This window comes from Hypanus sabinus, chromosome 6 (assembly GCF_030144855.1).
Source record: "Hypanus sabinus isolate sHypSab1 chromosome 6, sHypSab1.hap1, whole genome shotgun sequence".
In the NCBI taxonomy this organism is placed as follows: domain Eukaryota; kingdom Metazoa; phylum Chordata; class Chondrichthyes; order Myliobatiformes; family Dasyatidae; genus Hypanus; species Hypanus sabinus.
The window spans coordinates 75,668,113-75,812,291 of NC_082711.1; the positions used below are offsets into that span (position 1 = coordinate 75,668,113).

Below are 144,179 nucleotides of genomic sequence, written 5' to 3' on the forward strand. Positions count from 1 at the left end.
TTTAATCATCTTAAACACCTTAATCATACATGGAATGCCAGTTTAACCTTTTAAAACTAGTATTGTTCTGGTGAATCTCAGCAGAGCACCTATATAATCTCATCTCACAATTTTGAGGGACTACAAAATTCAGGATCGATATATTCTTCTTAAAATATGATGTCCCGAAATACCAGGGAGATTCCTCACACCAAAGGCATACAAGGAAAAATAATTCTTCAGAAGTTTTTCGCAAGTGTTCAGTCTTTCTTTTTAAGTGAGATGTTCACACGTGGATGTCTAATCTCTCAAACAGTCAATAGCTTCCTTGGATGTCATGTGAAGAAACGTGGTGCCTCCTGTAGCCGACTTTAATGGGCATGTTGTAATGATGGGTCCTGTGTTTTATTGTTCATTGTCACGGTGGTATTTTAGGTCATCAAGCATTGAGAAGGTCTCTATATAATCCATGGTAGGAACCTCTGCTGCAGGAGTAAGGAATTGTGTATCTTCCTTCACGTTTGTGTGAGCAAACCCACTGTGCAGATGTTTGCTACCATTATTCTGAAAGGCTGGCTTGACTTTAACGTACCTTTTACAGTTTCATTATACTTCTCTAAATAGTGAGGTTGATATCACCCGTGATTTTCCACCTCAGGGAGGATAAAAGAAATATCATGAATGGTAGATTGGGAAATGTGGCAAAGCAGGAATAGCTCCTAAAAAGGGTGAAGTTAAGGGTCAATGTCACCACCCACGTTTAAGTGCACACTAGTGTAAGTGCTGCAGAATCGTGAGGAAATGAGCACTTTACAGCAGAGCATTCAACAACAATGATGTGTTACAGATTGTTCCAGTTGCACAACTTTGTGCAAGCTTCTGGACCAAGTATATTAGTGTTTTATTTTTTTCGGCTTTTTTTTTTCAACTTGAACATTGAGACTTTCCAGAAAGGCACCCGGGTATTCAGGGTGATGCTCAAGAGAAAACTGCTTTTCCTTAACCCCCACTACAACATCTCTGAAGTTCAGCTAGAATGCTGATACAGTCCCTAATCCAAGTTGGATTAAGGTGGCAGGGCTGGAAGTTAAAAGTGACAACTGTGAGTATCTTATTAGTTCTCTTTTGTATTGACACTTGTTTCAGCACTACCATCAGCAGAACTTCTGGTATTTAGTGCAATGTTTGTCTATGGAGCAGGCTATGAAAAGAGTTTGAGCAAGCATTGACCACTGCGACTGGCCCCTGCAGAAACTATACCTTTTTTCAAAAGGGTTCTAACCCTGGTGCAGCTGGATTCTGGACTTCCTGTCAAGTCACCAGCAGATGATAAGTGTGGGCTCCCTCACCTCTGCCCTTTTGACCCTCAACACAGGTGCTCATCAGAGCTGTATCCTAAACCTCCTCCTTTACTCTCTGTATACCCATGACTATGTTACCACCCACAGCTCCAATCTGCTAATTAAATTTGCTGATGCTACTACATTGATTGGCCTAATCTCAAATAATAATGAGGCTGCCTGCAGAGAAGAAGTCATCAAAGTGGTGTCAAGTAAGCAACCTCTCCCTCAATGTTGCAAAAACAAAGGAGCTGATTGTGAACTACAGGAGGAATGGAGACAGGCTAAACCCTGTTGAGATCAATGGATCTGGGGTTGAGAGGATCTCACATGATCTGTACATACCGGCTGTGTGGTGAAAAAAAGCACAACAGTGCATGTTTCACCTCAGACAGTTGAATAAGTTTGGTATTGGTCCCGAAATCCTTAGGACTTTCTACAGAGGCACAATTGAGAGCATCCAGACTGGCTAAATCACTGCCTGGCATGGGAATTATACTTCCATCAATTGAAGGACTCTGCAGAGAGTGGCATGGACAGCCCAGCGCATCTGTAGATTTGGACTTCCTACTATTCAGGACATTTAGAGAGACAGGTGTGTAAAGAGAGCCCGAAGGATCATTGGAGTCCCAAGTCACCCCAACCACAAATTGTTCCAGTTGCTACCATCAGATAAACTGTATCGCAGCAAAAAAGCCAGGACCAACAGGCTCCGGGACAGCTTTTTCTTCCACCAGGCCATCAGACTGATTAATTCACGTTGATACAATTGTATTTCTATGCTATATTGACTGTCCTGTTGTACATACTATTTATTACAAATTAATATGTTGCATATTGCACATTTAGACAGAGATGGAATGTAAAGATTTTTACTCCTTATGTATGTGAAGGATGTAAGTAATAAAGTAAATTCAATTCAATTCAGTAATAAATTGGACTTTTGCAAAAATGGAAAATTCTTGAACATTTCTGTAATAGGCCATTTTGTCAGACTCTCTTCTATGTTGATGACAAATCCTGACAGTATCTTGGTTCCCATCTGCATCTGAGACCCTGTGTCAGTATTGGATGCAAAAGTGTGCCAACATAATGGGACATATCATTCCAGGAATCATTTTGTGCTGCCTGTGTTCTTACAGCTTTGACTGGTGTGGAACTTGCTGAATATCCGTCTTTATTGAGAAAGCCATTATAATCATGCCAACTTGACACTGTAAGCTTTTTTCTTATTAAATAAGGAGTTCTTGTTTTTAGTTTGACTTAACAAATATTCTGCAGTGCATTGAAGGAAGAGATAGTTACTGAAATATTGGTGGTGGATATGATGACATTCTACATGTGTTCTCCCTTTGTGTGCTAGCTCACTAAGAATGAGTTAGGTAACGCCATGAATATTCAAAAATTATCTTCTGGTCTGAAAAGAAAAGAAACCACTTCCACTTATGCTAAAATGCATGATTAAAAACATGGAACAAATAAATACCGTTCATTAGCCTACCCTTTCTGTAGACCATATCTAATCAACTTTCTTCTGACATTTTGCTCTTTTCAATTTTCTGAGGGAAATTAGTCACGAAATTGTAAAGGTAATTCAAACAATAATACTTGATGCTCATTGATTTTCACGAGCTAGAAGTTGGAATCCAAATGACATTATTACATTGAGTAGAATAAATCACCTCCCAATCTTGCATTATGTAGATGACTACAATAAGAAATCAGAATATAGAGAGAAATAAGACATGACAGATGTATACAAGAATGTCTGATTTGCTATCAGGATAAGTTTTGGTTAATGCAATCTGGTAATTTTGGTAATCTGCAAGGTTAGATGATTATTATAGGTGGAAAAAGAAGAATCTGATAAATGTTTAAATTTTTGCACTATTGGAAGCTTCAGACAGCCTAGTAGTATCTCTCCTCAATAAAAATTAAATCTAGTTTGTCTTTTATTAACTGCAAAATAATTTCAGTTCTCCAAGTTATTGACGAACACTTCAAAGTCAATCATAACAATTCTGCATGCATAAGATATGTTAACGCAATATCTTTGTACAAAATTTAACGCCTGCAATCGGGTAGAAATGAACAATTCAAATAGCATGGAGTCTGTGAAAAGCAGACAGACATGTCTGACTTTACAGGGGTTTTATTAATAAAGCAGAACCTTGATTAACACTTGTGACAAGCACTAAATGGATTCCAGAATGGGATATTAAATGTGTTAAAAGCCTGCAATACTCTATGAAATGTAACTTTCTACATTAGTCACTGTGTTGAGTTTAACTGCAATCTGCATAATAGGGCACTGTTGTACTGTTTGATAATCTCTGCTGCAAATAAGAAATTAAACTTTTCTAGATTCATTTCCTACTGCTTGAGGGGGTAGGTTGCATGTTACATCCAGCCATATTAACATTACCTCTCCGTCAGATCATTGGGAATTTTCCTGCAGGATCCTTAACAGAAAAGAATTTCTACATGGTGAGCTTCATTCAGTTGTTTCACCTGCTGTGGTTATTTTTCAGAGATTGTCCTTGGGAGGCTGTCCAAACTTCTGTTTTCAAAGTGCATATTTACTAGCACTTATCTTCCCCTGTAGTACTTTTGAAACTTTTGCCACAAGGAATGACTGAAGAATTTAGGAGTGCAGCTCCCTGCCAAGTCTCTTTTATCTCTTCCCACACTTTTAGCCCTTCATGCTTGCCCCGACATTGCTCTACCCTGTAATACTGCCCATGCCTTCGGGATATAAGGAAGTATTGGCCCTCATACTGTAATATCTAGAGACAACCACTGCCTTGATAAACAATTCTATTAATATTGGTTAAAGCAAAAATAATGACCATAAACATTGAGAACTCCACTAATCTTCTTTGAACTGCGGCATGCAGTCTTTTACTTGCGTCTGAATAAACTGATGTCTTGATTATGCAGCTCTCTCCTTTTACTGTACCGAAGTGGTAGCCTGCTTTTCTACTCATTTACCTAGAATGGAGGAGAGGGTGCACGAGGTGTTTGAGATAGTATGTACTTCCTTCGGAATTAAAGGTGAGAGCATCCAAACCAAGTTAAAACTAAGCCCAATGATCAATGATTCAAATTACTTAAACCATCATTTAGAATGGAGCCACTTCTTAATGCATTTGTAGCTAAAGTTAAGTTCAATAAAGAGACAAGGAGTTGTTCATCCTATAAATTGCAGATTTTCTGAGAAATAATACTGTAAATGCAGGGTTAGGTTAACAAGATATTTGAGATCATAAAAATAACCACATTGTTGACTCAAATATAGGAATTCTATTGCAACTAATTTATGAACGCTTGCTTAAATTTCCTTAACTTAATACTTTTCATATAATTACAAGCTCTTCACAAGCGATGCCCATAATTAAATAAATAACTTTTTCCATCTGGTTCTAATTTTGTGGTTTTCATTTCAAGAAGGATAGTAAGTTAATATTGAAAACTGAGTGCCAATTGTAGAAATATATTTATGAACCTTCAAGGAAATGGATGATTCGTATGAATTAAACAATTGAGTGATCTTTCACACTATGAGATAGAAATATTAATAGGATCATTTGATCATCCTGAGAATGTTAATTCAACTCTTAACTTCATTCTCTGAGATCTTATTATTTAATATTTGTTATCAACAGCTAAGAAAAAAGAACAAAACAAAATTTGGAATTATTTATGATACATTTTGAAGATTTTCCTCCTCCACATAATAAATTAATCAAGTCTCATTTAGACTCCTCAAATACTTAATCTCTTCCATTATTTGCAACAGTAGATCAGGGTCAAACACAATGAGGGTCAAACACACGTGAGGGAAGAAAGAATGAGGAAATGCTAAGAAAGGTGGAACACTTTGCTTGGCCTCTCAGTCCAGGAAGTATTAACCATGCTCAGCAATGCAATATTTATTAGCCTACTCATTTTTCAGGACCCAGGCTGTGGTGGCAATACATTTGTCAATTACGGAACCTCCTTTTAAAGTCTGTCAGATGCTACACCCAGCATAACCCTCTTGAACTTCTCATTAAACAATCATTAATCTCCTCACTTGAATGCAGTTAAGCACTGAGGCTTTTTCTGGGCCATAAGATTCTGATTGTGCACAGTTCTTCTATTGCAAGTCATCCACAGCATCTTATGGGTGCTCATTTCTGACCTTCAATCTCTGTTCAGTATTTATTTGTTTTATTGCACAAGATAATGGATGATGTGCCCAGAGCCAATGCAAGACTATGCCTCAGCAAGGATTATCCAGTGATTTCCTCTACCAATGCTGTATTGGGCAAGGTCAGGTTGGTTTCATTCTTCTTGTGGGTTCACTCATTGTCTGCCTGAGACCAAGCTTTAGAAATACAGCTCTGTCAGTGATGGTACTATCCATTCACCCTTGGCGATGGACATTGCAAAGACCCTCCCAGAGTGCACTCTGTGTTCTTGCTCTTTTCAGTCCTCTTGCACATGTTGTTCAACGTGGAGTAACACTGATTCATCAGCTCAGAGAGGATGGCAAGTAGTATTTAGGAGATATTTTCTTTGCTCCTGCTTGATCTAATCTTGCGATATCAGGAGTCAATACTAAGGACTGGTTCTTCCCACCTCAATAAAACATAGTGCTTTTGGACAATCACAACCCCAATGGTTGGTATGCCTAACAATTACAATGGAAGAGGACAGTCAGTTGGCTGTAGAATAAGATTCTGTAAATTTGACAATAGCGGGATGATGCTTGAAAACTTAGTGGGGCCGTCCGAAGTTCCAAGTACTTTTATTATCAGTGTGTATACATTATACAAACTTGAGATTCGTAACAAAGAAATGCTAAGGAACACATAAAAAAGACTGTTGAACACCTAATTTACAAAAAAAAACAAATCATGCAAACAAGTTTGTGCGAGCAAGTAGCGTTGTGAAATCCACAGAGTCCATACCCAGACCCTTATTTCAGCACAAAGCCAAGTAAATATCATGGAGCGTCGAGCTGAACTGGCCTGTTCTTTACCTCAGGTCCTGATACACTGACTTATTCAATCTGGCCAGCATCGAAATTGTCATCCAAACATTGGGTTTAGTTGCCTTGATATGCTCTAGGGCCTAGACCCTGCTGCCTTGATGTGGCCTGGAGCCTGCCGCCTCGATTCAGCCTGTACTCACCCTTTCCCATTCAGCCTGGCGCTTATATCGATCGAACATCACGTCTTCCTCGCTCTCAGTGGCAGGCGCACTGCATCACCTCGCCTTGGTTCCTCCACATTGAATTACCTCCTAGACCAAAGAGAAGTAACAGACTATTGGTTGCAATGATTGTTTACCAGTAAAAGAGTAATTATCAAAGTATTTAGCTGTTTTCCTTGTTTCATTAGCTGAAAGGCAATAGTCACTGAGATTCACCAGCACCATCTTAAACCGAAATAGTACCAATTCTGTGCTGAGAATAGATTGATTTTCCCCTGTCCAAAACCACTGCCTAGTTCAATGTCAAGGTTATTTTTAAGTATTTCTTTATTTCAGCATTGTAATAACCATAGAACTATATATCTTGTCAGACTTTTTCGAAGAGCTTTTAAGGATCAATGATAAAGTTATGTCTAGGATCACCTATAGGGTGTTTCAAATTAGAATTGCTCCACTGAAGAGCATTTCTTAAGTAGATAGGCTTATTGTCTTTCATCCATAAACCAAAAGGATAATTTCTGAGCAAAAGCATACTGTTTTAGGTTTGTGGGTTTTGAATTATGTTCTCTTCACAGCAGTGGAGGATGGATAATGGGAAACAAAATAAGAGAATTCTGAAAAGTTGGATATGGAAAAGTTAATTAGGAAATCAGCGAATACATGGATGGAGAATTTAGCATCAGAAGAGTCAAGGAAGAGTTTAGGAATCAACCTGTGTAATAAAGAGATTATGGAGTAGAAAATTCAACCCCCTCCCCCCCCCCCACCCCCCCCCCCCCGGTCAAGTAAATTCCAAATACAGTGATGCCACAATTTAAAAAATGAATAAGGGGGATCCCTGAAATTGAAGCTGGGACTAAAAGAAAATCTTCAGCTTTTGCCGTATTTAAAAGAGGAAATGATAATAGGATCACTAGTCAGATAAGAGACGACTAGGAACGGTCAGGCTAACTGGTGCACAGGCAACACTGGATATCATCCGTCTGCCAGTGGAAGCTGAGCCTATGTCTTTACTTGATCCTATAAGGATTAATATGATGATTATCGGAGAGATAATCAACTACTGGTCTTGAGGGATTCTAGAGTTGATAGTGCAGGAGTGGGGAAAGGAATTATTGCTATCAATTCTTTGTTTGCTTGTCTGGATAAAAGGAAAACCAAGCAAATGCTACTATTGAGAAGGACCATGAAGAGAAAGAATTAGAGGAAACTGATTTTATTAATCTTATCAAAGCCTATAGAATTTGAGGACGATAAAGTAAATCTGTGTTATTCTGATTTCTAAACCTGATTAGAAAGACTCAGTTGTAAAGCTGTGGTAAAACATGCATGTAGATTTGGCAAGTGGCAACATATTTATCAATACTATCTTCAAATGCTTCAGAACAGCTGAACTCCTGAACATACATTATCTAAGCGCAGTTCCTACTGTTCTGGGTCAATTTCTGTTGTTTTTGATTCTGTTGGTTGACTTTTCTATTTAAGATACTGTATTAATGCGCACTTTTTTTTGTTAATATTGTGATCCTAATTGATTCAGAAATAGCCATTCCTTCGCAAAATTTTCAAGACTTATTTTTATTATTACATTACTTTGTTTTGACTCCCCTGTATTTCTACTCTATCAACACAAGCAATCTAACTTTACTTAAAATTGCAACAGAATTTTAAACTACAATAACTTTGGAAGATGGTAAGACATCATAACACTGATGAAACTCATAATGTAATGACATGTTCAAGTTTGAATAACAGCTGAATTGAAAAATAAAATGTTAATGTTATTTCATTTTAAAATATCCAAAAAGCTTCCTTTTGTAATTAATAAAATCTATTATTTTTCATTTAATACGTATTAACACAGATCTGTATGTATCATAATCGCTTGAGTTATTTTTTCAAATTACGACTGGGTCTATATTAATCAAACATGTTTCTACTTTCTTGTTTAGACAGCTGCATTTACCAATTTCAATGATGAGCTTCCTTGATTATCAAGTTATACCTTGTTGCCATGCATTGTTTAGACATAACAGGTAGGTGGTCTTTTTACAATGAGAATAAAGCCTTGCTTGTTTTCACTGGGTGATATTTTCAGGATGTGTAACTATTGTATTTTTTTAGTCATGGTGAAAATTCACAAATTCTTATCTGTGGTTATTCATATCCCTCATGAGATTATGTAAATTGAAGCAGTACAATGTCAGTGCAAATTATAGATGGGTTATCAGATGAAGCAGGGTCAATGGTGCCAGAGAAATGTGTCATTTTGCAATTTATCTTTCAATGGTTCTAAGGAAAATTGGAGAGGTAACTTGTGAATGAATATTTATTTTATTAGTCAACAGCATACCAGCTGCTGCAGTATCACATATTACAATATGGCCATTCTGAACGGTTGGGGCAGTGAGGAGCCACAATTTCCTTTGGACTCTCAAATTAAGCAAAGTGTGATGGCTCAGTGATGTAGACTAGAGTCAGAATCGGCCTCCTTCCCTGCTCTCTGACAACCTGCTGCAAACTGAGAATTCAGTGAGTGGCCAGAAAATATGGAAGTGGCCTGGCCCATCATCTGTGTTTTGATATGAATGATCATCGCAATTTAGGGCCTAAAAGGAAACAAAAACAGTGGAAGAAAGAGATAAAGACCAAAACAATACCATCAAGCTTGCACTGAGATGCACAGATTAACTGATGGAGGCACTCATCAACAGGCAATTCCAGAGCAGAAACTGTGGATAGACGTCCCCTCACCAAAATCAACAGACTTTCCTGCTGATTTGTTCAACGTCTCATTAAAATTTGAGGCAGTACAGACTACAGAAATGCTTTGGTGTCTTTTCCCAGACAGCAGGAGGGAGAAGAGTTTGTATGAGGGGTGCGTGGAATCCTTCATAATTCTGTTTGCTTTGCAGATGCAGCATGTAGTGCAGATGTCTGTAATGGCGGGAAGAGAGACCCCAATGGTCTTCTCAGCTGACCTCACTATCTGCTGCACGGTCTTGCGATCCAAGATGGTCACTTTCCAAACCAGGCAGTGATGCAGCTGTTCAGCATACTCTCAATGCAACCCCTGTAGAGTGTGATGAGGGTAAGGGTGGGAGATGGACTTTCCTCAGACTTCACAGAAAGTAGAGATGCTGCTGGGCTTTCTTTGCTATGAAGCTGGTGTTGAGGGACAAGGTGAGATTCTCCACCAGGTGAACACCAAGAAATTTGGAGCTCTTTATGACCTCTACTGATGAGCCGTCGATATTCACCGGAGAGTGGTTGCTCCATGCCATCCTGAAGTCAACAACCATTTCTTTTGTTTTGTTCACATTCAGAGAAAGGTTGTTGGCTCTGCACCAGTCCATTAGCCACTGCACCTCCTCTCTGTAAGCTGACTCATTATTTTTGCTGATGAGACCCACCACAGTTGTGTCATCGGTGAACTTGATGATATGGTTCGAGCTGTGTGTTGCAGCACAGTTGTGGGTCAGCAGAGTGAACAGCAGTGGACTGAGCACACAGCCCTGGGGAGCCCCCGTGCTCAGTTTGATGGTGTTGGAGATGCTGCTTCCAATATAGACTGACTGAGATCTCCCAGTCAGAAAGTCTAGTATCCAGTTGCAGACGGAGGTGTTCAGGCCCAATAGGCTCAGCTTTCCAATCAGTTTCTGAGGAATGATTATGTTGAATGCTGAACTGAAGTCTATGAACAGCATTCAAAAGAACATGTCTTTTTTGTCCAGGTAGGTTAGGGCCAGGTGGAGGGTGATGGCAATGGTGTCGTCTGTTGAACGGTTGGGACGGTACACAAACTGCAGGGGGTCCAGTGAGCAGAGCAGCAGGGTCTTGATATGCCTCATGACGAGCCTCTGGAAACACTTCATGATGATGGATGTGAGTGCAACGGGACGGTAGTCATTGAGGCAGTACACTGAAGACTTCTTCAGCACGAGGACAATGGTGGTGGCCTTGAAGCATGTTGGAATGGTGGCGCTGCTCAGGAGATGTTGAAGATGTCAGTGAGAACATCTGCTAGCTGGTCTGCACATCCTCTAAGCACTCTGCCAGGTATATTGTCTGGTCCAGCAGACTTCTGTGGGTTGACCCTGCACAGGGTTCTCCTCACATCAGCCATGGTGAGACACAGCACCTGGTCATTTGGAGGAGGGGTGGACTTCCTCGCTCTCACGTCATTTTCCACCTCAAGATGAGCGTAGAAGTTGTTCAGTGCATCTGGGAGAGTGGCATCATCCACGCAGTCAGGTAATGTTGTCCTGTAGCTGGTGATATCCCGGATGCCCTTCCACATGCGCTGCATGTCGCCGCTGTCCTGGAAGTGGCTCTGGATTCACTGGGCATGTGCATGCTTTGCCTCACTGATGGCCCGGGACAGTTTGGCCCTCGCTGTTGTTAAGGCTGCTTTGTTGCCTGCTCTGAAGGCGGAGTTACGGGTCCTCAGCAGTGCACGCCCCTCCGTGGTCATCCATGGCTTCTGGTTGGCATGTATAGTGATAGTCTTGCACACAGTAACGTCGTCGATGCACTTGCTGATGTAGCTGGTCACCGATGCCGTGTCCTCCTCTAAGTTGGTAGAGTCGCCATCAGTTGCAGCCTGTCCGAACATGTGCCAGTCAGTGTGCTCAACGCAGTCTTGAAGAGCAGAGATGGATCCTGCTGGCCAGGTTTTTACCTCCTTCTGAACTGGTCTGGACTGGTCTGTACGCTGGGATTAGCATAACAGGGATGTGGTCTGAGTATCCGAGGTGGGGGCCGGGCTCTGCCTGGTACGCGTCGGGGATGTTTGTGTAAACCAAGTCCAACACGTTCTTCCCCCCTCATTGCAAAGTCCACGTTCTGATGGAATTTGGGGAGCACTGACATAAGGTTTGCATGGTTAAAATCTCCAGCGACAATAAACAGTCCATCAGGGTGTGTGTTCTGCAGTTTGCTAATAGCCCCGTACAGTTCACAGAGCACCTCCTTAGCATTACCGCTGGAGGGAATGTAGACACTGACTATAAGGACAGTGGTGAATTCCCGTGGTAAATAAAATGGTCTGTATCTAATAGTCACAAACTCCACTAGCGATGAGCAGTGTCTGGAAACCAGCACAGAGTTCTTGCACCATTCCGTGTTGATGTAAACACACATGCCACCACCATGAGTCTTACTGGAAAGAGCTACATCCCTGTCAAACAAGGGAAACAAGGGGAGCCTGTCCAGCTGAATGGCAGCATCCAGGATTCCATCGGTCAGCCATTTTTCCATGAAAACATACGCACAGCAGACTGTATACTCCTGCCGAGTGGTTTGTTGAAGTTGGGTATATTTCAATTTATTGATCAGGGAGTGGACATTGGGGGGGGAGAGGGAGGGGTAGAGGGGGAGAGAGAGAGAGAGAGATAGGGAGAGGGAGGGAGGGAGAGAGAGAGAGAGAGAGAGAAAGAGAGAGAGAGATAGGGAGAGGGAGAGGGAGAGGGAGAGGGAGGGAGGGAGGGAGAGAGAGAGAGAGAGAGAGAGAGAGAGAGAGAGAGAGAGAGAGAGAAAGAAAGAAAGAGAAACACATCCACCTGACAGCATGAATATGTGTGTTGGGCTTTAGTTTACATACTTCCAGTCTTTATGGTATTAATTCTTTAAATAATTTAGATGATTTGACATATTCGGGGAATATCCTTGTAAGGTTGTGCTGGGCCCCAAGGATATACATTGAGTTAATGGAAGGAGCAGTGTGGTTCAGGATTCGTGTGGTAGACTGCCTGAGAACAGCAGGAACATCCCCAGTGAGTTAAGTCTCCTGCAATATTAACATTTTGCAAGTGGTGAAGATGCAGTTATATTTGAAATAAGGATGAAGGGCCAGGACACAAAATTTCAAACATCCATTTCCCTCAAAGAATGCTGCCTGACCCAATGAGTTCCTCCAGTGCCTTTAGTTATTGCTCAAGACTTTGAAATGTTTGTTTTACTTTGCAACATTAATTTTAAAAGAACACGATAACACTAATTTTCATGGCTAATTTCTTGTTTCAATGTAAATTTAACCACTGAATGCCTCAGTATTTTAAGAAACAATGTAAACATTTCTATCTGATAATATTCCTTATTACAATCTGTTAATTCAGTCTGTGCAAAGGTATTTCATTATTGTGCTATAGGTATATTTTGTGCTGAAGTTATTTCATAATTTTGTGCTTCTTTGCTTTGTAAATGTTCATATTAACAGAATTCACTTAGAACATTACTTAAAATGTTAAACATGTTTTGCTAAGAACACAATTGAAGTAAAATATCTCAAGCAAATCTACAGTAAGTCTATCTGAAATTCATAGAATTGATAGGATCTAATGCTTTGTGATTAATAAATTAGAGAAAGAATTCATACTAACAAAAAAATATTTGTTATGTTTGAGCAGGCTGATGAGTGACTTCAGAAATAGATGTAATGTGTTGACACTAATCTTATAAAACATTGTAGTGCTCTTGTTCCTCTGAATATGTTATAACATTGACCATATAGGAAATGCATGGAACAAGAAAATAAAATCTTCTGTTGAAGTCAGGCATTCTGCAAACTATAAAAAGCTTCCAATCTTCAGAGTCCTTGATTTATTACAGCAAGTGTATGTCATCATCAGATCCTTGCATTTTCACTGCCTCAAGGAATTTTTATGCAAAACTGCATTGCAATGGAAACAAATCATGATGTGTGCAATAATTATGAGATTTGTAGGGCTTGTTGTGGGATGTCACCACATGAAATCACTTGTTCACCCACATTGGCTGGCTCATTTACAGTGTTTATCTCTCAGGGCTGGTGACTAACTTCATGGTTTTACTTAATAAAAATAATCGGCAATGTTACATTTTCCCGGAAATTCAAATGTTATATTTACTATCATCAACATTACTTATAACCTTGGCTGCAGTCTTCATGGACCACCATCATTATATTAATATATATTTGGTGATTATAAGTCTGTTAAAATAATCACTATCTATTCTTCACCCCATTCTTAATCAGGTTTTTATCTAATTTAGTATTCATCTTTGTTGAGAAGTTGTGCCGTGTGTTTATAACCGTTCTTCGAAGAAATGTCGTGGTCTGGAATTCTGTCCAAGTAAAATGAGACCTAAAATATCTATTCTGGCATTGGCAAATTATACATGAGTTTCTGGTAAATTATATATGAACATAAAAATTCTCATAAACATAAAATGAGGTAGATACACAATATGTAATTTCAGATCTGATGAAATCTTTAAATTCATACCTTTTATAAATATAAAATCTAATATTCCAATTTGTGTGTTTACTATTTCAGTAAAATTTGAGTAATCTTGTAAATATATTGTTGATTAAGCCTTCTCTGTTTAAATAATTCATTATGAGTTATATGTAAAAATAAGTAAATTTCACACATCATGACACTACTACATGATACATGCGTGCCTTGCTTAAAGTAAACATAAAGTTAGACTCTCATTTTGCAACATCACCTTTTGCTTGAAGTTTCAAAACTTACAGTAACAGTGGTGGCATGGTATTTTTAAAATAATCCCAAACTGTTGAAGAGCAGTGAGGTATTCAAATTAAAGTAAGGAGCAGTGAGAAGCAGTAAAAGAGTTTTTAAAAAAATGCAGCATGTGCTTCAGTTAAAAAAAGCATAAAGTGGATGAAATCACGGCTTTATAAACAGTGAGTACCAGGTGATAATAATCATTAAAAAAGAGGAAAAATGGCTGGCGACAGAATTGGCTTGATCACAGAAGGCGAAGGGTGTTGTAGAGGTTTTATATTCTGCATGGAGGTCGGTGACCAGTGGTGTTCCACAGGGACCTGTTCTGGGGCCGCTCCTTTTTGTGATTTTTTATAAATGACCTGGATGAGGAAGTAGAAGGGTGGGTTAGTAAGTTTGCTGATGATACAAAGGCTGGGAGTGTTGTGGATAGTCTGGAGGGTTGTCAAGGTTACAATGGGACATTGATAGGATGCAGAACTGGGCTCAGAAGTGACAGATGGAGTTCAACCCAGATAAGTATGAAGTGGTTCATTTCTGTGGGTCCAAAATGAAGACAGAATATAATATTAATGGTAAGATTCTTGGCAGTGTGGAGGATCAGCAAGATCTTGGGGTCCATAGGACACTCAAAGCTGCTGCACCGGTCAGAATCAGAAACAGAATCAGGTTCATTATCTCTGGCATGTGACATGAAATTTGTTAACTTAGCAGCAGCGGTTCAAAGCAATACATAATCTAGCAGAGAGAGAAAAGTAATAATAATAAATAAAATAAAAGATAATAATAAATAAACAAGTAAATAATTATATATATTGAATAGATTTTTAATATGTGCAAAATCAGAAATACTGTATATTAAAAAGAGTGAGGTAGTGTCCAAAGCTTCAATGTCCATTTAGGAATTGGATGGCAGAGGGGAACAGTTATTCCTGAATCACTGAGTGTATACCTGATGGTAACAGTGAGAAAAGGGCATGCCCTGGGTGCTGGAAGTCCTTAATAATGACGCTGCCTTTCTGAGACACCGCTCCCTAAAGATGTCCTGGGTACTTTGTAGGCTAGTGCCCAAGATGGAGCTGACTAGATTTACAACTTTCCGCAGCTTCTTTTGGTCCTGTGCAGTAGCTGCTCCATACCAGACAGTGATGCAGCCTGTCAGAATGCCCTCCACGGTACAACTATAGAAGTTCTTGAGTGTGTTTGTTGACATGCCAAATCTCTACAAACTCTTAATGAAGTATAGTTGCTGTCTTGCCTTCTTTATAACTACATCGATATGTTGGGACCAGGTTAGATCCTTGAAGATCTTGACACTGAGGGACTTGAAGCTGCTCACTCTCTCCACTTCTGATCCCTCTATGAGGATTGGTACGTGCTCCTTCATCTTACCCTTCCTGAAGTCCACAATCAGCTCTTTTGTCTTACTGATGTTGAGTACCAGGTTGTTGCTGTGGCACCACTCCACTAGTTGGCATATCTGTATGCCTGGATTGGAGAGCATGGCTTATGAGAATAGGTTGAGTGAACTTGTCCTTTTCTCTTTGCAGCGACGGAGGATGAGAGGTGACCTGATAGAGGCATATCAGATGATGGGATGCATTGATCATGTGGATAGTCAGAGGTTTTTTCTCAGGGCTGAAATGGCTATCACGAGGAAGCATAGTTTTAAGATGCTTGGAAGTAGGTACAAGGGGGATGTCAGAGGTAAGTTTTTCACACAGAGAGTGGTGGGTGCGTGGAAAGCACTGCCAGTGAATGTGGTAAAGGCAGATACAATAGGTTATTTTAAGAGACTCTTAGATTGGTACATGGAGCATCAAAAAATAGAGGGCTTTGCAGAAGGAAAATTCTAAGTAGCTTCTAGAGAAGGTTAAATGGTTGGCACAACATTGTGTGCCTATGGGCCTGTCATATTCTGTAGTTTTTCTATGTTCTATATTCTATGACATCAGGAAGACAGACACATTTGATTGCTCAACAGGTAACTGACTCATGTACACATAACTAATTAAACAGTATTTTGAAGTTAATGAAATGGCCAATGAGAAACAAGTACCAATTTTGCTGAGTGCATTGGGCTTAAAGGAACATAGTTAATTTTGAAGTTCAACTGCTCCATCCAAACCACCAGAACTGAGCTTGCTGATATTGTGAAAGTAATGCAAGAATATTTAGAATCAAAACCATTGTTGATTTCAGAACGTTTTAGATTTCGTAAGTGGAATCACAAGGAAGTGGAGTCCGTTAGGCCGAATTGAAGTGATTGTTTGAGCATTGTAAGCTTTGTGATGGACTTAATAATGCATGGGGGTATCATCCAGTTTGTGGAACCTTGCAAGAAAGCATTCAAAATTGGTTCCTGACTTAAGCACTGCTTACATTTAAAAGAGGAGTGAAGTTGCTGTGTCAATGGAAACAGCAGACGGATCCAACTGAGTTACAGTCAGGAATGAAAGTGAGCGTGGACAAAATTGCAACCACTAAACAGAAACCTGCCTGACTGAACAAATTGTTTTATTGTTGCTTACAATACTCCAATTGCAGTCTGACCAATGCTTTATAAAGCCTCAGCATTATATCCTTGCTTTTATATTTCAGCCTTCTCAAAATGAATGCTAACTTTGCATTTAGCTTCTTCACCACAGACTCAACCTCAAGTTAATCTTTAATCAATCCTACACAAGGACTCCCAAGTCCCTTTGCACTTCTCATTTTTAAATTTTCTCTTTGCTTAGAAAAGGTCTTCATCTTTATTCCTTCTACCAAAATGCATGACCATATATTTCTCTATACAATTTTCCATCTGCCACTTCTTTGCCATTTTTCCAATCTGCCTGAGGCTTTCTACAGACTTCCTGCTTCCTTAGCACTACCTGTTCCTCCACCTATCTTCGTATCATCCACAAACCTGGCCACAAAGCCATCAATTCCATCTACTAAGACATTGACATATAACATGAAAAGTAGTGGTACCAACACAGGTGTTGGTAGTGGAACATCACTAGTCATCAGCAGCCAACCAGAAAAGGTTTGTGCACAGCACCTTGTCAAAAGCCTTTTGAAAATCCAAGTAAACAACATGCACTAACTTTCCTTGGTCTAATCCCTATAATTTCCTCAAAGAACTCCAACAGATTTGTCAGGCAAGATTTGCTCTTGGGCATATTTTATCATGTCCCTCCAAGTACCCTGAAACATCCTTAATAATGGATTCCAATATCATCCCAACCACTGAAGCCAGGCTAACTGGCCTATAATTTTATTTCTTCACTATAGGAAGGATGTGGAAGCATTGGAAAGGATACAGAGGAGATTTACCAGGATGCTGCCTGGTTTAGAGAGTATGGATTATGATCAGAGATTAAGGGAGCTAGAGCTTTACTCTTTGGAGAGAAGGAGGATGAGAGGAGACATGATAGAGGTGTACAAGATATTAAGAGGAATAGATAGAGTGGACAGCCAGTGCCTCTTCCCCAGGGCACCACTGCTCAGTACAAGAGGACATGGCTTTAAGGTAAGGGGAGGGAAGTTCAAGGGGGATATGAGAGGAAGGTTTTTCACTCAGAGAGTGGCTGGTGCATGGAATGCACTGCCTGAGTCAGTGGTGGAGGCAGATATACTAGTGAAGTTTAAGAGACTACTAGACAGGTATATGGAGGAGTTTAAGGTGGGGGGTTATATGGAAGGCAGGGTTTGAGGGTCGGCACAACATTGTGGGTCGAAGGGCCTGTAATGTGCTATGCTATTGTATATTCTATGTTCTCCCTTCCTTCTTGAAGAGTAGAGTGACATTTGCAATTTGTCAGTCCTCCAGAACATTCCAGAATTGAGTGATACTTGGAAGATCATTACTAATGCTTCCACAATCTGTTCACCTACCTTATTCAAACCCCAGGGCGGTAGTTCACCTGGTCCACATGACTTATCTACCTTCAGACCTTGCAACTTACCAAGTACCTTCTCCTCAGTTGTAGCAACTTCTGCCTCTGACCGTCTTGAATTTCTGGCATACTGCCACAGTGAAGACCGATGCAGAATACTTATTAATTTATCTGCCTTTTCTTTGTCCGCTTTTACCACCTCTCCAGCATCATTTTCCAGCAGTCCAATATCCATTCTCACCTTTCTTTTACTCTTCATATATCTGAAAAAAAACCTTTAGTATCCTTTTTTTTATATTATTGGCTAGCTTACCTTCATACTTCAGCCATGAAATGGATCTGGCAGGTAATGGTAAGAAAAGACCCAGGGGGTTCAGTGGCTATATTAAGAGTAAAAGGGAGAGAGATCTCCTTAGCGATCAGCAGGGGTGCTGATGTCTTGAGCCACAGGAGATGGTCAGGATTTCTAATGAATATTTCTCCTCATTAGAGGCTAACAATTAAGTAAATATCTCCATACGGGCTCCAATAATATCTGAGGATATTGCTAGGAGCAGAGGACTTGGGTTATAGGGAATGATTGGCCAAGTTGTGTCTTTATTTCTTGGAAGTAGGAGGGGAAATCTTATCAAAGTATTTAAAATTATGGCAGACTTAGATGAAGTAGCTGGTAATCAACTTCTTCCCTGGTGGGTGGAGTCCAACTTGAATTAGGGTCAGCAGGAATATATTTAAATGGGAACTGATGAGCAATTTTTCACACCGCGAGTTTTGAGTATATGGAATGAGCTGCTAGAGAACATAGTTCTGGCAGGTACAATAGAATGAGTTATGTAGCACTTGGATAAGTACTTGAAGGGGTGAGGTTTGAGGGATATCGGTCAGGTGCAGGAAATTGGGACTAGTTCAGCAAGCACCTGGTTGGTAAGGCCAAAGGACCTTTGTCCACACTCTGTTGATCTATGACATTATGTCTCAAAGGTATTAATGTTTCCATTCATTTCCTTGAAATTGTTTTTACCAGATATAGTGACTTTAGTTACAAATATGTGAGCATAGCTGTCTTTACATTGGTCATGCAATGACATGTTTACAGGGAAGGCAATAATTCTTCAAACATTGGCCCAGATATGCAACTGACTGATTTTTTTTTAAAAAATGCTATTAAACTGGTTATAACATTGCCATTTAACATTGTAAAACTGGTAATTTTAGAGTTCTAAGATTACTCCAATATTAAGCAATACTTGGATAAGTTTCTAGTTTTTCATTGCAAAGAGGAATTTTAACTCATTAAAATCAAGCATTACCCATAAACTCACCAGAGTATCAGAACAAAACAGGTGGCCAGATACAAGGTCATCTGCAGTGACCACTTTAGTTCACAAATCCCCTTCAGAGGGATAATCGGCTCTACTCATTTGCCTACGTGTGATTACAGGCTTCACCAATGTGGTTGACTGTTAAGTGTGTTTTGAAATAAGATAGCAAGCCACTCAGTTGTACCATAACCAACGCACTAAGGCAAAGGGAGAATAATCTGGAAGGATCAGTGAGCATTGACCAAAGCACTGAATTCAGACATGACAAATGTACTCTCAACACAATTGACCTTGTGAAGTTCTCCTTACAGACAGCTGGGTTCTTCTGCCTGTACTGAGAGAACTGTTCCACAGATAAGTTGGGTAGCAGCCTGATGTAGTCATACACACAAAATTATACTTCCCAGACAATGTAGCATACTTCCTCATCACAATCCCAAAGTCTATCAACCCATCATCAGGACTGACTTGCCAGAGGTGGTGATGGTCAAGAAGGAGTAGTTGACAGAGTCACTGGTATTGCAGATCCCATAACTTTTTAACTGGCAGCTCTTCCTCACAAGTGCGCAACAAGGCTACATGTTTAGCCCACTGCTCTACTCTCAACTCTGCTGTTGTTATACCAATCACAGGTGGGGATGAGTTAGCTTTCTGGAGTGAAATAGGACACCTAGTTGTGAGGGGCTGCTGCAAAAACAGCCTCTCACTCTGTGTCAGCAAAACTAAAGAGCTGGCTATTGATTTCAGCAAGAGGAAGGAGGGCGAACATGCACCTATCTCCATTGAGAGATCATGAACTTGTCAGATGAACTGCCCAGCCCATAGGTGCAACCATAAGAAAAGCATCTTTACAGTATATTCTGGGAACTCATCTCTCCTACCATCTGTAGTATCTACAGAAGGCACTGCCTCAAGGTCAGCAGCCATCATCAAAGATCCTTGGCATCTGGGCCATGCCATCTTCTCATAGCTACCATTGGGAGGAGGTACAGAAGTTGGAAGTCCCACACCACCTGATTCAACAACACCTACTTCCCTGCAATGACGTTGTTCTTCAGCAACTAGCAAAGTGGTTAATATTACAGTTCAGCAACGCTATGACCACTTTCATTACTCTGCGCTAATATGGACTTTGTTTTATTTGTTACAATTGTGTTTTTCTTGTAAAAAAAATGTGCATAATTTATACTTATGTTTTTCACATGAATACAGCTTTTATGATGTTATATGCCCATGATGCTGCTGCAGATTTTCCACTGAACCCAACCATATATGTATCTGCTCATATGACAATAAATTTGACTTTGACTTTGAAGTCTCATGACAACATATCAAACATAGGCAAGAAAACCTTCTCTTGATTAACACCTATCATCCTTCAGAGTGCTCATTAAAAGTTGAAGCACGAAGGAACTTTATCATAGAGGCTAGATATATTTTTAAAACATCAGAGGATTAACATCTGCGAGGAACCAGTACAGAGAGATCTGTCATAAACATGTCGAATGTCAGGGAGACCTGAGGGAGCAAGTGGCCTACCCCTTCTACTATTTTCCTGTGTTTGTATATGCCTTCTGAGCTAATGAATCAGTGCTACTTTACACTGGAAGCAGCAAGGACACAGAATGTACTCCATCTGGGAGAGTTCAACCCACATAGTAACAGGGACTTGGTTGCACCACCAGTTCCAGGACTAGCTGAATCCCAAATTAAATGTTGACTAAACCTCGTCTGTAGCAGGTAGTGAGTTAACTAAACACCAAAAGATAAACTAACTTAGCTCACCAATCCGTCACTGGTAGGTGAATCTGTCCATGAAAAATTTCCAGCTGAACAAGTTTTAAGTGCTTCAACACACACAAAATGGTGGAGGAACTCAGAAGGTCAGGTAGCATCTATGAAGAAGAAAAAACAATGAACATTTCATCAGGTCTGGAAAGGAAGGGGGAAGAAACCAGAATAAGAAGGAAAAAGGAGGGGAAGGAGTACCAGCTGGCAGCTGATAGATGAAATCGGGTGAGAGGGAAGGTGGGGAAGCTGATTCATTAAGAAGTGCAGGGCATACTGACAGCAGCATCTGGCAAAATGAAAAATGAAGTGTTCATCTGGTGAAATTTTAGTGATGAATTGCTAAATCAGCACACAATATATAGAGATAAGCAGTCTCACAATCAGTGAGTCAGATCAAAACTATGCACTTCCAACATATTTAGTCATAACTGGTGGTGGACAATTAAAGGTTGGCAGAAGGTGGACACTTCACTCGGAGTGGTAAGGGTTTGGTTCATCAGGGCTTCATTGACAACAGGCAGAGGGAAGGTAAGTAGGTAAATTCATTCCTAACCTCTTATTTCTTATTTAACTCTTGAGAGAATGGGGCGAGGGTATGAGTACAGAGCCACTGTTCTGTTCTGGGAGTCAGATGTGGGAATTCCGGAAGACTACCAGCCTCCCCATTGGCCACATCTGCACCAGGTGCATTGAGATGCACCTCCTTAGAGACCATGATAAGGAACTGGAGCTGCAGCTCAATGACCTTTGGCTTCTTGGAGAAAGTGAGGCAGTGATGGATGGGAGCTACAAGGAGGAAGAACCCCAAGGCTACAGGACACAGATAAGCAGGTGGCTGTCAGGAGAGCAGTAGAGGGAAGGGAGAACATCAGATAATGGAGAGCACCTCTGTGGCTGCCTCTCTTGGCAGTAAGTACTCCATTTTGAGTACTGTTAGGGGTGAAGGGGAAAGACCTACCTGAGGGAAGCAAGAGCCTTTAGTTCCGAGTCTGGCCCTGTGGCTCAGAAGGGTAGGGAACTGAAGAGGATGGCAGCACTAATAAAGGAATCTATAGTTAGAGGGGCAGACAGGTGATTCTGTAGACGCAAAAAAGAAACACAGATGGCAGTTTGCCTCATGGGTGCCAGGGTCTGCAATGTTTCTGAACGTGTCCAGAATGTCTTGAAAATGGAGGATGAGCAGCCAGAAGTTGTGGTACTTATTGGTGTCAATGACATAGAGAGAAAACAGAATACAGGGAGTTAGGAAGGAAGCAGAGAAGCAGGACTTCCCAAGTAGTAACCTTGTGATAAAATAAGTCAAAATCAGCATGGTTTCTGTAAAGGGAAATCTTGTCTGACTAACCTGTTAGAGTTTTTTGAAGAAGTAACAAGCAGGGTGCATAAAGGAGAAGTAGTGGATGTCATTTACTTAGATTTTCAGAAGGCATTTGATAAGCCGCCACACACAAGGCTGCTTAACAATATAAAATTCTATGGCGTTACAGCAAAGATATTGGCATGGATAGAGGAATGGCTGGCAGGCATGAGGCAGCAAATGGAATTAAAGGGGACCTTTTCTGGTTGACTGCCAGTGACTAGTGGTGTTCCTCAGGTGTCAGTATTGGGACCACTACTTTTCACATTGTTTGTCAATGATTTGGATAATAGGATTGATGGCTTTGTGGCAAAGTTTGCGGATGTTACGAAGATAGGTGGAGGGGAAGATTGTGCTGAGAAAGCAATGCAATTGCAGCAAGACTTTGACGAATTGGAAGAATGGGCAAAAAAGTGGCAAATGGAATACAGTGGGGACGGGGGGGGGGGTGGATATCTCATTGAAATCAACTGAACATTGAAAACTAGATCGGGTGGATGTGGAGAGGATGCTTCCTATGGTGGGGGTATCCAGAACTAGATGGCACAGCCTTAAAAGTGAGGGGCATCCTTTTAGAATGGAGACAAGGAGGAACTTTTTTATCCAGAGTGGTGAATTTGTGAAATGCTCTGCCACAGACTACAGTGGAGGCCAGTCTGTAGATATATTTAAGGTGGAAGTTGATAGTTTCCTGCTCAGTCAGGGCATCATAGGATATGGTGAGAAGGCAAGTTGAGTTTGGGATCTGGGATCAGCCATGATGGAATGGCGGATCCGACTCAATGGGCTGAATGTCCTCATTCTGCTCCTATGTCTTATTGTCTAAATAATTCCCTCTATTAAGACAATAAGACAGAGCAGCGTAAATCAACCAGGTGGAACGCATGGTGGAAACCTGCATCAAGGAACACAGGAGATATTAACCCATTTGGGTTAACCGGAGAAATCAGCGGTAGCAGAACATTGCATTTGCAATGGCCATAAGATTGACCGACGGCACAAAACTGTGCCACGTCAGTGGGTTTTGGGACTGCCTGGGGAAGGAAGCCTTTGAAATAAAACTAGAGAAATAGAATTTTAACAAAGATGAAGGTCTCACTCTAAATATGAAACATCCTGACTTCATCATCGGGAGACCACAATCAACATGCATTGCCGATAATAATCACTCTTCACTTAGCCATTCTTAGGTTTTAGCCACTGCTCTACAATCTCTACACTCATGACTGTGTGGCTTAGGCACAGCTTAAATGTCCCCTATAAACTTGCCCATAACGTCACTGTTGTTGTCAGAATCTGAAATGGCTGTGAGGAGGGGTGCAGGAATGAAATAGTTAAGCAAGTTGAGTGGAGTCACAACATCATTCTTGCACTCAACATCAGCAAGACAAAGGCACTGATTGTAGAATTCAGGAAAGGGAGGTCAAAGAATACAAACCAGGATTTATTGACGGTTCGGTGGCAGAAATGATGAGCAGTTTCCAGTTCTACAGTATTGACACAATCATGGAAAAGCACACCAGCAATTATATTGCATTAGCAGTTTGAGGATATTTAGTCTGTCAGCAAAGGCTAGCAAATTTCTACCAATATTCAGATTTGTGTATATTTCAATGCAAGGAGTATTGTAGGAAAGGTGGATGGGTTTGATGCACAGATCAGCAGGTGGAATTATGACATTGTAGCCATTGTGAAACTTAGTTTCAGGAGGGGTAGGACTGACAGCTCAATGTCCAGTGTTCTGTCCACATAATAGAGCATATTATGTCCACATAATAGAGCAGGAGGGATTAAAGTGCGTGGGGTGGCGTTATTAGTCAAGGAAAATATCATGCCAGTGCTCAGATAGGACAGGATGGAGTGCTCATCTACTGAAGCAATTTGGGCAGAAGTGAGGAAGAAGAAAGGGATGACCACATTAATGGGATTATACTATAAACCACTCAACAGTCTGCAAGATTCAGAGGAACACATTTTGTAGAGAGATCACAGACTGTTGCTAGAAACATGAAGTTGTGACAGCATGTGATTTCAACTTTCTACATACTGTATTGATTGAGACATGCTGTAAAAGGGCTGGTTGAGAAAGAGTTTGCCAAATGTATTCAGGGCAGTTTCTTTAATCAGTACATAAATATTCTAACTAGAAAAAATGTGATACTAAATCTCCTATTAGGGAATGAGAGAGGGAATGTGACAGAAGTTTGTGTAAAGGAACACTCTGTATCAAGTGATCATAATACAATTAGTTTCAAGATAACTATGGAGAAGAATACGTCTGGTCCTTGGGTTGAAATTCTAAATTGGAGGAAGGCCAAGTTTGATAGTATCAGAAAGGATCTGGCAAGTGTGGATTGGAACAGGTTTTTTTCTGGCATAGGTGTACTTGGTAAATGGGAGGCATTCAAAAGTGGCATTTTGCGTGTAAGAGTTTGTATGTTCCTGTCAGAATTAAAGGCAGGATAACAGGCTTAGGGAACCTTGGTATTTGAAAGAAACCGAGGTCTAGTTAAGAAAAAGAATGAGGACCATAGCAGGTTCAGGGAGGGAGGAGCAAATGAGATATTTGAGAAGGATAAGAAATGCAAGAGGACACTTAAGAAGGAAATCAGGAGGGCTAAAAGAAGATATAAGGCTATTCTAGCAGACAAGGTGAAGGAGAATCACGAGGGCTTCTAGAGATATATTAGGAGCAAATGGATAGCAAAGGTCAAAATTCACCCTCTAGAAGATGACAGTGGTCATCTATGCATGGAGCTGCAAGAGATGGAAAGATCTTAAATGTATTTTTTGCATCTGTGTTTAATTAGGAGACATAAACAGAGTCTACAAAAGTGAGGCAAAGCAGCAGTAAGTCATGGACCATATGCAGATTATAGAGGAGGAGGTGTTTGCTGTCTTGAGGAAAATTAGGGTCAATAAATCCACAAGGTTAGAATGTTCAATTTCAACAATGAAGAGAGATTTGGATTAGTATATGGATGGGAGGAGTATGGAGGGCTATGGTCCGGGTGTAGTTCAACGAGATTAGGCATCATGGATGAGATGGACCAAAGGGTCTGTTTCTGTGCTGTAGTGTTCTTTGACTCTGATTCATGTATTACTTTCTTGACTTTTGATTTTTTTTCAGTGATGACCAATTAAGGTGAATATTTATGTGTCCTCTTCCTCTATGTAATTTCAATGGGACAGACACAGAATATCCCATTGCCAATGACCAGTTTCACAAATATTGAAGAATCAGTTGAAATTAAGTTGTGAATAGGTTTTATTTCCTAAAGGATGGCTCTCAATTTAATTAATCCATAATTTTGTAACACCAGAATAATCCCTGTTGTATTATACCAATAATAAAATATGCACCAGTTACATGCTTTGATTGTTTTCACAGGAATTCCTCACCACCTGACATCTATCACTAAGGGCAGCACAGGAACACCAATGCCTTCACATTCCTCTCATGTCAAACATTAGCCTGACTTGGAAATCTATCATTGTTTATCAAGGGCATCCATGAATGGGTGATAAATTCCAGACTTGCTAGTAATACCCATATGCCAAAAATAAATAAATAAACAAATCATGGATTACAAGAAATAACACTCCCTGTATCATCTACCAACTTTATCAACATCTGGGAGAATTCAAGAGAGAATGAGGAAAACATTTGAACAACCACTACCATTCTTCATAATATGGAAATGGAGTGCAATAAGATCTTTGGCAAAGTACACCTAAATGGAAAGTGAGGGTTTTATCTGAAGATGTACCAGGATCTCAATTATATTAACAAGTAAGATTGTCAATATCAGTGTAATCTACAGACTGTGCAGAGCTGCAGGGAAGATGAAAGCAAATGTAATCATAACAAAAAAGGATAAATTACCCCTGAGCTGAATTGCACATACCTCATAACCACAGCAGAGAAATGAAAGGATTGAAGATTCAGTAAATAAGATGAAATTGTGCTTTGAAAATCTAGAAGATATAATAGATGAAGCATGGGGTTGTGACTAAAGTGATGACAAGCAAATTTAACTGGGAGAATACGTTTACAAAAGAACATTATAAACATAAGAAATTTGGCAGATTCTAGAAATTCAAAGCAACACACACAAAATGCTGGAGGAACTCAGCAGGTCAGGCAACATCCATGGAAATGAATACATAGTTGATGTTTTGAGCCAAAATCCTTCTTTAGAACTGTTAAAGTTGTTCTATCAGGAGACATATAATGAAGAGCAAAATCCATTATTATTACCATTCTCACTCATGACAGACTATGGTCCTAAATAGAATTGGCTCTATATCAATAAATTACGCAGTGGTGATCTGAATGGAGCAATTTTCTGTTCATCTATGAACATCTATATTTTTATTCTTAATTTAGATCCATTGTAGGTTCAAATGTAGAGAAAATGAAGTTCATCAGGTTTTGGTATGCCAAAATGGAGTTTCATTTTATGCTATCACCCTCAAGAAACATTTGAACTTGGTCAAAATGAGTTTGAAATGGCAAAAGAGGGTTTATAACTAAAAGTGGCTTTAAAAAGAGACCTCTTAAAAAGAGCATTTCCCAATGTAACCAACATTCGGAAAGGAGATTGAGATCTTAAAGGCTCAGTCTTCATAGCAGTCAAATACAGCAATACATACTAAGGAGGAAACAGGGTGCAAGAAAGAGACCCATGATTGTCTGAGAGAAATATAGAAGTCTTGATCAATTAAATATTTGCTAGGACGAAGGTCTGAGTGCCAGGAGGGCAAGAATACCAAATGTAAAGAGACAGTATATTTTAATGGATAGACCCTTAGCAATGCTGATGTGCAGATGGAGCTTGAGATCCTAGATTCATAGCTCTCTGAAAGTGGCTACATGTGTTGATAGCGTGGTTAAGAAGGCATTTGGCATATTTGCCTTTATTAGTTGAGGAGGTGAGTTTAAGAGTTGGGAAGTTACGTTGCACAATTAGGCTATGGCTAGAGTATTGCATTCAGTTCTGGTTAGCTATCACAGGGAGGATGGAAAGGGTGTAGAAGAGGTTTACCAAGATCTTGCCTGGATTATACAGCATATTCTATCAGAAGGAGTTGGACAAACTTAGGATGGTTTCTCTGGAACAGCAGAAGTTGAGGAGAGATCTGATGGAAGTTTATAAGATTATGAGGGGTATAAATATAATAGATAGCCAATAATGTTTTCTCAGGGTTGGCTGAGAATATGTTCGACACAGCATTGTAGGCTGAAGGGCTGTATTATGCTATAGGCTTTCTATGTTTCTATGAAATGTCTAATATGCATTTAAGGTGAGATGGGATAAGGAGGTGTGTGGGACAAATGTTCTTACACAGAGAGTGTTGGATGCTTGGAATGCACTGCAGAAGTGATGGTGGAGGCAAAATGATAGGGAGACTCAGGAAGCTTAGATAGGCACATAAATGTGTAATAAATTAAAGGATATGTACTTTGTGTAGATCAAAGTGATTAGTTTAGTTGGACATTTACTTACTAATTTTATTCATTCAGTGCATAACAGTGAGCTAAAGATCCTGTTCCTGTGCTGTTCTGTTTTCTAGGATACACATCTGGGACACCATGAGAAGAGTTTGGCTGAACATCACTTTTATTGCCTCCTCCATGAATGGGCTAGTTCATTGAATGACCTTAAGTAGACAATATTGGTAGAAATATTATGAAAACACAAGAAATGTTGAGGGCAGCATACCACTGGGGAAAAAAACTGCTATATTAAAGAGATATCAGCACACAAAATACCGCAACATGAAATACATCCAGGACATGTCTTTGCTCATGTCCATCAGAATCCATGAACCCTAACTTGGTATTTATCTTTTATACCATTCATTTATTTTTCTTGCTCTTCAATAATTTTTATGTCTGCTGCCACAAAACAACAAATTTTGTAACAAATTTCAGTGATAATAAACTTTGTTCAGATTCTTAATATGATACTGATCTTTAGCCCCTCAAATGTCACTCTCTCCTTCATGAATCTCTAATACTGAACAACATCCTCAACCAACCCACTCCATGTTCATACAGAAGTCTAGCAGTCAGCAACGTGGTCTGAAGCCAGGTCAGCTCCTCCGAACCCAAGCTGGTCTCCCCGGCATCCGGACTGGATCCTGTGATGCCCAGGTGGACTCCTCCAGTATCCTGTCTGGCTCCTCCAATATCCCGATCCGATATCCCAACTGGCTCTTTTGACATCTTGGCCGACCCCTTCGACACCTCGGCTGGCTCTGCTGCTGACACCAGTCCAGCTACTCCGATCAACGAGTGGCTCACTGTTGAAGTAGCCCTGCAGTACCCAAATTTCTTGGAGTAGAATTGTGTTTTTGATCTTAAAAAACAAATTTTACAAAGAAAAAGCACCTTTGGTTGGCCCCAGAGAGGACACTGGATTTGTATGCACCACCATCTTATCGAAATTCTACAAGATCATTACAGTGACACACCTTGAGAATGCGTGCTTAGTCCACTATTCTATTCTCTCTCTTCAAGTATGACTGTGAGGCTAGGCACAGCCCAAATGCTATCTATAAATTTACCAATGACACAAATATTGTTGGCAACATCTCAGATAGTGATGAAGAGGTGTTCTATGTGTCTCTAGCCTACAATGCAAGCTTCTCAAGTCCATATTCTGAGCTTCACTAGTTTCCGTTCAAGCCTTTTTCTAGGTCTCAAGGTTTTTCCAGGTCTGAGTATCCGGGTCAAAGCATCCCCTGTTCTCACGCTTCTCAAGGTTCCCACGTTCTCAAGTTTCTCAAGCATCTCAAGGCTGCCAAGGTTCTTAAGATAATCAGGTTTCCCATGGAACACCAGTTTTCCCATTTTTATTAAATGTTTCTCCTCTCATGAGCTTCGCAAGTCTTTCTAGAGGTTTCAAAGTATCTCTCAAGTTCCAAGGTCCCTCACAGGTTCCCCAGGTCTCTTTTGAGTTTCAGACCTCCATGGGCAGTCAGGTGCAGGCCATAGGGAGAGGGTTCTGTAGTGAGCTCTTTGTAATGCGGCTCCTGGTGCTTTATTTTTAAACTTGTTAAGTTTATTTTCATAGGCTCGGGGATATTGTGTACATATATTAATTAAACAGATGCCTGATTAGCACTAATCCTGGGGTTCTGGTTTTGAGAATGATATGTCTCACATTGACACTCGACTAAGCCACTGTTGTTCCATTAGAATTCGTATGAATAAACTCTAATTGTCTGTCTTTCCTCCACATGGGGTCCGATGTTGCCAGTGCATACTGTGACAGCCATTGTTAATCGTCAGCAAGGAGATGCTATTTCTGATTTGCAAAGTTTGTGGTTTGTGAAGAAGTCAATAATCCATGTGCAGAGGGAGGTACAGAGACACAGGTTTTGGAGCTGCACATTTATTCCTTCTACCTGCGCACATGATCATACACATCCCTACTTCTTTACTATTACTTAGCCACTTCTTTATCCTTTAGCCCTATCTGTCTAAGTCCTTCTGCAGAGTCAGTGCTTGCTCAATGCTATCTGCCCCTCCATCTATCTTCATATCATCCACAAACTTGGCCACAAAGCCATCCATTCCCTTATCTAAGTCATTGACATACAATGTGAAAAGAAGCAGTCCCAACAATGACCCCTGTGGAATATCACTAGTCACTGGCAGCCAAGCAGAAAAGTTACACTTTTTGGTTCCTCTCAGTCTCCTGATCTTCTATGCATGCTAGTATCTTTGCGGTAATACCATGGGCTCTTATGTTGTTTAGCATGTACCGCACCTTGTCAAAGGCCTTTTGAAGATCCAAGTATACAATATCCAGTGATTTTCCTTCACCTATCCTACTTGTTATTTCCTCAAGGATTCCAATGGATTTCTCAGGCCAGTTTTTTCCTTAAGGAAACATTGCTGACATTGGCCTATTTTATCATGTGCCTCCAACATGACACCTCATCCTTAACAATTGACTCCAACATCTTCCCAACCACTAAGGTCAGGATAACTGGTCTATAATCTCCTTTCTTCTGCTTGCCTCCCTTCTTGAAGAGTGGAGTGACATTTGTAATTTTCTAGTCTTCCAAAACCGTACCAGAGTCTAGCGACTCTTGAAAGATCATTACTAATGCCTCCACAATCTTTTCAGATACCTCAGTCAGAATCCTGGGGCATATTTCAACTAGTCCAGATGACTAATCTACCTTCAAACCTTTCAGCTTCCCAATCTCCTTTTTCCTAGTAATCGCAATTGTACTCACTTCTGCCCCCATACACTCACAAATTTCTGGCAAACTGCTAGTGTCTTCCACAGTGAAGAATGACACAAAATGCCTATTAAATTCATCATCAATTACTGCCTCTCCAGCCTCACTTTCTATCAGTCCTATATCCACTCTTGCCTCTCTTTAACTCTTAATATATCTGAAAAAATCTTCTGGTATGCTCTTTTATATAATTGGCTATCTTACCATCATGTTTCATCTTTTCTCTCCTTGTTGAATTTTTTAATTGCTGTCTGTTGGTTTTTAAAGCTTCCTAATCCTCTAGCTTCCCACTATATTTTGTGATAGCATGTTTTCTCTTTTGCTTTTATGCTGTCTTTGACTCCCCTTGTCAGCCACTGTTGCCTCATCCTCCCTTTGAATACTTCTTCATCTTTGGTATGTGTCTGTCTTGTGCCTTTGTTATTCTGGCAGCATTCTTGTTAGAGCCCCCTTTCATCAGCTTTGGTCAGCTCCTCTCTCATGCCCCCATAATTCCCTTTATTCTACTGTAATATTGATACATCTGATTTCAGTTTCTCCTTCTTAAACTGCTGGGTGAAACCTATCATATCATGACCTAAGTATTTCTTTACCTTAAGCTCCCTAATCAAATCTAGTTCAATAGACGACACCCAGTCTAGAATTGCCTTTCCCTCGTGGGCTCAACCATAAGTTACTCTAAACAGTCATCTTGTAGGCGTTCTACAATTTCCTCCTTTGGGATCCAGCTCCAAGCTAATTTTCCCAATCTGCCTGTGTATTGAAATCATCCATAACTATCATAATATTGCCCTTTTTATATGCCCTTTCTATCTTCCATTCTAATGTGTACCCCACATCCTGGCTACTGTTCAGATGCCTGTATACAAGTCCTACCATGGTCTTTTTACCTTTCCTTAACTCTACCCACAAGGATTCTACACTTTCTGATCCTCTGTCACCTCTTCCAAAGATCTGATTTCATTTCTTACCAATAGAACCACCCCACCCTCTCTGCCTATCTGCCTGTCCTTTTGATACAATATGCATCCATGGATGTTAAGCTCCCAATTAAGACATAGGAGCAGAATTAGGCCATCTGGCCCAACTTCTTTGAGCCTCGACACTGCGATGCCCACAACATTATTCCTGCCAATCCATAACTACGCTACCTTATTCCATATCCTTCAGGCATTCAAATATAACACATTCAATCCTGCGTTCTGCCAGGTGGTGGCATAGTGGCATCTATACCAGACTTCAAAGCAAGTGGTACCAGTTTCAAATCTGGCTGGTTCCTTACACACTTTCCATCCTTGCTGGGTTGAGCATCGAGCTAGCAACTCGGCTTCTTAAAAATCAGACAAAAATGCTAAAGAAATGGCAAGTTTGTCACCCAATGTGCCACAGGGCATGAAAAGGAACAACAACAGTTCTGTATACATACCCTTTTCAATTTTTCTCCCATGTTACACTTCAACTTATCCCACTGACTAAAATTTTGCCCCATCATCTGACTTTCCTTCTCACAGTCTCACTTTACACTGCACCCATTTGTATACCAACTACCCGATCCTCAGCCCTATTTCTCTGGTCTAATTAATTTAAACCCTCTCCAACAGTTCTAGCAAATCTGCTCAAAAGGATATCAGTCCCGCTCCAATTCAGGTGTAACTTGTCCTTTTCTGTACAGGTCATTCGTTACCAAGAAGAAGTCACAATTATCTTGAAATCTGAAATCCTTCCCCTTGCACCAATTCCTCAGGCATGCATTCATCTGCCAGATCATCCTGTTCTTACCCTCAAAGGCACATGGCATAGACAGCAGTCCAGAGATTACTTGCCTGAAGGTCCTGCTTGTCAGTTTTCTACCTACAGTAACCACCTATATTCTCTCTTCAAGGCCTCATACCTATGTCGTTGATACCAATATGTACCGAGACTTCTGGATAACATACCGTCTGGGTGTCACTTTCACATCGACAGGATCTCCTGTCTGCTTCCCTGACTATGGAATACCCTGTCTCCATCGCACTCCTCTTCCCCCCCTCTTCTATTCAGAGTCACAGAAAAAGATTCAGTTCCAGGGACCTGATCACAGTGGCTTTCCTTTGTTAGGTCATTCCTTCCCAACAGTATCCAAAACGGCTTACCTGTTTTTAAGGGGATTAGCCACAGGGATACTCTGACATGTTGGACCATGGCTTCTTCATCTGTTACAATGAGACCACTCTCAGGCTGGAGGAGCAAAATCTCATTTTCCATTTTCCATTTAATGGCATAAACATTGATTTCTCCAAGTTCTGGTAAGTTTTTTCACCCTCCCGCTTCCCTCTTCTTCAATTCCCCACTCTTACCTCTTCTCACATCCCCCGGATCCCCTCCTCCTTCCCTTTCTCCCATGGTCCACTCTCCTCTCCTATTAGATTCCTTCTTCTCCAGCCCTTTACATTTATCACCTATCACCTTCAAGCTTCTTACTTTTTACCCCTTCCTCACCCACCTGGCTTTAAGTATCACCTTCTAGCTTGACCACCTTCCCCCCTAGCCACCTTATTATTCTGGCATCTTCTCCCTTCCTTTCTTGTCTTGATTAGGGGTCTTGGCTCAAACTGCCAGCAGTTTATTCATTTGCACTGACCTACTGAGTTCCTCCAGCATTTTCTGTGTGTTGCTCAATGTTTCCAGCATCCAGGGTTTGTTAGTAAAACCTGTTTGTTCTTTTGCTGTACAAGAATGATTGTTTATCACAATAGGAAAATTCAAAATCACACCAGAAAAATGGTACTAATGCCAATAAAAATTCCATCAGTCAGGATTTTATTCTACCGTTTCTAAGACTTTCATGAAATGTGCATTGTACTCTAGATCAAGACTTTTTAAAAATCCTGGACCCTTTTTACTTTGAGTTTCTAAACTGTAATTTTTACTTCATTATCACCAAGTCCAAATCTTTGAACTCACTACGCCATAATGCTTTCAAATTACCTTTACCAGAAATATACAACTTTTCAAGAAATTGTTTCTTCGTTATCATCAGTCAAGGGAAGTTATGGATGGTTAATGCTGGATTCATCAGCAATGAACTGGTCCCAAAAAGTTATTAAAAAAATTAAGTCAATATAATTTTGAACAGTTCACTCTACCTTGTAAGTAAATTGTTTATTTATAAAGAAATGTGATCATGTTTTCCAGTTAAATATCCTCATTGGTAATGATGTTTTCACTAGAAGTGTCCTCAACTTTTAAGCACCATTGCCAAAGGTTTATAGGAGGGAGTATGCTGATAAAGCTGAAAGATGAGAGTTGGCTGGATAATTATACCAACACCAAAGGGAGTTCTGTCCTTGACAAAACAGGAGTCAATTGTTCCTTATATTCAAGGCTGTGAAAATAATAATAAAATGATGATGTTGCTTGTTCCAGACTCGGTGAAAATGTTCATGCAGTAATTCAGTAATTAAACATATACTATCATATCTAACAAGTAGATGTAAAGAAATGGCAGGAATAAATAAAACTGAGACAATGTTGGATTTTATGAAGGAGTAAATTATAGAGCAGGTTCTTACATCTGCACAATCAGGAAGTTGCTGCTAAAGCTACCCTCAGATGTCTGCAGAATCGTGAAAGACTTAGCAACCACTCCATCAGACTACTACTAACCATGTGAATCTTTAATAGCAAATCTTTCAAAGCAGCCTTCAGGAATGAAGATTTACTTTTACAGGGTCTAATTCCTTCAGGTTGTAATTATTCTTGGAGAATTAAAAAGATGAAAATACTTTTAAAAATTTCACTATTTTATCTTGCTCTTTGCCTCTGAACTCCATATTTCTTTCCATTCTTTTTCTATTTAAATCCAAGACTTTACAATATATTGTATTTCCTAAGTTGCATTTCCTCACTGACACAGTGAGGATACTTTACCGTGTGATCCATCATTGCCTATACAATGAGTTTTATTTAATCAAAGTGTACCACTTAATTGTTAAAAGAGTAAATACAAACCATTTGAGCACAGGCTTATTTAACAATCTTTCTTAACAATAAACAGGTGAAAAAGAGTAGACAAGCCTTGCTGAATATTACACAGTTGTAGGATCAGTGACTCAGACACAGGCCCTTCACCATATGGAGATTTCACCAACCTTTAACACTGATCCACAGTAATCACACACTAATCCCATTTTATTGTCTCCTCACTCCCATCAATTCCTACTGTTTTATGCTCTTAACCCAGAAATTAAGGGCAAGTTACAATTAACTTATACCTTTAGGATGTGGAAGGAAACAAAAATACTACACGACGTGCTGAGGGGGAGAATGCGCAAACCCTACAGAAGGAGCACTGGAGGTCAGGGCTGAATCATGCTGCTTGCAGCCAATCTACAAATATTGCAAATTGAATATAACATTCAATTCTGTTTGAAGTATATTCTATTTCCAATATTAACTTACTGATCCAAAGGAGCTTTTGAGACAAATTTGAAGAAAAATTTTCCGTGCTTTTCGTAAATATCAGATCGTAACTACCAAACTGACTAAACAGTAGACTGCATAAGATTCATTAGATTCGCAATCATTAGGTTAGAGTTATACAGCATGCTTTTCAGTCCAACTCATGTACAGCAAACAAGATGCCTATCTACACTAATACCTTGTGTTTGACCAATTCACAGCACCTATCCAAACATATATTAGTAGAAGTAATTGCATCTGCTTTTACTATAAGTCCATAAGACAAAGGAGCAGAAGTTGGCCATTTGGCCCATTGAGTCTGCTCCGCCATTTCATCATGAGCTGATCCAATCTCCCCTTTAGTCCCATTTCCCCCGTCTTCTCACCGTAACCTTTGATGCCCTGACTTCTCAGATACCTATTAATCTCTGCCTTAAGTACACCCAATGCCTTGGCTTCCACTGCCGCTCGTGGCAACAAATTCCATAGATTCACCACCCTCTGGCTAACAAAATTTTTTTTGCATCTCTGTTCTGAATGGGTGCCCTGTAATCCTCAAGTCATTTCCACTCGTACTAGATTCCCCCACCATGGGAAACAACTTTGCCACATCCACTCTGTCCATGCCTTTCAACATTCAAAATGTTTCTATGAGATCCCCCCTCATTCTTGTAAACTTACAGTCTAAGAGCGGTCAAACATTCCTCATATGTTAATCCTCTCATTCCCAGAATCGTTCTAGTGAATCTTCTCTGAACCCTCTCCAATGTCAGCACATCCTTTCTTAAATAAGGAGCCCAAAATTGCACATGGTATTCCAAGTGAGGTCTTAACAGAGCCTTATAGAGCCTCAACATCACATCCCTGCTCCTATACTCTATTCCTCTAGAAATGAATGTCAATATTGCATTCGCCTTCTTCACCACCTACTCAACCTGGAGGTTAACCTTAAGGGTAACCATGAGGACTCCCAAGTCTTGTTGCATCTCAGAACTTAGAATTCTGTCCCCATTTAGATAATAGTCTGTCCATTTATTTCTTCTACCAAAGTGCATGTACCAAAGTACCAAACCTTCCAACATTGTAATTCATTTGCCACTTCTTTGCCCATTCCCCCAATCTATCTAAGTCTCTCTGCAGACTCTCGGTTTCCTCAGCACTACCGGCCCCTCCACCTATCCTTGTATCATCAGCAAACTTAGCCACAAAGCCATCTAATCCATAATCCAAATTGTTGATACACAACGTAAAAAGAAGCGGCCCCAACACAGATCTCTGTGGAACACCACTGGTAACCAGCAGCCAACCAGAATGGGATCCCTTTATTCCGACTCTCTGTTTCCTGCCAACCAACGCTCTATCCATGTATGTAACTTTCCCGCAGCTATCTCCTCTGGCAGCTTGTTCCATACACTCATCCATGAGATAAAAAGCTGCCCCTCAGATTTCAGATCTTTCTCGTCTCTCCATTCACCTTTGCCCTCTAGTTTGAAGCTATCCGACCCTGGGAAAAGTTTGTGATCTATATATGCCCTTCATAATTATATAAATCTCTATAGGGCCTCTCACAACCTTCTTTATTCAAGAGGAAACGATCCCAGCCTACCCAATTTCTCCGTAGCTTTCAAGCCCTCCAGTGTCAGCAACATTCCTGTGAATCCTTTCTTTATCCTTTTGAGCTTAATCACATCCTTCCTATAGTGTAACACCAAGATTTGCACACAATACCCCCAAGTGCAGCTGAGGCAATAACTTGTTCAACTTGACATCCCAACTACCTATAAGCAGTGCACAGATTGATGAAAGCAAGTATACTACATGCCTTCATCACTACTCTGCATACCTTTGTCACTACTTAAAGGGAACCATGAAATTATTTCCAAGAGTTTCATTGTTTTATAACACTCTTCAAGGCTCTATCATTCACTGTGTATGGCTTGGCCTTATTTAATTTTCCAAAATGCATTAGCTGGCGATTTTCTGAGTTAAGTTCCATCAGCCAAGTTCTTGTCCATTTTGCCAGCTGATCTAGATTTTGCTGTAGCTTAAGGCAACCTCTTACATTGCCCACTATACCTCCAGTTTTGTTGTCATCTATATCACTAATATTTATAAATATTCACTCCCTACCTTTTTATTCTGGCTTTTGTTCTCTTCCTTTCCAGTCCTGATAAGGATTCTTGGCCTGAGACGTTGATTGCTTATTCTCCTCCATAGCTGGTTACCTAACTAAATTCCTCCAGCATTTTGTGTTACTCACAAATTCCAGTGTCTGCAGAATCTCCTATGATCCTGATCTTTAGCTCTGTTTTCCTGGCAATCTCCCCCCTGCATTAGAGCTCAGAATAGAGTGTCTGTTTCAGAGGGTCAATATTGGCTACATAAACATTGTGGCCTGCCCAGAGTTAGTGTCCTTAGCCAAGAGAGAGGAAGGAAGTACAAGCTGGTGGGATAAAGGTAAGACCAAGTGAGGGGTGAATGTGGGTTGTGGGGGTGAAGTAAGAACCATTTAGTTAAAGGATTGTGTGGAGGCAGCATTGGTGTATCTCTCTGGTTGTATGTATTCCAGGTATAAGAGCGTGAAGTTCACTGTTGTATGATAAACCATGCATTTAGTGCCAGGTTTAATGTCTTGACCTTCAAATGCCCACTTCATCAATTAATCAAAGACTGTGCTGGCTCTTTAAAGCCTGCTGTCATTTTCACTAGTGCTTGCTGCCTTTCTCAAGAAGTGGCTACAGATAATTATGAAGTGATCCATGTTTTTTAGGAGTTTACTCTGAGTCTTTATAGTTAGAGGGCAGGGTAGTGCAATGGGGCAGTTGGTACAGGTGCTTGGTCTTACAGAGCTTCAATGCAAGGCCTATCTTCTGACATACTTGATTGAACAAGTTGACAATGTCTTGGAGCTCAGTCTCTGAGCATGGGCAAAAGAATTTACTGTTGAAATTCTATAGTTTGCAGTTTGAGATTTCGGTGACCAACCAAACTTGAATGTGAAATTGCTGTAGGTTGCACTGATGTATTGCATTACACTTAAAACTATTACTGCTCCATGGGAATTTTGTTTGAAGTGGGACAAGAACTAAGATGGAGCAAAGTTTTGGAGCTGTGACACAGCCTATTTACCACCATTTTTCACGGTTGTGAACCCCTCCGTTAGGATCATGGTTTAGATGTTGTTAAGAAGCCGATGTAAGATGGAGATGAATTTCAGTGGGTAGATGAATTTGAGGAGGGTGTTCCATGGTCCCTCCAGTCTGATGAAGTGAAAGATTTCAGTGAAGATGAAGACTGCTACTTGCAGTGGCTGGTGCTGCTTCCTCCATTTTCTTATTGTTAAATGGTGATGATATTGTGCACTCTGCCTCTGAATAAGTGGGATTCACAATGTAATTTGAAGAGCAGCTTTCCAGCCACTGGAGGAACTAAATGAGGAGGACTTACCCTGTTTCAGATATCAGAAAGACACACCTGTAGTTCCAAGGCTCAAAGTTTATTCTTTTCTTGAAGGCCTATATAGCAGTATCTCTGAGGACCTTTTGTATATCTTCTGAAATGTGGACAATGAAATTGTGACTGAACCTCTTCAATGTTGAACTCTTGTTTTTGTGTATGCTGCTTACTTCTGAGATTGGGTTATTTTTGAATTAGAATATGGCTTTCTCATCTTCATGGAAAACAAATAAAGTTGCAGATGCTTGAATCAGAAACAGAAATAAAACTTCTGGAAGGAAATCTGCCAAAGCAGCACTTGTGAGAAAAGAAACCAGATAACATTCATGTCAGTGATCCTTCCTTAGATCTAATGGAAGAGCTTAGGGCTTACGGTACTCAAACAGTGCTCATTGTGATGCTTAGTGGGTGAGGCTCAGATAAAAGATGATATAGATATTTTTTTAAACAGATCAGATGATCTGGAGGAAAGATACTGGCTGTTAAGGGAGCATTTTATAGATTTGTGGTGAGAAAATTATCTAAGAAAAATCATTAAAAAAGAAATGTACCAGAAATTGGAAAATTCAGTGTTCATTTCAGAATGATGCAGAATGTCCAGTGGGAAGATATGATGTTTTTTTTTCCTTCATTATAGTAGAGGAGGAGATCACAGAATGATGCATCAGTATAGAAGTGGGTTTGGAAACTGAAGAAGTATGCAATAGGAACCTTAGGATCACTGCTAAGTGCAGGTACCCAGCAAAGCGATCACTCAATCTACATTTGGTTCTTCCAGGGTAGAGAAAACCATGTTGTGAACATTCAATGCAGTAGACCCGATTAGAGGAAGTGCAAGTGAGCCAATCTTCTGTTCACACTCATCTTTCCCATCCACTGGCACCTTCCATGCAACCAGAGATATCCATTCACCTGTTCCACTGCCAGCATCCAGCAACCCAAACAATCACTCCAAGTGAAAACACCACTCACTTGCTCACTTCTTAGTATAGTCTACATTCTGCAACTGTTGATTTTGCAATCCAGTAGGACCCACATATTGTCTATCTATTTTTCTCCTTATTAGTTTTCCTAATGTTTCCATATTACTGTTATTCCCACAGTGTACTAAATTTACAAGATTAAAGGGAGGATTTGACTGTTCTCAATTAGTAGATATATTCAAAAACATTTGAATGAAGTAAATTTAGCTATTATTACTTCTTTCTAAGCAGATGATATTTCGAAGAATAGGAGCCTGCAGTTGCAATCAGCTCCACCTTTTTTGTAGAGTCGAAGTCAGAGGAACAGAATGTACTAAGTGAGAACAAATTTTGTTACTTATTTAGCACTAACAGCAACCACACATTTCAGCACCTAGGAGTAAAGGCATAAAGGTTAAAACATCTTTCCTTTAAATAACTATTTTGCACAAAATGTGATATAACTTTTTTCACTTTTACATACACTAGCTTTATTACAACGAAGTGACAAATAGATCTTTGAAGTAAATAAATTTAGTAATGCCACTATAAATCTGTTGATTGCTGTGGGATGGAGGAATCAAGTGACTGGTTGGTGTCTATATTTTGTTGTCTGATACAAATTAGCCTACGTATCAAATTGTCTGCTTTCAAAGAACTTCAGTTACTTAAACAAAGATTAGCATTCTTGCTGCCTTCCCTCATTTTATGAGTTATGTGGGACAGGATAATAAAATAGCTTTTCACATGATTTCTTGGCGCCTCAGAAACATCTACAGTAGTCTCTGCTGATGATTGCCCGACGCCACCAACGCTTCTGTTTTCATTGAGGGAGGATGATTCAGTACCGCTGCTGATGCAGTGCTGACTCCTAGCAGTGGGAGTATTGTACATCCTGGGTGATCTGCACCGTAGTTATCAGCAAACAATGACCTTGGCATCAGCAGAATCAGCTCCCACACTTCTGATTTTGCTGTTACCTGACAGAATATTTCTTTTGCTTGAAGTAATGCTAAATGTGACCGAAGACAAAGAAAAAAAAGCTTCAGCGACTGTAAATTTTAGTTCTCTGTATTTTTGTGTCTGCATTTGAATGAAGTTGGCACAGAAGGATAATTTGAAGCCATTAAAAGTGAGTCAAGATGAGAACTGGGATATTTATTATGATCAGGGATTTCAACATCACTTCATAGCACCTAATACAATGAGAGTTATTGAATACTAAGTTTAAGAAAGTTTTTTGATGGAAGGCAGATTTGACATCTTAATAGCTTCTCTGTCAAAGAAACTATGCTCAAGGATCTCCAGAGTAATAGCCAAATTAGCTCAAAACTTGCTGAGTCTGTTTCTGCTGTTTATCATAATAACAACAGCACGTACTAACATAATTACCACATCAGCTCTCCATCACAGCAATTCTCCCTATTCCCTATGTTACCCTTTACCCTGACAACTCTCTCATGCTCACAACATTTTGATTCTTTTGCCTCATACCTACCCAAGAAGACAGTTACAGCAGTTAATTAATCAACACACAGATCTTGGGCACAAGGGAGAACATACAAAACTCCACATACTCAGCACCTGTGGTTAGGATCAGATCTTGGTCCCTGGTGTTGTGAGGCAGCAAAACTATGCAACTGTATAGACCAGGAACTTCAATATAACAGCAAGCAGTACTTCCTAAGAGGAATATTTAAAAATGACTTTGGCATTAATACACATAAAGAACTACCAGAACAGATGAACAAAAGCTTAGTATTAGCTTGTGAGGGAGTAGCTTAAAAAAGGAAAAAAGTAGGGAGATGGAAAGGCTGAGGGAAAGGATCACAGAGCTTATGACCTGGCAGCTGAAACCACAGACGTGAGTGGTGGATCAGTCACATTCAGAGAAGGCAATACTGAAGGCATTCTGAGTATTGAGAGTGTGAAGGCAGATAGCGATTGAGGTGCTGTAGAAGGCTAAGGCCATAAATGCATATGAAAATAAGCATGGAAGTTTTAAAATCATGATCCTAATATAGTTTAAATAAAATGCTGCTAAGAGGCAATAAAATTCTATATATAATTTATGTTGGAGAGATGTCTATCCCTGAATTGGTACAATACTTGATATACATACAATAATTTATTGTAACTGGAGTCAGGCACAACTACTACAATGCTAAATTTTCAGTGTTATACGGTAGATCTCATAGCATTGGTTACTGTTTACGTACACTTGAAAGACTTGTCAAAGATGCTGTCACTCCAATTTTATGATCAAGTTGGCTTATTATCATTTTATTATCATTTTTTCCCTTCCCATTGTTGCTTTGTAATTTTGCAATCCCCAGCTGAAATCATTACTGCTTTGGTTGCTTGTGCAAGTGCATGAAATTCACAAATATTAGTATGCACACCAGTTAAAAACATTTAAACTAACATAATTAGATCAGAGGAAAAGTACTACCTATCTTTCTCTCAGCATTTACTGTCTCCATTTATTGAAATGCGGCTGTCATACTTGTACCAAATGCTTGGCAAACAAAACACTTCAGAACAGCACACAGATCTCTCACAGCTCCACGTCATTATTATCATGCGATCAGCACCACGATGAGTGAAAGGCTATGCTTGGGAGTAACTTAGTTATGTACATATCAGCCAGCAGATCTGGGTAAATCTCTGCCCATTTGTTTTCCATCTCTAACTATTTTCTCATCTTACCTTTTACAATTCAAATTATTTTTCATGCTGCAGACATTAAGACAACTGGTTTATAGTTCATTGGATTAGTTCTATTGCACATAAAAATAGCACATATTTTCAATTTATCCATTCTCTGACATCTTTCCTTTAACTATTAGTTTGGTGTATGAATACAAGCATCTGTTATTTGCTCTCTGGTTTACTTGAACAGTTTTTGCTTCCAATCCATTGACCCAAAATGTTTTCCTTCTTATTTGGCATCCTTCCCTTGATGGGCTGCTTAAATATCAGCTCAGAATATTGTGAAAATAAGAGTTTGTTCTTCATTTCTTCATGGGCCCTTAGCTCCCAGTGGAGTATAGGCCATTGATGATGACCTCCTGTCTCACTTGTTCAAAGTTGATGGTATGGTTGGAGGCCATCATTGTTTCTGTAATCCATTGCATCCACTGTACAGTGGATTGGCCATTATAGCTTCACCAGAGCCCTTTTGGCCTACCTTTCCCGTTTCCACCTCTCACTACGGGGATGTAGGGTGGACATTGAGAGGCTTGCTCTTCCTTTTCATTGCTTTTTTTAGAAGAGCTGGTATTCTCTATGGTAATGATTTTGTAGAATTATTAAATTTTAGGCACTGTAACTGTAAAACTATGACTCATTTTACATATTTACCCCATCTTATTTTCAATATTTGGTAATTGGCTGATATTTTTGTTACATGTTCATGGACAGTAGATATCACCAGAAAGACAAGAATTTCTTTCCCATTCTTTAGCAGCATCAAGGAAACAGTGGTAAACTGGCCTCTTCAACTACAACGGCACTTCTGCTAAAAATAATCTCACTGTACTATGACCAAGTGAGTTCCAAGACTTAGGTCCAGCAACAATAAATAATGGTGATTGAAGCATTTTCTGTTCAGTTTAATGACTTCCATAAATAAAACAGAATGTGTTGGAAGTACTCAGCTGATCAGACAGTGTCTTTAGTTAGAGAAAAAGAGTTAAAAGTTCAGATCAATGACAGTTCATCAGTTCTGGGTGAGTGAGAAATAAAGTATCTTTTAAATTAGAGAGGAGATGGAGCCAGTGGAGATAAGAAAGGAAATATCTCTGTTAGAAAGTAGACCAGCAGAAGTTAAATGCTATAAATAGGGCTAGTGGCAATTGTGCGAGGGTGGTTACAGTTCAGCTAATCTGTCTTGAGCAGAGATATAAAGAAAATGTAAAACAAAAGGGGGAGAAAAGTAAAGATGATAGAATTATGAGATACAAAACATAATTGCTAAATGTCTGACCCATTAGAGAAGGCTGGAAATAATACCATGTCAGGTTTCAATCTATGCAGAGCAAAAACAAAACTAATGTTACTTGTTCATCAGAGAAAAAACAAATCTAAACTTGTTGAGTTCACAGTTCTATGGACTGCAGAGTGCATAGGTGGAAGGTTAGATACTGTTCCTCATGCTTGCGTTGGCATAATTTTGGGTCCTAATGTTCTTAATCATTAGTGCAAAATTCAGAAACCTCCTCTCTAAACAGAAATGAACTTAAATTTTTGTTGCACTCGCAACAACATTCAAGATTCTCTGTTCTCTCTTCACCTTTGTGTTAGAGATTGTGGTTTGGAGAGCTAAGGGATAAACTAATCATTACAAAAGACCTAGTTTCAGATATATTCTGTAAAACACATTATCTATGTTGAGCTTTTAGTCTCTAGTAACCCTCAGTACAGTAGTGGATTAAATTGTGTAATGCCACTGACAACCAAGGGGGAAGTAAAAGGTTATTAGGTATGGTTAATGTCTGTTAAATGTGTTCAATAGATGTTGCTTACATTTGATCTTACACTCAGAGCTGGATGAGACTAAATTGCATTCACAAAGTATCTAATTGATGAAAGCCTCTGCACTTAAAGCTATCATGCAGTACAGTGTCCAGTCACAGCCCATTTCTTCCTAGTATTAAGATTAGTGAATATTACAGATAGGGGATGGAGCAGTATAGAGTATTATGAACTATTTTAAATTTGAGCTGTTACATGAACTTATAAAACCATCCTGCACATTCACTGGACAGATGAGAACTTGACGTAGCCTAAGCAGAGTGAGAGATGAGGTCCTGCAAAGTGAATATAGATATTAATGTGGGTGGTAATGGCCTCCCTCTGGTGCTCCTCCTCTCTCCTCTCCCCGCCACCTTTCAAATCTACTCCTCAGTTTTTTTCCTCCAGTCCGGCCCGAAACGTCCATAGATGCTGTCTGGCCTGATGAGTTCTTCCAGCATTTGGTGTGTGTTACATAGATAGTTAGGCAGAAGATTAAAAACAGCACAGCTAGGGTTGTGATCTCTGGACTTAGTTTAATAGTATAATAGTGAAGGTAGATGTATGGGCAGATGGCAAATTATTAAATGGCTGAAGAGCTGGTGCAGTCAGCAGAGCTATCAAGGTTAGTTAGAATAAGTCCGTTCTCTCTGGAGAGAAAAGTCAAGAGGTCTAAATGAAGCACATAGCTGGTGTCTGTTTCCAATGATAAGGACGTTTAATACTGTAGGGCATAGATTTAAGGCACGGAGGAGATTTAAAGTGGAACTGGGGGGGGGGGGGTAAATCTTCTCTCACAAGTAGTAGTTGATATCTGGAATGAGCTGCTAGAAAAGGTGCTGGAGACAAGAAGATTAATTACAACTAAGAGGCACCTGGATAGTTATTTGAAAGAACAAGGCACTGAATGATATAGATTTAATGCAGGCAAATGGGAATAGTATAGATGGGCCTGTGCAACTTTATAAATTCAGGACGTTACACTTGCTGAAACTAGAGGATCTGTACCAGTCAGAGAGAGCTATTGAACGGAGGTTTGCAATATATAAAGCCCAATCCTATCATGTATGTCCCCCCCCCCCTTTCTGATGAGTTACATGTTTCTGTACTTCTTATTCCTCCATTTATTGGCAAGTCAGTAAGTGAGAAATTGGGAGCTAAATCAATCTATTGAAATTAAAAGCAATTATTTCACTGCAGAACAAGGTTTTCGATAGTTCAAAGTCGTATCGGCTCTTGAATGTAGTCAGAGAAGGGTTAACTGCACAATTAAGACAGACATCTATTGAATTACCTTCCCTGGAATATATTTATATAATTCACATACGTGCTTAAAAAATGAGAGTCATTACCACGTAAATTAATTTGAAATCAGTTAGTAAAAAGACGACAAGTGAAGGTCAGTCATAAGAATAATTGGCTCTATGAAAAAAATGTTCTGAAGAAAACTTTTTTGTGTTTTTAAGGCTTTAGGCTAAACAGTGCTTGTTACTAATGTTCTTTACCAAGGTCAACAAAGTCTTAAAAATATAACTATTTTCAATCATTTTAAAAAATAGCTTGTGATTAGCGGTTTGTGTTTTGGAGAAATTATTATGTTTCAAATAAGCATCACTGAGCAATTGAGATTGTCCAGGAAATGGATAAGAAATGATACTTTAAGTTAAAAAGTTACATTAAAATGTGTCCATTTTAATAAAAATTTCCAAATTCAACAATTCTTTATAAATTTCTTAGTTTGGTTGATTTGATTACTATACTGTGTACTAAGGTGGAATATGTATGAACATATCGTAACAGTTAGGAACAAGCCATGTGGTCCATTCACCCAAACCCACATAATTATGATGACTTGTATATTATAATGTATACATATTCCATCAAACACTAAAATGGGTGGAAACAATACATCAGAAAATGGAAGAGACAATAAATTAGAAGAAAAAATCCAGAATAGTTTGGAAAAATATCAGGGACATTTTTTTCCAAATTACATTTAAAATTATTCCAGAAGATCATATTGTACCTGATACTATGCTGTGTGGGATCTATTTTCTGTAAATTACTAGCTCCTCAACAGAGAGAATTGGGTCCAGTTCTTTCCATCTGAAGAAGAGGTAATCAAGCAAAATTCTGACAGGGATTGTTCCACTGGAAGCTGATATGAGCTGAATGTCCCTCCTGTGTTATAATTAGTAAGGCAGATAGTGTATGCTCCAAATCTGCAACAAAAAAGAAGAATGGCAACATATTCAATGTGAATTGAGGCAGGAAAGTACTGTAATGTGGCTGAAAAAAGGCAGAACAAAAAAATTCCATGAAATGTCCTCAATCATCAGCACACCGTAAGTGGGCTAGGGACATCCATGGGAATAGGGATATGGTCAGCTTCTTTTATGTGGTAGTAGGTTCATAGCCTCAGCTCTTTCTCAAGTAACACTTCATTTAGCATTTGGATAAAAGTAGTTTTAGATGTGTGGCAGTTCAAGAGAAATAGAACTGTCTGATTTAATTATACTATAAACAGCACGATTTATAGTCATAACTCTGATATTAACCGCAAAAGGAAATACTTAAATTCTGTTCATTTTGCAGTCAACATTCTGGATTTCTTTCCCTGTCTTCCTTTGCTTCAATATTTTGTTGCCTCTTCTAGGTCTCTCAAACTTTTTTTTCCCTCCCAAAAATCCTACCTTTCAATATTTTACTTACTTCCAGCTTCCTGAATGTTGCAACTCATTTTAGAAGTTGAAATAAACTTTAGTTCAACAGTAGGTGATTTATACTGTTCCCAGCTCTTCAGCCAAGGGAAATTAATGGCTATGACTGGCAGAAAAAAGTTATCGAAGTGGTTCACAAAGGAAGATTACAGTGAAGTAAATAAATCTAGGCAATAATCATAGTTAAGTTTTATTCAGAATCTTGACAAGATGCCGGCAGCAACCGACATGACTAACAGTGACATTCTGCAGACAGTTCACAAAACTAATTATTTTCCTTCTTCTTTTAAATGTACTTTTACTCCTGCACACCTGTAACTTACATTTTGATCATGTGTTTTTGTGGCGACTAGTGCTCTGGCACTTCTGCTGCCTCTGAGGGAAGTCAGTGAGGTTGCGGATGGAGCGCAAGGTCATGATTGGCGACAATTCATGACCAACTCGCCGATTAAGCCGGTGAGCAAGATTGAAATCAATAGGGACAAGAGTGGAAGGCAAGCAGGTGTTCAGTGCTGTCTGCCTGCATTTGTTCGGTCTCCCTATCCCTCTCACTCGATGCTGCTGGAGGAAGGTGCCGGAGTCTTGGGTCTTGGGCAAGGTTTGATTAGTGCAGTTTGTGGATTGGACTCATTTTTAGGGAACTCTACAGCTCATGTTATAGGTGTTTCTGATTTCTTGATACTCCCTTTTTATCATTGTTTTGTGTGATTTTGATCAGGGTGTAGTCAACGAATGACAAAATGCTAAATTAAACTGTACTGCACATTCTTAACCTGTTTCATTTACTCTATCATTTAATGTTTAATATTCTGTGTGTTATTGGCTCCTCTTTTACCATATGTCTGATGTGTTCTTTTTTTTGCATGTTGGGTGTTTGATTTACTTTGAACGCTTTCATTGTTGTTTTGAGGCTGTCTGCAGAAAAAACTAATCTTAGGGTTATATTCTGCATACATACTTTGATAATAAATGTATTTTGAACTTTGAATCAAATCTTAGCTTCATGGTTTTCACCTGTTCAATTAACTCCAAGGTTGTTATAGGTGGAGATGGTAATGGGGACAAGCTCCCACTACCTATTAAATGCTCCCAATGTCGTACACTTCAAATAACCTCTGACAACCAAGTCCAGCTCCTGGCCTTCTTGTTTGGCTCAGCTACTAAATCTGAACTTTTTCTAGGGGCAAATGTGGGTAACTAGCATTTTAAAACCTTCACTTCAGGCAGATAGGGCTCGTCAGCTGTCAGCTCGTCAGCTCTTCTAGGAAAAGAATATATCTGATCTCAAACTCCTTGCAGTTCTAACCCTCATAGCGAAAGCTTTGGGCATAAACCCTGAGGGAAGAATCTAGAACTGAAGTTCTCAAGGGAGTCCTATTTTGAGTTCACCAGTGACTGGCGACCCTGCGATGCTACTGGTACCAAACTGTATTGTTCTCCACCCTTCCTTTGGGTTCATCAGATGATCAGAGGGGGAGCTTGCTACATGGACAACAGCTTGCTCTCCATATCCTACTGCCCAGGCTTGTGTATCTAGACATCTAGGATGCAACATCCATGGTTGACCCTAACCCACAGAGGCCTCACTCACTGACAATTAACTCATAATAAAATAGCACCCATCTCTGTTTAAATAAACACATTCATGCAATTTATTCAAAAATACTCTTTCCCCTCAGCACTCTCACAAGTCTTAGCACCTCACCCTCTCCCCCACACTTCCCCACCCTTAAACGCCTGGTGCCATCTACCCATCATCCTTCATACTTGCTGGGTGCACTCATTATATACTGCTCTGTCACCTCCTCCCTACCCAAACTCTTATTTATATTGGCTATCTTCCCTCTCCACTCTCAATGTAAATACAGAACCTCAACCAGAAACATTGACAATTCCCTTCTCCAACCCACTGCTTCCACCCCTCCCCGACGCTGCTGTAACTTGGAGTTCCTCCAATGGTTTGTTTTATTCTCAGTCTGTATTGAAACAGATTCTAATTCACTGGTATTTGATTTCTTTATTTATCTATATTTACCTTGCATTTCCTTTTAACTGATAAATGAAAGATATCTGTTTATCTTGGACTGTTGATCTCAACTGTAAAAGTTAGCATCAGTATTAATACTGATCCTTTCATTCATCATTAAAAGGAGAATGTAACATAACTGAACATAAAACTCAAAGTTAGTTCAATAGTAGGGAAGGAAAAAACGACCTAGATACCTGATGCAACACATACAAAGTGCTGAAGGAACTCAGCTGCATCTATGCAAATAAATATGTGGTTGATGTTTTGGGCTGAGACCTTTCTTTAGGACTGAGACCCTTCTTTAGGACTGAATAGGAAGGGGAACGATGCCAGAATAAAAAGGTGGGGAGAGGGGAAGGAGGATAGCTAAAGGGCAATAGGTGAAGTCATGTGGGTTGGAAGGATAAAGGGCTTGAGGGGAAGGAATTGGATAGGACAGGAGTGTGGACCAGAGGAGAAAAGGAAGCAGGAGGGCACCCAGGAGGAGATAATTGACAGGAGAGAGAGGTAAAATGCCAAACGGGGGAATGGAAGAAGAGGGGAGGGAGAGGGATTTTTTTTAACCGGAAGGAGAAATTGATATTCATGCCATCAGGTTAGAGGTTGCCCAGATGGAATATAAATTGTTGCTCCTCCAACCTGAGGGTGGCCTCGTCTTGACGCATGAAGATGCCATGGAGGGACATAAAAGAATGGGCCACACTTCGTGTTTACATAGCAGACCTATTAGTTGCTATATATACATTGAAGGCTCTATAATATCCACATGTTTACTGCATCCAAGCAGATATTGTATATCCATAAGATAATAATTCATTATATCACCTTTTTTTTACACTCCATAGATCGTTATCATTTAACTTTTGGAAAGGAAAATGTTTTTATGCTGCTTTTAACAGACTTTGCTGGGTCATATTATAATTCCTCAAATGCAGGTTATTACTGTGAGAATTGTTACAAGATCTGTTCCATATGCACTGAAGCAGACTCTAAAATACATCTTTCAGAATACTCAGAATGCTGGGAAAAGAAGTACATTTAGATTCAGTCAATTAAATCAATTGAAAAGAAAATTAACCTCTACTTAATGTTCAGTGAGGAGGCATTTTTTCCCAACTGGTTTCAAAGGTCTTGTAAGACTTGCATTCCAGATGAAGCCGGTGTTGGCTCAGTGGAGAGATTTCTAGCCTGAGGTGTTGGAAAATCTGGGAAGTTCTGTGCTGCCTTAGTGGAAACCTTGTAAAGCCTAACAACACAGTAATAAATGTGTCTGGACATCCTGAAACTGACAGAAAGGCTGGTCCTCAAATTGAGCTTAGGGGACCTATGCTATTATACATTCAATTAGGGAACAGCCAACTGATCAGAATGGACTACCCACTGTTCAATGGAAGTCAGGGACAATATAAAATACCAATATACTCTAAAACCAGAGGAAGGAAGAAACGATCAAAACATACATAGAGTATGTACCAAATTCTTGTTATATTGTAGTTATATTGCCTACAAACAATTAGTTTTAGAACACGTATTTCCATTTACTGTTTATAGCTGATTCAGCTTTCCATTGAATAAAATGAACTTCAACCGATCTTTAATCAAAGTTGATTAAAGAGCTCTTTTGATTACTAGAGGATACTGCATTTAAATTGCTGATACCCTAGCAGCAATTACACTCCAATTGAAGCATTCCACCCCATCCTGAGAGATGATGAAGTTCTATACTTTCAGCTAATCCAAACAAAATGTTCCACTCTAATGTTCCAATGTTATGTAGTAGCCAGCAACCTGCTTTAACTAGCAACACAGAGCAGTTTGTGAAAAATACATGCAACATCCTACATAAACAAATAAACATAACCCTTATTTGACAATGCTAGTGTTAAAATGTCCATTGGCCTAATCCATTATGCAGACCCAATCTGTCTGCACTTTGCTGCAAAAAAATCAAAAATATTCTAAGTACACCTTTGTATTCCAGGCTTCCACCAGCCACAATATGGTTTCCAACAACAACTTGAATGTTATGAAATATTTCAGACTTCTGAACATAATGACTTTTGTGGAATTCAACAGATGTTTTGCCGTGGTATTTCGTCTTTGCCTAGACTAGGCCAACCTAAATGTTTGAAATATTCTGAGAAAGTTGGAAATATGCATTCAATCATTAACAGTTTTTAATTCAATTTTGAAGACTGCAACAGCCCAGAGAGTTACAAACTTAAAACTATACATTGTGATCAAAGTTATTTTTTAAACAAAATATTACCTTCCTGACCTTTAAAGTGAGCATTGAAGACCAAGAATAGCAGATCAGATTTAAAGGAGTATTAATTCTGTAAGGGTGGTTACTATTTTTTCTGGCAATTAACTACAGCATACCAAAATAGTACAGTATTTCAGGAACTGTCTCACTATGGTTGCATGTATGACTGCCTTACATCTCAACAGACATATGTTCAATATTTCCTGGTTGTCAGAACACATGATAAGTTCACACTTAACTTGCAAAGTAGATACTCACTTTTATTTTTGGGAATTGGATGCAGGGATAGAAATTAAGGGAGAGCTGCCTTTCTTGGATCAATGTTACACTACTTCAGAGAACAGCTACGTCAGGTGTTATGAAATGTCTAGTAACCACCTGCTACCTTCAAAGGCTGAAGAATCAATGTCTGAATAATTAACAGCTATTCAAAAGAGAAAGCATAAAATAACTGACTTATTTTTGTTAATGCACTTCTGACTAAACTGTTCAATTGTCAAAGAAAACTAAAAATACTCACTTTGTCCATTTTCGACACCTCCCTCCCCTTTTTCAATCTCTCTGTCCCCATCTCTGGAGTCAAACTATCAGATGATACCTTTTATAAACCTACGGATTCCCATGGTTATCTTAGTTATACCTTTTCCCACCCTGTCTCCTGTAAAAATGAGATTCCCTTTTCTCAGTTTCTTCGCCTCCACCACATCTGTACCGAGGATGCAGCTTCCCATTCAAGGACATCAGAGATGTCCTCCGTCTTTAAAAAACAGTGCTTCCCTCCCTCTACTACTGATGCTGTCGTCATCTGCATCTCCTCCATTTCCCATACATTCACGCTCACACCATCTTCCCGCCACCAAAATGGCGATAGAGTCCCTCTTGTCCTCACCTACCACACCATCAGCCTCCTGCATTTTAATTTCGAGTCCCATTCTCATTCTGACATGCTGATCCACTGCCTCTTTTTGAACCAAGATGAGGCCACCCTCAGAGTGGAGGAGGAGCAAAACCTCTGTCTGGGTACCCTTCAACCTGATGACATGAACTTCGATTTCCCTTTCCGGTGAACAAATTTTGCCACCCCCCCCCCCCCCCTCCATTCCCCAATCCCCACTCTGACCTTTCACTTCTCCTTACCTGCCTATTACTTCCTCCTGGGTCCATTCCTCCTTCCCTTTCTCCTCCTGTCCTATTCTCCTATTGTCTCCTCTCCTAACAGGTTCTTTCTTTTCCAGCCCTTAACCTTTCCCACCCGCCTGGCCTCATCTATCACCTTCCAGCTAGCCTTTTCCCCTCCCCCCCACCTTTTTATTCAGGCATCTTCCCCCTTCCTTCTCAGTCCTGAAGAACAGTCTTAGCCTGAAACATTGACTGTTTCCTTTTTTTCCATAGATGCTGTTGGGATCCCCCAGCACTTTGCTAAAAATATTTAATCCCTGTAAACAAGAAGTTATAAATATTCTCTTTGTAATCACCGCATTACGAAAATATTAATTGGTATATAGAAAAAAATTGGAGCAAGTGATAGAGTTTAGATCACACTGATAGCCATGCAAGCCAGTATCATTCCATTATAATCCAACAAATTAGCCATGTGGTTAATCAGCTCTCCAGTTAGCTGCATTTGAGTGGGGTAAGTGCTTTATTGTACAAGGTGAAACAAAGTACCTGCATTTGCTTAGCCCAAAGTTAGAAAGTACAGATGGATCTAAAATGCAAGATTAGTGTGAACTTTGCCCTTGAAGTGAGGTTGGCTGCACCTAAGGGTCTGGTCTATTAAAGCAGTGCTGTTTAGGGTGGAAGCTAAGGCTTGTGATATGGTGTACTCTTTTAATATAAGACTTTTGTTATGTACACTTACTGCAGTGGAGGCTTGACCTGCAGGAAACTGAAGGGCATTTAGGACATGGCCATCTTAGGAGAAGTTAATTATTGCAAGTGATGGGTGATCATCGAAAGCACCTGAGATCATTAAAATGACAGATACCAACCGAATAGTTCTGGCAACAAAAACATATAAGGGAAAATGGTAACCATAAATGGTTGTATGCAAGATCAATTATGGCATTGTTGCACTAGCAGTTGTCCATCAGTGTACCAAAAAAAAACAATACTATCTGAGATACCAAGGGTAAGGGAGGGAGGAAGTCTGTTTGGAAGTCTATTTTTCTGTTTGGAAGTCTGACTCATGGTGTATCACAGATCAATACTGTTAGACCAAACAATATCAATACTCATTGTTTGTGATATATAGAATATTAATGACTTAGAGATCACTGTAGGAAGCATTATTAGGAAGTCTGAAGATGATACAATAAGCTATTGGCATTGGGGATACTGATGAAGCAACGGAAAGATATTGATGTAGATAGAAATTTGAGGGGGGGGGGTGCAGGCACATTAGCTGATGGAATTTAATCCTGATAAATGCAAAGAGTAGAACATATACAGGTCCACAATCCCTTATCTGAAATCCTTGGGGCCAGTTGCATTTCGGAATTCAGAATTTTTTGGATTTTAGAATCCCTCTTTATTGGTTCCAGGACCCCCCGAGGATACCAAAAAACATGTATGCTCAAGTCCCTTATTCAACCTGTCTCAGTGTGCGGAAGACTTTAGGACCCAGCGGAGATCCAGACCTACATACATCCTTCAGTATACTTTAAATTATCTCTAGATTACTTATAATACCTAATACAATGTAAATGCTATGTAAATAGTTGTTATACTGTATTGTTTAGGGAATAATGACAAGAAAAATATTTTATTTCCAACAAAAAAATAAATAAAATGTAAAAATATACAGCTTCAAACGATCCAAATCAAACACATGGTAAATGACTTCTTGGAATAAATGTAGAACGTCACTGTCACTATAAAACTTCAGTAACTTGTCTTTCTGTTTCTTTAAGTCATATACAGTGGTAGTTCCAACACCATATTCTTCCGTAAGACGCCGCACAGACACACCATGATCAAGCTTCTGCAATACCTCCACTTACTGTGTTATTGATAATGATAGATGCTTCCTTCTCTTTTTCTGATTGTTACCCATAGGGGTATCTGCAGCTCTTTTTGACATTTTCACAGTGAAATTAAACACAAAGTCAACAGTGAACACAAACTATCAGCAAACAGCAAATGTACGTGTAACCAGTATGAGCGTTCAGCCAAAACTGACATCTGGCAGCCTCTGCTAGTGCTGCCACATCACACCTGAGTAACGTCAGCTTTTGGCAAAAAAAAACTTTGGTTTTTGGAGCTTTTTGGATTTCAGAATTTCGGATAAGGGATTGTGGACCTGTATATATATTAGTAGATAGTGGGATACGAAAGAATATTGATGAACAAGGGGAGAATTTTCCCAGAAAATTGCAACATACAAGGTAAATGGTAGGGCACTGAGGACCGCAGTAGAACAGAGGGATCTGGGAGTACATAATTCCCTAAAAGTGGTGTCACAAGTAGATAGGATTGTAACGAGAGCTTTTGGTACATTGGTCCTGACGAAGGGTTTCAGCCCGAAACGTCAACAGTGCTTCTCCTTATAGATGCTGCCTGGCCTGCTGTGTTCCACCAGCACTTTGTGTGTGTTGTTCAAATTTCCAGCATCTGCAAATTTCCTTGTGTTTTGGTACATTGGCCTTTATAAATCAAAGTATTGAGTATAAGAGTTGGAATGTAATAGTGAAGTTGTATAAGATATTGGTGAGACCGAATTTGGAGTATTGTGTGCAGTTTTGGTCACCTAATTACAGGAAGGATATTAATAAGGTTAAAAGAAAGCAGAGAAGGTTTACAAGGATGTTGCTGGGACTTGAGAAACTGAGTTACAGAGAAAGGTTGAATAGGTTAGGACTTTATTCCCTGGAGAGTAGAAGAATGAGGGGTGATTTGATAGAGGTGTATAAAATTGGTTTGGATGTTACATTGCAACTTTACATAACACTGCTTTGGCCACAGTTGCAGTTTTGTGTGTATTTTTGGTTGTCACATGATGGGAAGGATGTGATTACACTGGAGAGAGTACAAGGGAAAATTATCAGCATGTTTCCTGGATTGGAGGATTTCAGTTAAGGAGAGAGGTGGTATGGGTCCAGCTTTATTTTACTGGGATGAAGGAGGCTGAGGGGTGATATGATAACGGTTGGTAAAACTGTAAGTTTAAACTGCCTAGATAGTCAGAATCTTTTCCTCATGCTAGAAGTAGCAAAGACAAGAGGGCATTGGTTTAAACCGAGCAGAAAGAAATTTAAAAGGGATCTGAGGGAAAAGATTTTATGCAGAAAGTGGCTAATATCTGGAACTTACTGTCAGAGGGATGGGGGTGGTAGGTACAATTATGAGATTTAAGAGAGACTTTGGGCGTGAATGGGGGGGGAAGAGAATTGAGGAATTGCCAAATATTTTGTGTCAAAACCAGGACATAGTTAGCAATTTATGCGTATCAGAAAAAAAGGCCAGAATGGGCATAGTAAACTGAAAGGCCCATCACAGAACTCAATATATAAAAATAGAGGAAAAAGATATTGCATTCCAAAGCTGAGTACTAAATATATGCTAGATATAAAGTTGTATTAAAGCAAATGAAAAATATGCTGGAATTGGATCAGCAAGAAATCATGATACATATAGGATTTAAAAAAGAAGGAATTGGGCATGAGCAGAAAGAGATTAGATCAGATCTTCAAGGGTTATAAGCTTTAATCGCTCCTAGCATCACGTGGGGTTTAGCATAGCAACAGCAAGGTAGTAGAGGCAGATGGAAATGCCATGTGGATGGAAAGAAATGTTTAGGAGTCACTTGAGGAAACATTTATGAGACATCGACTACAATGTTATCCTTGGCGTGAACATTATTAACTCCATCTCACAACAGTCAATTCATCCAGGTTTCCCATGGCCCCTGATACAATGGTTTGCTACAGTTACAGTCCAGATAAGAGAGTGCAGAGTTGTGATATTTATTGAGGTCATGCCTGAGGCATATTTGTATTTTTTAGATTAGTAGGGATGGTTTTGGGGACAGGTTAAGTCAATGATGGGGGGAGCTAGAGGTCAGGAACAATAAGTGAAGAGTCAGTGGCAGTAGTCCAAATTGAAGAGTTCCACAGTCAAATACCAGTGATCTGTGGGGCTTGGGGCTTGCATTGGCAGGCGCTGAGGACAACGACCAGCCATTCCCATGGTTGGTGGGTCCTGAGAATGAAGGACTGATGGTGTCCTAGATTAGCAGAGGTCTGTGGGCCTGTGAACCCCTTCTCTGTTGGTGGGTCCCTATGTTGGAGGTCTATCCGAATCCAGAGGTTGAGGCTCCGAGATCAATGTCTCGTGCTTGGTGAGTGCTAGGTTCAATACCAGAGGTTGAAGCCCAAAGTTGGTAGGTATAGAGGTAAGGACCCAAAGGTTGAAGCCTCTGGGTCAGCACATCTGGAAGTCAGAGGCCTGATAGCTGAAAGACCAGGCCAGGGACCGGTGTCACAACCATGGATTTGGCAGCGTAGCGGATTCAGAAATTGCACCCATGAATATGCTTGTATCAGCTAATTATTATTTTATTATGGTGGTATTTAACTCCATTCTTTTCACCTTAACGCTTGTCAAGTCTTGAGCAAAGCACAGTAAAGTTATGCTACCTTTGTATTCAGCCTTGCCTGAGGACTTGGACTGTCGAGTCAACTGATGCTGAAGACTAGTGGTACTCGTTGAATATTTGGTTATTTCTTTCAGCCACAGTGTTGACATCGTTTTCCATTTGAGAGTTTTAGTTAACAGTCCTGTTTAGTGTTTTCCTTTCCCTATAAACACTGTTTGCATTAAAGTCTGTGAAATATTGACCCGCTTCAGTGTTTCTCTTTCTCTCCTCACTTGGGCCATATCTGAACATAGTGGCAGCAAATACTGTCACAATGAAATAATAATTAGGGGACACGTGCATATTCACGAGTGGATTTGCTGAATCTGCTCCGCTGCCAAATCCGTGGTTATGACAACTGGAGGTTGAAGGGCTGATACCTACAAGTCTGAGAGCACAGGGCCAAGGATTGGAGTTGGAGGCCTGGGACAGTCTGTCCTGGGATTGGAGGCATGTCTGTGTGCATGCCTGGGTGGGTGTGTGGGAGGGAAGGAAAGGGACTTACCTTTCTGTCGTTATTTTGCTTTATTATTGTTGCGGGAACTATCCTGGCTAAATCTAGCTGTAAAGATTTCACATACAAATCCATAATATCATCATCCAAATGGTCAGGAGGACCCCATAAATGCTGTAACTGTGACCACCAATAAGTCCAGCTATGATAACAAGAGAGGAGTCCCCTTGCTGTCGACTACAGTTTATGTTATTGCCTGGGTCAAGTCTGTCCCATTTCATCTGCACTTTCCACACTCTTCCTTTCACAAGTTTGCATTTTGCTTCTGAAGGTTTTCTGTGGGAGTTGAAATAACTAATGTGAAGCTGCTCAACACAACGCTCCATCAGTTCTCAAAGCAGAAAATGAGATTTGGGGCTGATATAAAAATCTTAACTCTGTCCATCGGGAGAACATAAAAGCCCTATACAGGTGATAAAAATAATGCCCCACCTCACAAATTACCCACTCCTGTCTTGCCAAGACTACCCTGCCCCATCTCATCCCATGTGAATTCACCTTTCCCACACCCGAGTTTAAAAATGACAATATTATCATCATTGAACAACACAGTATAGCAAAATGAAATGAATTAAAGTTAAAGAGCAATAAACTAACAGTTAAATAAAATCATTGTTGAAGTTCTTACACTCTTGCTATTCACTAAAGCAAAACCTCCCACCTTCCTTGGCCTTCACATTCCGATGATCTCCCACTACTCAAACCAGACATCATTATGTTCTTTGTGTGTTTGATATGAAATATGTTGAAAGCCACCTGCATTTTCCTATATCCAGTCGCAAACATGTTGGGCTGGTGTTTGGCTAAATAAATTACTTTCTGGAATTGGATGGAAAAATCGATACTATCAGCACTTTTTATGAATAAAATGAGCATAATAACAGAATGCGGGTTGTTGTACTTGCCCTAGTCCCCAGTCAAATTAGAAATCAATAATGCTCACAGTTATTTTTCAAAAGAAATGCAAACGTGTTTTGATTGAAGGAAAAAAAGATTTTGAAGGTATGTCATCCAGATTTTTATAATATGATTGCACATAAAGGATTAAGCCCTTTTTGCTTCTATGTAGATGATGCTGGCTTAAAATTTAGAAGAGCCTTCATCTGGATTAATGGGAAGAAAAAAAGCATTATTTCCTCCAGAAATAGAAACTGATACTGTAAAAGTTAATTGTTTTCAAGAAAAAAAATAAAGTTGGACAGGTATGTGGTTTGATATTTATGAACATAATTTGAGGCCTTGTTAAAATGCCATAAGAATCAGAACTGCTTCTGAAGGGGTTTGGGGTGGAAAAATATATTGTTGAAACATGTGATCAAGAAGATTGGTGAGCAGTTTTACTGATGTTTCTGTGGCTCTGTTGATGGATCTGTAATGCCCGTTATGATAGCACTGGATTGACCAGATGACCTCATCAACAGCTTAAGCCCTGAAACATCAGCCTAACAATATCAGAGCTACTCCCCGAGTCTCATCTATCCCTTCCCTGCTTTATCTGCTATTTAAAATAAACTTCTTTACTCTGTTTTCCTGGTTTGACAAAGTGTGTTTTGTATGTACCATTAACTCTTACTCATTACACAGACGCTGCCTGATCTGCTGAATGGTTTTTCTGCTTTCATTTTCTGCTTTTTCTGCTTTCATTTCAGATTCCTATCATCTGCAGTGCTTTTGATTTTCATTTCAGTTGGACTTTGTTGATATATTCAATCACACACGCAGACATCATTAGCACAAGCAGCTTTTACTGTCCATCTTTAACTGCAGGAAAGAGTAGCTATTTCAGAAGAGAACAAAACAAGACCATATTTATTTTGGAGTATGATTTTCGAGCCAAGATCATTAGTGAGCAGAAAATCATAAACTAGGGACAGATTTCCTTTTCTAAAGGACATTATAAATAAGTGAACATTTATTCATATCCAATAAGTTAGATCAGCATTATCAAGACATTGTATTGACTTAGTAAGTTACTTTAATTACTTAAAATTAAATTCCCCAGCCAGGATTCAGGCTCCAGCATCAACAATCACAAGACATTAACAACCAGAAATCAAAGTCTGGATTTATACGTAAAGACCTTGGAATTGCAAAATGGTAATGTAGTTGTTGAGCTAAAAATAATAAAAACAACACTTCAAATTGCAAACAGAGCTACCTCAATCAAAATCTGACTGTGTCTCAGTACTGGGTTTATTACAAAATGGCATTTCATCAGGAACAAAAGTACAACTAGCTCAGAATTTCACAACAAACAAATGGAAAAGGGCAGAAAGAAAGGCCAGAGGAAGAAAGGAGGTAAAGTAACTTCTAGTGATTTTTATTTCCTATTTGAAATGTCACTCCTTTGGAATCAGCATTTTCCTATTTAATGTGCAAACCATATTGAATCCATGCAATATTGAAATTGAGAATATGTGTAGCCTGCAGAGAGATATAGTTCAGTTAAGTGAGTGGGCAAGATTCTGGCAGTTGGAACACAATGTTGGTAAGTGCAAGGTCATCCACTTTAGATGACATATAGAAGGTCAGATTGTTGTTTAAATGGTGAAAGATTGCAGCATGCTGCTATGAAGAGAAATTTCGTAGTGCTTTTGCATGAATGCATGAATTATAATGTCCTTGTGCAGGTGCAAAAGGTTATTAAGAAGGAAAATGGAATGTTGTCTTTATTGGTAGAGAAATTGAATTTAAGAGAAGGGAGGTTATGCAGCAACTGTACAGGGTACAGGTAAGGCCACATATGGAATACTGTGCACTGATGAGGCAGGATCTACTAGCAACACAGAGGAAGTTAACCAGGTTGATTCTGGAGTTGAGGGGTTGAGCCTATGAGGAGAGATTGAATTACTTTGGACTATACTTGCTGGAATTCTGAAGGATGGGTGAGGATCTTATGGAAACATATAAAATTATGAAAGGTTTAGATAACATAGAGGCAGGAAAGTTGTTTCCACTCGAAAGAAAGATGAGAACAAGGGCAATATTCTCAAAATCTAGGGGAATTCATTTAGAATGGAGATGAAGAGAAACTGCTTTTCACATAGTGTCAAAAAAAAAAGCAGTAGAGTAGGGGTTCCCAAACAGGGGTCCGCAGACCGTTTGCTTAACGGTATTGGTCCATCACATAAAAAAGGCTGGGAACCCCTTCAGTAGAGGCTTCCTCATTAAATATATTGAAGTCACAGTTAGATAGATGTTTGGACATCAAAGGAAATAAGGATTAAGGAAAAAGGCATGTAGGTGCATCTGAGCCCACAACCAGATCTGTCATGGAAGAGCAGGATTGATGGACCAGATGTCTTTATTCTTAATGCTCTTTATTCTTAAGTTCTTAGGCTGCCTTCCTATTCAGGCGAGGAGAGGTTAGTGTGATCAAAGGAAATCTGCCATTGCAATTGATAGTAGCAAGTGGGGCTTAACCTTAAACATTTGACTTCTCAGTCATGAGTGTGCTGCACTATGGACGAGTGAATGGGCCAGGCACCTGCAACAGCTTAGTGGATCATCAGTGCAAGGATAAACGGGAAACCCTAGTTCAACAGCAACACCGCCACTTCTGCAGGCTCTCTTTCAAATTGCCCACCATCTGACTTTCAGATACAGTACATCACCGTTCTTTCACTGCCAATGGGTTTACAACCTATCTAATAGCATTGTGGGAGTTGATCTTATCTAGCTAGACTGCAACAGTTCAAGAAGATGACTCAATTCTGCTTTCTCAAAATGGGCAATAATACAAAAAAAGTTAAAATTTATTCCAGATAATTTACTGATAATTTTAGGTTGATTGTTTATTCATTGATTTGTAATAGACGCACATCCATATTGACCCCACTGTATTAGAAATGTGTTTAGACAAGACTTATTTCTCCTTCAACAGCATTGACGATACACACCTCCAGATGTGTATAATTAGCAATATCAAATGCTCTTGGAAGCTCACCTATGGCACAAAAATTTTAAGAGTGTTAACATACTATTTCTTTGTCAGGAAATGAATGTTTTGGGTAGCTTTAATTGGACCATAAATTAGACATAGCTGATTCTGAGATTCCTTAATTACTTCGGAAACCTGGAAGGCATCAGAAAATTCATACTGCAGGAACTTCACAGCTATTGTCAATTCAATTGGAATCAAGGAAGTATGTGACTGATCCGTGTGTTGGTGAACAGATTACTTCTCAAGTATTGATGACATAATTTTCCTTGTTTTTCTAAAAAATTGATTCTTTGCTGATTCATAACAGAACAACTCTTCATTCATCAGATTGTCTTGCTACTGGTGTCAAAACAAAATCCACAATATTCAGCTGCAAGCAGATGAAGTCTTTATAAGTTTCAGTTAACTTTATAGTGATTATATTATGTACGTAGAACATACTGGTGCCTTATGAACCAAATAGCTGGCTACTTTCATTTAATCCAGGCAGTCCGTCAGCGTAATTGGTATTCAATTATGATATACTTATGTATTCATGATCAGCTGTAGAAAATGTTTTCTTTTGGAAATTACATTAAGAATTAGGCTAGAACCAGAATATAGTTTCTCTTTTCCAGGAAATTGTACTGGTGAGCATGGATGTGTGTTGTCAAAAACTATTGAGGATCAAATAACTATTTCTCAGAACAAAAAACCTTTGATAGACAAATTTATTTGTCTAAGAATGTGAATCTAATTTACAGCAGACTATAAGAAAGTGCAATGAACAGAATCGGTCAAGACATTTCAATAGCTGATTATTCTGAATGCTCTATAGAATAGATGCAGATCATGCAGCTGTTTGTTGCTGCCTTTTTCTGAACTGACTCGATCATTCTATGATTTGCAAAAATTTAAACAAATGCGTTGAATGATTATACCAATTCACTTTACACATACAAGTGTTAACTTTTATTTATATTACTCACAGAGACTTTAAATCATACTTCGTATTTTGGTTTTACACAACCTTTAGCTCTCTAGACATTAGACATTTAGTTCAGCCATTTCCTTCAGAATATTCTATTCAAAGTCTTTCCAGAAACTCATGTTATTTATTGAATATTGCTACAATGATGCATTTACCACTATGCATTTTGGTACTATTTTACATTTTGTAAATAAAATAGTTAAGTCAGATTCTGTTCAAATGAAGTCATATCCTTAGATTAGATTAGATAAAATTCAAATATGTGACAGCTTACTTTGCAGATCGCTTCATTGTATTGTTGTCTTCTATCACAATTGAAATTTGGTTTAAAATTCCACCCCAATGGTCCTCCCAACAATGTTTCTTGTAAAAAGGTGTAAAAACATGTTCCTTTTACATCTTCCCTTATATCATGATGGATCAATGTTTTTTTAAAGTCTACACTCAGTGGCAACTTTATTAGATACCTCCTTTACCTCATTAAGTGGCCACTAAGTGTATGTTTGTGGTCCTCTGCTTGTAGCCCATCCACTTCAAAGTTCAATGTATTGTGCATTCAGAGATCCTGTTCTGCACACCATGGTTGTAACATGAGATTATTTGAATTACTTGAACTAGTCTGGCCATTCTCCTTTGACTTCTTTCACAAACAAGACACTTTCGTCCACAGAACTGCAGGTCACTGGATGCTTTTTGTTTGTTGCGCCATTCTCTGTAAGCTCCAGAGACTGTTGTGCATGAAAATACCAGGACATAAACTGTCTCAGATACTCAAATCATCCATCTGGCACAAACAATCATTCTGCAGCCAATGTCACTTAAATCACATTTTATCCCCATTCTGAAGTTTGATCTAAACAACAAATGAATCCCTTGAACATGTCTGCAATATTTTATGCAATCATTAGCAAAAAGCAATAATTTTTCCAATCCCAACACAGCCAGGTATATCCATAGATCAAAAAAGTGTATCTCAGCAATTTAACAAGTGTTGATTATCAAATTTTCTCATGATTTGCTATGTGTTTTACCAGGAACTAAACATGCAAAGTTCAGGTAACTGAACAATGTCATTATACATACTGATGACACAACATGAACACATTGCACATGTTCATAGGTACATTACAGACATGACATCCATACTATGATAGATCAAACCCAGTTGTGCCCCATCCAGTGTCTCAATGAGTGGGGCTTCCACTGGATTGGATCTAAAAACTTTAAAATCTGAGCAGAAGTATTTTTTGTGTTCATTTCACACATAATAAGCCATATACTTATTATTAACTTGACTTCTACCAGGTCTAAAACTCATAAAGGCATATGACATACAACACCAATATAGCTACATGGATGCTCAGACTGGTTTGACCTTGGATCAAGTTCATAACCACTCTCAGCTTCCTTGCTTTAAGAACCTCTCAGGCTATATTTAATTCTTTCTGATACATCTGCTCTCTTCTGCTTCCGAGAGCTAACCCAACTTCTATCCCAAAGCAGTTAAGACTACAGTTACACTTTTCTTTAACCCACAAGAAAAATCAGACAGGACACAGGCAATTATCCCCTTCCCCATTGAGTATGCATTGGTCCTCATACACAAAACATATATGATGGCTTGTTCTTCACTTGCAAGGATCAGAAGGGAAGAAGGCACGATCATAGGTGGCTGCAGAGGCCAATTCCGGATCTGTAGGATCTTGAGCAGTAGGTACACGGGAACAACTGAGATGTGGGCACTTGGGTAGTAGGTTACTTCCTATGTCTCCTCTTCTCTTCAGCAGTCGCCTTTCTGAATTCCTCAAAATTCTTAGATTTTCTTGATTTTCTTTATTAGCCTGTCCAGAATGCTTAAGGACTCTCCTACCCATCTCCCAAATGTCAGCATCCAAACATTGAGCAGCAACTCTCCTCAATAGCTGGAAGAGTGTTCCTTTAATTTTCTATATCCTTTTAAGAGCCAACTCCAGACATTACCCTACTTATTAGGCTAAATGCAAAAATCTTTTGAATGTGCAATACATCAATATAATCTTTCATGCCTAAACCAACAATACTGACTGTGAAAATCATTCTTCTGTCTCCTTCCCCATTCTGATAAAGGTTCATCAGTCTGAAGCATTAACTCCATCTCTCTTCCCACAGATACAGCCTGATTTCCCAAATATTTCTGTCTTTTGTCATGCTGTTCTGTGAAACATGCAATTGAAGACCTTGATCATTATTTGACTTTCACAGTATCAGAGTGATCCACAAATGGTACCAATGAAATTTTTAACTCTTATCCTGATCAGTATTGGACTATGTGCCCTTTGTTATGGCAGTTCAGTTAATGGAAATTCACCCTTATGAAATTCACAAATCACAAATAAAAGTTGAGATATGGAAGAAGCATTCACTCTTACAGAATTTTATGTGGGAAAGTTAAGCACATAATGGATACATAGAACTTAACCAGTTTATATTTTATATTTAAGGACATGCAGGCTGCGACTTCACAGTCGGATTTGCTTCTGACATGACACAGCAATAGCTTCTATTGATATTTGTACTTGATACATTATCAAACAATGTAGCACCCATCTCTAGTCAATTAAAGCAACCCTTTCACTTCTGGCTACAATTTATTCTTAATTCACTTAGCTATAGACCTGCAATGACTTCTCTGTTGTGAGAAGAACATCCAATAGCAATGTATCTACAATTAGAGATTCATTGTGAAAAAGATGTTTACGTTCTACAAAATTGCATGAACAATTGTTTTCTGAGGATGTAACCACTGAGGACGTAATGCAGAAGTATAGTCTATTCCAGTCAGATTAGTTTCTAGTGATATTGTACTCTAATCTTAGGTTTTCCAAACAGATTGTCTTGCTATCAAGCTTACTGATGTCATACAGTTTCGTTAATTCAGACACCACAAATAAGAAACTTTACTGGGTTCAAAATAAAACTGATCTATTTATACTTTTTGGTTTACAGATCAAGAAGAATTTCCGTTTTTCATAAAGATTAAGAGAATAAAATGGTTAAAATCAAGTTTTGTCTTGAAGCAAGTACATCATAATCTTTAATGTTGTAAATGTTTAACTAAGACTGTCTAGTGTGGAGAACACTGTGGAGCAGGAATCAACTTGATCTGCATAACAATTAATTGTGATTTACTGAACAATTGTACTACAAATCTGCAAAAATGTTGAGAAACATACCACTGAAGTTAAACATTAATACTGTAGGATTATCTATCAAATGAATTACCTTAAAAGTACTAATGCTAAGCTTGTTTGAATTCTGATAAAATGGAAGATTAGGTTGGGGGGGAGGCTTGTAGAAATGAGGGGGAAGATTGTATCATCGGAACAGTAAGCTGCTGGTGTCCACAGTCATTGATGCAAGAGCCATCTCTCTCTCCCTTGCAAGCCTGTCTGAGGTACTGAAGTGCTGGGTAATGGACTGTAGTTTTGATGGACCCTAGATCAAGGTGTCTTTGGGAGCTTTTGCTATTGCTTGCATGGTGGGAGGGGGTGGGTCTTTGATGCTTCTGCTGTTGCAGGGGAGGGGGGCTTTGGGGGCTTTCTGATGTTTGTGTCATTCTTCTTATGGAATTTCTTGTTTCATAGATGTCTATGAAGATTAAGAATTTCAGGTTGTATACTGTATACAGTCTCTTATATTAAACTGGAACTATTTGAACCATTTTAAGTTTGGAGTTGTTACAAATAGCATGTACTTTGCATGCTACCAAATTCCTGAAAACAAATTCCTTCTTTTGTATGAAAGAACATTTAGATTTTCTAAATACTTGGATTTTGGTTATAAATCCCAACGAGTAGTGTGTGGGATATTTAAAGAACAAATGTAATAACTTTACAGGGATGGAACATAACATAAAAGTTATGCAAGAGCCTTGATTTTTAGATCAATTTCACAATTAAGACAAATCCTTTATATATACATTTATAGGCAAATATAGTCGTTTTAGGATTTCTGACGAATTGTTCCATTTTCTCACTTTCATCTTTTGGAGGTTGCAACCTTGTAAAGTTGGTCAATGCAAAAGTTATATGGTGAAAAAGCAACTCATCATTACTGAGAAAGGAGAACTATGTTAATGTTATTAGTGGTGAAAGCCATGTGGATTTCTGCATTTAAGCTTAAAGAATGATCATGGTTAATGAAAAGATTAATTTATTAGCTTGATGTATTGCTTATCTGAAGGCCCAGGAAGAAACATCAAGAACATTTGCTTTACTGAGATTTACAGAGCAATGAGCTCTTCAGAACTGTCATAGAAAAGTACAGCACAGAAACAAGCACCTTAGCCCATCTAATCCATGCTGAAACCATTTATCCTGCCTAGTCCCATCGGCCTGCATTGGGACCCTTCATGTACCTGTTATCCATGTAGCTATCCAAACTTTGGTTAAACATTGAAAGCGAGCTTGCATGCATCACTTGTGCTGCCAATTCATTCCACACTCTCAACTCCCTCTGAGTGAAGAAATCTCCCCACATGTTCCCCTTAAACTTTTCACCTTTCACCCTCCACCCATGATTGCTGGTTAATGTCCTACCCAACATCAGTGGAAAAAGCCTGCTTGCATTTACCTATTTACTCCCCTCACTATTTAGCATATCTCTGTCAAATCTCCTCTCAATCTAAGGAAAAAAGTCCTACCCTATTCAATCTTTCCCTATAAGTCAGGTCCTCCAGACCCAGCAACATCTATCTAAAATCTATCTGTACATTTGCATCCTTGTTTACATCTTTCCTGCAGGTAGTTGATCAAAATTGTATACTATACTCCAAACTAGGCCTCGCCAATGACTTATATAACATCAACATATCATTCCATCTCCTGTACTCATTACTTTGATTTATGAAATTTAGCATTTACACTTGCTAAATGCTTTCTTTACAACCTTATGAAATTGTGATGCCACTTTCAATGAATTATGGACCTGTATTCACAGATCCCTTTGTTCTACCACACTCCTCAGTGCACTGTCCTCTGTGTAAGACCTACCCTGGTTGGTCCTACCAAAGTGCAATACCTCACACTTGTCTGCATTAAATTCCATCTGCCATTTCCAACCCATTTTTTCAGCTAGTCCAGATTCATTTGCAAGCCATGATAGACTTCCTTACCTGCAACTTTGCTGATCCATTAAACCACTTTATCATACAAATCGTTGATATAGATGACAAACAACTATAGATCCAGCACTGATCCCTGCAGCACACCACAAGTCACAGGCTTCCAATTAGAGAGGCAACCATCTACTACCACTTTTCAGCTTCTTCTGCAAAGCCAATGTCAAATCCAATTTACTACCTCCCATGTGTGACCTTGGCAAATGCCTTGCAAAAGTCATGTAGACAATATCAACTGCCTTGTCTTCACTTTCCTGGTAACTTCCTTGAAAAACTCTACAAAATTGGTTACACATTACCTGCCACGCACAAAGCCATACTGACTATCTTTAATCAGTCCATGTCTATCCAAAAACTTTATCCACCCTGATTTCCCTCAGGATAGCAACCACCTTCTCCTCTGTAATCTGTTAAGTTTTCCATGAAGTTGGTGCCACTTTGCCTCACTTCTATAGACTCTGTGTCTGTATGCTGAGTAAATACAGATGCAAAAATATTGTTTAAGAACTCCCCCATCTGTTTTGACTTCACACATGGATTACCATTCTTATCTTCCAGAAGACCAGTTTTGTCCGTTGCAATATTTTTGCTCCTAACATAACTGTAGAATCCCTTTGAATTCTCCATAACCTTGTCTGCTAGTGCAACTTCATGCCTTCTTTTAGTCCTCCTGGTTTCTTTCTTAAGTGTTTTCTGGCATTTCTTATACTCCATAAGCACCTCATTAGTCCCTACCTGTCTATACCTGCTATGCACCTTTTTTTCCCTTAACCAGGGCCTCAATATCTCTTGAGAAACCTAGGTTCCCTACACTTGTAATCTTTACCTTTTATTCTGACATGCAGGGTGCCCATGAAGAGGAGGAGGGTTGAAGATGGGAGGAGGGGTCATTGGCGGGGGGTGGGGTGGTGAGAGAGTCCTTGCCAAAGAGGTAGACTCAAAGATGGAGCCAGCAGAAGAAGAGTTCAGCATCATGGCGCACGCAGAACTCGCTGAGGTGTGGGTGAAGGGGGACAAAGGTAAAGCCCTTACTGAGGACAGAGAGATCTGCCTCAGAGAGTTGAAGGTCGGAGGGGATGGTAAAGACCTGGCACGGATGAGAGCTGGGATCAGAGGGGGGAGGGACGCTGGTAGTGTCAGTGGAGAGGGAAGGGCTGGGGTGAGAGGAAGATGGCGCCTCTGAGGGTCCAGGAGCTGATGATGGGATCTGAGGGAGACGGGGTTGCAGAGTGGTGGTGAGGGAAGGGGAAACGAGAGTCACAATCATAGCACGTGAAGACCCAACCTGGATTTTCAGATCTCCCCCTCCCCCTCCCACTTTTAAATCTCTTACTACCTCTTCTTTCAGTTAGTCCTGACGAAGGGTCAGCCCAAAACATCGACTGTATTTCTTCCTATAGATGCTGCCTGGCCTGCTGCATTCCACCAGCATCTTGAGTGTGAACCTTATGTTTCAGTCTCTTTACAAATTTGTTCCTCTAAATCCCTTGTACTGTCGAGTTGTCTGCAATATACCCTCATTAACGTGGTCATGCCTTTCTTATTTCTCAGTTCCACCCATAATGCCTCACTAGATGAGTTATCCAGTCCATTCCGATGGAGCCATGCCATAACATGTTGCTTGACTAGTAACACCAGCCCTCCTCCTTCTGCCTACATCTTCTTTTTTGTCTTCTCTGACTGAATTCTCAAAGAGCTAAAGCCTCAGAATCTCCACTCTGACTCTGTGCACTCTGATGCTGGCCATTGAAACAATGGCCACTCTGCTTGCCCCTGACTCACTTTAATTTGTTCTTACTAATGAATCCCAAACTCCGATTGGTTGCTGCTCAAAGCTGTAAAAAAGCTTCTGTGAGTCACTGCCTTTTATAACTGATCAGTGAACCTGAATGAAATACATCCTTTCAAGCTTCTGATCTCTCCGATTGGCCGCTGTTCAAAATTTGTTAAGTTTATTTTGATAAGCTTGGAAATTCCACGTTACTGCTTCTAATTAAGTGGATGCCGGATTAGCACTAATTCTGAGATCTTGTTTTTGAGAACATTACATCTCATGGTGTCACTTGGCTGAGCCACCAATTTTCTGTTGGAAATGAATAAACCCTGGCACCATCTCTACAGCAGAGTCTGCCTTTTCTCTACACTTGGGTTCCAACATTACTAGCGTACTTCATGGCAGACTAGTGGAACTCCGCAGGGTTTGATGGGATCGCTTGTTTTCACATAATATGTAAATGATTTAGATGATGGATTTGATGGCTTTGTGGCCAAGTTTGTGGATGATATGAAGATAGGTGAAGAGGCAAGCAGGGAATATGTAGAAAAGCTTAGATCAAATGGGAGGATGGCAATGTGGCAGATGGAACATATTAGGAAGAATAAAAGCATAGGTTATATCCTAAATGGGGAGAAAATTCAGAAATCAGAGGTGCAAAGAAACTTGGTAGACCTTATGCAGGGTTGCCTTAAGGTTAACTTGTAGACTGAGTCAGTGGTATGGATGGCAAATGGAATGTTAGCACTTATTTTGAGAGTACGAGAGTATAAAAACAAGAATGTAATGCTGAGCCTTTATGAGGTATTGGTCAGGCCCCTCTTGAAGTACTCTGAGATGTTTGGAGCTCTTTATCTAAGAAAATAGCTGGATTAGAGTGTTTCCAGAGGGGTTTCAGGAGAATGTTTCTGGGAGTAAAAAGATTAACATGAGGAGCATTCCATTGAATTCTGAGTCTTAGCCAGGTCTTTATCTCCTTCAAATGGTGCCACATACTCACATCCATCTAAGTGGGAACCCAGCTTATTGTTTTACTTCAGGATTGGAACATCCATCGATGGCATCACTTTCTCATAATGGTGAAGAATAGCCTAGACGATGCGACTAAGTAGTGAACCAGAATTTAATATCATAGCCTTCTTATTCAGAAGTTCAATGTACAAATATGATACTGAAACAATGTATTACTCTCTGAAGGAATTAGGTGAAGGTGGCATATATTTCATTTTTATTGAGTGATTTCTGTTTTATTGTCTTTTAGATAATAATTTATACACTTAACCATCATAAATTCAAAGACACATTATTTATTTAATTTTCTGAAGGCCGTTTTTCTATTAACATGAATTGAGTTTACAAGTTCTACTTCCTTTCCATGCTTTTTTGTGGATTTTATTTATGGAACTTCAGAACAAAAATATCTCAATACATTGCATTGTATAATGATTATTTTTAACAGATATTCTTCAGTGGCTTGTTAATAATGAAAGATAGTGGAAATTCAATTGAATTGCAGAAATGCATAAATGGCAAAATCTTTGATGGCTCAAGGAATCAAATGGATTCAAGAAGTGGGAGAAGTAATGGTATTGTGCATTTGTTCTAGCTAGAGTTACATAAGAAAACCAAGGTGAATATTCTCATTGGATTTCCAAAGGAAAGTAATCAGGTAAAACGTAGTGAGTGATCACATGCTTGCAGTCTTTGCAGGCCTCGTGTTCCTGAGGTAAGATGCATCTGGTGTACCATGGACCTCATTCCCTTTGTGGAGTCCATCCAAGCTTCTGTGACCAGCAAAAGGATAGAAGGACGCACAAGGTAGCAGAGTTGAAGAAATGGGACACGCAAGTGTAGCAACCAAATGGCAGCTCTCTCTAAGTAGTATTTTACTCTTTGGGGATTGTGTATAATTTTTATATTGGCTATAAGCAATGATCACTTGAAGGATCACTGTACATTTTAGATTTAATTTTGAATATGAAGAGGCATTTGCACATGTCAATAGCATTTTTTACCTCCTATAGACTCCACATGTATTTCATTCTTCCAATTTTCCTACAATCTTAAGCTTTTTGGTTTTCACCTTTGACATTGCATAATTACAAATTTTTAATAAATTTCTTTCTTTCCACAACCCTTGACGACTAGCGGTATAGATTTTGTGTTTATTTGAACTTGGGAAAGAATGGACATACCATTAGTTCATGTTAAATCCAGAGGGAGGAAAAACAAATGCAACTAGCTTTGTTTATACTGGGAGGCTACATTTTAGGATGATTTGAATACCATATAAAAATAAATTTGTTCATTCTACACTTTAATTTACAGAAGCAAGAGTGTACAGGGAGGGTACCACGTTCTAGTCCACGCATATACTCTTTGAGCTTATTGGTATCATGAACAGTCTCTAGTATCGGCCACAGTTCCTACAAGTTGAAATGTTAGAACTGGGGTTCCACGCTCTGCTTACTAATCTGCTAGAACCTTGTAAAAAATCCGGTGGTCAGACCAAGGCAATGTCATTGAAAAACAAGAAATTAGACATGCTGTTTTCATTATTTATGACCTTTTATACACTTTACACAGTTATATGAATTTGTAATCAGCTTGTTTGATGGGATTTGGATGGTAGCCATCAAGTCATTCTGAAAGAGCCAAAGACTTGAACTAAATGTTTCACTTGGAATCACTCCAAAAGACAACAGTTCAAGTCATAGGATAGCTACCAAAGGCTGTATATGTGGACATTTATCCATAAAAGTAACAACTTATCATGAATACCTTGAAGATAAGTGCATGAAACAACTACATTGAAGCAAACTTACTGAACACAAGTTTGCAAAGTTGATTGAATCCTGTATCATTTCGAATCATAATCACATTCATTGTCATTGACCTATGTCATGAAATATGTTGCTTTCCGGCAGCAGTACAGAGTAAGACATAAAAATTACTATAAATCATAAAATAAATAAATAAACAGTGTAAAAGACAAATAATGAGGCAGTGTTCAGAAATTCTATTTCTGAAGGTTCATGGACTGTTCAGAAATCTGATGGCAGAGAGAAAGAAGGTGCTCTTAAAACATTGAATATGGTTCTTCAAGCTCCTGTTCCTAATAGCAGTAATATGTCCCACATAATGATGGTTTTTAATGATAATGATGTGGAAAATTGCAAGAATCTTTAGTGACAAACCAATTCTCCTCAAACTTCCAATGGTGTGACTTCTTTATGGTTGCATCACTGATTTGGGGCTAAGGTAGTTCCTCTGAAATATTGATGCCCAGGAACTTGAAGCTGTTCACCCTTTCCGCCAGTGATTCCTCAATGAGTACTGGTGTGTCAACCTTACTTGAAGTCTCCAATTAATTCCTTGATCTTGCTGATACTGAGTAAAACGTTGTTGTGACACCACTCAAGTAGCCAATCTATCTCACTCCTGTACACATCTTCTTTGCAGCTAAGGTTCTGCTAACAGTCATGTCATCAGCAAACTTACAAATAACCTTTTAGTTATGCTTATCACACTGTTGTAAGTGTTGAAAGAGTAGAACAAAGGGCTAAGCATACATCCTTGAGGTACAAGTATTCTGCCTGGAGGTCGGTGACTAGTGGAGTGCCGCAAGGATCTGTCCTGGGACCCCTGCTCTTTGTGATTTTTATAAATGACCTGGATGAAGAGGCAGGAGGATGGGTGAATAAGTTTGCGGATGACACAAAAATTGGAGGAGTTGTGGATGGAGCTGTAGGTTGTCGAAGGTTACAAGAGAATATAGATAGGATGCAGGGTTGGGCAGAAAAGTGGCAGATGGAATTCAATCCGGATAAGTGTGAGGTGATGCATTTTGTAAGGACAAACCAGAAGGTTGAGTATAGGATAATGGTCAGTTACCTAAGAGTGTGGATGAACACAGGGACCTTGGGGTTCAAATCCATACATCCCTCAAGGTTGCTGCACAGGTTGTTAGGACAGTTAAGAAGGCCTATGAGATGCTAGGCTTCATTAATAGGGGGATTGAGTTCAAGAGTAGAGAGGTCATGTTGCAACTCTATAAATCTCTGGTGAGACCACACATAGAGTATTGCGTTCATTTCTGGTCACCTCATTATAAGAAGGATGTGGAAGCTATGGAGAGGGTGCAGAGGAGATTTACCAGGATGTTGCCTGGATTGGAAAACAAGTTTTATGAGGCAAGGTTAGCAGAGCTGGGACTTTTCTCTTTGGAGTGTAGAAGGATGAGAAGGGACTTGATAGAGGTCTACAAGATTATGAGAGGCATAGATAGGGTGGATAGTCAGTACCTGTTTCCCAGGGCACCAATAGCAAACACCAGAGGACATATGTACATGGTTAAAGGAGGGAAGTTTAGGGGAGACATCAGGGGTAAGTTTTTTACACAGAGGTTTGTGGGTGCCAGGAATGACTTACCAGGGATAGTGGTGGAAGCTAAAACATTAGGGGTATTTAAGAGCCTCTTGGACAGGTACATGGATGAAAGAAAAATAGATGGTTACGATTTAGTGTGGGTTTAGTACTCTTTTTTTTAGGAAGATATGGGTTGGCACAACATCAAGGGCAGAAGGGCCTGTACTGTACTATAGTTGTCTAGTGTCTAGTACATCTGTGCTAATTGGCAATGAAAGAAAATGCTATTACTAAATCCGCACTGACTGTGGTCTCCTTATAAGGAACCTAAGGATCCAGTTGCAGAAGAAGGTACACAGATCCAGGATATGAAGCTTGCTGATTAGTACTTAGGTAATGATGGTGTTAAACTGCAAAGTATAATCCATAAATATATATGTATTACAGTCGTCCAGGTGCTCCAAAGCCAAGAAGAGAGCCAATGTTATTACATCCACTGTAGACCCACTATGGCAGCTGGCAAGTTATAGGGGTTCCAGATCTTTGTTCAAGCAGGAGTTAATTATAGCCACGACCAAAGTATTATAGAGACATGGAACCACAGAATGCTACAGCAGAGAAACACACCTTCAGCCCCTCTAGTTCATACTGAACTATTATTCTGCCTAGTTCCATCAATTGTACGTGGACCAGGGCCCTCCTATTGCTCCCATCCCTGTACTTAACTGTCACATATCCCATGACAAGTTGAAAAGGAGCAGCAGCAATGGAACACACCTGGAGATCTGGTTTACTATAAATTAAGACTATATATATTACTACTACGAATTAATATCATTAACACCAGATAATACGATACAGGTTATAAACTATTATACGTATATCTCCTTAAATATGCATGTGGATACAAAGTTAATAGTCCCAGAGGTAGATATCAGTCTTACAGTGTCAAGTAAGTTTAAGCAGTTCAGTTCACTTTCTGTTGCATCGAGTTGAATTGATGGATGGAGAGAGAGAGAGAGAGACAGAGTTAATTGAGTTGATGTTTACATTGGCAGCTTTAGTTATTCTTGCTTCCGAAGTCTTTAGAGTCACTTCCTGTGAACCCCACACAGACACAGATGGGCAGAGTCCCTTCTAGGGAACGGTCTACTAACCCACGGCACGGATTCACCACCAGCAGACCCCCACAGGCAAGCTCTTACCCGCACTGGTAATCACGGGTCGAAATTAATCGGTCCGTGGCCTCCACCCTCGTGGTGGTCTTAAACTCCACTAGTGGTTTCTCGGGTAGCTTCTGCACTTCTCCCGCATCATTTCTCCTCTGCCGTTATCAGACCAACAGCCTCAACTTTTTATATTCCATCCAGAATTCCACCCGTCCGTTAGCTCAACCGCTCTGAGCTGTTACCATGGCGACTTCCCAGCTCGTGTCTCAGCTGGCACCGTACTCTCTCTCTCTCTCTCTCTCTCTCTCTCTCTCTCAAGGTCACAATTAAAAGTGTTATCAAAGCCAAGTCAGAGTCCTCTCTCTCTTTTAATTGCCTCCTTGTTCATTAGACTGCTGAATTTTCTAGCAGTTTCTCACCTGCGTGACATAACCAAATTTCTCTTAAATGTTGAAATTGAACCCACATCCACAATGTCCAAAGGCAGCTTGTTCCACACTCTCACCACCTCATGTTGCCCTTAACTATTCCTTCCTTCACCCTTAACCCATGACCTCTAGCTTTAGTCTCATCCAACCTCAGTGGAAACACCTGTTTGCATATACCTTTTCTATACCCCTCATAATTTTGTATACCTTTATCAAATCTCTCTCATCTCCCAGTCTACAATGAGTAAAGCCCTAACCTATTCAACCTTTCCCTTTCAGTCAGGTCCTCAAGTCCCGGCACCAACCTTGTAAATATTTTCTGCACTTTGTCAATCTTACTGATCTTTCCTACAGATAGGTGACCAGAACTGTACACAACACTCCAAATTAGCCCTTGCCAATGTGTTATATATAACTTTAACATAATACCCCAACTTATGTACCTAATACTTCGATTTATGAAAGCCAATGTACCAAAAGCTCTTTACAATCTTATCTACCTGTGGCACCACTTTCAAGGAATTATGGATCTGTATTCCCAGATCCCTCTGTTCTACTGCACCCCTCAGTGCCCTACTGTTCATCGTGTAAGTCCTACCCTAGATTGCTCTCTCAAAGTTTAAGACCTCATACTTGTCTGCATTAAATTCCATCAGTGACTTTTCATTCCATTTTACTTGCTAGTCTAGATCCAACTGCAGTGTCTTCCTTGCTATCCACTATACCCCCCCCACCCCAATCATGGTGTCATTCACAAATTTGCTGATCAGTTTACCACATTATCATCCAGATCATTAATACAGATAATTCAGCCAGTTCCATCATGGAAACTAGCCTCCACTGCATTGAGGACATTTTCAAAAGGCAATGCCTCAAAAAGGCAGCAGCCATCATTAAGGACCCCATTCTCTGAGACGTGCCTTCTTCTCATTGCTACCGTGAAGGAGGCATTATAGTTTAAAGTCCAGACTTCAAATAAATTTGTCATATATATGTCACCATATACAAACCTAACAGCCAATTTGGTTAAATACAAGAAACAATAGAATCAATGAAAGACCATACCCAACAGGGTAGACAAAAATCAATGTGCAAAATAGAAATAATGTGCAAATACAAATGAAAGAGGAAAAAAATAATAACAACACACAGCAACACCATGTACACTTTGAAATTGTACGCTCCTTCATCAGCAATCCTGAAACAATTATTTCAAATACCGTAACAACTTTCTAAAGATATAAACATGAATTTCAGACTAGATAAATGCAGAATATTAAACATAAAAAGGAGCAATAGAGCTAGTATAGTGAAAAACAAAGCAGCAGGATACAATACAACCAATGGATGAATGTGTAATATATATGTATCTGGGAAATCAACAAGCAAAGGAAATAGATCGTAGTATGATTAAGAGAAAACTTTATCAAACACAATTTACTTTAAAGCTTAAGAAAATCTGCCAAAGAGAGCTCAATAGTAAAAATGCAACAAAGGCAATAAATACTTTCACTACACAAATATTAACATATTCTTTTTGTGTAATATGTTGGTCCAAAACAGATCTGGAAAATTTATAAAGATAAATAACTCAAATTACAAATTTTAGAAAACACTGTGTATACTCTAGTGTATTTAGATTAACACTACTTAGGACAAAAGGAGGAGACAAATAACAGACATAAAAATTTAGACATAAAACTTCTAAGGATATACTTTCATCCATGAAGACAGGGTTGGGCACTCCTCGCAAGCATATACAATTCTGATAAGAGGTACACACCACTAAACTTAAATTAAGGCATAACAGCAAAGTGAAGCAATTATCACTATAGAAGAAAGTGTTAACCAATGAAAGGGCATGACACTCTATGGAAGACAACCCCACAATATGAGCAGACTAGATGTTGATAAGGAAATATCATATGCCTGGATCAGAGTTGGAGATCTCTTCCCAGAAACAGAGGGGTTCCAGGTGGTGCACACAAAAGCTTAGCAAAGATACATAATAAAAGACCAACTAATTCAAGACAATAAATGCAGAAAATGCAAGAGAAACCAGAAACAATCCAACATATTACAGGATCCTGCAGCAGTTTAACTCAATCTGATTACTTACACAGGCACAATCAGGCGGCAAACATTATCTACAAAAATCTTGCTGTAAGTTACAACTTCATGGAAGATGCCATGCCTTCCTATAATACTGATCCAGATTTAGAGTCAGAGTCCTACAAATTATATTATGACTGATCCATTATTCCTGTAGGACAATCCATAATAACTGTTCAGATAGAATATTACAGGATAAGCAACCAAGAACAACTTTCTTAATAGATATAACCATTCCAAACATAAATAAAATCCAGAAATCAGTAAGTGAAAACATTAGAAATATGCTGAATTAAAAGAGGAAATTGAAAGTCTATGAAACATAAACAAGGTGTGCATTGTCCCAATAGTAATATCAGCAACTAGTATGTTCTCAAAGTCACTACAGAATAGTATTATACAATTGGACCAAAACAACAATATTTGCCACAATACTAAACACCACTAGAATAATCAAAAGTTCCTAGCAATTGAGAAATGAGTGTGCTTGGCTGTGCCTTTCCTCAGGCTTTACCAGCTTAAGCTGAGAAAAGGTAAAATTAATAATAATAATAATAATAAATAATGAGAAGATGAGATGAGTGGTCCTTGAAAGTGAGTCCATAAGTCGTGGGAACAGTTCAGTGATGAGGAAAGTGAAATTGAGTGAAGCTATCCACACTAGTTCAGTGCCTATTGGTTGAAGGGTAATAACTGTTCCTGAACCTGGCAGTGTGCATCCTGAAGTTCCTGAACCTTCTTCTTAATGGCAACAGCAAGAAGAGAGCTGACCTAGATGGTAGGAGTCCTCGATGACGGATGATGCTTCCCTGTGCTAACACTCCATGTAGATGTGCTCAATGGTGGGGAACTTTACCCGTCATGAACTGGGCTGAATCCACTACTTTTTGTAGGCACTTCCAGTCAAGGGCATTGGTGTTTCCATACCAAGCTATGATGTAATACTCTGTACCACACATCTATAGAAGTTTGTCAAAGTTTTAGATGACATATCGAGTCTTCACAACTTTTAAGAAAGTAGAGGCGCTGTTGTGCTTCCTTTGTAATGGCAGTTACATGCAGAAGCCAGGACAGACCTTCTGAAACAATAACACTCAGGAATTTAAAGTTACTGACCCTCTCCAGCTCTGTGCCCCTTATGAACCTCTGATTTCCCTCTCCTGAAATCAATAATCACCTCCTTGTTCTTGCTGACATTGATGCTGTGGCACCGCTCAGCCAGGTTTTCAATCTTCTTCCTATGGGAGATTTGTCATCACCTTTGATTCAGCCAGTGACAGTGTTGTTGTCGGCAAATGGAAATATGGCATTGAAACTGTACTTAGTCTCACAGTCATAAGCATTAAGTGAGTAGAGCAGGGGGTCTAAAGGTGTACACTCATTGTTTTAGGAACAGCTTCTTCTGTCTGTCATCAGATTTCTGAATGGACAATCAACACATGTACACAAACTCACTATTTTTTTACTCTTTTTGTGCACTAATTATTTAATTTAATTTTAAAATATAGATTTCTTATTGTAATTTATGTATTGCTTTGTACCACTACCGCAACACAATAAGATCATTTAAGATCTTGGATCTTAAACCAAGAGGGGGTCCCCTTCACCCAGAGAGTGGTGAGAATACAGTGCTGGTATTAGTGGAGATGTCAAAGTCACTGAGGTGTCTAGATGAGCACTTAATTTGCTTGGATATAAAAAAAACTACTGCCTAAGTGCTGGAGGATAGGATTTATGCAGATGGCTGTCCATTGTTCAGCACAATGGCCTGAATGCTCTGTTTCCCTCTTGTATGACTCTATGATTCTATAACTAATCACCCCATCTGTGAGTCTATTTCTGTAATTGTCTATGATTTTTCACTCTCCTATACCTCAAGTTACCTGCTGGGCATAAAAAAGAGCCAAGCATTTTTGCAAATTATTACACTACTTTGTTCGTATTTTCACTCTATAAACATCCCCATCAAGATACTGACATTCTCACAGAAATACTGGTTTCAACTTTACACAGAAACTCCCATTAATTTTGCTCCTCCTTCTCTGCAAATTAATAACTGTCTTTTCCTCTCATTCCAGTTCTGATGAAGAATCATCTACCTATATTATTAATCTGTTTCACTTTTACTGATATTGCCCGACCTTCTGAGTACATCCAGCAGATTTTGAGCATTTGCAGTTGTAGTTTTCATATCAGAAGAAAGAAATGAGAACTTTAAGAATGTTTATTGAATTTAAGCAACTGTACTATATTGGACAGTTATTCATTTGTTTGGTCCTCTTTGAATTTTGTTGAGACATTTAAATAGGTAAAGCATGTTGGAATATGGTCCTAATATAGGCAAATAGATTAGTATAGACTAGCACAAGTTTAGCATGGATGTAGTTGGCATAAGGCCCATTCTGTATTGTACTGTGCTATGGATCGAAAGAGTTTCCAAACACTTAGCATTTAAAATAAGCTTTATAGGAATGCTCAACTCATTTACACTGAAGAAAATATAATTGAATAGGAAATAAAATAGTCTTAAATGATGCTGAGGTCAATGTTAAGGTGGATGCCATAAGCTTTAATAGATGAGGGTGCAGAAATCACATGATTGCCTGTGCTATGAAAACTGGAAAGTTACTTGCCAAAGAAGAGGTAAAATATGTTTATTTTGACGTGTAACACAGATAAAGCACAATTCATTCCATATACATTTGTGTTTTGAGTTTCCTCATGTTTTCAAGCTATTTGCTTCTCTCTTCATAAGAGTAATACAATATTAATTATTCTGAAGTAAGATGTACATTCAACAAGAAGCCCTTCCCTTAGAAGTTGCAGATGTGTGCAATGTAATTTATTAAAAGCATTATGAAGGATTGATTAGAAATGGAGCTTAATCTTAAGGAAATAAGTAGAAAGAACATTATCTGTTTAATGAAGTGTTACAATTAAAGAATCATTGGGATCATGGACATCCTCCAAGGTAGACAACATGCCTGAAATCTATTTGTGGGGTTTTTAATACTTTGTCTGATCTTTGAAGAAGGCAAAAATAAGTAGCAGAAGCTTTCTTTAGGGTGAAAAGATTAGGATGGAATCTTTGCTTGGGAGTCTAGGGACAAAGGGCTTTGATTCATCCAGTGTCTTTTATCCCACCTCTCTTCTTCTTCACAACTAATGGTGGCCATCTTTTTTATTGTACAATGTATAATTGGAATCAATATTAATTATCAATATGTTCTATCTGTTGTTGAAGTCTGTGCATTTTCTCAAGATATGAATGAAACGTTCATATGACTGTGCAGGTGATGCCTCCCTCCAAATGCGCTGAATCACTTCTACGTCTGGTTTGAGGCAGAAAATGACAGCGAGGCGGTGAGGTGGCAAGGAAGTCCACCCCTTCTACAAATGACCAGGCGCTGTGTCTCTCTGTGGCTGACGTGAGAAGAACCCTGTTCAGAGTCAACCCATGGAAGGCTGCTGGACCAGACAACATCCCTGGTAGAGTGCTCAGAGGATGTGCAGACCAGCTAACAGATGTTCTCATTGACATCTTCAACATCTCCCTGAGCAGCGCCACCGTTCCAACGTGCTTCAAGGCCACCACCATCATCCCTGTGCCGAAGAAGTCTTCAGTGTCCTGCCTAAATGACTACCATCCTGTTATACTTACATCCATCATCATGAAGTGTTTCAAGAGGCTCGTCATGAGGCATATCAAGACCCTGCTGCCCCCTCACTGGACCCCCTGCAGTTTGTGTACCCTCCCAACTGCTCAACAGATGACGCCATTGCCACCACCCTCCACCTAGCCCTTACCAAACTGGACAAAAAAGACACATACGTTCGGATGCTGTTCATAGACTTCAGTTCAGCATTCAACACAATCATCCCTCAGAAACTGATTGGAAAGCTGAGCCTACTGGGCCTGCACACCTCCCTCTGCAACTGGATCCTAGACTTCCTGACTGGGAGACCTCAGTCAGTCCGGATCGGGAGCAGCATCTCCAACACCATCACACTGAGCATGGGGTGTGTGCTCAGTCCACTGCTGTTCACTCTGCTGACCCACGACTGTGCTGCAACACACAGCTCGAACCATATCATCAAGTTCGCCAAGACACGACTGTGGTGGGTCTCATCAACAAGAATGATGAGTCAGCTTACAGAGAGGAGGTGCAGCGGCTAAGGGACTGTTGCAGAGCCAACAACCTGTCTCTTAATGTGAACAAAACAAAAGAGATGGTTGTTGACTTCAGGAGGCATAGAGTGACCACTCCCCACTGAACATTGACAGCTCCTTGGTAGAGATCGTAAGGAGCACCAAATTTCTTCGTGTTCACCCAATGGAGAATCTCACCTGGTCCCTCAACATCAACTCCATAGCAAAGAAAGCCCAGCAGCATCTCTACTTTTTGCGAAGGCTGAGTGAAGTCCATCTCCCACCCCCCCATCCTCATCACATTCTGCAGGGGTTGTATTGAGAGCATCCTGAGCAACTGCGTCACTGCCTGGTTCAGAAATTGCACCATCTAGGATCGCAAGACCCTGCAGCAGATAGTGAGGTCAGCTGAGAAGATCATCCGGGTCTCTCTTCCTGCCATCACGGACATTTACACTACATGCTGCATCCGCAAAGTAAACACCATTATGAAGGACCCCATGCACCCCTCATACAATCTCTTCTCCCTCCTGCCATCTGGGAAAAGGCTCTCACGACCAGACTATGTAACAGTTTCTTCCCCCAGGCTATCAGACTCCTCAATACCTGAAGCCTGGACTGACACCATGCCCTACTGTCCTGTTTATTATTTATTGTAATGCCTACACTGTTTTGTGCACTTTATGCAGTCCAGTGTAGGTCTGTAGTCTAGTGTAGCTTTCTCTGTGTTTTTTTTATTACATAGTTCAGTCTAGTTTTTTGTACTGTGTCATGTAAACCATGGTCCTGAAAAACGTCTCATTTTTACTATGCACTGTACCAGCAGTTATGGTCAAAATGACAATAAAAGTGATTTGACTTGACTTGACTTACTTGAAATACTTCTTCAGTGAGATTTAGTTTGATTGCCCAGGATTTGTTTAAGTTCAGCCTATAAAAAAACAAATGTAAAACCAGTTAAACTGCCTTGACCCTTGGGTTTTCTATCTCTATTATGAAAACTACTGCTGATGAATATTAGCCCTGTCACTCACTGACTCAAAACATATCTCAGCAAATATTCCTCCATAAAGAAATTAAAGATCAACTTTTAATCAACACTTTCCCAAAAATTTGACAGTTATTAGTACATTTGCATTAACTTGTTACTTTAATTAAATCAGATCCCTTCACTGATGTGTTTATAACTTAATATTGACTAAGGAACCTATCGCAGAACAGTAGTTACTGAAACTTTTACTTATCATTCCAAAAGACAGAAAACTCACATACCGTAGTCCACAATCATCAGTTTCTTTGACTGCTCTATCTGTAATTTGTTTAACTTATTATTTTATTATTTTAATCAGAAATTAACAAGCAAATTTTCCTATACCATCACATTTACCTGATTTAATGAATGTTTAACCAATCACTGGTGTAGTTCTATGAAAGAAACCTTTAAATAAAGAATGCTTTATTTTATATTACTGCTATGAAACAATTACTTCTTTTATCAGTTGCCTCTTTCTTCTCATGTTGTGCCAATTGTTTTCCTTCCATTGGTTGAAGAGTTACCTGCTTCTGCTTTACTTTTTAGATTTCTTCAAATATCCAGTCAGATGACCATCCCATTTAATCTGCTTGTTTACCTTCCAAGTCTACTATCTGTTTAATTTTGCAAACCTTTTATTAATAAGTGAAAATAGGGCATCTATGTTCCATAGTGAAGTAAATCCCAACGCTTAAGAGTACTATTAACACATGTACCACACAGTGCAATGAAATCCAAGCACCCAACTCTAAAAATATAGCTTTTTAAGGAGTGTACATTATGTAATTCTGACTCATCCTAGCTGAAGATTGGCACCATCGAATATTGAGGATTTCTACTTCATTACCCGAGTCATACCATGAAAATGAAATATTGCCATTTAAAGCCTACATAATGATGCCAAACATGCTGAAGGACTTACACAATGTTTGAGCTCTTTGAAAGTAAAAGAACTATTTAAGTTTATGAAATATTGCATATTTGCCTCATTTTCTGTAAAATGCAATTATTACATGGTGATCACAAGGCTACACCTAAATTCCTGACTTTTAATACTCTCAGAAGACTGTAATTTACAGTGTTCATAAAACCGTAGATGCTTGAGAATACAGGGCTGCAATACAATCCAAGGGATCAGATGACTTATATGACTATTAATCATATAAGCTCTACACATGCCAGAATTAGCCCTCTTAGTGCACTGAAAGTGCCTTAAATTAAACTAAAATTTTAATCATTTTGGCAGCAATTTGAAACCTTACTCATGAGCTACTCCAAAAACTATTTACAACCAAGAAATGAGCCAAACTTTCAGTGCAGAATTATTGATTAGCTGGTATACAAAGGTCTACAACTCATTGAAATAATGCATGGTGTGCAGGTGTGAGGCAGCGGAGGGAGAACATAATGGCTCAGATTTTCCCACTGTTGCATCCAAATGTTGCTTGACTAATGTGGGTAGAGAAGAACCAAACCTAATTTTCTATCCATTTTAGATTAAATCCATTCAGTTCAAATATAACCTACTTGATTTTCCTTTTTTCATAATTTAACAAGATAAAAAAGTGCTTAATAAAGATCGAATATATAAGTTCATGGAGTTATACTGATCATTTGACTGATCATTGGAGGATGTTATCAATAATTTAGGACTCTTGTATATAGATTTCCAAGCAGCATTCAGATGTGAGGTATAATTCTCCAAACAGATATACAAAATGAAAGTAATTCATCTGAAAGGAAATGTAAATGACTTCAGTATTAATTTACTTTCTCACTTACCATGGCAAATGATAAAGAATCAAAGGGGAGGGTGAAAAGTAGAATGTTCAGAAAGCCATTTTAATCTATGGCTCCAAAACAAGCACCAAACATGCAGACATTTTTACTCAGCAGTAAGAGATTTGTTAATGTATTTAAATTGGGTTCTTGAAGTACAATTGAGATCTTACTGAAAGTTGATGCCTGTGTGTTTCTCAGTGAAACAGGCTTCACAAAATAGGCAGTGAAACAGAATATGTCTGTAACCTCCTGCTGCAGTGCTCTTGCATTCACTAGCCAGGCAGATCACTCAGCCAGCTGCCAGGAGACAGAGCTACAACTAGCTCTAGAGATCCTGTCATTATATTAATCAGGACCTCCTTGTCTCAGGCCTTGGCACACGTTCTGGAAAAAGTGTGGTGGCCTGGATGGTTTTACACAAGTTCATGTTTTAAAAATGAGCAGAATAATGATGTGTGGGAGAGATATTCAGAAGTTGTGTTCTTTCTGAATACTGTCAGCTTATTTTGCACAGCAATTTCTCTAGCTACAAGCATTTTGTGCCAAGTGATAGTCCAGCAGAGATTTGTGCTTCTAAACATCGAAAACGTCCATTGCCCCTGACATTTTAGATCTCAATATTAATCTAACACCTTTAAGAGATATGCTTAGAAACTCAGATCAGTTAAGAACATGTCCTCACCTTTGTTGGTTTGTACTGACGCTGGTGTGGATTAATTTTTGCATGTTGATGCAACTTGCTCGGTTTTACACTTTAACTGCAGGTCATATGCAATGTAGCAGTCCCAAATTGTTATCGCTGTGGAAACGGCTAGGATCAATGGTTGTGAGAAGTGCTGATGTGGAGAGAGGAATGGGTACTCCACCTCTCCATTGATGTGGCAGGTGACAGAGAAAGGTACCCAGGAATAAAATTAGAATGCTTGCCCTCCAACCTGCCAAGAAATTGCATAAAACCCAAAACATAATAGTGATCAGAAACCTTGTGCATTGATGTCTCTGAATTGACTGACATTTCTTTAAAACACTCCCAAACAAAAAGAGAAGGTAATTCTTTTTACTTTAAATTTCCTGCCCATTGCACACAACACTTTTATTTGGAGTAAGTCCATGCTCCCTTCTAACAGAAATAGCAAGAAAAGCAGTTGAACAATGATTGGCAAATATTTTCATGTACAGGGAAAGATGCAGAAGCAAATATTCATATTAAGGATTCAACATGGCTTTTTTATCATAGAAACATAAAAAACGTACAGCACAATACAGGCCCTTTGGCCCACAAAGCTGTGCCGAGTATGTCCCTACCTTAGAACTGCCTAGTCTTTCCCATAGACCTCTATTTTTCTAAGCTCCATGTACCCATCCAGGAGTCTATAAAAGACCCTATTGTTTCCACCTCCACCACCACCGCTGGCAGCCCATTCCACGCACACACCGCTCTCTGCATAAAAAACTTACCCCTGACATCTCCTCTGTACCTACTTCTGAGCACCTTAAAACTATACCCTCTTGTGATAGCCATTTTAGTCCTGGGAAAAAGCCTCTGGTTATCCACACAATCAATGACTCTCATTATCTTCTACACCTCTATCAGGTCACCTCTCATCCTCCGTCGCTCCAAGGAGAAAATCTCGAGTTCACTTAACCTATTCCCGTAAGGTATGCTCCCCAATCCAGGAAACATCCTTGTAAATCTCCTCTGCACCCTTTGTATGGTTTCTACGTCATTCCTGTAGTGAGGTGACCAGAATTGAGTACAGTACTCCAAGTGGGGTCAATACAACTGCAACATTATCTCTTGGCTCTTAAATTTAATTCCACGATTGATGAAGGCTAATACACTATATGCCTTCTTAACCACAAAGTCAACCTGTGCAGCAGCTTTGAATGTCCTATGGACTTGGACCCCAAGATCCTTCTGATTCTCCACACTGCCAAGAGTCTTACCATTAATGCTATATTCTGCCATCATATTTGACCTACCAAAATGAACCACCTCATACTTAACTGGGTTGAAATCCATCTGCCACTTCTCAGCCCAGTTTTGTACCCTATCAATGTCCTGCTGTAACCTCTGACAACCCTCCAGACTATCCACAACACCCCTAACCTTTGTGTCATCAGCAAACTTACTAACCCATCCCTCCACTTCCTCCTCCAGGTCTTTTATAAAAAATCACAAAGAGTAGAGGTCCCAGAACAGATCCCAGAGGCACACCAGTGGTCACCAACCTCCATGCAGAATATAACCCGTCTCCAACCACTCTTTGACTTCTGTGGGCAAGCCAGTTCTGGATCTACAAAGCAATTTCCCCTTGAATCGCATGCCTCCTTACTTTCTCAATAAGCCTTGCATGGGGAACCCTATCAAATGCCTTTCTGAAATTTATTTATGCTACGTCAACAGCTCTACCTTCATCAATGTGTTTAGTCACATTTTCAAAGAATTCAGTCAGGCTCATAAGGCATAACTTGCCTTTGACAAAGCCCTGCTGACTATTCCTAATCATATTATGCCTCTCCAAATGTTCATAAATCCCACCTCTCAGGAACTTCTTCATCAACTTACCAACCACTGAAGTAAGACTCACTGGTTTATAATTTCCTGGGCTATCCCTACTCCCTTTCTTGAATAAGGGAACAACATCCACAACCCTCCAATCCTCCAGAACCTCTCCTGTCCTCATTGATGATGCAAAGATCATCACCAGAGGTTCAGCAATCTCCTCCCTCGCTTCCCACAGTAGCTTTGGGTACATCCTGTTCAGTCCTGGTGACTTATCCAACTTGATGCTTTCCAAAAGCGCTTGCACATCCTCTTCCTTAATATCTACATGCCTAAGTTTTTCAGTACACTGCAAGTCATCCCTACGATCAGCAAGATCCTTTTCTGTAGTGAATACAGAATTGTCCTATTCTCTTACGTCTTATCCTCTTGTTTTTCACATACTTGTAGAATGCCTAGCGGTTTTCCTTAATCCTGTCTGCCAAGGCCTTCTCATGGCCCCTTCTGGGTCTCCTAATTTCATTCTTCTCCTTCCTGCTAGCTTTATAATCTTCTAGATCTCTGTCATTACCTAGTTTTTTGAACATTTCGTAAGTTCTTCTTTCCTTCTTCACTAGATTTACAATAGCCTTTGTACACCACAATTTCTGTACCCTACCATCCTTTCCCTATCTCATTGGAACATACCTATGCAGAATCCAACGCAAATATCCCCTGAACATTTGCCACATTTCTTTCGTATGTTTCCCTGAGAACATCTGCTTGCAATTTATGCTTCCAACTTCCTGCCTGATAGCCTCATATTTCCCCTTACTCCAAATAAACATTTCCCTAACTTGTCTGTTCCTACCCCTCTCCAATGCTATGGTAAAGGAGATAGAATTTTGATCACTATCTCCAAAATGCTCTCCCACTGAGAGACCTGACAGACCAGGTTAATTTCCCAATACCAGAACAGCCTCTTCTCTTGTAGGCTTATCTACATATTGTGTCAAGAAACCTTCTTGAACACATCTAACAAACTCCACCCACCTAAACTCCTCACTCTAGGGAGATGCGGATCAATATTTGGGAAATTAAAATCTCCCACCACGACAACCATGCTATTATTACTCCTTTCCAGAATCTGTCTCCCCATCTGCTCCTCAATGTCCCTGTTACTGTTGCATGACAACCCAAAACTAGCTCTGATCCAACTAGCTATGATCAACATTTAAAATTAACTTCTTATTTTACTCAAAATTCAATTCCATGGTGCATATAAAAAGATACAGTACATTACTGGATTAAATTCAGAGCCCATTGTGTATTTGAAGAAAAGTGATGGTGATTGGTTACAGGGATTCTCTTGATCTTGGCCATTTCAGCTGAACTGGTCACATCTGCTGCTGTCATGAGTTGTCCTGTTAACCTTCTGGCACATTTATTGATCCTTGGATAAAGATGTGTAATTGTCTTGAAGTCAACTGCATATGGGATTGTGTGAGAACAGAATCTATATAGTTTTAAAGTCTCCAAATCCCTGTCAATAATGAGCAAGAATACACCATGAGGATGATATCTGCAATTGCATCTCTGTCAGAAGTCATGACATCTTCCTGAGGAGCCTGTCAGAGTTGCCACAAATGTTGTCATATGCTGCAGAGAAGACAGCAACATAAACACACCAGGGTGTGGTAACAATGGTTAAGCTAATGGATTAATCTTAAGAACATTGATCCAGAGTCAAACACATAGTATTGATTCAGATGCATATATTCAAATCCTGCTATGAACTGTTGGGCAGTTAAAATCTAAGTTTAAGTAAACTTGGAATTAAAAATCTGCCATCAGTGATGACAACCATGAAAATCATTACATATTCTTGTAATCCCCCAACCCCCCCCCCCCCCACCATCAGACAGTATGTACTTCATGGAACACAATCTGCTTTCCTAGTGTTTGTATATATTACATTACTGTATATGTGACACAGTACATGCAGTTAAAACTTAAGTACTTCCCTCTTTTGGGCCATGTAGGAAAGGACAATATGACTTGGCCTTCCCCGACTAGTCTGTTCTACTGGAGTGAATGACTACCTTCTGTATATATAAGCATCAGTTCATGTGGTTAGGGAACCACTCTGTACAAATGTGAATCATGGGGTGCACTTAACATCTCTGATGTGAGCATTGTCTACTTGTTCTGACTCTCAGGTACCTGTACGAGAGAGTAGAATCAGCATTAGATACCACCTGGTCTCTAACAGTATAGTGCAGCTCAATGTGCTCAGATATTGAGTAAAACTGGCATTCGCCATTCAATAGTGTGGCAAATGCAGCTTTCTATAAGATGCCTTTTTAATTTATAACACTTATATGCTGGAGGACATTGCTAATAAACCAAGGTTCTTGCATGATTTCCAAAATTTGCTTTAGTTATTACATCTTTTCCCTTTAGCTTGAAAACACAAAAAAATCCATATATTAATAACCAAAGTCTAAAGTTACTATGCCCCTATTAAAAAATTCGAACTATCTCTTGAGTTACTCAGTCACTGCAATGACATTTCTATGTTTGCACTGGAACATCACCAGTAGATGGTAGCATATCATTTCCAGGTATATCTTCCTTCACAATATTGGTTTTGGTAAAATGTCATCGTGGCAGATACTCAATAGTTTTGAAATGGCATTCACAAGGTCAGACATCGTGTTCTTCCTTTTGCTTCACTGGTCTGCAGTATAAATTTTACTGAGCTGTGGCTTCACCAAATCCAAATTCATCCTGGTACATCTGCTCATCAACAAATAGATTGCCCATCCTACTATCAGATATATGTAATACACTAATGAAATAACAAAACAACAATTCTTGTTTCAGTTTTAGTTGGTATCCTTGTTTTCAGTTCATCTTTCATAGCTTGAACTATTTTTCACACCAAACTATTTTAGGCGTGGTGGTGTAGGGATTATACTGCATACCTACTTTGAATTTTACAACATTTGTTTGCCCAGGCTCAGGGGTTGAAGAAGCTACTAGTGGATTTTTTTGTTGTTTTAAAGCTGTGCTTTAAAATGGCATTGGCATAATCAAGTTGAATCTCACTTTTTTCTCTTTTGAGATGCCAATGCCACTTAAATTCTTGCTGACCCGTCATTGATGCTGCAGCACCAATGCCAGTTTCCATTGCTTCTCTTTCATTCAGTATATATCGATAAGGTTTGTATGCTTTCATTATAACAATCCATTAAGATAATTTTGGTTATTTTGGCTTTACTACAGCACTAAAGACAGAAAACAATGAAATTCAACTTCATCTCTGTCGAAAATTTTACTCCGTGGGTCCAAAGGAGGAAACCCAAAGTCTAGCAAAAAGCAAGCAACAGTTGTAACTGAAAAAAATCCTGATTAATTTTTGTTAGTCCTTTTTGCCAATTCTCATTACAGCACTCTTCAAGGTATTCAAATTACAAGTGAATACTAAGCTCACATTTCTTTTAGTTTAACAAAAGCCATTTTATTTGTGGCATTGACAAGATGGTTTTACAGCAGAAGCGCTCATGTATTGGTCTTGAAGTCTGCTTCGTTATTATTCTTTTTGGCAAGGAAATTTAGTTTTCCTTCTAAACATATGCACATAGTTATAGTGGGAGAGTGTCATGGAACAGAAGGTACTGTGAGAGGACTGGATTTCTCTACAGGCCAGTAGGACGGGGCCATGGTTCACTTCCCAAAAGAAGTAGAGGTGAAGTATGAATCAACATATTCTCTGAACTAATTACCCTCAAGCTAAAATTTCATTGAATGATGTTCACTTTAATTGAAAGGGCAGACTAACACAGAGCAATAAACTGAGTAGAACATTGTTATTTCCTTGCTTCCCTGAACTTTACTGGTCTTTCTCACCAATGATGCTTAAAATAAATATATGCTTCCTCTGAAAAGTAGGGATTTTTTTCTCTGCTATTGGGTAAGTGCATTGAGAATGAAAGTTTCCTCATTCTCCAAGACTTCCACAATTCTAAATCACAGTTATTACAGTGGTCAAACGAATCACGAAGAGAATTACAGAGCTGTGGCTTTTGAGGAATGGTTCTCACAAGAAGCCTATCTTGCAAGGCTCAAAGATTTTTATTTTACCCACCCTATAACCTTTGACTTGGAGGGTGATGCCAGAACATCCTCCAAGAGGGTAAACCTTTGCAAGGTGTCAAGCCCTGATGGTGTATATGGCTGGATATTAAAATCCTTCTAAAGGGCAGAAATCATAGAGGTGCCCAAAGTGAGCAGGGTGAATGGCCTCAACATCTATAGACTGCGAGCATTCAGATCTACTGTAACAAAGTGCTTTGAGAGTTTAGTTATGGCTTATATTAAGTATTGTCTGAGCAAGGACCTGAGCCTGATATAATTCGAGGACTGCCACAACACGTCCACGGCAAACATTACCTCACTAGCTCTCCATCTGCTTTGGTGCACCCAGACAACAGAGAAACATATATCAGGCTGCTGTTTACCGATTACAGCTCAGCATTCCCTACCATCGTTCCTTCAGTATTGATCACCAAGCTTCTATACCTCCCTCTGCAACTGGACTTTTTTTTTACTGTCTCATTGAGAGACCACAGTCAGTACAGGTCAGTGATAACATCTACTCTTGTCTTACAGAAACACCTCAAGAGTGCATACTTACCCAATTGCTCTGCACTCCTTATATTCATGATTAAGCACAGCTCATATGCCAGTTATAAGTTTGCAGATGATACCACCGTAGTTGGTAAAATCTCAGATTGCAAGAGGAACTGTACAGGAATGAGGTAGATTGGCTGGTTGAGTTGTGTTGCAATACCAACTTCGTACTCAGTGTCATCAACACTAAGGAATTGATTGTGGACTTCAGGAAGGGGAAGTCAGGAGAACACACACCAAAAGGGTGGGCAGCTTTAAGTTCCTGGCCATTAACACCTCAGAGGCCTATCACATTGATGCAATCATGAATAATGCATGCCAGTGACTCTATTTCATTTGGAGTTTGAGGAGATTTGGTATGTCACCAAAGACTCCAGCAAATTTCTATGGATTTATGGTGGAGAGCATTCTGGCTGGTTGCATTGCAACCTGGTAAGGACGTTCCAATGCACAGGATTGAAAAAGGATGCAGAGGATTGTAAACTTAGCCAATTCCATCATAGTCACAATCCTCCCAACCATCAAGGATCTCTACAAGAGGTGGTGCCTCAAGAAGTCGGCATGCATCTTGAGACATGCCCACTGTTTATGACTACCATTGGGAATGAGCTACAGGGGCCTGAAGGCCCACACTCACCGATTCAGGAACAGCTTTTTCCTCTGTCATCAGATTTCTGAACACTTCTTGAACCCATGAACACTATCCATTGTTTTCTTTTCTCCACTACTTACTTATTTTGTAACTCAAAGTAATTTCTGCCTTGGTAATGTACCGCTGCTGCAAAACAAATTTCATATCATGGTAATAAAAACTATGATAATAAATCAGATTCTGATCCTGATCCCTTACATTTAACCTTCAATTAAACTTTAATTAGTTCGGCATTTTTATAGAGACCAACATGTAGCTGTCAAATGGTTAAAGTGCATTACATAAAGAAACAGTGTTCTTATTCAAATATATCAATGAATTACATCTAAACAATGATAAGCTTTTACACGACAGGATTCCTTTTCAGCAACTCACCTTATCTCATGCTGTCATTTTTTTTCTATTTTATTAAATTCTGGCATAACTGCATACATGTATTCTTACCAACTTAGTTTCTCAATGAAAGATCTGATCTACTGAGATTAACTGCAGAATAAAATTTAAATTCCTCAGTACTCTCTGTGAGAATGACCACAATGAACTCAAGAAAATAATGGAAATTTGAAATCCATAATCCATTAAAATTAATCATTTATTTCACTGAAAAAAAGTAAGCTAAGATTTTCCTCTGGACCATAGTAGCAGATTTACTGCTAGCTTTCCCTGGATAAAATCCAAATTTGTTCTTTGAAGTGGAAATTTAAAAAAATCATACCCCTTAACGTTAATCAAGTTCCACAAACAAATGGTAATTTTCCAAAACAGCTGCAATAGAAGTCTATAAATCCATAAGCATTAATTTCACCCACACAGCAATCATACTGACATTAGTGCTGTGTGGCTCATACAGCCCAACACTATTGCATTCTATTTTAACTTCACACAACATTCATGCAGGTATCTGGTGGGTCATTAGTTACTTTGGTTTTCAGATGGGCTGTTTTTATTTTGAGGTCTCATTTGGCATTTGAACATCATTCAGAGTTGTCCCTATAATCTGATGAATGAAAGGCAATACTTCTAAGTGAGTTCAACAGCCTAATCCTGTGAGAACACAACCCTGAAAGTAATTTTGTTATTGCAGAGAACTAACCCTGAAAGCAATTTTATTACTGCAGAGAACTAATGCTGAAAGTAATTTTGTTTTTGCAGAGAACTGAAAAGTTTGAAAAGGCTCAGACTAGAATGCATTGGTCTTCTGAAATAATGATTATGCTGTTTGTAAAGCAGGTAAAGATATATGAAGAAGTATTCTCTCAATTATATGAAGCAATAGTAAATCAAGGCAACTGGACTTGCTGTGTTGTCTAGAAGCCATTTCACCACTCATCCAAGAGGCTTCTTCAGTTCTAAACCATAGTGGATAGTTTTCTGCTTTAAAAACTCTGTGAATTGTTTAAAGGTATAGCAATCACATGAGGGCCATTAAGAGTCATAGAGGTAATGAGAAAATTGTTAGTTTTATCTTTGCATGAATGAAGGTGTGAACTGGATGACAGGTGGTTTGAAAGAGGGGTTAAAGAAGCCATCTTTGTCAAGCTGGAACACCTATTCCTGAATAGAGGAGGTAGGGTATGACACCACCTATCAGCTACTTACAATGTAGTTTTAACATCTCTATCCTGGTGTCTCTTCAGCAGTGCTCAGCCACGCCTACATTTCCATGGCCTTCAAGAAGGTGAGTTTATCATCCTGTGCACCAGTATGGTAGGCATAGGTACAATGAAAGACTTACTTGCCATAGCATCATTGGCACATAAGTACAGATAAGACAGAAAATATAAATTGACAGCAACAAAAAGAGAGAGAAAAGGAATTTTGAGATGGGTGGCGATGTAGGGTGATAGACAGTGGCAATGCAGGAGAATGGTGGCTGCTGGATTACTGACACAGAATGAAAATATTGCAATAACTGACTAGGATGAAAAACTTCTATCTGATTTTACAGTTTCAATGTAGACACTTATAATGGATTTATGGGAAGACAGCTTTGCATAATTCCCAGCAAAGTACAGAAGGAGTTGGAGCTCACTTTGATTGTGGTTTTTAGGTTTTTTTTCAGACCTAGTGCAGATGTTTGAAAGACTTTCCAAAGAAGTGATGTGCTGCTCCTCAAACTGGTCCTGGATTATCACCTCAAGTTCACTGCTGTACAGTTAACTCTATAAGTACTCCTTTTGGACAGAAGAAAAAGTTACAATCATTCCTATTGCACCACTGAATAGATGGGAATAGATGGGCCAAAGCTTGTACATGCCTTATTACACCTCCTGAGGATTTGCTTTTGCCTTTGCGGGGAGACAATGAATGAAATTTAATGTTGTTGAAAACACCAGAAATGTCTAGAAATAATAGAAAAGTCGATTAGCTTGGGCTGAATCCGCACATAAGGAAGAAACAAATTTTAAGGCATCTTAAAGAGATTGCTACATAAAAGGAGCAAGTAAGTCTGCAGATGATACTAGAATTGGTGGAGTTGTTGATAGAGAGGAGGATTGTCTTAGACTACAGGCTGATAATGATTAGCTGGTAAAATGGGCGGAGGACTGACAAATGGAGACAGAATAGACTGCAGATCCTGCAGTCTGGAGCATAAAACAAGCCTTTGGAGGAATTCATGGGTTAGACAGTGTCTAGAAATATAGAAAACCTACAGCACAATACAGGCCTTTCGGCCCACAAAGTTATGCCGAACATGTCCCTACCTTAGAAATTACTAGGGTTACCCATAGCCCTCTATCTTTCTAAGCTCCATGTACCTATCCAAAAGTCTCTTAAAAGATCCTATCACATCCGCCTCTACCACCGTTGCCGGCAGCCCATTCCACGCACTCACCACTCTCTGCATGTAAAAAAAAAGCTTACCTCTGACATCTCCTCTGTCCCTACTCCCCATCACCATAAACCTGTCCCCTCTTGAGGCAGCCATTTCAGCCCTGGGATAGCCTCTGACTATACACACGATCAATTCCTCTTATCATCTTATACACCTCTATCAGGTCACCTCTCATCCTCTGTCTCTCCAAAGAGAAAAGGCCGAGTTCATTCCACCTGTCTTCATTAGGCATGCTTCCCCAATCCAGGCAACATTCTTGTAAATCTCCTCTGCACCCTTTCTATGGTTTCCACATCCTTCCTGCAGTGAGACGACCGGAACTGAGCACAGTACTCCAAGTGGGGTCTGGCCAGGGTCCTATATAGCTGCAACATTACCTCTCTGCTCATAAATTCAATTCCACAATTGATGAAGGCCAATACACCATATGCCTTCTTAACCACAGAGTCAACCTGAGCAGCTGCTTTGAGCATCCTATGGACTCGGACCCCAAGATCCCTCTGATCGTCCATATTTGCAAGAGTTTTACCATTAATACTATTTTCTGCCATCATATTCGACATACCAAAATGAACCACCTCATACTTATCTGGGTTGAACTCCATCTGCCAGTTCTCAGTTCACAAAAGGAACTCTAAATGATTAATCTCTTTCACTAAACAACAATTAAGGAATTCAGGTGCTTGAAAAACCTCAGACCGCAATGCTCTCTGGCGCCCCAAACAAGTGTGAAGAGCTCCTTACACAGGCATTCTGCATTAAAGAAAGTCACCCTAAATGTGTGGAATCCAAATTGTCTTCTGCCACCGTCTGAGGATCCAACAGCGGACAGCCCTTTCAGAGAACATCAAACTCGACTCGACTGATTTCACTTTACTATCAATACAAGATTAATCATGAGGGACATAGAATGTGCATGTAATGCAAATCTTTTTCACTATAACAAAGGTTTTTAAATTTAAATAATATAGATTAATGGGATAGGATAAAAGGTTTAGTGAAGATTTAGGACTTTAGTCACTCAAGAAGTTGATTGCTATCAGGAATGCCCTATCTGGATAAGTGATAGAAGTAGGTCCTTACACGACATTTCAGAAGTATCTAGGTGAGCACTTAAATTGTTGTTGTTTATTACTTCCTAAAATTGTGCTGGCGAGGGGCAGTCAACATCTGTCTTGTGGAGGATCCTCAGCACAATCTGACTTGGCATCATGTATTTTAAGTATGCTGTCTACCTTCTCAGTGTGGGAAACTTCCTCTGGTTTCTGGTAAATTTCATCTGTTTATCCTGGATTCACATCTGAAGAAAGAAACATCTAACACAGAAGGTGGATGAAACATTTTTGTAATAAACTATTTAAATTAAAAATATATGCAGTATAGCAAAAATGTTATTTTATTCTAACTGAAAATAGAGAATTATGTCCAAAAGCAGAAAAAAAAATATTTGACTGTTGGCAGCACACGCTGATTTTCTGTCACTCTAGACAGTGAATGATTCCCATGAATCTCTTGAGTGTCTGACTCACTGGGCCACCTCAGAGAGTCACTGACGTTGGATTCAACTGATATCCACAGTTTCCTAGATTCATGAGAGACCATGATGATTTAGTGAATAATTTCTAGTCTTTTGCAGTCTTGATGCTTATTTTTTGAAACCCACTCAAGAAGTAACGTAACTGACGAAAGCTGTCTGACTTAGAGCAGACTGGAAAGGCAAAGTCACCTGCTTTCTGTATTGCTAGGGTGCAAACTTCGTTAACGTGTAGGCCAATAATTTGTTAACACATTTTTAATTCTGCAATTGCAGGTTTAATATGTTTTAATCCTAAATAGGTGATCTTTTGTGTTATTACATTTGAAGAATGTACATTGCTAACAGAAGAAAAAATATATACATAATTTATGATTTTGTTAGGGTTAATCACCTTTGGGAATTATTGAGTCTGTATGTGCTGTTGAACTCACTAAACAACACACCTACTGAGGTAATTTAACAAATATCTGAAAATAGGTTACTTCCAATCTCCTTTAGAATCATGTATTGGTGAAAACTGGATATGCCAAAAAAATGAGCAGTTACTGTATTGTCCATCCCTTGTTGTCTTTAGAAGGTGGTTATAAGTCTTTTTGCTGCATTTGGTTAAGATTATCACAAAATGCATTTAAATCAGAAGTTTTATGTCACAATAAATGAAATTTGTCCTATTTACGATGAGGGATAGGGAAGAACATGAAGTGCTGATATCTGAAAAATCATTTGTTACCCTTTGGTAATTTAGGTCAACAGGATCGATAACTTCAGAGAAATCGGTGAAACAACTTTGTTATACTGCAGCAAGTTATCCACAGAATGGTGTACTTTGTAGCGATATTCTGCAGTAATACTGGATATGGACATCTAGGTTGATGGCCAAAATGGCTGCTTTGTCCTAGATTGTTGGATTGTTGTGGCTATGTCTGTAAGGGCAACCAGAGAATATTTGATCACATTACCGCATATAATAGTTCTGCTTCTTCTCAGATGGCGTTATATCAATGCTTTATGGAATAGTCATTTTCACTATATAGCTTACTATATTAGGGATAGTAAATACAGTAATTTTACGAGTAATACAAACATTAAAGTAGGCATGTCCAGATTTTGGTTTGAGCAGAATTTTGTTGGTTGTGATTTTTACAGCATTTTATTAAATGTGCTATTGTACAGAAACTGCTGGACTTGATCAGTAATATCAATGTGCACAGAACACTAAATTCATCCCTCCCTCTCCCAGTTCACCTATCACCTTCTCTCTCCCCTCCCCCACCTTTTAAATCTACTTCTCACCTTTTTTTCTCCAGTCCTGCTGAAGGGCCTCAGCCCAACTGTACTTTTTTCCCCATAGATGCTGCCTGAGCTGCTGAGTTCCTCCAGCATTTGTGTGTGTTGCAGATACTAAGTTCAGAATCAGGTTTAATATCATTGGCATATGTCATGACATTTGGTGTTTTGAGGCAGCAATATATTGTATTACGTAATTATTTATCTTAAATAAGTAGTGCAGAAAGAGAGCAAAAAAAGAAGAAAAAAAATGAGGTAGTATACATGGGTTCGTTGTCCATTCAGAAATCTGATGACAGTGGGAAAGAAACTGTTCCTAAGATGTTAAGTGTGTGTCTTCAGGTTCCTCTACCTGGGTGTAGAGAAAGTAGAATAGTGGGCTAAGCACACTTACTCAAAATGTGCCATTGTTGATTGTCAAAGGGGAGGAGATGTAATTTCCAATCCACACTGACGTGGTCTCCTGGTTAGGTAGTCAAGGATCTGGTTGCTGAGGAAGGTACAGAGGCCCAGGTTCTGCAGCATGTTGATTAATGCTGATGGTGTTGCCTTCACTTATGCAAATCTCTACAACTCATATGAGCCTCAAGAGCACAGCAGGAATTAATAAGAGTTAAACTTAGGCCATAAGAAATAAGAGCAGAATTATTCATTTGTCCCATTGTGTCTGTTCCACAATTCAATCATGGCTGATTTATGTTCCCTCTCTACCCATCCTCCTGCCTTCTCCCCATGACCTTTGGTACCCTTACTAATCAAGAACTTATCAACCTCTGCTTTAAATATACCCAATAATGTGGCCTCCATAGGCATCTGTGGCAATGGCTTACACAGATTCAACAACCTCTGGCTAAAGAAATTCCTCTTAATTTCTCTTCTAAAGGGGTGCCCTATATTTTGAAGTTGTACCCTCTCTCACTCTTTGAAACTTACTCTCCACATCCACTCTGAATACTTTCAGTATTCAATAGATTTCAAGGTGACCTCCCTCCCATTCTTTTAAACACCAGCAAATGCTTCTTGTATGTTAACCCTTTAATTCCTGGAATCATTCCTGAGAACCTCCTCTGGATCCTCTCCAATGCCAGCACATCCTTTCTTAGATAAGAGGTGCAAGACTGCTCAGAAAACTCCAAATGCAGTATAAGCAATGTCTCATAAAGCTTCAGCATTACAAGTTTGCTTTTACGTATATTGCAGTACTCTCAGAATGAGCACTAACTTTGCATTTGCCTTCCTTATTTCAACTCAACCCACAAGGTAACCTTTAGGGAATCTTGAACTTGGGCCCCAAAGGACTTTGAAGTCTCCAATTTCTGAATGAAATTCCCATTTAGAAAATAGTTTATGCCTTTATTCCTTCTGCCAAAGTGCATGACCAAACATTTCCCGACACTATTCCATCTGCCACTTCATTGTCCATTTGCCTAATCTGTCCAACTCCTTCTATGGATTCCCAGTTCCCTCAAAACTATCTGCTCTTCCATCTATCATTGTATCCTCTGCCAACTTGGCCGCAAAGCCACCAATTTGGTCACACAGATCATTAACATATAATGTGAAGATTACCAGACCCAACACCAGCAATCACTGGCAGTCAACAAAAAAAGGCGCATTCTATGTAAATTGAAAAGCTCCATTACGTGTGCCAGATTAGGCAAATCAGCCACTGATGTCTTCTCCAATTTACCTCCTCTCTAAACACACATTCAATCTGTTTGTAGTCACTGCAGTGCCATAGTATATCACAAGAAAGGCCTCTTCAAACATGAGTTTCCATGTACTGGTGTGGTGAACTATGTGCCTGTCTGAACACGCCCCCTGCTGACTGCTCCTGTGGCTCCTCCCACAGGCCCCTGTATAAAGGCGATCTGAGGCCTGACGCTCGGCCTCAGTCTCCAGGACATAGTATGATGGACACTCACTCCTGGTTCCTTCTTCCAGTCAATAAAAGCCAATATCTCGCCTTACGTCTCAGTGTGAGTTATTGATGGTGCATCAACTGGAGAACATTGGAAACCCTTTAGTAGGTTGATTCAAGGCTTGCTGTGGCTAACTAGTTCACTGTCCCTTTTTTAAACTTGCGGTCTTCAATTCAGAACCACTGTTTTCCAGATGGGTTATAAGTTTGAGGAAGTGAAAAGAACAGAATAGTTGATGTAGAGGTATGCCACGTGGAATCAGAGAAGGATCTTTGTTATTTTTCATTCACTAAATAAATCTATAGTTACTCTTTATATGCATTGTGCAGAACAGTGAATCTGTCTTGCAGCTGGCTTACTGTGAATGGCTTACGTTGTTCTCATTGGAGGTGGCTTTAATCTGTTCCAGCTCATTTTCCTAACCGAATTCATGCCTCATTGTTTCCTATATAAAACCAAGCTTTCTCATGTGCAGCAGGAAGTGTAATGTACTGTATATTGAGAGGATTTTCAATGGAAGTGAGTAAAATGTGGAATACATTGAAATCAAAGAAATCACAGGTGACATATATACAAAACCTTCCTTGAATTTCAGACATAATACTTGTTCCCAATAGAATTTCTGTTTACACTAGCAACATTACATAATAACACAGGGACCGATTCAATAAGTGGAAGACCTACTGTCCACGAGCATACCTTTGAACAAAATTTTATCGGCCCATCCCTAATTATTCTGAAACTTTGCTGACAAGAAGCCTTTGAGTTCAGATCTGAAAGCCATTAAGTTTTCATGTTGTTCCACCCACACTGGAATTAAGTACTCATCACACTTTCTATATAACTGTCCCTCCTTTATTTCCTATTTTCATTTTGAGTCTTTAGGTTTGTAAATGGGACCTCTTTGTGTTGAAATTTCACAGAGCTCACATGGATCCAATATTTTACCAATCCTCATCGTCTACATTTCTATCATATATTTTCTGTCTTCCCTTGATCACCCAAGGTGGTCAAGCATTCTGCTTTCATTATTATCATATGTTCTGGATCAATCATTGTTCTCCTCTCCCACACACTCTCAAAACCGAAGATACTTTTCACAGCAAGAAGATCAAAATTACACCCACTCTCCAGATGAATTTTTACCAGAGCTAAGTGCATTCTCAAAATGTCCTCTCTGGATTTATGTAAACATCTTGTTATACATTTGTTCTTATTATGAATGTTCTTTATTTTTAAATAAGCTGGTCGGCTGGTGGCGCAGTGACATCAGTGCTGGACTCCGGAATGGAGGTTCCCGGGTCGAATCCAGTCGGGTCGTTCCCGAGTACACTTTCCATCCATGCCAGGTTGAGTGTGGAGCTCGCAACCGGACCTTGTAAAATAAAGAAAACCACTGCAAAATGTCTGTGTGAGGAGTGGTGCACCACATAGTCTTTCATTCCGCTCCTTGAAGGACATAAGAATGCCCAACGCTGGCCTCTCAGACCTGAGTCGACATCGTCATCATGATTATCATTATTTTTAATATTTGCAATTTCCTGTTAGCCTATCACAACTACATTTGCAATATACATTAGCTGCTGATACTATGATTCTAAAATTGTGAAATTATTTTCAAATACATCCATGGTCCTTCCCTTCCCTAACTCTGTAACCTAAGCCTGGCCTATTGATCATTCCTACATTTAATTGCTCTACCACTGACCAACATGCACTTACTCCTGGCATTTACCCCTGAACTCTCCCCCTCTTTTTCTTAACTTTAGGCAGTGCCTTAAAACATAGCTTTTTTTTAAACAAAGATTACTGTCAAATATCACCACAACACCACTTACTTTCAGATAGACCTGTCATTACAGTATTCAGTTCTTTCTCCTCTTCTTGTTTTCAGAAGTTCTGATATAGGGTGTAAACCCAAAACATTGACCATCCTTTTGTCTCCACAGTCACTGCTTCATCTCCTGAGTTCTTTCAGCAACTGCAGTCTCCTGCATCTTCAAGTGCAGGTTAGAGGTGTTGCAGCAATTGGAAACCAAAAGGTGAATACCAGAAATGCCCAACAGGTCAGCCGTGTCTCTGAAGACAGAATTAATATTAGAGAAAGAAAATTTTCAAGCAGATCTGGCCATTTTTGGAAAAAAAAAACAGATAAAGCCAGTTACCAAAAAAAGCTAAATACAATATTGTGTCTCGTGGGATACCCTGACAGAAGAGGATGTGATACTGTTGTTATGCCTTAATGGAGCAATGCAGGAGGACACAGACAGATATGTTAGATTGGGAATGGGATGGAGAATTAAAGTGCCAGACACATGGAAGCTCAGAATTGCTCCTGGGGACTCAAGAGAAGTGCAATCTCCCTATCAGCATTGATTTCTCGAATGCAGAGGGGACCAAATTGTAAGCATTGTATGCAATATTCTAGATTGGAACATGGACAACTGTATGACAAGGTCACCTGAAGTTTAAGTAAGTGATAATTAATTAAAATGTAAAATATGCTGAGGGTCCTTATTTGCAGCATTTTACTTGTGCCATCGGAACTGCTTCCAAAACATTCACATCTTTGCTTAAGTAAGGAGGATAATAATATACAGCAACTCCATTGCACACTCCTCATCACATCTTGCCTACCACAAAAAGACTTGTGTATCTATTTTCTGTTTCCTGCTAGTTGGATTATCTTCTACCTATTCTAATATTTTACTTTCCACTCCACAAGCTTTCATTTTCCATAATAATCTCTAATTCAGCATCTTATCAAATACCTTCTGGAAATTTAAGCATGGCAATCCACTGAGTTCCTTGTATCCAAATATTACTTCTTCAAAGAACTTAAATAAATTGGTCAAACATAATTTCCATTTTGCCAAATTATGTTGACTTTGCCTGATTGTTTTATTTTCCCAAAGTGCTCTGTTATGCCACCTTTAATATTTTCCCAAAGATAGATGTTAAACAAACTGGCTTGTAGTTTCTTGTATTCTATTTTCTTCTCTTTTCGAATAAAGGAGTTCTATTTTGACTTTTTCAATTTAATAGAACTTTCTTGGTGTCTGAGGAATTCTGGGAAACTTAAAACAGATTCATCAACTATCCCATTAGCTTCCACTTTTATGATCCTAGGATGAACTTATCGTGAAAGTTAACCACTCTGAAATGTTAGCTCTATTCTCTCTTCAGGTGTAGCTTCACCCAGTGAACACTTCCAACATTTTCTGTTCTGTATCTTGTATTGTGAACCAAGAGTTTCTCATTCAAACATTCTCTAATATTCAATAGGAATTAGGAAAGCTTATAAAATGTTTATCCCACTCCCATTAGGGAAGAAGCTATGCAGCGTCCACACCAGGTCCATTAGACTCAAAAACAGTTAATTCCCTCAAAGTGTCAGCCTGATCAACACCTCCACTTATTAATCCACCCCCAGCACCACTCCATACACATTAGCTAGTGTCACTTTGTGAATTAGTCTATTATATAGTAGTTACTTGTGCATTGTGCTTTCTAGAATTGCTTTTATATTTATATTTATTGTGTTTTTTATTTTTAGTTTTTAATCATGTTCTTTAATCATGTTTTTGTTATGCTGCTTCAGATCCAGAATAGCAATTATTTCATTCTCCTTTAAATTTGTGTACTGAAGAACAACAATAAATAACCCTGAATCTTAAATCTTGAATGTAGAGAAATCTCAGATTTGTATAAGAATAATAACATTGTAACAGAAGAAGCATTTAATTCTCCTAATATTTCTGGGAGCTAATGGATTAGAGGGAGCAGAACTTGTTCAATACTGTATGTCCAGCAAAGTTTTCTGGAGGAATACATACCAAATTAGGGCCCTGCCAGAGAGGAACTACACTTGTTAGCCAAATGAGCTTAACCAAGCAGCTGATGAGTCAGTGGGAAAGCACTTTAGGGAAGTGACTATAATTCCCATTATTTCAAGCAGTGAAAAGAAATAGCACTGGTCCTCAAATTAAAATGCTAAATGGGGGGAAAGCCAATATTAGTGTTGTTAGACAGGACCATACAAAGGTTGGTTGTGAGAAGCTGTCACCAGGGAAAGGGATTTCAGGCAAGTGTGAGGTTTTTAAAAGTAAGTTGGTAACAGTACATAGCGAGATATATTCCCGTTAGTGTGAAGGTCAGGGCTTGCAGTTTTGAGGAACCTTGGGTCAGGGAAAAGAAAGAGGCACTTGTCAGGTATAGGTAGCTTAAGTCAAACCAATCCCTTGGAAGCAAAAGAGATGTAAAAGTACACAAGAAAAAAAATTAAGAGAAAATGTAGCCATGACTTACGTCTGGTAGATAAGTTAATGAAATATCCAAAAAGATTCTACATTAGCAGCAAAATAGTAACTAATAAGAGAATACATCCTTGAAGGTATGGTAATCTATGAATGGAGCCATGGGAAATGTGTAAGATCTCAAATGAATATTTCAAATCTGTATTTATTGTGGAAACTGTCATGGAAGCTTATGAAGAAAATAAACTATTGGTGGAACTCAATGTGTCTAACAACATCCAGAGAGATAATAGGATTGTTGAATTTGGCCCTAGCAGAGATTTTTATATTTTGTTTGCCACAGATGAAGTACCAGAAAACTAGAGGATAACTAAAGTGACCTTATTCAAGAAGGGCTACAAGGACAGATTAGGAAATTATAGCTACATCAGAGAAGGGTAAGTTAATGAAAAGAATTCTAAGGGCCTATTTATATTTGGACAGGCAAGGACTGCTTAGGATAGGTAGCATGGATTTGTGTGTGGGAAATCATGTTTCACAAATTGGATTGAGTTTTGTTGTCTATATGGACATGGATTTTAGCATGGACCCACATGGTTGGCCAGAAAAGTAGCACACATGATCTTGAGTGAGAGAGCAAATTGAGATGAAACTGATTTGGTCATAGAATTGGTTTCCAGACTGGAGAACTATAACAAGTGGCATGTTGCCAGGATTAGCGATGAGTCCATTATTGTTCATTATATATTTTAGTGATTTAGAAGGAAATGTAGGCGGCAGGATTAGTAAGTTTGCAGTTGAAAATATCTGTGGTATAGTGGGCAGTGAAGATGTTTTTCTAAAGTTACCACAGGATATAGATCAATGGGGTGAATGGACAAGTGTATGGCTGATGGTATTTGACTCAGAAAATTGTGAAGTGGTTGATTTTAGGGAGTGAAACAAGGCCAGATCATACACAGTTGAGTAACAGGGCCCTAGGAAGTGTTACTAAACAGTGTGATCTTGGGGTACAAGTACACAATTCCCTAAAAATCATGAGAAAATGTGTGGAGATGACAGCATATGGTCTGCATGCCTTCATTGGTCAAGCCATTGATTTTTAAAAGACATCTTGACAGATAAGTAAGAGGGATATAGGCCAAATGAAGGCAGATTATTTTGGTCAGTATGAATGAGTTTGGCCAAAAGGTCTGTTCCTCTGGTTAAGCTTAGCACAGTCTTAGCAACATTTCCTCATTAGAGTACCGCAATCCCTGACATTAAAGGACAACTTGCTATTTACATGCTACATACCAAACTTAGACAATTTATCCTCTCGTGTATACTTATTGAAATTACTTGCTTTATCATGTGTTAGAGTCATTGTACAAATACTGTAGATAAGATACTTTTTGGCAACAGATGCTTTAGCACACAAAATTTTGTAGGAACTCAGCAGGTCAGACAGCATCTATGTGTAACAATTATTTTAGTTTCAACTCTGAGTTTTAGTTATGACCTGAAAAAAATAACAATGGAAACTTGAACCCAGTCTGGCAAAAGTTATTCTTCTTTAAGGATCTTATCCTGACCTATTCTAACTCAGATAATTTTATGAATCTAGCTTAGTGGGAATGCAATAGAAAGTAAAAACGTCGACTGCATAGGAATTTCTTGTACCTCTGTTTCAATGGTATTCAAATATTTTCTCTGCTTTTTAGCATTAGGATGGTAATGAGCATTTGTTTACTTAATTTCAAAGGAATTTTCTTTCACCACTTCCACTTGCTTTATTTCAGATCTTATGAAGAAGTAAACAATGGTTGTGTGGTTTCCATTGATCTTGTTTCCAGTGCTGGCTGGGGTGGCTGATTGTTGGAGCTCTATCATTGACACAGTAAATTGAAAAGTCTTTTTCTCTCTTTTAGAACCTTGATTAACTTTGCTTCTTGGCTCTCTTTTTGAAGTAATGAACAGCTGTAAAAAACTATTTCCATCTGTTGTTGTGGTTCCCCTGCATGTTCTGTCTGTGTCTTCTCAATAATACAGTAATGGTAATGATTCCAAAATACTTCAGCTGCTGCTTGGCAAATAAAAGCAATTGAATGGATTGATAAATTCTTAACTAATGCAATGATAAAGGAAGTTTGGCATTATGTTTTCATTTTCAGATAAACGTTGCATGTCAGGTTGAATCGATTTATAAACAATTTCATGTCTGCACTCTGCATAATATATTCTCCTAACTGGAATATAAGCACACAATTCAAGAACTATGCTGCAGTGTGCACCACCCACAAATGCACTCGAGTTAGATCTGCAAGTTAGAGTTATTGAGCCATATCCCTTTAAACCTTTTCTGTCCGTGCAAATGTCCAACCATCCTGGAAAAGAAAGACGGCTGCATATGGCAACACTGCTACCTGTCACTTCCACCAAGTTACTGAAACAGCCTGACTTGAAATATGGTGTTGATCCCTCATTCTCAGTGAATCTAAATCCTGGAACTTCCAGCATAGTATCATGGGTATACTTTCACAAGAAGAATGCCAGTGATTCCAGAAAGTTTTCTGTCACCACCTTCTCAAAGGAAATCATGAATGAACGATAACTGGTGGCCTTGCTGGCAATGCCACACCCTGAAGATAAATACATTTTGAAGAAATATCACACTCTATCTGAAGAACCCTAGAAGATTGTAGTTTGGGTTTCTTCAATAATTTCATATGTTTTTGATTAAATAGGAATTACTTTCACCTGGCAATGGTCAACAAAGTGTTCTATTATTTTCTTCATTATTTTCATTATCAATGGAGCCTTTCCTTAATTCATTGCTTATTTCCTTGGAATATTCATCATGTGATTTTGCTTTTCTATTTTTAAAGTTGATGCAATGTAATTATGTATCAGAATTCATTTTCATTTGTAATATAGCTATTAATATTGTTGAAGAGGTCCACATTGTTCCTGCCAACCCTCTTTTACTGAATACAAATTGCTATTTCGTTGAGCCGTAATTTTTTATTGCCCTTTCTGTAACTTTTGCTATATGATGCCTTGGCTTTTAGGGATCCTTGTACCTTTCACCAGGGTCAGTGGTATTTTGTGCTGTTTCTTCAATTTTATGTTACCCTGTGTTTAATGTCACACAGCATTTCCTCCCTTTAGGGTGAGATCTTGATACAGTATCGTATTAAAAATTTTTGAATTCCTTCCATTTAGTGTTACTTTATTCATCAGATGATTTATTAGATTCATTCAGTCTAAATCATCACACATACAAGGCTCACCTAAATCAAGTAGCTTTCTAGCTGTTTTAGATTTCTCCCTATCAAACACAAGATTGAACTTAATCATATTAGGATAATTCTGAAACAATTGTTTAGTCCCTGAAGTTGTGACCTTCAAAATAACCTTCTCTTCAAGACATGGTTAGAATCTGCTTCAGATGGAACACATTCCAGGGCAGCAATTGCTTCTTGTCCCCAAAACTGGTGCCAGTGCTTCATGAAATAGAATTCCTTCTCATACCACTCCTTCAGCCAGATGTGCACCTCCATAATCCTCTAAACCCCATGCCAGATCACAGATATCTCAGGCAATAATCTAGAGATTATAACCCTTGAGATCTTGCTTTGAATTTCACTCTTGTATCTCCATACTCTTTGCCTGAGTAAGGATAGCTATTCCACTGTTGTGTAATAACCTAACATAATCACACAAAAAAATCATACCTTGCAGCCAATGTCAGGTAGGTTGCTTCATAAGAACAAAAGAAATGGGAACAGGAATAGGAGCTACATCCACTTGTGCCCACTCTGCCAACAAGTCAAATATAACTGATCTAATCTTGGCCTCACCACCACTTTCCAACTTTCCATTCTCTCCTTTACAGCCTTGATTATTTCATAGTCCAAAATATCTGTTCATCTCAGCCTCAATATAAGATTATTCATTAACAAATTACAACATGTCAGTGATAATAAATCTGATTCTAATTCTAAGATGACTTTTTTTCTCTCACACATAGAAAACAGAAGAGTGCAACACAGTAAAAGACCTTTTATGCCACAATGTTGTACCAAAATAATTAAGATAATAGCACCTCAATCCTTCAGTCTGCACGTGGCCTATATCTTTCCTTCTCTGCTTATTCAATTTACCTATCTCAGTACCTCTTAAACATTGTCATATCTGTCTCCCATGACAGCATGTTCCAGGCACCCACCACTCTCTGTATAAAAGTGCTTGCCCTGCACATCTCCTTTGAACTTTTCCCCTCTCACCTTAAATCCTAATATTAAAGAGTTTGACCCCGGGATAAAGATATCAGCTGTCTTACTTATCTCTGCCTCTGATAATTTTATAAACTTTTGTCAGACCCCCCCTCAGCCACCGCTGCTCCAGGGCAGGAGACACAGACACACCTACATTGTTTCTTGTTACCTCTGCTACCCATGGTCTAAGGAGAATTAAATGACTCAACAACACACCTGAACATGATATCTATAATCCATTTAACATCCTGGTGACAATTGATTCTCTGACATGAATGCTGTAACAGGAGGCTGTTTGTGAGTATATGTTACTTTTGCACCTACAAGACAAAGACCACAGTGAAATCAGGTTGTGAGTCTGATTCTGTCAGCTGGCCCACCTGATGAGGGGAAAATAGGGTTTATAAAATACCATTTTTAGTGACAGTTCCAGATAATTTCTTTATGATTAATTAACTCCATGGCGTAAGTATCTGCTGGTCAGCTGCTCTCTTCACGTATCCTAACACAGCCTTCGAGCTTCAGTCTTGGCCTCAGGCATACACCTTTCACTCAGAAACTGTTAATTCCCAAATGGAAATCCATCATTTATTGTTTAAAATTTTGAATAAACTTCAATCCTTAACTTTGACACTCTTTGTGTGTGGATGGGTGGGTGGGATGGAGGACAGGATCTGTCTGGTTATCATTTCGTTGCTTTTTTGTACTCTGTTTTGGGTTTTTGTGTTATCTGCTAAACATTATGGCATTCTACATTGATGCTGGAATGTGTGACACTACTTGTGATCTGTCCCCAGCTCATCCTTAGGTGTGGTTGTTGTTAAGACAAATAACATCTCTCATGTATGTTTTCATGCACAATACTGTGCAAAAGTCTTAGGCACAAACATAGATAGCGTGCCTAGAACTTTTGCACAGTACTGTAGCAATTTTATGTATTACACTGTACTGCTGCCACAAAACAAACAAATTCCATGGCACGTATGAGTGATGATAAACCTGATTCTGATATGGGTCTATATTTGTGGACTGAGAGTGGGAAGGGGGCAAGAGGGGAAAAGGGGAAGGGAGAGCAGAGGGAGCTGGAAGCACCAGAGAGACACACTGTAATGATCAACAAACCAATTGTTTGAAATCAAATTACCTTGCCTAATGTTTCAGGGCTTGGTGTGTCTGCACCCCGACCCTTGCACTGCTTCTCTGCCAGCTGTCCCATATTCATAGAAAACCTACAGCACAATACAGGCCCTTTGGCCCACAAAGCTGTGCCAAACATGTCCTTACCTTAGAACTGCCTAGGCTTACGCATAGCCCTAATTTTTCTAAGCTCCATGTATCCATCCAGGATCCTCTTAAAAGACCCTATCGTTTCTGCCTCCACCACCATGGCTGACAGCCCATTCCATGCACTCACCATTCTCTGCGTTTTAAAGAAAACTTAACCTTGACATCTCCTCTGTGCCTACTTCCAAGAACCTTAATACTATACTCTCTCATGCTAGCTATTTAAACCCTGGGAAAAAGCCTCTGACTATCCACACGATCAATGTCTCTCATTATCTTGTACACTTCTATCAGGTCACCTCTCATCCTCTGTCGCTCCAAGGAGAAAAGGCCAAGTTCACTCAATCTATTCTCTTAAAGCATGCTCCCCTATCCAGGCAACATCTTTGTAAGTCTCCTCTGCACCCTTTCTATGGTTTCCATATCTGTCCTGCAGTGAGGCGACCAGAATTGAGCACAGTACTCCAAGTGGGGTCCGACCAAAGTCCTATATAGCTGCAACATTACCTCTCGGCTCTTAAACTCTATCCCACGATTGATGAAAGCCAATGCACCGTATGCCTTCTTAACCACAGAGTTAACTTGCATAGCAGCTTTGAGTGTCCTGTGGACATGGACCCCAAGATCCCTCTGATCCTGCACACTAACAGGAGTCTTGCTATTAATACTATATTCTGCCATCATATTTGTCCTACCAAAATGAACCACTTCGCACTTATCTGGGTATTCCTCCTGCAGTGCTCCTCCCTTGACATACCCAACAAGCTTTGCTCCCTCCAGATGAACAAACTTGCTCTCCCCTCCATGTTCACAAACACACAACTGTGCAAAAGTTTTAGGCACTCTTGCTCTCTCTTTCTCTCTGTATAAGTCTTTTACATGCTACTCCAACACTTTTATGTGATGGTGAAGGGAAATCAGAGGGCCATTTCATTGAAATGCTGGTGGGTGTACTGTATTTCCAATGGGTGGAGTGGAGTTTTGGCAGGGCTTCTTTCTTCTGTGTTATTTTCCAGGTCACTTGAATTTGGCATATTACAAGAAATATTCAGTCTGCAAGAAGAATTCCTGGAAGGGTTGTCCCACTATAACTTCACTCTGTTATCCTCAGAGCAGACAAAGAATGCAAGAATCTGCATAATTACATAACTGGCAGACCTTAGATCTCCTAACTCCGACAATCTATGTTAGTCTAACCTCCAGCACATCGTTTAAAGTTCAGACATGAATAATAAAATCACAAAAACACACTAGTTGATCACAGATCTGTTGAAATTACAGACATCAAAGGACAATTTAAGATGAATTTCCCCTTGGATTCTCCCACGTGTCCACTGTAATTTCAGTGGAAAAGCTGTGGAGTTTCCACAAAATAAATTTTTTGCCATTTACTCAATCTTCCCAGTTTTTACTAAATTCTCCATTGAAGTTTCAGTGGACATGCAGGGAAATCCCAGCAAAATTTCCAATCGTACCTTAAGAAGCATGATTGCAAAGCATTTAATGGTCAGCGTTAGGTTACAGGCCTAAGCAGAAACTTATGCTTTGATGTGCTTAATCTTGGCAGTGGAACCAGAAAATCAACACTTATTATATCCCAAATAGCTCAGTTTTATATGAAAACTAACTATTTTCCAAAAATTTTAATGGCTTATATAATTGATTACTGAATACACAAATGTAGGTTTGAGGTGTATACAAAGAATATTATTTTGAAGAGTTATTTGTCCTTCTAGTAGCCCATGTTTATAAAAGTGTTGGAGCAAACTGAAAGATCACACAGAATTGTTGTTCTAAATAAGCGGCAATTTATTAAAAACTGGTATGCACCAGGGCACCAGACAGAGCTGATCTACCTGAGCAGGAATTTGATAGAGCTTTTACATTTTCAGTTAATGAGATTACCAATAAAACTACATTTTGATAACAGAATTTTGGCTACAGAAAGACGTAATTAAGTAATGGACTGGGTCCTGATGATAGGGTAAAAGGATTGTCTACAGGTCTAATGACAAATCCAATCTTCTACTACAAAAATGGGTGCATGCTATAATTGATGAAGTTCCTGAACCTTGGACTCATCACATGGTCTAGTTCTAGGCTTTGTCTGCTGTTCCCTGTTACCACATTAGCACAATCCACATTCCTTTTTAACCGTTACTAGCCCTCACTATACCTTCCGCTGCACCAGTCCTCCCTCTTTAGGCCCCTGGCATAAAATTCAGATTCAGATTCAGTTTATTGTCATTTAAAAACCACAAATGCAATGCTGTTAAAAAATGAGACAGTGTTCCTCCAGAATGATATCAACGAAGCACATGACAAAATAGACTACACCAGAAAATCCACATAACATTTGGCAATCCCCAATCCAGAGTCGGAGAGGCTGCTGCGTATTAATATCGCGCTACCGTCCAGCGCGTTCCCCCGGAAAGGAGCTCCAAAACCACCAGACAAAACAAGACCAAAAACTAAAGCTACAAGACCTGCACAAAACCACATAGTTACAACATATAGTTACAACAGTGCAAACAATAGCATAATTTGATTAAAAAAAAACAGACTAAAGATGTTAAAAGGCTATAAGTTGAAAAGAAACCACCACACAGTTTCCACAAGTCCTCAGGGTCCCGATAGATTCGTCATCCCACACAGGCAGCAGAAAGGACTTCCACGGTGCTGCCCGACTCAGCCTTGCAGACGCAGCACACAATGAAAATGACCTGACCGCAGCGGACTCTGAGTCCGTCGAACCTCCAACCATCCCCTCCGGCACAACTTCTCCGAGCACCATCCTTTGCCGAGCGTATTAAGACGCCCCCAGCAGTGGCCACCAGCAATGCCACCCCGAGGACTGGGGGCCTGTTCTTCTCAGCAGAGATCCGGACCTCACAGCAGCAGCAACGAAGAAGAGCTTCCTGGAGATTTCCAGATGTTCCTCCATGTTCTGTGCTCCCACATCCATTTTTCATCAGACTGGGATTATACACGGCACCCCGCTTAACAAATTAATAGCATATCAGCTCTGGAGCAATAGGGCCTGAAGATGAAATCCCTAACAGTACCCTTTTTGGCTGACAATGATAATTCCCCCTAATGCCAACACTTCTCCTGCATTGTCGTGCATACAGAAAAAATAGTAACAGTCATGAAAACAATCAGCTATAAAAGCAATGATAAAATCAGAGATAAGTTAAATCTAGGGGTGGATTTGTACATTCAAACCCCAATTCCAAAGAGTCTCCTGAAAGGAGGGGCTCTCTAGAGTTATCTTGGCTTCATCCTCATGATCTGTTATCCTTTTTGACAGTACGTCCCATTTCTTAATAAATTGCTCATCCTCTCGGATGATCTTTTCCCAATCAGCAGTAAAAGTGTGGAATGGGTAGTAGATCTGTGGCTACGTACTTGTGCAATGCTTTGTCTCTGTCACTACCATAAATCTTGAGCTGAAGCTACAGTGTTCCTTCTGCAGCTGGCTCAGGCAAGTTCTGCCCTGCAAGCATTAATTTGCTTGAGATATCACTGATAGCCACATTATAGCCAGTTAGACTGCATTGCAGCCACCTCTCATAAGATGCCCTTGCTGATGTTATGATGTAGTAAATTTGTTCACCAAAGTATACCTCGGGAAGGTTTCATTATTAATTAGCAGTATGGACAAGCGTAGCAAAACCACATTCAGTCGGGCTGCTTCATATGGCCTCCTTTGGACATGCCCAATGACTCCCCCTTTGGTGACTTTGCATCAAGTTCACGACACCCCACCCCCATCTTTTGGAGTTGTGTAACTCGATTGCATAGGTTGGCAGGTTGTTTAGAGAGGTCCAAGTTCCCTTATGATATTTTAAGACAGTACTCTCTTATGAATGTCACCATGTCAAGGAATGGGGAGGACTGCTGCAAAATTCAATAGACTCCTCTTACTTTTGAAGCTTCCCAGGACATGATTGTTCAGAGAGAGATCTCAAATGTGGTGTGCTGAAGCACCTTCACCCACCAATTCATTCAGCTGGATATCCGGTCTTGGACTCTGTTAACACGAGGAATTCTGCAGATGCTGCAAATTCAAGCAACACACACAAAATGCTGGTGAAACGCAGCAGGCAGCATCTGTAGGAAGAAGCGCTGTCGACGTTTCGGGCCAAGACCCTTCGTCAGGACCCTTCTGTTATCTTCTAACTGCCGAGTGTCTGACCCAACTACAGACAAAAGCCAGTATTGTACCAACTGTAGTTTTATCATGGGATTGGGTGTCATTGTTCATTCTATTAATAATCTCATGCATTATATCCTGTCATGGCTGCAATAACTACATAGTTTCCAACGCCACTTCTGCCCCTTGCTTCCCTATTCTACTGGCTTGTTGCAAGTCACCAGAATTTTATGGTGACTTGGGTCAAGCCAGTAGAGTAGTAGAACTAACTTTTATGGTTGTGCCGTGGAAAGCATTCTGACAGGCTGCATCACTGTCTAGTATGGAGAGGCTACTACACAGGACCGAAAGAAGCTGCAGAGGATTGTAAATCTGGTCAGCTCCATCTTGGGTACTAGCCTACAAAGCACCCAGGATATCTTTGGGGAGTGGTGTCTCAGAAATGCAGTGTTCATTATTAAGGACCTCCAGCACCCAGGACATGCCCTTTTCTCACTGTTACCATCAGGTAGGAGGTACAGAAGCCTGAAGGCACACATTCAGCGATTCAGGGACAGTTTCTTTCCCTCTGCCATCCGATTTCTAAATGGACATTGAATCTTTGGAGACTACCTCACTTTTTCAATACACATTATTTCTGTTTTTGCGGATTCTTTTAAATCTGTTCAATATATGTAATTGATTTACTTGTTACTTATTATTATTATTTTTATTTTATTTATTATGAGTATTTTTTTCTGCTAGATTATGTATTGCATTGAACTGCTCCTGCTAAGTGAACAAATTTCACATCATGTGCCGATGATAATAAACCTGATTCCAATTCTGATTTTTTTTATACTCCCCTTCAGCTTCCACCAGAAGGAAATAATTTGCATTATTATTTCCACCATATCTAAAGTATTGACTGTGGAGACCTCCGCTCCTCAACTCTATCGGGCTCCTTTTCCCTCTCTGCTTTTCAGTCCTAAACTCATTATGAGTAATGTGCCTGTAGAGTCAATGTTGGACAAGGTGGCTCATAAAGACTGCAAAAACTAGGAGTCATAAAGCAGTCAGGTTAAAGACAACCTGCACATGTTTGTAGCCTGGTACTAGAATAACCCATTTCATCCATATCTTCTGATACTGACCCTATACCCCCAGTGTCACTACACTGTGGTACTTTTGTGGTATGATGGTGATTGATTCCCAAATGGCGTAGCCCTATGCGTTACTGTACAAGCTAATTTTTTGTCAATGGTTCATTCGTCCAGTGTCTCGGCATGACAAATATAAACATGGGAATCCCCTCTCATGCATTCCCACTCCCCACTGGATGTCCCCTGAGCACCATGCAGTTTTAAGATATCCATTTCACAGCACAGCACCGCATTCCATTGGTACACCCCACAGCTGCTTGCTCCTTGTTACTCACTCGGTTCACAGTCTGCACTTTACTTGCTCTCGACAGACAGCTCAAGAGTGACGCATTCAATTATCCAAATTCTTTTGAGCATAGTATTGTTGTGTCTGTGCACAATTACATGTATATTAAATAACAGCACGCATGCAGGAGATGGCTTTAACTAGTGTGGTAACAGTGCAGTGAGAGAGAGAGAGAGAGAGAGAGAGAGAGAGAGAGAGAACAATGCACATGCATAGGCCTCAGCACATGAGCAGACAGCAGATCAATACGGGGTGGGTCATTGTTCTAAAAGAAATAAATCCATACATTACACTTCCTCCCCTTTAGATAAATGTAACATAAAATTTCCCTTTCACAACCCATATTCCAAATAAACATGCTTTCACAATAACAGTCCATAACTAACTTCACAGTTCTAAAGTTTCAATCTTTTGGGTGGTGTTCTGCTTCTTTCAGGATAGTGCTTCTGGACCTGTGGAATGACATGAGGTTTGGTTGGTGTCTTGCCTAAGACAGCGTTCTTGGTTTTTGGTGTCATGTTGCTGTCAGTGACATGATCATCACTGAGAGTTAGGTCAGCTGACTGTAATGTGTCCATCCTGTTGGATACAGTCGACTCAGGTGTATTCTTCTGTTGAGCATTCAGTATCTGGTCCACATGACGTCTCCATGTCTGATCTCCAACATCCACTCTGTACATCAGTGGTCCTACCGAGAATCCACTTGTCTTCTTGGTAGTCACACACTTGGACTACCTGTCCAATCTCGAAGCTCCTTGCTGCTTCACTTGGCAACTGGCTGAGCTGTTTATTCTGCGCTTCCATCCAGAGGTCTATGCGAGATCACAGATTCCTGTTTATGAACAGCATTGCAAGTGTTTGATTTGCATTGCATGAACGGAGTTCCAATACACAAAAAGGAAGTTGTACTGTAGAGAAATGTCCAGCTGGTCCATCGCTTTAATGGATTTATTGAAGGTCTGGCTAAACCTTTCAGCTAACCCATTCATTGCTGGGTAGTGAGAAGCTGGCTTGCAATGTTGATGCCACTTTTCTTCATAAACAGTCAGAGTTTTTCTGAAGTTAGTTGTGGTCCATTGTCACAATTTCTTCTAGTAAGTGTTTCTTAAAGTAGTCCTCGAAGCAGAAACAGTCTTTGCTGAGGTGGTTGAATTCATTGGTATAACCTCCGGCCAATTCAAATGATCATCCACAGCAATCAGAAACATAGAGTCCATGAATGGCCCAGCAAAGTCAATACAAGCTCTTTGCCATGGTGATGGCCACTCCCATGGAGGTAATGGTGCCTGTGGGGTGCATTTTGAACTTTCTAGCATCTCAAACAGATATTGACCAAGTCTTCGATCTGTTTATCTATTCCTTTCTCAGACACCTTCTCATTAGCATTATGCAGCTGTGACAGCCTTTGGTTAGTGCTATCATTTAGACTGCGGTTGCCTGTTGATGCCATACTGAGAGCTTTGACTAAGTGCCAGTCTAGTTGGATTTTTCTCAGCCATTCATGTCTGTAAAGTGCTGGCCCTCCACTTTTCAATACATAAAGCACTCACTGCTGTGTTTGGCCTCCATACATCACATTTACCTTCGGTTTGCCTTTGGGAGACACTTTTTCATCAGTGTAGGTCTTTAGCATCACTGAAGTCTTCTCTAATAGTATCTTAGAAAACAGTCTGTTGTAGTCAGCCTCTGGAATTATGGACAAAGCCTACACTGTATCCAGCTCCATTTTCAGATTTACACCAGACACATCTATTGTGATCCAGATGATTTTGTGATCTGCTTCAGTAATACTATGCAATTTTAGGCAGACAGCTCAGCACCTTCAGAATCTGTTTCATATTCATATGAATCTGTTTCATATTGTCTGTTTCATATTCGGTCACTTTATGCATTTTCTTAGTGTTGTGTGTCACACTCTTCAATCGGTGTGGTTTTTCTCTTTGGTTATGCTTTTTGTCCGCCTTGCACACACTCTCTAGGTGACCTTCTGTGTGACACTTTCTGCACACATCTTTCAATCAACAGTTATTTTCATCATGACAGGATTTCCCACATTAATAATATATTTGGCTTTTTGCAACATTCAAGAACATTTGGAGCATTTCACATTCTAACCTTTTCTCTGGTTCTGCTGCATCCTTTTCTGCAGTCTCTAATGATATTGCAATGGTCAATGCCCATTCTAAGGTTAGGTGTCTATCGGACAGTAGTCTCGTTCGAATACTTTGACGTACGTGCAAAGCAACTTGCAGGGCAACGTATAAACCAATTTGCAAAATCAGGATGAAACAATAGCTTGCTGATTAAAGAAGCGATACAGGTAACGGGAAGACATGCTTAACGGTTGAACAATAACGGTGTTAATGCGCTGAGGCTGATAAGTGGGCCAAAGGGTAGTCACATTTGTAATTTTGTAATGAGATTAAGGAAGAATGTCTGCACCTCACATGGGTGCAACTCACAAAGTTGTAAACAAGTAGGGTATAAAAAAACTGTGCAAAGTGTAATTCGGCACTCAATCTAGCAGGAGCTGGTTGGGTCCGACTCTGCAGACTCGAAAAATAAAGTTTACCGTTCTGCAAATTGCTGAGACTCAGTGTGTTTCTGACACTACGTATGCCACGTCCAAGCCTGCCCCTTAATGCATCAGAAGGTTCATCTGTAAAGTCACATTACTGGGGAAGTTTGTGAACTTCTGCAATGTATTCAGAAAGGCTTTCATCTTGTGACTGGCTCCTTTTGAAATCTGAATCCCTCAGCTATTACCACCAGTCTAGGGCTCAAGTAATCTTGTAAAATTGTAACAATTTCATCAAAGGTTTTGCTGCTGGCTTTTCAGGGGTTATTAGGTTGTGGAAGAGACTGTGCATCCTTGCACTTATTAAGCTAAGCAGTGTAGGGGGTTTCCTACACTTCTCCATGTTCTTTGCATTATAATACAGTTCCACCCCCTCAATATATGATTTCAAGCTTTCATTAGCACTATCAAATTTGTCAACTTTCCCGACTGAAGCCCTTGTCACATTATTTTCACTTTAAATTCAGCACGTCTTTCGCTGTTACTATGCTGTACTCACACGTTTGTTAGCATCTGTGACTATACACCCTGACTCATGAAAGCTGAATTTTAATCTTGCTCATTTCCTGTGACGGGAGTGCTACTTTGGCTTTGGGATGTGTTAAGATTCTGTTCCAAAAGATAAGCAAGCATAGTCTTCAACTGTTTCATTCAACCCCTTTCCTCTTATTCCTGGCACATGTCTACTTGTCAATGACTTTTTCAGCTCATGGGGCTTCACTGCCTTGCCCCTTAATAATACTTCAGATTTGTGTTTTAATTAGAGAAAAATAGTAAAATAATCAAAAGGGAAATGCTAATTAGGGTCAGCTGGGCTGCACACTTCAGGCCAGAATGAAGGCTTCAATCAAATTAATAATTCAAGCTTCAACAAAAATTGCAGAGGAATTACGTTTCAGAATGAGGTACTGTAATTATCTAATTAAAAAACTAGGTTACAAAGAAAGAGAAAGACAAAAAGAAAATGTAAATAAAAGGGAAAGAGATGAAAAGAAAAGGAAGAAAGTGGGCAAGGAAGTAAGTTCACAAACAAGAGAAAATCTGCAGATGCTGGAAATCCAAGCAACACACACAAAATGCTGGTGGAACTCAGCAGGCCAGGCAGCATCGATGGGGAAAAAGTACAGTTGACGTTATGGGCCGAAACCCTTCAGCAGCACTGGTGAAAAAAAAACGAGGAGTAGATTTGAAAGGTGAGGGAAGTGGAGACAGAAACAGCAGGCAATAGGTGAATCTTGGAAGGGTGGGGGTAATAAAGCAAAGAGCTAGGAAGTTGAGTGGTGAAAGACATAAAGCTATGGAAGAAAGAGAAAAGGGGGTTTGTAGGAAGGAGCACCAGAGGGAGGTGATGGGCGGGAAAGGAGGTAACATAAGAGAGGGACAAGGGGATGGGAAATGATGAAGGGGGTGGCGGATGTTTGAGAAATCAATGTTTATGCCATCAGGTTAGAAGCTACCCAAATGGAATATAAGATGTTGGGTAAATGTGGCTTTATTCTGACAGTGGAGGAGGCCATGAATGGACGTATCATAATGGGAATAGGAACTGGAATTAAAATGGGTGGCCGTTGGGAGATCCCTCTTTTTCTGATGGACGGAGCATAGATCTCGGTGAAGCTGTGTCCCAATCAATGTTGGGTCTCATTGATTGTACAAGAGGCCACACCGGGAGCACTGGACACAGTATATGACCCCAACAGACTTACAGCTGAAGTGTTGCCTCACCTGGAAGGGCTGTTTGGGGCCCTGAATAGTTGTGAGAGAGAAGGTGAAGGGGCAAATGTACCACTTGTTCTGCTTGCAAGGGTGAGTGCCAGGAGGGAGATCAGTGGGGTGGGACGAATGGATAAGGGAGACGCGTAGGGAGTGATCCCTGTGGGGGAGGGAAAGGTGTGTTTGGTGGTGGGATCCAGCTTGAGGTGACTTAAGTTTCAGTGAATTATGTGCTGGATACAGAGGCTGGTGGACAAGAGGAACCCTATCCCTGGCATCATGGCGGGATACCAGCCTCCATGGATGCTGTGTCCCACTTGTCTACAAGCCAGTGCAGTACGATTCAGAACATGCTGTTGCTTATGTAACAGGTTCTCCCTCTCCACACAACTGAGTAATCAAAAGGAATGGCAGAGACTGATAGAGTTTGGCACCAGCGGCATTGCAGGATTTGCCAGTCAGCGTTGAACTCAACATAGGGCTGCCTTAGGGACTCAACCTCTGGATTTTTCTTCGGAGTTTACTTCCGAAGACTTCTATGAGTGGATATATCCGCAAGGCAGCTGAGGTTTGAAATCAGAGTCTCCTTCTGTTAGATGAGCTGCCAACCACGGCTGATGAGCCCCATCTGCCTGAAGCGACTGGTTTTAAGGCACCAGTGACCTGCCTTTGCTGCTGCTCACATCAGAAGAAATGGTCCCACTGGCTTAGTAGCTGAACCACACATGAAGCCCTGGAGCCAGACTTGGCTGTCAGAGGCTATTTGAGATGCACTCCATTGGGAGCATTTAATAGGTAGTGGGAGTTCATCCCCATTAATACCCCTGGATTAAAAATCCTTAATGAACCTATCAATACAATATTATTTACACTAATTAGATGAATTCTAATAAATCACTATTGTATTAACAAATCATGAAACTACTGTGGCAATTTAGTTTTGAGATTTTCATCTTTTAACTTAAAGTTCTAAGTCATTGAAATGTGTTTTACCAATTATTATTTATGTCACTTCAATACAATAAGAATGAAGTAATACCATCAATTTTATTAAAATAAAATCAAACTTCATAATAATTTTAAATTACATTGACTATTCTCCTAGGGTAATGTGTCCTTTCTTAACATTTTCAGGGTCAAATGCCATAAAACGTGTTGAACATTCAGAGTTTATTTTGGGACTGTTATATTTTTCACGGCTTTAAACTGGATACCATTATCTAATGTCAGTTAAAAGTTTCCATCCACAGTAACGGATAAATATTTTGCTGTCTCCAATCATCTGACATTAGCATTTTCAGAGTGTTACCATTGTCACTCATTTCATTAACTAACAGAGTTTGAGAAAGTGTGCAACCTCCCACAGTTGTCAACGCAGAACAAAACCATCTGACTAAAACTGGTCTTTTTTTCTGAGGAGGCAGCATTGGCACAGAGCCCGGTGGCCATACTGCATGTCCTCTTATTTAGATCAGCAAAGAGTTTCGCTGTTCTTTGAGGCTCATACATTAATGTTGTACTGGTATAGCATGTTCAAGAAATCTGTTCTTAGAATATTTTCAGCTGACCTACTCTAATGAACAATTTACAGTAATTAGTTAACCTAGAAACATTCTCTTGGGATGTAAGAGGACCAGGAGTAGTGGATAAAAGCTCTAATAGTCACGGGGGATTATGCAATCTTCATACAGAGAGCACCTGATTATACTATTTGCGAGTATCTTCCTACAGTCCAAACCTTTCCTTACCACTCAAGATGCTGGAGGAACTTGGCTGGTCAGACAGCATCTGTGAAAAGGAATAAACAGTGAATGTATTGGGACAAGATGCTACATTAGGACTGGAAAGTGTTGTGGTTTTTTGTGCCTCGCAAATGACCAAGAGACGCAGAAGATTCTTCAAGAAGGGTTAAACTTTAATTTGCAAGTCAAAGCTGAGACAATCATTGAGCTAGTCGCTGATTGCCCACCGATCTCCGGACACAGCATTTTTTTATAGTATTTGTCCAGTTGTAATAGCATATGTAATCGATCTATAGTTGCGTATTACACGTACTACACGTACATCCCAACACCATTGTTTCTACCAATTGATTTAATCATGTTCTAATCTACATCTCTTAGCTACCCCTCATTAACACACCATTGTCTTCTACATTCTTAAGATTTCAGTCTCCTACTAAATTGGGTGCATGCATAGCAAATAGCAAGCTCTTTCTGTAGCTAGTTTCAAAACTGACTTCATAGTTTTGGTAAATTTATACTTTTATACTCCAATACTCCAATAAAAGGAGGAGAGAAGGCAGAATAAAATATAGTGAGAGGCAGAGTAATGCAAGCTGTCAGGTCGTAAGTGAAACCAGGTGAGATGGAAGATGAGTGAGTGGGGGAGAGGGGACATAAAATAGGTGGAAGAGGTAAAGAGTTGAAGAAGGATTTTGATAGGAGAGAACAAAGAACTGTGGAATAAATGGAAGGAGTAGCGTTATCAGAGGGAGGTGTTGTGCAGGTGAAGAAAAGAGAAGGAGAGAAATGAGAACAGGAATGGGGAATGGAAATACCCTCCAGGCACTTATCCCTGCAAGCGGTACACAACTACTCCTATACCTTCTCCTTCACCACCATTTCAGGGCCCCAAACAGTCCTTCCAGGTGGGGCAACACTTCTGTCGGGTTCATCTCCCGAAATAAGACTTAGACCTAGAATTAGGCCTTTCAGTCTATTGTCTGCTCCACCATTTCATTTTGGCTGATTTAATACCCTGTCAACCCCTTTTGCCTACCTTCTCCCTGCAAACAAGAACCTATCAATCTCTGCCTTAAGTATACCCAGTGACTTGGCCTGCACAGCCATCTGTGGTAATGGATTCCAGCACCCTCTATCCAAACAAATTTTTTTCTCATTTCTGTTGTAAATGAACATCCTTCATTCTGAGACTGTGCCCTCTGGTCCTAGACTCCCCTCTATAGGAAACATCCTTTCCACATCCACTCATCCAGATCTTTCAATGTTCGATAAGTTACAATGACATCAATCTCCCATACCTGCCCCCTCCCCCCATTCTTCTAAGTTCCAGTGAGTACAGGCCCAGAGCCATCAAATTCTTCTCATATATCAACCTTTTCATTCCTGGGATCTCTCTCGTAAACTTCCTCTGGACTTTCTCCAATGTCAGTTTATGGCCTTGTATGTAGCCACTCTCAGGTTGGAGGAACAACATCTCATATTCTGTCTTGGTAGCCTGCAACTTAAAAGCATGAGCATCAATTTCCTTAACAGTTGGTAATTTCTTCCCCTCTACCTCTTTATTTTTCCATTTATCATTCTAACTCCCCTTGTGCCCCTTCTCTTCTCCTCCCCATAGAACCATAGAACATTACAGCACAGAAACAGGCCTTCTGGCTCTCCTTGGCTGTGCCGAACCATTCTTCTGCCTAGTCACACTGACCTGCACCTGGGCCATATCCCTCCAAACCCCTCTCACCCATATATCTGTCCAAGTTTTTCTTAAATGTCAAAAGTGAGCCCACATTCACCACTTCAGCTGGCAGCTCATTCCACACTCCCACCACTCTCTGCATGAAGAAGCCCCCCTAATATTCCCTTTAAACTTTTCCCCCTTCACCCTTAACCCATGACCTCTGGTTCTTCCACTCTCAGCCTCTTGCTTCGATTGAAGCAAGGCACTCTCCTGCCCATCAACTCCCTCTGTTGCCCCCTCCTCCTTCCCATCCTCCCATGGTCCTCTCTCCTCTCCTGTCAGATTCTTTTCTCTTCAGCCCTTCAGCTCTTCCACCCATCAACTTCCAGTTTCTTACTTTATTTCCTCCCTCCTCCACTTACCCACCTTCCCCCTCACTTGCCTTCACCTATCACCTGCTAGCTTGTACACCTTCCCCTTCTTCCTCCTTTCATTCCAGTTCTGATGACCTGAAATGGTGACAGTTTATTCCTCCTTATAGATGCTGCCTGACCTGCTGAATTCCTCCAGTATCTTGTGTGTTTGCTTTGGATTTCCACCATCTGAAGAATCTCTTGTGTTTATGGTTTTCTTATCACTGTCAACCATATGGACAATTTTTGCCCCATTAGCAGAGTTCTCTATTTTCCCCTATGTTTAAATATTACCATCAATATATGCAACAAAAGAAAAAGATCAAGTTCTGAAGCTTGTGGAGTCCCTCTGGTTACAGCACTGCAATTTTGAAAATACTTGTCACTCAATAACTTCTGTTTCCTGCCACTGAGACAATTTTAGATCTAAGGTTCCATTCTCCCTTGTATTCCACGGGCTTTGACTTTTTTCAACAGTCTGTCAAGTGTGACCATCAAAAGACTCACTAAAATCTACATAGACTACATCAATTATAGAGCCCCCATTGATCCTCCATGCTGTCTCCTCAAAGAATAAAAGCCAGAGATGACCTTTCCTTAAGAAATACATGCTGTCGTTGTTGTTTAGTCTAGCCTTTCCAAGAAATTGACTGCAGCAATCTGCCCACCAGCCAACTTCACTAATCATCATAGACTAACTTGGTTTATCCCTTCCAATTTTTCTTTGGAACATTGAGATCATTTTTACAGTCCTCAAATTTGCTGTTGTCATTCCTGTCATTGAGAGGATTGGAAAAAATCTGCAGTAAAAACCTTTGTAAATTCATCCCATGCTTGATTTAACAGCTTTGTTTATATTTAATCCAGGAATAGGTTTTACCTAGTGTGGGCTGTGAAAAGGTGCAGAGTGTTCGGGGGGATATAAATAGGATACATGAACAGCAGTTGGTCAAGAAGGCAGCTCACTTCTCAAGGGCAGTTGCGGGATGGATAATGCTGGGTTTGCTGGTAATGCCAGATCTCAAAGTATGAATAGATATAAAAAATATGTAAGCACATAGCAAATAGAATATAATCTGTAAATGTTTGGGTGATCTGGTAAAAATAAATATTAAAAACAAAATAATTTTTAATGGTGAGATTGAAATGCACAGGTGTTCAGAGGGATTAGTGTGAATCGCTGAAAGTTCATTTGCAAATATATCAGTTAATTAGGGAAGTAAACCATTTGTTGGTCTTTACTGAAAAAATTTACAATATGTACAAGCATAAAGTTACCTACTTTCATAGAGTTTTGATATGACTGCACCCAGAATATTGAGTCTCCCTAATGAAAGAAGGATACAAATGCAATAGAAGTGAAACTGAGGTTCATCAGATGAATGCATAGGTTGTGATATTTGATTCTGAGGAGATAAGATGATCAGGCACATATTTTCATGGGTTGAGAAAAGTCAAGGATGATGTCACTGAAGCATACAAAATTCCTATTGAATTAGACAGAATAGATTTTGAGGTGATGTTCCCCCTCGCTGGAGTGATTATTACTGCAAATGAAGAGTTGGCCATTCAGAGTTGAGTCAAGAAGAAGTTTCATCATCCAGAGGCTAGTGAAACATTGAAATTCTCTTGGCAAGATAAGTGTGAGGCTCTGTCATTGGGCTAGCATAGGTAAGTTGTGTTGAGGTATAAAATCAACAATGAACATTGAAGCAAGAAAATGGGCCTGAGGGTCACTCCTGCTTCTGGCTCCTGTGTTCTTATATATACCTGTCAATTTATCAGTTTTCAAAGGTAATGTCTCTTAGTATGTTGTCCTTTGCTACATTTATATCATGTAATATTTCACACTCATTTGCTTTCAACTATTATGTTGAGATCAACACCATTACCATTTCTGCTATGGCAATAACAAAATATCCATTAAGAATCTTTATATCCTCTACCTCCAAACACAGGTTCATGGTTTTATTCCTAACAGGTCCTATTTTTTTCGTTGTTATTTCTCTTAAGGTTAATGTACATAACAAACAGGAAAAAATGGCTTTTCTTTGATCTTACTTGGCAAAATATTTTCATGTCTGCTCTTTGCCTTCCTATGTTCACTGTTAATTGCAGACATACTTTACATAAGCTTTCAGTTTCTAACATAGCTTTTCCTTTCTCCCTTTACCTTTTGTACCTTTACACTGAGGGGATTCTTGATTTGGAAAGTTGATCTTTTTCAACTGGAATCAAAGAGACTTTATCATACAGCATGTAAGCACCATTTTACATTAATCTTATTTTACATTCTCCCTGTACTTCCATCAACTTTACCCAAATTCTACCACTTAACTACAACACTAGGGCCAAGTTACAATTGGCAAAGAACTAACAAACCGGCACGTCTCTGGGCTTTCAAAAGAAGCAAGAGTGGTTGAAAGGAACCCAGGGAGAATTTCACCTGGACAGCACTGGTGGCCGTGATTGAATGGAGGTTACAGAAGCTGTGAGACAGTGGCTGTACTAGTTGAACAACTGCGTTACAGAATTTGGAACATGTTTATCTTGAACCTCTTGAATCTCCTTCTTAAGTGGCTCCCATTGCACCGATACTTATACACCTTCAAGTATCCATTTAATGAACTTTTGCCAAATAATTTCCCCACCAGTTAAAATTGACCAGATTTCAATCTAGATCCTTTCCTCCGATTTTACATGTGTTATTTTATATATTATAACTATGCTAAGTTAACTGGATTGTTGTCACTACCACACTAATATGCTCTCAATGATACTCCTTCCATGGGCTCTGAATTACATCCAGTCATGTTGAATTTGCCACTGACTGACTAAAAGAGTTATAAATGCACTTCATGAATTCTGTACCCTCTCCACCATCTACATAGACTGGATGCTTGCTACTGTTAGGGTAATTGAGATCCTCAGCTGCTAGAATCTCATCTATCTGAAATGTTTACAACTTTGATCTTCTACCTCTGTTGGACTGCAAGGTCGACATGCATGAGCTGTCCGAAGGGCCTGTTTTCATCCTGTGCTACCCTACGACTGCTTGCCGGTAATATAGAACCTGCCTCTCAGCCGCCTGCTAAGAATTTATCAAAAGCTGTTGTCATTATGCCAGGAATCTACAATCTTTTTCCTGCCCCATTTCTCCATCTATGCTTTTTATCCGCGGTGCCCTCCATTTCTATCATCGTGTCATGTGAAACCAGGAGTACTCCAAAGAATTCCTCTCGTCCCATGATCCTTTCCCTCCTGCAGCTCTGTATCCCTTTTGTCAATCACCTGTCCAGCTCTCAGCTTCAACCTACCCCCTCCAGTCTTCTCCTATCATTTTGTGTTTCCTCCTACTTTGAAATCTCTTACTATCTTTCCTTTCAGTTAGTCCTGACGAAGGGTCTTGACCTGAAACGTCGACAGTGCTTCCTTCTATAGATGCTGCATAGCCTGCTGTGTTCCACCAGCATTTTCTGTGTGTTGCTTGAATTTCCAGCATCTGCAGATTTCCTCATGTTGTACTCCAAAGAATGCTACATTTAAATTCCTGCTCCTTAATCTATTTTCTTTGTCCTGATAATTGGCCTGCAAGACCTCTTTTTTTTCTATCTGTTTGCATTGTAATTATCAACAATTAGCTTTCCACCCATCCCCTCCCCCACTCCATGATGTTCTGTAGCCACTCAATAGCATCCCTAATCCTGGCACCAGGAAGGTAAAGTACTGTCCAGGAACCATGTCTAATAATGCAGAAGAGCCTGTGAGCTCTGCAAATCATAGGCTTTTTATGATACTGTGGTGGGATGTAGTTTGGGATCCTAATGAAGGGTCTCAGCCTGAAACTTTGACTGTTTATTTCTTTCCATAAATGCTGTCTGATCTGTTGAGTTCCTCCGGCATTTTGTGCGTGTTGCTCTCATTTTATTGTTTGCTTGACATTTCTGTTTCTTCCAAAACCTGGATTACATTTCATGGAATACAAAAGCTGCTATGAAAACAAAAGTCACAATGTCTGAGGAATCTGTTAGCGGAAATAGAGCTTTTCCTCCACGGATCAAAAGACTGCAATTGTTAAAAATACGAAGTTAGCAAGAGGCCATCTGGGGTGAAGTATGAAAGTATTTCCATGGGCACACCAGGTAATCCAGGAAGAGCAGATCCCATTCCCATCTGCATCCTCAACTCCATCAATTCACTTGTTTCCCTTCCTGGGAATGATGAATATGCATGACTGGATTCTTCTACATCCCACCGTAGTATTGGCACACTTGAGTTTTATGGAAATATTTGCAATATTCCATAATTGGTTTCACAATGAATAATATGAATCTGTCAAGATCACCTCCAACTCTGCAAACACCAAGACAACCCAAGATTCAACACAATCGGTCCTTGTAACCATCACCCTCTAGATAACTCATATGCCCCACATCTGACTGTTCCTTCCCTAAGGCCATACTCTAAGCCTGCCAACCAAGCTAGATACATACCCAACTCTACTTAGAGTCATAGAGAACTACAACAAACAAATAGGCCCTTTGGTCTATCTAGTCCATGCAGGCCCGGTTTTCTGCTTAGTCTCATCTACCTGGCATCCATACCTCTTTCATCCATGTACCTACATAAACTTAAATGTAACAACTGAACCTGCATCTGACACTTCTTCTAGCAGTTCATTTCATTCTCACACTGCCCTTAGGGTTAAGTAGCTCCCCAACAGATTCCACCTATATTTTCACCTTTCACCCTAATTTAATGACTTGTAGATCTAGTCTCACCCAACCTGAGGGAAGTAATTCTGCATGCATTCACCCTATCTATACTTCTCCTAATTTTGTATACCTATATTAAAATGTCCCTCATTCTCCTGCACTTTAAAGTCCTAACCTACACTACCCTATTCCAACTATTCCTGTAACTCAGATCCTCAAGTCTTAGCAACGTACTTGTGAATTTCTTTTGCACTCTTTCAATCTTATTGTTATCTTTCCTGTAGGTACAGTATTTAATCATAATTGTACACAATACTCCAAATTTGACCTCAATAATGTCTTGTACATCTTTAATACAATAACCTAAATGCTGTGCTCTGTACCCGATTTATGAAGGCCAATGTGATGCCACCTCTAGGAATTATGGATCTGTATTTCCAGATCCCTTTGTTCTTCTGCTCTTCTCAATGTCTTACGATTCACTGTGTAAATCATACCCTGGTTTGTCATCCCAAAGTTCAACACCTCACATGTGTCTGCATTAAATTCCATCTGCCCATTTTCAGCCATTTTCCTTAATGGTCCAGATCTGCCTGGAAGCTTTGATAGACTTCCTCTTGTGACCTCTTTCTGTTACTTAAGGACAGTCTTTCTGCTAGGGCCTTCAATTGGACTGGTTACTCAGATAGGGTTTCTATCTTAAACATTAAAGATTCAGACCATGTCGTTAAAACTCTGAGATATTTGGCCTGAATTCTTCTCAATTCAGGTATAGAAATCTCAGCCAAGTAAAGATTAGGATCAGTGTTTTTAGTATGTTTGTATTTTTGACATTTCTACTCTGATATGCTTCAGCTGTGGAGTTTTTTTTTGGATATGTAGTTCCATTATAATACTGGAGGGAGAGAGAGAGTGTGAGTGTTGTCTGGCAAAATCAAAAAAATATATAGGTATGATTTTGTGATAGTTACTTCAAGAAGAACACTTCTGTACTTCAGGAGGAAAGAAAATGGCATGCATTATTTTATTTATATATATATATATATATATATATATATATCAAAAATTACGTTTAGCATTTGTCTCACCAGTATTGTTGACAAGCTCATATTAAGCCATTCTCAATTAGTGAATGCTTTTGCAGCTCAACATCTACTAAAATAGTTTAGTTTAATGAAGAGTGTTTGCTATTCATCAATTGATATGAAACATAGGCAAAAACTATGCCTGAGAATTTACTGATTTAAGAAACAAAATATTCAACAGGGAGGCTGTGCACTGTCCAACGACATTTTTGTAGCACTGATTGCAGTTTTGCCCAGGCCAAAAAATACTTATATGACAGCTTGGAACAAAAAGTAACTGAAAATTCTGGAGCATGAAATAAAAACAGCAACTTTTGGAAGTAGCAAGCCATTTCTTTTTTGCAGAAGAGAAAAAAAGGATATTTTGATGGTTGCCCTTCATACAAGCATGCAGATTTTTCTTTTTATGGTCAGTGAAAGGTTGTATTCTCTGTATATTCTTAAAGAAAGTATTACTACTTTGGTTCATTTTTCCAGATCTGTCTTTTTTTAACAACTGTTCTTTTCAGCCTTAGTTTCTTGGTAATTCCCAGTTCAGTCTTAATAGTCTACACTAGTAATTGCTGGGAAATGTCCCTCAAAATTGTGTCCTAAACTAAAGTGCTTTTACAATTCATGATCTATATCTGTGAAATTTTACTTTCATATGTTTATCAGCTATGAAATGTGACATTAATATATGGTTAATATTTAATATCCAAGCATAATTTTGCTTGAAAGAATGGTAGTCAAATACCACTGTGATCTGCATGATGAAAGTTGTCTTGTAACGTTCTTGCATAAGGATTTCCAGGATTTTGACCCAGGATATTGAAGAGGTGGTAAATACAGTTCTCCAGGTTTGGGAAATGGGTTGATATGAAGGCGAGTCTATAAGTGGTACGATGATACTATTGACTTCCACCTTCTATGTTACAAAGGTTTTGACTTAGACTGAAGCAAGTTGCCCAGGCTTCATTACAATTTTGTAGACAGTACACGCTACAGTCCTAATGTACTTGTGATGGAAGAAGTGAGCATTAGATGTATTGGCTGAAATGGCAATAAGCATTATCTAGGATCACGCCAAGTATCATAGGTTTTCGTAGAGCTTTACTGGTGAATATTGAAGTGTAATCACATGCATCAAGTAAGATGTTCTCCTAAGGGGTTGTGGAGAATCCCCATATTCTAGTGCAGTATGGGCAAGGGTAAGTGATGGCTGTAACTGGTGTTTTCGTTGTTCATTCTCTCCTTTCACAGCTGTCACTGGTTCTCTGTGGCATAGCAGAGGTCAATCTCATGTTGAACGGATTTCCTCTCGGTGTGTCTATGAAGTGCAATATCTTCCCAGTTTTTACATGTAATGTTGAATATCTTCAGGCTGATTTCTGATGTTATCTTTGCTACCAGGGGCTTACTGACCTTTCTTCAAGTAGGAGAAAACTATTTGTTTGACGCAACGTGAATGAGGCATCCAGATGACATGCCCTGTCCATCAGAGTTGGTGTTGCTTTGGTAATGTATGGATCCATTTCTTTTAGAGCAAAGACTCCCCTTAGCACTACATGTAGACTGTTGTCTATGCATGCGTGTTGATCTGTTGTCTGCACATGGTTCCTCCACCCCCCTCACTGCAATGTGAACAAACCAGTTAAAGCCATCTCCTGCACACATGCTTTTGTTTAATTGATATGTGGTTGCAATGATACAACAGCTTTATCATGGTAAAGATGCTGTCCATGTTGGTCTCCTCCAATACAATGGTGTTTGTGCATCTGTCCTTCCAGTAGCTGATCCTCAAAGTCTTTTGTAAGGTTCTTTGGTGATATTGTTCCAGGGCTTTCAAGTGTCTATGGTTGGTGGTCCATTTTTTCGGTTCCATACAGTAAAGTAGAAAGGATGACTGTTCTATCGACCAGAAGATCTGTTTGTACCTGTACATCACAGTCTTCAAAGACTCTTTTCCTTAATCTTGCATAGACACCACTTGCACTGCTCAAGCAGTGATTGACCTATGAGTCAATGTCTGCTTTTGAGGAGAGACAGTAGAGAAAGTGGTCTAAGTTTTCAAGGGAGGTATTACCAACTTTTATGGAGGGCTGGATAAATGACTGGATTTAAGCAGACCCCAGTGTTCATCAATATCTTCTGGATATTCCTGGAGGAGTTTTTTTCTCTAGACAAGGCCCAAAGGTTCTGTTGGGTAGCAGCATCAAACAGGTTCTCAAGTTTTAGTCTTGGCCTGGTCTACTTCTTGTGAACTCTTCTCTTTTTGTAAGTCTGATGGACATGGTGGATGGATCAGGTAGTGATTTGCCCAGCAGTCGTTCATAGCCCTTTTGATATTCACATCACATATATCCTGAGCTCAGACAATGGCATAGTCAATGAGATGCCACTGTTTAGATTGGGGAGACTGGCAATGCCTTGAATTTGCTTTTTTTCTAGCAGAAGAGTGTTCATAATGATAACATTCTGCTCAGCACATATGGTGAGAATTAGTACTCCATCTGAGTTGATGTTGCCAGTACCTTCCTTGCAGCAACTGAAGGGCCTGAGTTGTCTTGCACTCCAAACCACTGGATCCTGACCCCAATCTGCCAAGCCCTGTGTAGTGGCTGCATCCTGACTGCATTACTGCATTCAGAGGGATCACATATGTGGACAGAAACAAAGAAACATACCTTCGGAGCCTGGAATGTACACACCAGAGAACTGAGGAGATGCTCGATTGGCTTAGCTGTTCTTTCTGAAACCCATCTGACAGATGAAGGACAACTGAAGGAGGAAAAGGGTGGTTACACTTTCTTCTGGAAAGGGATGGTAGATGAAAAGCCCAGGACCCATGGTGTTGTCAGTCAACTCTCTGAACTTCCGGAGGGGATCAGTGACTGTCTCCTGATGATCCAGTTGGCAGCTCTCCTGAGTGATTATGCATCAAGTCTGGACTCGTATGAGTATGGATAAAAAGTCTTCTAGGCTTGACTAAATGTGAATCTGTCAAGCATCCCCAAGGAGGATAAAATAATTCTCTCGGGAGTTCAATGCCAGGGATGATCAGGCATTTTTGGAAGAGGAGAATACTGTGTCATGCCATGACTTGCACGTTGTAAATGGAGGAAATAATTTAGTAAGTGTGAAAATCTGGAGCAACACATAAACTGCTGGAGGAACACAGTCAGTCAGGCAGCAACTTTGAAGGGAAATGGACAGTTGATGTCTAGGGTTGAGGCCCTTCTTCAGGGTCTTTCAGAAAGAAAGAGAGCAGAAGGTAGAATAAAAGGGTGGAGGAAGGGGGAGGAACAAGAGCTGGTGGGTGATAGGTGAATCCAAATGAGGAGAAAGGGGTGAGATGCTGGGCCCTCTTCTAATGAATGTAGCAATAAGGAGCACTGGTTTCACGTAAAAATCACGTAAAATTATAGGCAACCGTTCTAGGAATGTTCCACATTAATCATGTATAAAAATTGCTACATATATATATCTTCTAAGGAATTAGCCAATTTTATCTTAGATTTATTAACATAAGAAACACAGAAGTAATACTGTAGGTTTGTAATGACAGGGATTTTAAATACCCCTAATACTTACAATGTTGTACAAACATCTTATTTTTTAATTTGTAAGTTGGTGTAAAATTTTAATTGCCTTGTATAAGGAGACACTTGGCCAAGTAAATGAACGCAATGTAAACTAACATGTAAACTAGGCATGTGCTGGTACTAACTGCATGAATGATCTTTGGTTTTGTGATTACATGAGTTGATGTTGCAGAACTAAAACAAGATGTAAATCTCTCTTTGCTGAAGTCTGTTCTTTCTCTGTAAAAGGTTAGTGCATTCTATTACTTTGAAAGATTGTGAACAAAGGTGAGCTAGACCAAACCTGTTGGATCTTTACATCAGTGGGAACAAGAGGAAGTGAACAATTATTCATGAAGTTGGATACTTGAATGAAGAATGGATTAATACTGGTTGTGAATGATTTCTGTGATGGAGTTAAAGGTAAACCCAAGCGATTTCATGGAGAGCTTACAAACTCCAGGGAGACTCATCTTGACTAATGCTTGACTAATCTTCTGGAGTTTTTTGATGATGTAACTATAAAAATGGACAAGGGAGAGACAGTGGATGTAGTGTACCTGGACTTCCAGAAAGCTTTTGATAAAGTCCCACATAGGAGATTAGTGGGCAAAATTAGGGCACATGGTACTGGGGGCAGAGTACTGACATGGATTGAAAATTGGCTGGCTGACAGGAAACAAAGAGTAGTCATTAACGGGTCCCTTTCGGAATGGCAGGCTGTGACCAGTGGGGTACCGCAAGGTTCGGTGCTGGGACCACATTTGTTTACAATATATATTAATGATTTAGATGAAGGGATTAAAAGTAACATTAGCAAATTTGCTGATGACACAAAGCTGGGTGGCAGTGTGAAATGTCAGGAGGATGTTATGAGAATGCAGGGTGACTTGGACAGGTTGGGTGAGCGGCCAAATATATGGAAGATACAGTTTAATGTGGATAAATGTGAGGTTATCCACTTTGGTGGCAAGAACAGGAAGGCAGATTACTATCTAAATGGAGTCAAGTTAGGAAAAGGGGAAGTGCAACAAGATCTAGGTGTTCTTGTACATCAGTCAATGAAAGCAAGCATGCAGGTACAGCAGGCAGTGAAGAAAGCTAATGGCATGCTGGCCTTTATAACAAGAGGAATTGAGTATAGGAATAAAGAGGTCCTTCTGCAGCTGTACAGGGCCCTGGTGAGACCCCACCTGGAGTATTGTGTGCAGTTTTGGTCTCCAACTTTGAGGAAGGACATTCTTGCTATTGAGGGAGTGCAGCGTAGGTTCACAAGGTTAATTCTGGGAATGGCGGGACTGTCATATGTTGAAAAATTGGAGCGACTGGGCTTGTATACACTGGAATTTAGAAGGATGAGAGGGGATCTGATTGAAACATATAAGATTATTAAGGGATTGGACACACTGGAGGCAGGAAGCATGTTCCTGCTCATGGGTGAGTCCAGAACTAGAGGCCACAGTTTAAGAATAAGGGGTAGGCCATTTAGAACAGAGATGCGGAAAAATGTTTTTTAACCAAAGAGTGGTGGATATGTGCAATGCTCTGCCCCAGAAGGCAGTGGAGACCAAGTCTCTGGATGCATTCCAGAGAGAGTTAGATAGAGCTCTTATAGATAGCGGGGTCAAGGGATATGGGGAGAGGGCAGGAACGGGGTACTGATTGTGTATGATCAGCCATGATCACAGTGAATGGTGGTGCTGGCTAGAAGGGCTGAATGGCCTACTCCTGCACCTACTGTCTATTGTCTATTGAGACAGCACCAGTGGTCAAGAGTGATTCAAGTTTCAAGTATATTGTCATTCAACTATACACATGTATACAGCTAAATGAAACATTGTTCCTCTGGGGCCATAGTGAGAAACACAGTACATACAGTCTCACACAGCATATATAGTTACAATCCAGCACATGCAGTTACAAAATAATAAATTAGCACAAGTCCTTCAGGGGACATAAATACGTTGACATAAAGTATGAGGTGCTTTCATAATAAGCAATCATATGAATATGTGAAATAGCAGCAATAAGAGATGGAAAGTGCTCAGTGCAGGATGAGACCATGGCTGTGAGTTTGGGAGTGGAGACTGGGGTGGTGGGGCAGCAGGACATGTATGTGTGCTGGATGGCAGCAGGTATTAAGAAGTCTGACAACATTCCTGGTAAAGAATGGCTGAGCTACTGCTGGTTGCTAAGATGGGTGGAGTTAAAGGGTCATGGTGTGTTTTCAGTGGCTGGGACACCTCTGACCACTAAAAACAATGGCATTGTGGACTCAGTGTAAAACACATAGGGACATTGACTGAGAGAACCTTGTCTGTGGTTTAAAGGATAGAGCAAAGCACTCAAAAGGAAAATTTGCATAGTGTCATGGATCATCCCAAGGAAGAAAAAAGTGAAGACAGCATTCCCTGTATCTGAAGGGTTCCAGAAACTAAGGGCTGTGAACTGTTTACCAAAAGTTGCCCATTGTTAAACACTCAGTTTAAAATTTAATAAACTTTCAACTTCTTATGTGAACTATTTGCCGCCGTATATCATGTCTAGTGCAAATCAATGGTAGGCAACCCAGAAGGAAAAGATGAAGCAGCCAATACTGTATTAAACTGGGGGTGGCTACTTGATCAAATCAACACTCAGAGGTGGATAACAGAGGAGTGTGAGACAGAATCTTGCTGACTAATAATTTTGACATTCAAGGTCTGTTTAAAAAAAAATTGTGAGATATCAGATTGAAGTATTTTGGATGCAAATAAAGATGTATCAAGCAAGACTTGCACAGCAATAGTATGGATATTATTGGTAGAGTACCTCACCAAAGGAGACTTGCCCTCTTCAAAGGGGTAGTAAATTTTATTGAGGAAAGAATTGATCAGAAAAAGAATGGGCATTCAAACTATGAGCCTGTGCAGTGTTCATAGTATATCAAAAGACAACAGGAAGAAACTGAAGATCTTAAAGAGCAAGACCACTCTCAAGAACAGTAGACGGAAGGATCAACAGGCACCTTACAGCAACAGAGGTGTAATCACTTCGCCACTTTTCAAAAATGGCAAGATATGAGAAGTATGTTAGGAAAGAGCCTTGGTCCTTTAATGAGAGACAGAGGTCATGAGAGGAGTAATTAGGGGAACTATCAATCAACCCTTGTGTGAGAGGGACTATTAGTGTGGCTGATAGAGGTTAGACAAACATCACGCTGTAGTAGGGGCAATGAAAATACATTGTAGTGTCGTGGAGATAATGCAGTTATAATGGTTTTGTGGATGGCTAAGCTTCTTCGACTTTCCTTTGAGAGGTCACTCAGTACCGGCAAATGCAATAATTAGTCACAGAGCTTTTGGAAATCCTGCTGAGATTATAATGTCTCCTGTACATATCTGAACCTCCTAAGAGACCATGCTCAAGACCAAACAAAGCCTATGACTCAGATAACATGCAGAAGACAAGGAGGACAAGTCTCCACCAATGGGATCAGAGAGATGGTGCAGTTCTGCATTTTTTCAATGATTCAAGTTCAGATTCGAGTTTAAGCATCATTCAACCAAACACATGAATACAACCAAACAAAACAGTGTTCCTCTGGGGCTAAGGTGCAAAACATAGAACCAACAGTCACACATATAAATATAAATAGGAGAAAACACGAAGTTACAAAAAAAACTATATCCCAGTGCCCTGATTGTCATGACCTGTGGATTGATGATGCACGGGATGTTGTCCTGAAGCCACGTTTCTGCAAGAACAATTGCAGCAGTTCCTCGTACTTGTCAGTGCTGCTGCAGATGAAAGCGATCCAGCATCTCTCCCACTGATCGAATGCTGGAGGGCAGCACCGATGAGAGGAGCCAGTCTCCAACTCAATGTGGAATCCATCAACACACAGCCAGCTCCAGCATCCCCTAACTCAGTGGCTGCAACCGATATCCCCAAGGCAAGAATGAGGCCTGGTCTGTGACGCAGCTGAGGCCATGCGGCTCCCCAACTGTCGAAAGGAGGTGATTCATTGTAGCAGAACCAAGGCATGGTGAGGAAGAACCTGGAGCACCAGGCTGAATTGGAAAGTTCAGGTACAGGCCAAATCATGGAGCTGGGGCCCAGGACCAAAAACATATCATAGCAACAAGGCCCAGGTCCAAAAGTGAGAAACAACTGGATGTTTAGTTGATTTAAGTGCCAGGCAGATTAAAAAGGTCAGGATATTGGGACCAGAGGAGAGGGCAGGCCAGTTCAGTTCACCAGTCCAGGGCATTTACCCATCTCTGCACTGAATTGAGTCTCTAATAGGTCCCTGAATTGGCTGCAGTGATGATGGGCTTTGTCGCAGTCGGACTCACTTCTATGAACTTCAGTTCTGTATGCTATTTGCTTACTTTTATTGTTTGCATAAGTTGTTTTTTTTCTGCACATCCGGTGTTTGATGCTCTTTTTATTAATGGGTTCAATTGGGTTTCTTTGTTTTGTAGCTGCCTATAAAGAGACAAATCTCAAGGTCGTATATCATATACATACTTCAAAAATAATGTAATTTAAACTTTGAATTGGGTCTTAAAACAAGAATGAAAACATCCAAGACAATCACATTGTCCATTGGATAGTGCTCCACGCTCAGCTTCTGATGACTTCTTCCCTGGGTTGCTGAAGTAGTCTGCAACATGATGCACAACAGGTACAGCTCCTTCATTATTGAGTAGTTTATTAATGGGACAGACCTGCGGTATTTTCAGAACACAATGCCTCTATAGGTGAAGGCTGACACATATTCCACATATAAATGGAAGCAAGGAAGATTTGGAATGAGGAGGTTTCTAGAAGAGTGTGCTTTAGTTATGACAAGACTACACAGACTGTTTAGCAAACAGTCTTAGAATATGAATCGTTTTTTTTCTTGTTGTTATCCTTAAATTCAGTCAATAGCTCAACACTATTGCACCAAAAGAATTTGATTCTGAAATTATATCTAAAAGATTGTTAGGAACGTAACTAGTTCAGTATTTATTGTTTCCAAAAACTTGCTTAAAAACAAAAACTGAAGTGCATATCTGCTATACACTCGGGTACAGTACCTCTTGTACTTAATGAAGAGTATGTTTATGGTCCTCTGCTGCTGAAGCCCATCCACATCAAGTTTTAGTATGTTGTCCATTAAGAGATGCTGTTCTGCACACCAATGTTGGAACGCACATAGAGTTACTGTTGCCTTCCTGTTAGCTTGAACCAATCAAGCTATTCTCCTCTGACCTCTCTTATTAAGAAGACATTGGCACCCACAAAACTGTCATTCACTGGCTTTTTTTTTGGCATCTCGCACCATTCTCTGTAAACTCAAGAGACAGTTGTGCATGAAAATCCCAGGAGTTTGCTGTTTCCGACGTACTCAAACTACCCCATCTGGCATCAACGATCATTCCACAGTCAAAGTCAGTTAAGTCACATTTATTCTCCATTCTGATGTTTGCTCTGAACAACAACTGAATCTGTTGACCATGTCCACATGCTTTTATACATTGAGTTGCTGCCATATGTTCAGCTGATTGTATATTTGCAAAAATGAGCAGCTGTACAGGTGTACTTAATGAAGTGGCCACTGAGTAGAGCTGCCTACAAAATGTTGCACTGCCCTCCAAAGGGAAAGAAAGTGAAGGTATGAGAACACAACTGAGAGCAAGAAGGATTACTCTGCCCATTGTTCAATACATTATTTGCACTTATATTTTATCACGAGGAAATACCAGCATCTCTCTGATGTTACAAGCGATTAAAAGATTCCCATTCATGAGTGCCATGTTATTAAAGTTTTGTATAGGTCTTTCAGAAAGGACATGCAGGATTAAAAAGGAAAGAACAATGTATGAATAAACATAGGATGCACACTGCTAACAGAAGTAAATTTAGTAAGATTATGTACTGCATGATTTTTGGCTGAAGATTCTGATTAAGGAACCCTATGACTACATAGAGTTGTCCTATGAATGCACTATTGCTGCAGCACCTTGTCTTATTAGATGTCATACTGCATGGTGCATTCTAGAATGTGTATCTGCGCTCCCCTTCCTGATTAGACAATTGATGCACCATCAATAACTCTCGGAGACTGGAAGTGAACGATAGGCTTTTATTAGCAGCGAAAGGGACCACGACATCTTGGAGACTGAGAGAAGAGCAGTGCCTCCAATCGCCTTTATACAGGGGTCTGTGGGAGGAGCCACAGGAGCAGTCAGCAGAGGGGTGTGTCCAGACAGGTATACATAGTTTACCACAACAATGAAAACTTTTTCTATATTGAATCCAGATCATTGGTGGAATGGAAGATTCCGACATAGACCACCATCAAATTGCACCAAGTGATATCACAAACCTCTGAAAGTATACCTCTATACATTCCTCAAATCACCTTAATGTTATGTCCACCTGTTTTAGCAATATTTACCCTGGGGGAAATATCTAGCTATGTACTGTAAGTAAACCTCTTATCATACTTCACACCACTATCAAGTCACCTCTTATCCTCCTTCAATTGCTCACTTAATCTACCTTCATAAGACATACCCTCTCATGTGGGCAACATCCTGGAATGTTTCTTGTACTATCCCTGACTGGTCCTCCCATCACTCGGGTCATCCTCCTGTTCGTCCCATCTTGGGATTTTCCTTAATCATACTCTTGAAGGACAACTACTTATCCTTCCTCGTGGACTCTACACACTGCATCTACTTCTATACCAACTGCTCCATTCTCTGACCTATCAATTAGCTTCTCACTTCCTGCCAAACTAGTTTAAGCCCTCTTCAACAGCTTGAGCAAACGCTTGCAAGAATTTTGGTTCCCCTTGAATTTCACATGTAACCTGACATTTTTGTGCAGATCATACCAGATCCAGAAATCTGAAACCCTGCCCCATGCATCAATTCCACAGTCACACATTTATCTGGCAATCAGACTATTCTTACCCTCACTGGCGCATGGCAATCTAGAGATTACTATCATTGAAATTGTGCTTTTCAGCTTTCTACCCAGCTCCCTGTATTCTGGATCTTATCTCTGCGACCTTTACTTCCTATGCCATTGGCATCAATATGTACGACAACTTCAGGCTGCTCACCCTTCCTCTTTAGAATGCTGTTCCCGACCATATCACCGAGGAGGAAACATACCACCCGGGTGTCTCTCTCACATCCAAAGAACCTCTGTTCCACTTCCTAACCATTGAATCTCCTATCACAACTGCATTCCTCTCTCCCCCACTTCCCTTCTGAACCACAGAGCCAGAGACTTGAATGATATGGCTTTCCCATGGTAGGTTGCTCCCCATCAACAGTATTCAAAGTGGTATACTTGTTATTGAAGGGTACTCTGCATTGACAAGGTACCGCACAGTAGGCTTATTCAGAAAGGCAGAAGGCATGGGTTCCAGGGAAGTTTGGCCAGGTGGATTCAGAATTGACTTTACTGCAGAAAGCAGAGGGTTGTGGTGGAGGGAGTACATTCTGATTGGAGAGTTGTGACTAGTGGTGTCCCACAAGGATCGGTTCTGGGACATCTACTTTTCATGATTTTTATTAACGACCTGGATGTGGCGGTAGAAGGGTGGGTTGGTAAGTTTGTAGACGACACAAAGGTTAGTGGTGTTGTGGATAGTGTAGAGGATTGTCGAAGATTGCAGAGAGACATTGATAGGAGGCAGAAGTGGGCTGAGAAGTGGCAGATGGAGTTCAACCCGGAGAAGTATGAGGTGGTACACTTTGGAAGGACAAACTCCAAGGCAGAGTACAAAGTAAATGGCAGGATACTTGGAAGTGTGGAGGAGCAGAGGGATCTGGGGGTACATGTCCACAGATCTCTGGAAGTTGCCTCACAGGTAGATAGGGTAATTAAGAAAGCTTACGGAGTGTTAGCTTTCATAAGTCAAGGGATAGAGTTTAAGAGTCGCAGCTGCAGCTCTATAAATCTCTGGTTAGGCCACACTTGGAGTACTGTGTCCTGTTCTGGTCACCTCTCCATAGGAAGGATGTGGAAGCATTGGAGAGGGTACAGAGGAGTTTTACCAGGATGCTGCCTGGTTTAGAGAGTTTGCATTATGATCAGAGGTTAAGAGAGCTAGGGCTTTACTCTTTGGAGAGAAGGAGGATGAGAGGAGACATGATAGTGGTATACAAGAAATTAAGAGGAATAGACAGAGTGGACAGCCAGTGCCTCTTCCCCAGGGCACCACTGCTCAATACAAGAGGACATGCTTTTAAGGTAAGGGGAGGAAAGTTCAAGGGGGATATTAGAGGAAGGTTTTTTTACTCAGAGGGTGGTTGGTGCATGGAATGCACTGCATGAGTCAGTGGTGGAGGCAGATACACTAGTGAAATTTAAGAGACTACTAGACAGGTATATGGAGGAATTTAAGGTGGGGGGTTATATGGGAGGCAGGGTTTAAGGATTGGCACAACATTGTGGGCCAAAGGGCCTGTAATGTGCTGTATTGTTCAATGTTCTATGTATGCCTATATTCTTTCCCTCTCCTGACAATCACCCAGCTAGATAGATAGAGAGATAGATATTTTATTGATCCCAGAGGAAATTACAGTGTCACAGTAGCATTACAAGTGCGCCGATATACAAATATTAAAAGAGAAGTAAGAAAGAATAAAAAATTAAGTTACCTCAACCAGTCTGACAGGATGGAGTCATCACTTCTCCTGCTCTAGGTTGAATGATTATAAACCCTAATGGCCAAGGTTAAGAATGACCTCACATAATGCTTTTTGGAATAGCACAGTTATCTTAGTCTATTACTAAAAGTGCTCCTCTGATCAGCCAAGGTGGCATGCAAAGGGTGAGAAACATTGTCCAGAATTACCAGGATTTTCTATAGAGTCCTTTGTTCCACCACAACCTCTAGTGTGTCCAGTTGACTCCTATAACAGATCCAGCCTTTCTAATCGGTTTATTGAGTCTGTTGGCATCACCCATGTTGATGCCTTTGCCCCAGTGCACCACCGCATAGAAGATTATAATGGCAACAACAGACTGGTAGAGCATGTGAAGGAGAGGCTTGCATACTCCAAAGGACCGCAGTCTCCTTAAGAAATAGAGGCAACTCTGGCCCTTCTGGTACACAGGCTCTGTGTTGGTGCTCCACTCAAGTCTGTCATCCTGGTACTTGTAGGTCCTCACCACATCCACATCCTCACCATCAATAGTAACAGGGAGCAGAGCATGCTTAGTCTTCCTAAAGTCCATCACCATCTCCTTCGTCTTACTGATGTTCAGCTGCAGCTGATACAGCTTGCACCATTTGACAAAGTCCTCCACCAGGGTCTGTATCCATCCTCCCTTTATACATCCAACTATTGCTGAGTCATCAGAGAATTTCTGCAGATGACATGACTCAGTGTGGTATCTAAAGCCCGAGGTACACAGGGTAACAGGAAAGCAGCCAATACTGTACCCTGTGGGGCCCCAGTTTTGCTTATAGCCATGTCTGACACACAGCTCTGAAGCCGCACATACTGTGGTCTGCCACTCAGGTAGTCCATTATCCAGGATACAAGGGAAGTGCCAAACTGCATTCAACAGAGCTTCTCCCCCAACAATGAAATTTGTATGGTATTGAAGGCACTTGAGAAATAATTTTTAAAAATGATCCCACTACATACTACCTTCAACGTTGGGATGACTACCTTGCTGTAGATCTTATCTACCTCTTGCTCACTCTGTAGTTATCTGGAAGAATGGATGTTTCCAAGAATTCCCACATGTATCATGACAAAGACAGCATTGACGCTGGACCCATTCTCAATGCACTAGCTGTGCACTAATAGATAATTAAAGAAACTTACTAGAGACTTAACTTAGCCTTCGCCTTTTTGAGCCAAAGTCTCAAATCCTTCACTCTAATACTGGCCCACCCACTCAATGGCCACTCTACATTAACCTAGCTTCTTTTTATTGGTCTTTTGCTATTTGTTTAATAAATTGTGATAAATGTAACTGCTGAAAAGTTCGGAAAGGTCCCTTTTGCTGTGTATTTAATACTTCAATAATGTTTAAGTAATCTTGTATATATTCTTTTTAATTAAGCATTCTTGTTCATTTAGGTTCAATAGGTTATATGTAAAATACATGCATAAATCCTCACACTACCATGTGATATATGTACACCACACTGAAAGTAAATTCAAAGTTACACCCACATTGCAGATTCCCATATCTTCCTTTCAGTTAATTTAATGTTTTGCAGTTACAAGATATAACATTGAAGATGAGGTGTTTTTAAAATGAACATGAGATGACTAGCAACCTGTTAAAGTGCAGCAAAATTTTCAAAATTAAAAAAAAACTGAGAGATGGAAAAGTTACTAAAAGTATGTCTTCCTTGGAAGGGAAGGTACAATCAAGATTTTTTTAAAGCATTAAACTGGGTTTATAAAGAATGAGTACTGGGTGATAGAAATAATTTGAAATAAAGAGATCAGAAATGACTGGCTACATTGGAAAGATAGACAATTTAGGTTTATACATTGGGTAATTAGCACATGTTTTCCTGGCTATTGTAACAGTGGTTTAAAGTAAATGAAGTATTCAACAAGAAGCAAGTGCCAATTTTGCAGCAACACACAAAATGTTGCTATGAGTATTGCATTTAAAGGCATACAGTTTGGTTTGGAGTTTCACTGCTATAACCAGACCAGCAGAAATGAGCTTCCTGATATTGTAAAAGTGATGCTGGACACTTAGAGCCAAAGCCATTGTTGAACGCAATGGCTTTGGCTCTAAGTGGGAATCAAAAGGAAGGGAAGTTCAATTCAGTGTACGTGGGTGAATTGAAGACATTATCTGATATTGTCTGTTCAGTAATGATCCTCATGATAAACTGAGAGGTCATTTATTTGTAAAATCTCAAAAGAAAACATTTAAAGATGGCTCCTAACTGAAGTACAGCTCACATTGAAAAGAGCATTGGAAAATACTATTTCAATGGAAACCACAGACAGAGATATAAATTGAGTTGCAGTCAGAAATGAAAGCGAGCCCAAACAAATTTTTTTGCATCGAAGCAGATGCTAGCCTGGTCAAACAAATTGTGTTGCCATTGTGGTAGGGGCCCACATACACCAAATGCAGATTTAACAGAATCAGGTTTATTATCACCGGCATGTGACATGAAATTTGTTAACTTAGCAGCAACGGTTCAATGCAATACATAATATAGAAGAGAGAAAAAAATAATAAATAAAATAAAATAATATCAACAATAAATAAATAAGTAAATCAATTACAGTATATGTATATTGAATAGATTAAAAATGTGCAAAAAAAAGCAGAAACACTGCATATTAAAAAAGTGAGGTAGTGTCCAAAGCTTCAATGTCCATTTAGAAATCAGATGGCAGAGGGGAAGAAGCTGTTCCTGAATCACTGAGTGTATGCCTTCAGGCTTCTGTATCCCCTACCTGGGAGTAACAAAGAGAAAAGAGCATGCCCTGTGTGCTGGAGGTCCTTAATAATGGATGCTGCCTTTCTGAGACACCGCTTCTTGAAGATGTCCTGGGTACTTTGTAGGCTAGTACCCAAGATGGAGCTGACTAGATATACAACCCTGTGCAGTTTCTTTCAGTCCTGTGCAGTAGCTCCTCCATACCAGACAGTGATACAGCCTGTCAGAATACTCTCCACAGTACAACTATAGAAGTTTTTGAGTGTATTTATTGACATGCCAAATCTCTTCCAACTCCTAATGAAGTTTAGCCACTGTCTTGCTTTCTTTATAACTACATCAATATGTTGGGACCAGGTTAGATCCTCAGAGATCATGACATCCAGGAACTTGAAGCT

General features: G+C 39.7%; 1 long non-coding RNA gene across 2 annotated transcripts; it reads right to left on the bottom strand.

Moving 5' to 3' along the window:
- Positions 1–6,081: 6,081 nt before the first annotated feature.
- LOC132395022 (uncharacterized) lies at positions 6,082–92,374 on the bottom strand. Of its 2 annotated transcripts, XR_009512490.1 has the most exons (4): positions 92,277–92,374; positions 82,128–82,185; positions 21,021–21,130; positions 6,082–6,608 (listed from the first exon to the last, which is right to left on the bottom strand). It is a non-coding gene; the product is annotated as an uncharacterized LOC132395022 (long non-coding RNA). The 2 variants fall into 2 exon arrangements; XR_009512491.1 differs by lacking the exons at positions 82,128–82,185; positions 92,277–92,374 and adding an exon at positions 26,292–26,318.
- Positions 92,375–144,179: the final 51,805 nt, after the last annotated feature.